The following is a 144,179-nucleotide window of genomic DNA, read 5'->3' as shown; positions in this document are numbered from 1 at the left end:
AAGAACGCACAGGCATTCACAGGGAAACAGTGAACTAACAACTGTCACAGTTGTTACGTCTATGTGCTTGACAACGTGCTGCAAGTGTCGGCAATGGAGAATCAGACGCTCTTAGAAATTTCTTCTTCTTTTAAACTGCGGCGCGTGGAGTGACCGCTGCATCTCTTTCCACACGGGGCGTCTGATGCAAGGTTTGCCCGGTGTTATTTGTTTTTTTTTACTCCACATCACGAGTCGGTTCAGAAAATGACCACTTTGTCGTGCGCGTCTCAAGAAAGGAGGTTACAAAAAATTCTTGAGTGGAAGGTATCGCAACGCCTTACCAGCAGAAGTGAAGACAGCTTTTGCCCACCAGAGCTCGGAAACATGCTCTTTTCTGGTGGCGCCTACTTAGAGATCAAATGGCTTTGATCTGTTAGTGTAATACTACGTTAACTATAACATAAAAGATCGTTGTTGCCGACAAACTCGTCGAGAGGAATATTGGCGATTGATCTCCAATAAAATTTGCCATGACTTTGAGGCTCATTTACGAAAACTAGTAACACAAAGACACACTTGGAGCAGTATCTGACCTGTAAAAGTTGCCATATTAAACTCGTCTGGCGTGCGGGGAAAACGGGCGCTTTCCTTCGCCAAACGCCGATGGTTTATGGTGCCCCTACTAAGAAGGCGGGCGCAGCCGCCATCTTTTGGTGGGCATGGCTTCACAATTGCGCAATAATTGCCACTCCAGCATTTTTTTAACCTCCTTGGTCTCAAGGGCAGTGTTTGAATTGAAAGAAAATTAGGAGCGCTGCATCTGCACGTGTCGACAGTGGAGAATGAGATGCTTTTAGATATTTCTTTTTCTTTTATTCTGATATATCACCATATGATATATCGCGCTAATCATTATATGAGGTTAAAAGAAAAAAACTATTCTTGCTATTGCACAGTTCAGTTCGATTACCATTTCCTGCCATGATAAAACCCAGCGTTATTCTCAGAAAAGTGTGAGATGATACCGGAGCCTTTCAGGTTGTCTTATAACATTTCGTTCATGTACATTTGAAGCATTGTTTGGCTCCATTAGCAGCGGTGCGGGACATGACCTCCTTGCATACTCTTTAATGAGAACAGCTCTGTGTCATGGTGGAACACATAAAGCCATAAATCAGCTCCATTTTCCCTAAACAAATGTAGAAGTGAGGGTGCTGCATACACCCTTCCCGTTATGATGATGATGAAATGAATTTTATTTGGTCCTCGAGAACCCCGATCAGACAACCCCCGAAAGGGGGTCCACCACAGTTGCTGGCCGCGCTCACACCGGTACCGGAAGTCCGTGGCCCTCCGCCCGTTCGCAGGCCTACTGTACTGCCGACAGCTGGACTGAGAGCTCGCGGCTTTTAAGAGCCCTCTCCCAGTCCTGTTCTCTACTGAACGTTGCGTTATGTAACGACGGGCACTGCCAGAGCATGTGAGCGACTGTGCAATTAGTCGCCCCAGAGCTAGGGCATCCTCCATTTATGCCTTCAGCAAAGTGACTAAACGTGCTACGAGACGGGAAGCAAGCTGTCTGCAGCATCCGGAGAGCCGACGACTGTGGCCTATTAAGCTTGGAATGCGAGAGGGTGTATCTCCGCCTTAGCAGTTGATAGTGCGACGTAACTTCATGGAAGGTGCCAAGTGGATCCTTGAAGCTCTCCGTGAACCCACCTCCGGACCCTCCCGGACCGCCGTGGCACGTGTTTTATCGCGCATGGTTATTGGCAAGTTCGTTTACGTAGGGAACTGTTAGATGAACCATGAGCCCATGTAAACCGGCAACAGGGCAATTGTGCGAAAACGTACTACGCCTCTCGAACTAAGAATAGCGGCACCCTCTCTTGAGACCACCCCCAAAGCGAACGCCCGGACGGCAGCACTTGAGTCAGTGAATATCTCAGGAAGCGAAGGGTCCTTCATCGCTAGAGCTATCGCTACTTGCTCTGCTACGGAGGCAGATACCTTCCTAACGGAAGCTGAGTTGAGTACGCGACCGACATGATCAACAACAACGGCCGCAAAGCTATGCGAGCGGCCATACTGCGCCGCTTCGACGAAAGGCACCTTTCCCGGGGATTTAGCTATGAAGTCAAGCAGAGACTTGGCCCGTGCCCTTCGCCGGCCAATGTTGTACCGCGGATGGATGTTAGGCGGGACGGGTTCCACCTCGTATTTACCCTTCATTGTTTGTGATAAACATAACTGCTGTTCCGCACTGCCTGTATGATGGCATCCAGGCGACTGTAGGAGACGCTGCCCAGCCTTGGTGGAGGAGAGCCGCGCGACCTGAATTAGTTTCTAAGCCTGAATGACCTCCGAGAGGGTGTTGTGGATGCCCACGCTCATGATCCTCTCCGTGGCGGCACTCATGGGGAGTCCTAGCACCCTTTTAATATTTTCCGCATTCAAGTGTCGAGTTTCTCCTCCTCGCATTTAGACTATTTTAGAGACGATGCAACGTAATTAACGTGGCTCATAAGGAACGCGTTGTAGAACCGAAGATTACTTTCCCTCAGCCCTCCCCTGACGCGTCATATATGACGCGACACGGACATGCACAACCTGCTTTGTGTGCCCACAATGTTAACGTCTGAGCATTCGTCGTGTTCCGCTATATGGTGCGAGAGCTAGACGATACTGCCGCAACATGACGTTGGAAGGTGCTGGAATAGCGTAGGTCCGTTAAACAAGGTGTGCGGCAAAGTATCTTCACTTGACAACATGTATGGCTTAAAAAAAAGACAATTACAAACTCCGTACCGGTTGATGTCCCCTTACCTAGAACCATATGCATACAATGAGTAAGCGTCGAGAAGTTTATTGGCGCATTTATTACTACACTGGAACGAACATGGAAAACAGATCGAAATCTCTTCGTCCACCTCCCTGCTAGTCCTGCCCGCGTAGTCCAATCGCCACCCTCAAAAGGTGCAACATAGTTAGCAAGGCACACCATTATAATATGATCAAAAAGAACATAGCACAAACCATGCATTATGTATACACATACTGCTGAAAGCTGCAAGGAGAAGCGCTCAAAGATGAATTTCATAGTTTATGTTGAAGAGTGGCAAGACGTTCGGGCACAAGAGAAAAGAAGCAATGAGCTGGAAAGCTATGTTCATTCTGTACAAGTCCGCAAAGACTTCCGAAATTCGGTCCAGTGGGGGAAGGCAGATTTCGAGGGCCCCTGCGACTAGCGCAAACTGTTCAAGAAACTGTATCGCGGCAAGATATCTGATGCGACAGAGCATGGCATGCTTAAAACCGGAATCTCTTGATAATTTGGCTTTTAGCACAGATTCCCACGCGTTGTGGGAATCTCTTTCATGCGAAGCCGTCAACGAGCACATCTATGCTGTATTTTATGGCTTTCAGCCAAGCTTTAGAAGGTGGATCGACGTGTTTTTGTAAGTGTAGTAGGTAGCTGTGTTCCAGGGCTGGGCAGTATCGCGATACAAGAGTATCGCGATAGTATTTCAGAGATACTTTTGAGTATCTGTATTTCTGTATCGAGATACATTTGAAAAATGTATTTGTATCTCAGTAGTGAAATACATTTACGATGTATCGCCTGTATCGCGATACTGTGCTGGACACGGGTATCTCGTTACATTGTTTTTTTTTGTCGGAAATGAGTTGAGGCGTGTTTCCAATGGGGGAATGGCGTTTTTTTCTTTTTGTGCAAAGACAACAAAGACGCGCCACCGGTCGCCGACAGATAGGGCGGCGATGGTTTCCGCTCATGCACAGAATGGTCCATGTGGTAAAGCACGCGACGGCGCAGACGGCAGAATCGCGGGGGCAGTGTTGTCGGCATCTGCCGACGAAAGTCGCTGTCTCTCAAGGTCAGTGCAGCACGCCTAATTTTTTTCGGGTGGCAGACCATTACTTCGCGACCCCCCGCGCGGATACCGCCTTGGAACAGGCTTTGCAATGCTTCGCGTGCGTTCAGTTCTCAAAGCGGCGGCACTTCCAAAAGCAGTTCCAGTAGTCGCGGCGGAAGTGACTAGAAGATGGCTATCTTTGACGCGCTTTCAGCCACCTCTCCAATGTCAGGGTGCGTTCCTAATTGATTACATGCGTGAAACGGTCTTTTGTGCTAGCAGGCTCCCCCACCGCCGGAGCCGACTTCGCCTGTTGCGGCTTTCTGAAATAGGTGCTGGTAGCGTCGGTGGTGGTGGTGAAAGCTTCATTGAAGCCGACAGGGACAGACGGCTGAGGATTCCGAAAATGGGGACAGACTTCGGATTCTCAACGGTCAGAACAACCCAAGTGAGGGCGGAAGTGTTTCGGTATCTAGATGACCCGAGAAGAGATATCGCCACGCTGCAGGGCAATCCGGCTATGAAGGCGATATTTATTCACTGTAACACGAATTTGTGCTCGCCTTCAGAGGTAGACAGACTTTTTTTCTTTCGTGAGTCTTGTGCTGAGGCTGAACCGACGCTGTTAGAAGACAGCCTATTTGAGATGCTCACACAGCAACCTTCTCAGTAAAGCAGATCTTATGTGCGAAGTAAATGCATACTTTTTCTCAATTCACTGGTTTTCATTAGTGATTCGAGTGATTTGCCTAAAGTGTGCTATTTCTAGCAAAGATTAGTTTGTTCGCTAAGTATGTCGATTTCGGTGTCCAATCCCTGTTACTGTTGCTGTGAAATAGTGTATTTTTATTGCAATTGATACTTGTAATTATGTCTTTATTGCTAATTATGTACTTAGTCCACCCCCCTCCCCTGCAATGTCTTAATGGCGCTGAGGGTACTGTAATAAATGAATAAATGAACTGAACGTTTCGATGCGCTGTAACTTTAATTACAACATTATGCTGCACTAATAAGTGTCTTTGCGTAGTATAAGCATCCTTCAAATAAAAAAAAGTATTCCAGTACCTGTATCGCTGTAACTGTATTCCGGAATAGTTTTTTCGTCTTATTGCAAAAGTATCTTTGAAATATCCCGTTACGTTAAAAGCAAATGTATCTCAGTATCTGTATTTTAGGCTTCCAGTTCATGTATTTCGATATCTGTATTCCGGAATACTTTTCTGAGTATCTCTGCCCAGCCCTGCTGTGTTCACATCTTGGGCTCACCAGGCACTTCAATAAAACTGGTGCTAAAGGGTAACGCATGATACAACGTAACGTCTGCCCTCACCTTAATGTACATACGTCAGTATTATCATCATACGTCACTTTATGGTGCAGTCACGTGAATAACATAAGTAGTTTTTGTTAATGTATTTATCCGGGGTCGAGCAATGCTTCAATCTAGCTTTCTGAATCATAGGAATACAAATGTAATGTTTATTACACTGCTATAAAAGCGGAGCCAACATTCGAATAACAGACGGTGATCTGATATGACGCCTGTATCGTAGGAATACATATGTAGAATTTATTGCTATGTAGTAAAATTTGATAGCCAGCACCACAAGCACAATTGACGTTGCACCGACATTACCCCTGCAGAGGCTACCCCTGCAGAGGCTGCTTTTCTAAACCAGTTTATAGACCTGGCGTGGCTCTGTGATAGAGTGCCTGATTGCCACGCAGAATGCTTGGGACCGATTCCTGCTGCGATCCTAATTTTTATTCTTTCCATTCATCGGGTCATCGCTGCCAATGTCGGTTTTTCTTAACGCTCTAGCATTTAAATTTGCAATGTCTGTTCTCGCCGTTCCTGGGTAAATATAAACTGGCAATCACCTGTAGCGCATACTCGTACTTCGGGGCCCGTGGTAAACGGTTATGTGCCACACGTGTCTAGAGGAAAGGGTTTGACGACGTACACGACAGGATTTTCATGTTATTCACCTCATGTCCCGGCAGCCTTATTTGTCAAATCCTCTTATCCACCCATCCCGTTTCTGGTTTACACCAAGTTATGGAGGATATCATCAGAACACCCAGATGTATGTGGCTAGATAGGTAGGACAGATAGATAGATAGGCACGTAGATAGAAACACTCAAAATGCCGAAGGTTTCCTAAGAAATGCTTCGCACTTAACTTAAGGACAAAAGAAAACTTGGAGGACGCTTCAGCTCCATGTTCAAGAGTACAACGCGATAGCGTAACTGGGCCCCGTGCGCATCGCCTTCTCAATTGCTAGCGTAGCTTCGGTTCTCGGTGCATGCCTCAACCGTGCCGTAAGGAAACGAACGCCTATGCGCGTAACATTCGTCATTTCAATGTACCTTAAAATGCTTATGCCAGTACAGTTGTTAGGTGTCCACTGCGTAATAATTATTCCTTTTGCGAATCAGCGCACGGCCCACTACGCGCCCGTATGACAACACGCGAACCTACGCAGCTGCTCACTTTGTTGATGCTTTTCCTGATAATGATGATTAGAAATGTCTGAGCACTTTGTAATGGGCGGGCCTTTAAAACACCCACTCGTTGCGCATTTCACATGTTTGGACGCCTGCCGCGATTCTACGCTTCTGTCACGCAATATTACATGGGTTCAGGAGATTCCGTCCACTACATGACTTTGATATAGTGTTTTTTCCGAAGCTGTTTCAAGAAATAGCGTGGCCCTGCGGTAGAACACCTGCTTGCCACGCAGACTACCTGCGTTCGATTCTCACTCGAAACCGGGAGTTTTTGTTATTTATTTTGTTTCCATCTTTCTTGATCTTTCGGTCACGGACAAGATAATTTTTCGCTCCCAACAAACGACGCCGTCACCGACACTGTAATTTCTGCGAAGCGAGCCCTTGAACGCTATCGCGTTATTAAAATGCCAACGGCCAATTTTACGCGATTGCTCCATCCAGGTCTCGCGCATTCGCCATAGAAAGCGAAAATATCAGCCGTTTCTAAAACAAAAATACAGCAAAATAACATACTACGCCCGCTCCACATGAGTGTCGTCGTAAACGCATCATTCATTACAAGTGGGGCGGTAATATGCACAATTTTAACTAGCTAATTTATCTGATGCTGACCACAGAGCCCCTATAACAAAAAGAATATTGTTACACTGTTGTTGGGCATTACGTATGCTGCCAATGACTTTGAACGCTTGAGTTTTAGCTAACGGGAGCGCAAACGTATGCTCAACGTTGGCGACCTTTCAGGTGACCTCCGTCTGTCGCGTAAAAACAACTACTAGGGGACGGCTTCTTCACCGATCAAAATGTTCTTTCACGCGATGATATCGCATGTTATATGGCTTGGTAAGAAATGACGCATTCGGGCGAGAAGCCGTAGGGATTGTTCAGCCGTGTAGTATGTGGTGTGCGTCGTAAGTGGTGCCGTATTGGAACTGTTTCCCGTGTGCAGACGATCCGCATACAGGAGCAGCGGTTGCCGCAGCGCGGTTGAGAGTGGAGTCCCCGCTCTGACGTCACATGCGAGAGGGCGCCACTCCAAGACCTCGAGGCCAATAGCGTGCTCAAATTGCATCTAGAGGAGAGTAATGGGGTGACACGTGGACTTGCATGGTTTTGCAGGCAAACAGCACTGCACGTGTTTTGAGTCTCTGGAGGCTTCATAAGCTTTCACGTGCATATACACGTTGAGTGACCGCGATAAAACGGCGGCTACGAAAGCTCGAACGGGTGCAGCTCAGCTTGTTGTGTAGTTCGTATAGAAATAAGCAGAAGGTAACCTGACATGACAACATTCCACTTATGGAATGCCCGCAAGATGATTTCTGCAGTTGGTGACGAGAGGGATGGTGTGACAGACAAGGACGAGCGATGAATTTTAAGTGAATTTATTATATCAGCTTACGGAAATGCTTAATGGACATACGGAAGCAGGAACATATGAAAAAAAAAATCACAGCATATCCACGGAGTGAATGATGATGAGTGTGCGAAGCTGCGGAGGTTCATCGGTAAACCGTGAATCTTCCGTGAATTCTGCCCAGTACATCATCACCGACGTGAGATCGGGCGCGTTTATACTAAAGGTTCGATGAGAGTTATGACGACTTGCAGCTCACTTCTTTTTACATGTACGCTGTGAATTTTCATTGTTTAGAAAACCATTGCTTTAGAAAACATCTGGCGTCTTTCGTTAAGCAGCTGGCGTCTTTTCGTTTTGCTTTTAGAAAACATCTGGCGTCTTTCGTTGGTTTATTTCATCAATCAACGGCGTTTTGAACAAAATTTTTATTGTTTAATCACGCACAGGAGAAATCTTACCAGGCACTACCTTGGAGGTAAACAATGACTGCTAATGGGAATGAGAGACAGAAGAAGTCGGCTTTTAGCTAACACTTACACTTCTACTTCTACTAACGTTTGCTACTGGAACATGCCAATGGCTGCTAATGGGAAATGAGAGACAGAAGAATTCGGCTTTTAGTTAACGCGCACGCTGCGAATTTTTTATTGTTCAACAATGCACAGGAGAAATCCCCCACCGGCACCAGCTTGGGGGTCAAGATCTGGTACTAGCGTTGCGACTGGTTACGCACTACGACTACGAGGGACGGAACGGGTGCCGCTTTAAGGAGCTTCGCCCCTAAAAAACATGGTTGATCCCTCCGTCATAGGAATGGGAATAACACGAAAGTAAAGCGTGCCCTTACAGAAGTACCTGAATGTTTGCTGCACATTTATATAAGACAGTATGCATAATGTATATTGATGTCTGCAAGCTATAGCACCGTTTAACGTGGATGCACCCACTTTGATGTGGTGGTACATCTCCATCCCGACGACTAACGTCCCTGCCTAATGATTAAACAAACCCTTGCGGTAGCTGTAGCAGTTAACGGTGAAAGCGTAATCAGAGAACTAGGTGTGATAGCCACAAGAGCGTCGCATATTGGGCGCAGAACTTGGTCGCCATCCCGCGGCATGTTAAAATGTGATTGAACACCACGACTGGACTAGAGGGAAACGCAAAGCGCGTCGCGCCGCCCCGGTAGCCCGGCCGCTATTTTTGTAGGGGCGAGCGCGTGAGCGAGGAGCGCGGTGTTACACTCTAATCACGGTAACGTTTAGGACAGCATAAAAAGACATGTAACCTATAATTTATAAGTTACATGGCTGTTACAGCAATTTTATCTTTGTGTTTTCTTCATTTCCCTCTCTCATAAAGGTTACATCGACAGTAGCGTGCCAAGTTAAAAGCTAAAGCACCGCGATGAGCATTGTAACCTTAGGATTGTAACTTATATAAGCGCAATGACTCATCCGTCAGGGGACCTACACTATGGAGTGGAAGTTTATTGATCAATGTGTCACATCGCCATCTGTCTTGTTCAAGGTTGGCTTTATCAATTGAACAGCGGATGATGTACACACAGAACGGGTCTTGACAGCAGAAAAGCAAATCACAGAAGCAGCGATTTTACATTGCGGCATACTGAGGCAAGCGATGGTGGGGTATGAACTAAAACTGGAGTTCAATAAGGTGAGCCCGCTTCCAAAACCCGTAATTTATGAAGTGACATAATCTGCACAGACATCGGCAGAAGCACAAGAACGAAAAACTATCGTATGTTGGTCAAATGTTTGTGCTAAACAACTTATTAAGTAGCTCTTATATCTATTTTGCTTTTAAGCCGCAGAAGTAATTAATTTGCCTCTGGGAAGCTTCGCATATGGCGACAAGATAAAGTACTGTGAGCACACGACAACCGACCAAATTAAACTGACGATGCGATCGAAGAACCATCCCGTGGCGCGAGAAAAATATTTTTCCGAGACTCGCAATACAATTTATTCCAATTTCGCTGTCGTGTTGTCTAGTTTGTTTCTTTTTTTTTTTTTCGCGTTATAATTAACTGATCGTAAAGTGCAGCAAACGTCACGGGACAACATAGCACCAAACACGCTTAACCGTCATCAATTCGCCAACACGGGAGAAAAAGATGCCGCTGAGTTCACAAAACAGCGTGGGACGGCCGCTCCAGTAGAGATGCCGCGTAGAGAGATGTATGAGCTCGCGGTGAGTAACAAATGTGGCGTCCTCGAGGCGCCGCTTCAGCTTTATCGAACCAGGGACGGCGTCATCTCTCCTAGGCTTTGCACAGCTTGAGGTGTATGCCGGGAAGAGCATTCGAATGCGAGGCGGTTGGTGCGGTTGTTGAAGTCGCGTTTGTGCAGTGCTGCTATTCGTTTCATCGATTTAACCAGGTTTTACGCTCCGCGCTTTGTTAACGTGCCTGGTCTAATCGTGTTGTGTACGTGAGTGGCGTGTAACTAGTGATATAGCAAGGAAGGACAGTCATTAACGTGCGCGATCCGCCGCAAGTCAGCCACGATGCGTTGCAACGGGCACGTTCAGTGGGCTGCGCGGCCGTTGCGACGAGCTGCATTGCTGATTCTTCGCTTGCCTGAGACTCGCAATTGTCGAGCGGGTTGCATCCGTTGTTACGTTGCCCGAAGACCGCAGTAAATGTGATTTGCAGGTAAGCAATATTCTCTCTTCAGTACGTTATTTGCTTGTGTATATGTACTTATGTCGCGTGTTTACCTGAATTCATGCTCATGCTTACGCTACTGTACGAGATGGGTCGTGTCATTTTATGTTTTAAATAAATCGTGTCATACGTTTATGTAATGCATTGTTATTGGCAGTATTTGCTCTGCGTTTGACATTACAAGATGAGTGTTTGGGCGTATATTATCAAACATCCGACTAAGATCATTCGTTATCATACACGTTTATGTGAGAAGAGATGAAGGACAGAAGTTTAACCATTCTTGCTGTCGCCGTCTTGGTACCTTCAACACGCTCGATGAAGGCTGCAATCACGGTGTGAAATACTGTAGGCGGCATAAACAAAGTGCCCCAGATCAGCTTTGCCCAGACGAGCTCTGCGTGCGCAGTAACTCGCTCCTGTCAATGGCAGTCTGGGCTGTTTGTCATGTCCTTGTCACCGGTACATGATATTTCGTGGCGTCTATACGCAACCTTTCGCCATGTTTCAAACTCGGCTGCGGTAGTTTTAGGTGGACGAGTGAGGGTTTAACGCGGTAATGCGGGCTAGTTGGTTGTGATCACTGGTGTTCATTTCGGTAGCACAAAGAAAATCAGACACATTTAAAAAAAAAAGCCCTCGTAGAGTGATGTAGCGCGTCGCGTCTGTGCAACGGGTTTTTGTGTGTTTCCTTGCAGTAAAGTCAGTTGATCTCTAGCGCCCGTCCTGTCCACGTGTCCTCTCTTGTCTTTAAAAATTGTTTTGCGCTACTGAAATGAATAAAGCTTTGTGTACACGAAAGACAATGAAATGGCGTTAAGAGTGCGTTCTAGGTGTAGTTTTAAGTGTCTTAAGACCGCACTGCTGGTCTTAAAGGAAATCACTGCATCCTTCCGTGTGTAGCTGAATGTAGCAAACCCGAGGCACTGCGCCGACCGAAGTAAACATTTAATACACACACACAAAAGGACGTTTAGGACGTGAAAAATTAATTGTTAAATCCAGTGCTTTGGCTGAGCACGTTTCAGGGGACACGCAATCGACTGGGGGAAGGCACGTGCTCGCACTAGAGAAAAATGACTGTCACGACGTCTTTATCTCGAGTCGCTCTTGATACACCACTCCGTGTGTGTGCGTGCGTACGTGTGTGTGTGTGTGTGCTCGTGCGCGCGCGTGTGTGCTCGCACGTGCGTGTGCGCGTGTGTTTGCTCGCGTGCGTGTGTGTGCTCGCGCGAGCGCGTGTGTGCGTGTGCTCGCGTGTGTGTGTTTGCGCTCGCGCGTGTGTGTGTTTGCTCGCGTTTGTGTGCGCGCGCGCGTGTGTGTGTGTGTGCTCGCGCGCGCGTGTGTGTTTGTGTGTGCTCGCGTGTGTGCGTTTGCGCTCGCGCGTGCGTGTGTGCTCGTGCGCGTGTGTTTGCTCGCGTGTGTGCTCGTGCGCGCGTGTGTGTGCTCGTGCGCGTGTGTACTCGCGTGTGTGTGTGTGTGCTCGCGTGTTTGTGTGCTTGTTCGCGTGTGTGCTCGCGCGTGTGTGCGTGTGTGTGTGCGCGCATGTGTTTGCTCGCGTGTGTGCTCGTGCGCGCGCGTGTGTGAGTGTGCTCGCGCGTGCGTGTGTGCTCGTGCGCGTGTGTGCTCGCGTGTGTGCGCGCGCGTGCGTGTGTGTATGTGTGTGTGCGCGTGCGTGCGTGTGTGTATGTGTGTGTGTGTGCTTTTTGCTTTAGTCGGCTCAGTGCCTCGGGTTTTCAACGTCACCACGTATCAATCCAACCAGACGGGCTTCCGTCAGACTTCAAACTTCTGCGTCTTGACCTAACTTGAAACCTTACCACAAATATACGCTGAAGTCATCTTCATTCCATAGTTGCACTCATACAGATCACAATGTACGGCATTCAAAATTCAGATAATTCATGCTCATACGCTGCTGTAAGAGTTGGGTCGAGTCAGAAAAATAGTCATGCTTTTACGCATTGTTGCCGGCAGTATTTGCTCTGCGTCGCTCGATTACGTCTAACTGCTTCGCTATCAAAACGGGGCAGCTGAGAATATGTTACGCGATAAGCGATACGCTGTGGCTTAACGATTTTTCAGATAGCACGAATGCCAGCAATCGTGCGACGTAGGAGTTCAAAGGGGGACATGGTCAGTGTGGTTGGTATGTCTTTCGATGTCCTTAGTTCCTTGGCGATAAAAATTTGTTCTCTGGCACTGAGATAATATTTTTTTGTGTTCTCGTTCTGTTCTAGGGTGCAAGCAACGTGTCATTGTGGTTAAAAAAAATGAATCAGTATACATGTGATTTAACTGTCAAAGCCGGAATGTTTAAAGGTACGTAGACAACACAAATGATTTTTTCCCGCCATATTAAATGTGTTGCGTTGGAAATGTTTACAGCATACATCCCGCCCAAGGCATGCTGGGATGATCTCCTATCAGGCAGCTTGGAAACTTCCAGACGCCGATATGCCTTACGTTCGGTGCAGCCGAGGTTATGAACTGTCAAGTGGAATATGCCCCTTGAGGAAAACAATTAGGTACGAGCATATTCAAGCTCCACGTGAAATGCCAAATATGGTCACAGAAAAATGTAAATTGCAATGTTTCTGTTTCTAATCACCTGCTGTCGTGTTTCTGCTACTAAACTGTTACTTACATTATTGTATTGCTGACTCTTGTGCTAAACAGAAGTAAATTGCATTTGGGACTAACGTGCGTTTTCAAATAAGATTTTTGTTTTCCGATAAACGTATTGCACAGGTAGTAGATTTGAGGAACGCTTATGTATTGGTCAAGTAACGCCCTTTTTTTTTGGGGGGGTTGGAGTATGTGTCTCACATTACGTGCTATCGGCAGTTGTGTGCAAAGTGGCAGTAACCGTTGGAATAGTGCAAAATAACGGTCCTGTCCATTTAGGATCGACTGTCGAGCGAGGAGATTGCGGAATCAGCAACTGACATATTGACTGATGAAACATGATGATGCGTGCAGCAAGAGAGGGTTTGACTGCAGATCCTGACCACCTGCTCCTGTAAATTTGTACCAACCACAGGCGAAAACAAGAAGAAACGCCATGAATACCTGCGGTCTTCTATCAGCTAGACAAGTCCCTGAAGCTATATATGAATAAACTTTGATGTATTCTGCTTTGGAGGTATAAAGCAATGAAATATGAATTCTTTTCGAATGGTGCATGTTTTTTTTTTTCTTCAGAAAATTTCTTGTGAGCCCGCACAACCCGAGCAACAAAAGTAAAGGACTGACAATCACCCTCTTTTTGGCTGCCCTCTGTGTTTCAGCTGTCCTGCAGTACCAGCATTTATGGTATGCCGCACACACTAGTGTACTTAAGGAGAAGCACGACGCTGATCACGTATTATTTGCAGGGGGCTCCACTCAGTATAACAGCTCTACCCGTGGCCCACCCACCCAGATGTCGCCTAACAAAGGGTATGTGCCTCTTTTTTCTTTCGATCTTCTTTCTGCGACACATTTCGGACCACTCGCTGCACGCATGATCGGCCCAGCCAAGTATCGTCTAGCAAGAAAAGCGTGGCTCTTCCTTTAGGGCTTCTTTCTGTGCACGCCTAACCTTTTGTACTTCTTTCTGCGGCTTTATTATGCAGCGTACAAATATGTACACAGAGTAATGAGAACTTTCACGGCGGTGTCATATGGCCTGCCCTGTACTGAATACACACGCTGGAGCTTTGGAATAATTCTGGTACATGTCTGCATAGATCACGACAGTTGCGGTGTCCGTGGCAAGAGATGTACGCTTCCCTAATCGCAAGAAAAAACACAAAACAATTTCCTTTGGAGTTGGCTTAGAGCTTGCATGCATCATAACGTCACACCTTCGCCCACAAGCATCGCGTCGTTCAAATGCGGTCTGCCACTAAAACGATAATTAAGAAGAGCAGGTGATTGACAGATATTCTTAATCATGAGTTGTGCCATGTGTATCAGACAAGTATCCTCTCTTGATCCAATTACGTAGATGCTTAAGCATTACAATTTGCATCTCTCGAGAAAACCGCGTTCCGGCTCTTGATATGCGCTCTTGGTATTATTGTATGTTTTGCGTATGCACACATTTGCATTTACTGCGTGTTTTTCTGATAATATCATTCAGCAATCGTATATAATATGCACAAACGTACCAGCCAGCTACTTATTACGCGATGATTTCAGACATTTCTTTGGGTTTTGCGAGAAGTACGTAAAACTGACTTAACGTGGCGTATGGCGAGTGGTCTGTATATCAATTTTGAATATACTCTACGCCGTGAGGAGCAGTGTTAATTCTCCGCGCATTTCTTTACCACCTTCAGCAGCTTCCCTGCTTTGTCAACTTCCCATTTTGTCAGTATCCACGTTTCCAATGCTGATCCCATATTTGAAGGTGAACAAAATGGCTAATAGCCCTATAACAAATAGACGGCTGGTATTTATTATCGGATAAGACACAGTTTGATAAGCACGAATCACACAGTCAATGAAAGTGCACGAGCGGCATAAAAATAATTGAAGTGTTATAATCACGCCAGCCTATGCTTAAACTGCATAGAAGTTGGACCAAGAGAGGATGACCTGACACGTATACCATGATACTGTTATAAAATCTCTGGTCTTCACTGATATTGACGGGTCGACCACATTTTAATAATAATCGCGGTTCATCATTGCTGTAGTGCATGCTAACTCCAAGTCGCCTCGAATATGCGAATGTTTTGTTAGCTGCCTCTTCTAATGAGCGAAGGCGACGCATTTGGCCTCGGTCACCGCAATTGTCACGTTCTATAAGCAGTCATGCACTTGATTTATTACAATGCGCCATCGCGTGTGTTCCGAGAAGCACCTTCCATGTGACACCTTCCGCAAAGGTTCGCATTTTTTAGCGTACGTATATGGACGGTGTATTAAAACCGCACAAGGAAGCGCGGAAAAAACACGAGGCACGCGCAGCACGAAGTGCGAAAGAGTGGAAGGCTATGCTTCCGTTGCTGTGGCACAACTGGCTGATTCATGTGATGAGCGTAACCTCCTGGAATGCGTCGAAGAAAGAAGGGCGAAGGAAAGAAGAGGCGCAGAGCGGTGGCCGTATAAAATCTCCTGCAAGCCGTTTTGTGTAAACACTATACCGTGTACTGTACAACGTAACCTCTATTTTTACGTGATATGGCCGTATAAAATCTGCTGGAAGCCGTCTTGTGTAAACAGTATACCGTGTATTGTACAACGTAACCTCTATTTTTACGTGAGAATGCTCGATACTGTGAACGGGTACTAAAGGTTACTAGATAACTTCTATTTTATAAGTACACAAATTTGTGAAAATGTGCACCTTTAGTAAACGTTACCGTGCTTAGAGTGTACAGCCAGGTGAGGCAGGCGCGCGTCGCAGAGCTACGAGCGAGGCGGACGCTTTTACGACACTTGGCTAAGGCCGCCACCTCGTGGTGTGTTAAAGCATTGACAAAATTGAACTTTTATTGAAAACGCGCCGAATGGGAGGGAAGTGTAACGCGTTGCAGGTGCTAATCGCGGAGGTCACAGTAATGACGAGTTACTTTACTTTATCGCTCCCAGAGGGCAACACCACCCCGCCCACCGGGAGAGTGGTCGATATAAAAGGCGCGTTTGTGAAGCCTCTAGAGTCAGTGACCGTGGCGCAGTGGATAGCGTGCCCGGCATCTGTTGTTGCGGACCGAGTGGTCGTGGAATCGATGCCCGTTGACGGAACTTTTTCCTTTGCCGTCTGATCGTGTATATTTTTGCGACGTCATTTCGGTGCCGGAGTTACGTCACTGAAATCTTGGTGGACCCCGCCATAAAACACTTTCGTGTTAAAAACGTTTAGTAGGACTGACAGTTGGGCTAGTTCTGTAAGGCGTCATATTTCGTGGCGCCGTTTCGTAAATATGAACATGTGAAAAAAAATCATCGGTCCTTCCATTCCGTGAAGAACGGCGATCAGTAAATCTCTAATTTTAAACAGCGAAGCTGCTCAAGCTAGCCGTACATTGTGTGCCCTACCATAAAACTATCATCATCATGAAAGGGTATGTGCAACAGGAATTGGGGAAATCCCACTACTCGCCACTGGTCCACTAAATTTGAAGAAGGCAACAATTAGCCCAAGAAATAGGTATCACCACGGGTATGGGCCGCAGAAATTGCCACAGACGAGAGAGAGAAAACTAAAACGAAAGAGAAAGAGAAAAATAGAGAGAAATAATGGTAATAAAAACACGGAGAGATGGAAAGACAGAGAAGGCGAAAGAAAGAGGAACACACAAAGAGAGAGAAAGAAGCAGACAGCGAAAGAGATAGACACAAAATCGAAACATCAAGAGAGAAATAAAGAGAGAGGAAAAAGCAGAGAAAGGAAGGGGAGAAAGAGATATGAAAATAAAAAGAACGAGAAAGAGACAGAAATAGAAAGTAAGAAATAGAAAAAAACATAAAAAATAGAGATACAACAAACAAAGCGCAACATAAAGAGAACAGAGAAAGAAAAAAAGCCGCACCTCCCCGAGGGGGATCGTGAGGAAATGCGAATGCATTTGGGTGCACCCGATGAGTGTGCGATTAATTAATGAAGAGAGACGAAAGTGTGCACGTAAGCGTTATTTATTCATAGGTCAGCACCTGTTCGTGTTATCGTTGTACCTGACGGCCACAATTGCCGCCTTGTGGTCGCTGAAGTGCACGGTCAATGGGTCTTTGAGAAGCATACGCGCGGCACAGTTTCGCGTAAAGGCTAGATCAATGCAACTCCCGTGAATGGTAGTGGGACACGTCTTGTCGGAGGCGGCAGAGAGACAATGCATAGAGTGCTTGGTCTGCATGTACTCCACCAGCCACTCGCCACTCTTCTTGCGCACGTCAATGTTGAAGTCGCCGACCAAGACAATGGGATCAGAGGGTTTGGAGCGCACACGCACACTTTCCATAGCCGCGTCCAGCTTCGCGGCAACGGCGTCCCGAGCGAGTTTGGGCGCGAGGTACACGGTCACCACAAAGACTCCTTCTCCGGTGTAGGCAAGGGTGTACAAGTCCTTGTACGGAGACGCTTCTCGAACGGAAGACGTGGCAACGGCGTGCGATATCAGTTCCCGCACTCGCATCGCGGAGCGAGCTCCGCGGTGCGAGCGCCCTCACCGGGTACACTCCTCCTCTCCCTTACCCTCTGCTGCTCCGCGATGCGAGCGCCATCACACGCCCGCGCGCTCCTCCACCCTCTTACCCTCCGCCGCTCGCTACCTGCTCCGGTTGCTAGGCGCGGCGCAGCTGTTGCTGGGGGCGAGGAGGAGCGCGCGCGGAGAGATCTGTGCGCACGCCGACCAGGGACGCACGACAACCCCCGACTAAGAAATGCATTCGCATTTAAATGTAATGAGAAACAAGAAAGCAGCCCAGCTGCGCTCTTCGGGCTCGGCACGACTAGCGCGTAGCTGGCATACTAGGGAACGGGAAAGCAACAGCGGCTGCGAGAAGAGCCCGAAGCGATGGAAGCCCTACGCAAATGTCGACGTGCCCGTATGAGACGTGCGAGCGCTGAATTTTGGAGTTTGGACATCCGTGTAGTGACTAACCAAGCTGAAGTCCAGAAACAACCTAGAAGCAACGAGATTAGACTTCAGAATCGTCAGTTTCACTGTTTGAAGCCTTGCGCGACTTAGTGCAAGCTTCGCCAGTTTTTTTATTAAACGTTTACATAGGTGTCTCATTTAGCGCCCTTTGCCAAGCCCCTTTTAGGGCAGCGGTGTTCATCACTCGCTTTATCACGGCGGCTCAGGAAAGTCTTTTTTAATTAAGTAGACCAGTGGCGAGTAGCCGCGCGTGCCCTATTTCTGTGGCACATACCCGCTTGTAGTTTTGTGCGAACACCGCGTAGGTTCAGGCTAGTTAGAGACAGCGTCGCTGTAAAAAGAAGAGCTGTTGCCAAAGAGCCCAAATCAACGATGAGGACACAAAAATTTCACCGGGTTCGTTATGCATTTTCCTATGAAGACTCGAAGGCAAAAACCTTCTTCCTTTCCTTTTTATTCGAGTCGATGTACTGATCCACCCCCGCCTTCCTCTGAAGCTTACTGCCCCTCACCTGATTTTGCACTGAATCCGTGATCGGCCTTGCTTTCACCAAGTGAAGATGTCATGTGATGACGTCAGCACATGACTTCATTCTGACGTCATTGCGATATCGGAAACTTTGGCAACGTGTCACGTCATGATGAAGTCCTATGGTGACGTCGCACCATCTCCCGCTAAAGGGGACCATGAGGCGATGCAAAGCAACGTTTCGGCATGTCGAGCCCGCGTTTCAGAGGGGGAGAGGGGGAAGAGAAAGAGGGGGAGTGGAAAGTGGTGAGGAGGAGTGGAGAGGGGGTGTGGAGAGGGTTTGCGCATGCGCAGTAAGGGTGGTCACGCCGCACATCCCCACCACCGGTTTGAACTCCGCCATAAGATGCTTCGCATCTAATAAATGTGCTAGAAGTACTGTACATTTACAGCGCAAACGCAAAGACGCACCACAAAGAAACGACACACGCAAGCGTTGACTACCAACTGACTTTATTACGGCGATTGTCATTGCATATAGACCGTTTTCACGGAGAGGAGGAGCGTAGCCTCGAACCGGTGTATTTTCACCGCTTTCTCTCTCTCCACCTCAGCCGACCGCTGCCGCTGGTGTATGCGGATTCCCGAGTTTTGCACTGCGTGGTGCGTGAAGGTCAGCGTGTTTCCATTTTTCGACGCGCTGAAACAATTGGGCTGCCGCAAATCGAAATGTCGGACGAGAACAGGTCGACTATATATCTACCACTGCGCTGTGTTTGGCTGCGGCAACAGCTACGGAAGCCTCAAAGACTGGCAGCCAAGGCATGCGAAGTGCACAATGTTTTTAAATGACTTCGCTTCTTTCAGGTCGTACGCCTTCTTCTCCGACAAATAGTATATTATTATATGTGGTGTCTGCACTTATGGTCATTTCTCCAAGTCACCACACCAGCTTGTGATTGTGCGTGGGTGCTGGTACACTTTATCATCTGCACCAAAGAGAACCAATGTCAAGGCTGACGATTAATACACAAAATGTTTGGCCAAGAGTTGTTTTCATGAACCTCTCTGATTTCTATGCTACAGCACATGAATTACAATGCCTGCGGCTAGAAAATGTTCCATCTTAGTGCGCGCAATTTCGAGATTATCCAACTAGCACTTTTCAATCTACATGACAGAAAGGCCCGCATGAAATGTCTTCTTTGGCGTAGGTACGCGTTTCTAACGTTTCGTCGAGAGCACGTTCTTTCTCGACTTGTCAATTTTGTGATGATAACTGGGGTAGCGTTAGGACAAACGCACTTTTTTTTTTTCGCGCGGCAGCCTGGGTGTCGTGAATAATCGGCCCACGTTCGTTAAAGCCAGGTCGTTACCTGGACACGTGCGCTCGTCGTAATGCTTCTGAAATACTCGCCAGAAAACAAACTGACAATAATGTTACCAAAAACGAGCGCCCTTTCGGCGTATCGCTAGTGGGGCGGCTCGCGCCGAAGCGAACTTGCGCCATGCCACGCTTCCAGATGTGCAACAGGGTGATTTTTATTTTATCATCGGTGTTGTTTCTACGCCGAATTTTGAGCTCACACGTCGTACTTCTGTTCCTTATCCTGTGCAAGGATCAGAGGCCACAGGATACGAGGGCGACATGAATAAACACAGGCATGGGTGTTTGTGCTCCTGTCGTTCCGTGAACATTGTATTGCAACGTGCCAAGCGTAACTAAAATGGTCTGTTAGGGATTAGAGTTACGTTGAACTTGAATAATCACGGCACGGAAACCCGGGAGCCATCTTAAACACTAATGCGCGCACCTAGCGCGCAGCCAGACAATGACCTACGTGTTCGCTCGTCTCCATTTACGTTTCTCCGATTATACTTCGAAGTTGTCCTATATATTAACGCTCTTTTATAGTGATTATTCCAAGAACCTCATCCGGCCAGCTATAACAAAACATACAAAGCAAATACCAATTTACACATGCTGCTTAAGAACTGCATTGGCAATATTCTTATCGTCGGCGCTGCTGCGGGAACGTCTCGTGGGCCGCCGCTGCTTGCTATTGCAGCCATTTTGAAGCTGAAAGCTTAGCGATTATTTGTCAGCGCCTTTACACTCGAAAAGCGTTGCCCTGTTTTGCCCGTGTACCGCGAAGAACAGCAATACTATGTGAACCGAGCGCATACGCTGTATACACCGCCGCGGAACCCCACACACCGGAAGGGCGTCGAAACGTCGCAGACGATAGACGGCGCTGCGGCGGTGGAGTGCTTTAAAAATGGCAGCCTCCTTGTGAAATTGGTGTATATACCTCCAAGGCCATCTTCGCGTCTTAAACGACGGCTGCATATTGTAGTGTAGTTTGAAGATATATAAGGAGAGCTATTATCTCGCCTAATTACTGCAAGCCACCTCTACCGAACACCAGCGGCAGTAGGAATTTCATGGAACGACAGCTGAACAGTGTATTAAGGCGAAAGCCTTAGATGCCTCATCAAAGGCGAAAATTGACCGTCGGCGGCGTCAGCACGAGTGATGCAAAAATAATTACGTAATGACGTCATCATATGACGTAACAGATCATAAAATTTTGTGACATCATCGTGACGTCACATAACGTGACGTCCTCATATTACATTTTCGCTTGGTCAAAATGGGCCGGTCACGGAGGCAGTGTGTGCCTCCGCTTACGTGCGGAAAGCTTGCACAGCCTCCGATCCTTGAGGCTGTAAGAAAACCACGTTAGGCGCAGAAATATCTTGAAGGGATGGAGGGAATGTTCAATACATTGACTGGAAGAAAAAGAAGAAGATGGCTCTCGCCTTTCAGTCGTCTTAGATGAATGCATAAGGGACCCTGTGAGATTTTTTTCTTGATCAATAAAGGAAAACAAAAACAAACAATCGTGATTTCTTTCAGTTCCATTTGCGGAGTTGAACAGTATGGCATACTAAGGCATTGGGGTGGTTGCAATAGCCTGAAATAGACAACAAATACTATCAAACTCGAGTGCAAGTATCGAACCGGCAGCACGGCCTGACAGACTGCCTGCAGAATACGTACAGCGGGGATGGAAAGACACGCGAACATGCGGCGTCGGCATTCTTTGCTGTTTCGCATTCATTTTCAAGTGTTTATTGCCTGGATGACTGAAGAAGAAACGACGTCATCCATTACACAATAAAAGACCATCTAGCATCTTTTTATTGCCACCGCGGTTAGAGCGTGATGAAAACAGCGCACCGCTATGTTCGCGTTTCTTTCCATCCCCCTGTACCTGTGAAAGCCTGCAAGAAGCACAAATGCAATTAAACTCCGATGCAAACACAAATTCGTGAGCTTCGTGATACGCGCGGCCGTTCAGCGCCAGCTTCCCGTAGTCTACAGAGCCATATATACCCCACGGGAGAGTTTGCCGATTCTTTCATCTCGCAGCTCTCCGTGCCCCGCCCCAGCGCCGGCCTCTTCTCGTGACGTAAACCCTCTCTCCTCGACGGCGGCGGCGGGCGGCAGCGTGGCGCGGAGTCTGCCGGAGCTAAGGCGCCTCGATGTGCGCGCGCCTCCGTTCCGGAGGAGCACATCGAGGCGCCCTAGGCGGAGCCGCGACGGCGCGCCGCATTTACACGATTGCTCAGGAGCGCGCGTAGGTTGCGAAGCTCTTGTGAGAAGCCGCGTGCGGTCTCGCGCGCGTATTCATGGCGACTGCTCCTCGCATTCATGCGTGAATTTGTTGCGTGCGACGGGCTGTTGCATGGTCGGCTGTTCAAACAGCAACGCACAGGGTTACCGCCTTTTTAGGCTTCCCAAGGAAAAGAAGCGACGACGCCTTTGGATTAGAAACATCAGACGCAGCAAATGGACTCCGACCAACTGCTCCGTGTTATGCGAGAATCGTACTTGAGTATTTCGAGTAAATATTGCTGCACTCTAAGCCAAAAGAGAGCAACGGGTGTATAGGGGTTCCTCCTTTGAGGGAGCAAGTGCATTGCCACTCCCATTACTCTCCTAAAATGAGCAACGCCAAGGGGACGAACCGTTGCTCTCCTTTCAACTGCTCCTTCGGGGGATTCCTCTACAGTTATTCCTTTATAGTTACTCCCTGAGGACCAACTGTTACTCCTTCCTGATGCTCCTCAAGTAAGCAACGAATGCTCCTTCTCGTTACTCCTTAGTTTCTTCTTAGGCCAAAAAAAAATGTCGTTTTTGATTGACTAATAGAGCATATTGAGGTTTATACAGATACTTGTTTGGATGTAGAAACGGTATGCGGACATGTCATTCAGAAATTAATTTCAGAAAATTCGCAAGAAACACACAGGATTCGAACTCGGGACCACTTAATCGCGATGCGTGTACGCTAACCACTAAGCCACCACATGCTACGGCCCCGTCTGAAAGGAAACGGGGTTATGTACGTACCGACGGGTCGTTGCGCGTTCTGACACGTTAGTGAAATGAGCATAGGCGTGCAGAACCAGTGGTGATGTTCGAAAGAGAATCGAAAGCAACAGTGTAAACATCTGAAAACGTCAGGGTAATGAGTCTCTCGCGAAAACACAGGCTTTGCCAGAGCTCCCTTTTGCGCTAGCTAAAAGGCCAGTAATTCCCTTTTTTCTTTTTTTCCCGGAGGTGTGTTTCTTCTCTATTATTATTAATATCGATATTAATAATATTATATTTTTTTGTTTTTACAGAAGAGTCACCTCCCCTTTGAAAAGACAACAGAGTCCGAGCTGATAACGTCCATTTGCTCTGAGATTAAACGCAAAGTCAAACTACCGGACCCGATTGCGATAGCTGCCCTCCCGCCAAAATCAGCCAGTGACAAGGTAGAGATGAGGGGTGGGGTGACGCAGCGGCGTTAGTTCGCTGTCAGTCTTTCTGCGCATCGCTAAAAAGTGTTCATTGCGTGATCACTGCTGCAACCCTGCAGTCGGGGCTTTTGCTGATTTGTACTGGAGACTTCCGTTCAGCAAAAAACCGCAAATGTAAAGTCTATCAAATGTGTACTTCTCTCAACCGCTTCTTTGTTGTGAAGTATATACGGAGTCTCACAAAGCTTCGCACTTTATTGCCACATTCTCTGGCTATATATTTATGCCAAATGTTATACGCAAACGCGCCATTTAACTTGCGACGACAGCAGCTTCAGGTGCTGGCGTTCTACTGCAACCATACCTTTTGTTAAGAACGTTTAGCTTGTATTAGGGGCTTTTAGCTTTACGTTACCGTGTTACGAGTTGCCGGAAGGAATCTGTGCATGCGCGGACCTTACGGAACGTGAACTACTCGCCGGATTGGCTTTTCATTTACGGCCCTATCTCTCAAATCCACCTTCGTTCGCGGCTACTCGCGATACCCGCTTTGCCGAGGCTCCAGCCACCGAGTAAAAATAAGCCGAAGTGCGAGCGCCAATTGGGATCACCTTGTTTCAGCGGCTAAAGTCACTAGAGTGAGCTAGAAATAGAATACCGAAGCCGTAAAAACGTGAGAAGCCTTGACATAAATACCCCGACAGGCTGAATAGGTGACGCCATCTAGCGGGAACAAGATGAACCAGGCAAGCAAAAAATTGTTATTTCAGAAACATCGTGTGTTCTACTTCTGGTGTAAATAATTACGAATGAGTTATCTTTTCAATTATTTCTTTCGTCAAAAACACTAGGGGAAAACAAACGTGCCCATACTATGGTTGCACGAAGCCTCACAAGATGGCGACACCATAGATAAATGATATAACCGGTATTCTACACCGCTTTGCGTATACCGTGATACTGTACACGCTAAAAACCCCTCGTGATTTTTCCGCAGCGGTGATACAACCTTATCTAAAATAAATATAATTGAAATGCCGTTATCATCACCATTGCATGGTTTATTCAAACGTAAAGGTATCCGTCTACGTACTTACGTAAACGTTTACGTACAGGGAGCTAAAACTTTTCTGAGACATGTGTTCCGGTAACACGCTAACGTTAAAAAGTATACGTACAAGCTAAATGTCGCTATTAGCGTGCGTATCTCTCTGTTCAGTTTACAAAAAATAGTTTCCTTACACCAGCCCGCAAGAAAATGTGGCCCATGCATCGACCGATACAGGGTGCGTCCTGCAGGAGAGCAACGGTTGCGCGCCGAGAGCAAATGTTGCCGTTCGTCCTTCTGTTGCTCCCTTCCAACCTAACACTAAACGGTTACTCCCCCAACTTGAGACATGTCAGCCATCTTGTTCCAGCTGGTCTTTGTGGGGAGTAACAGTTGGTCTTTAGGACTAAAACCCGCAGTTACTCTCATTTTTTCCATTTTTGGCTTAGAGTGTGGTATTGTAAACAGCGCACCATTAACACAACCTATTATTTGTTGTGCAATGGGGCCCTTTCAGGCGCACACACTTTAAAAGTGATTTTGTCACGCTGAAAAAAGGAGTATTATGGTTCGCGTTTCGAACACTTGGGCAGAGTGAAATTTTGCAGCGATCACGCTACAAGTGTCAAGCCTGATGTGTTGCGTTTACGTAATTTATCGCGCGTTCTGAGCACGAGCTTGGGATGCTACCGTGATGTTGTGAGGGGAAGATTTATTTTGATATCGCGGATTAGTGCCGCCGCGCGTCAAATGCGGCGGTTATCTGGCATGTGTTGTACGTTATGCGGTCTGCGTTTCTGTGACTGTGAGCCTGTGGTGTCATTTACCGCTGTGTTGCCGTTTTTGCACATGCTACCAGTTTCACGCCTAATTCGCGCATGTAAATTAATCCGCGCCTCTGTGCTAAGCGAATGTGCCCTGCGCTATTTAGTCATGCACGTATAATGCAGGATGTCTGTGCTCGTGCAGGAAGCTCTTCAACTATAGCAAGGGGCCCTCATGTGCTCGATAGGATTTCGTGATGAGGAAGTATAAAGCGTGAAGAAGTTGAGCGAAAAACGATTTCCTAAAGTAAACCAACAGGATGTCCGCTATCACAGACTAGCAGAACGAAGTATTGTTTTCATTTAACACTCGCCTTCTATAGGGACCCTGCACCTGTTCTGGCGAAAACCTCAGATGCCTCAGCAAACGCGAAAATTGACCGCCGGCATCCGCGGCGTCGGCGTCCCGCGTCGGCGGCGTCAACACGAGGAATGTGAAGAATAATCGCGTAATGACGTCACCATACGACCAAAGCTTGTGACGTCATAATGACGTCGAATAACGTGACTTCACGCGATGACATCATCACGTGACTTCGCCGATTTGCACTGCCTTCGTGATCGGCCTACCGATCACGGAGGCTGTGCAAAGTGCCGATGTCGTGTGATGGCGTTATGAGATGACGTAACGTAAGCTGACGTGAACAAGATGTCATTGTGACGTCAAGAATTCTAGCTATCTATGACGGCGTAGTGAAGTCGTCACATGATTATTACTGCCTCCAAGATCTGAGGCGTTACATGCTTTCTGCTCGTCCCCAGGTCTTCCGTTGCCTCCGTGATTGGCGGCGATCACAGAGGCTGTGCAAAGCGCCTTTGTCATGTGATGACAATATCAGATGACGTAACGTAATCTGACGTCATTGACAAGTGACAATCTTGACCTTCTATGACGTCCTGCTGACATCATCACATGACTTTTACTACCTCCAACATCGGAGGCGTTGCAAGCTTTCTGCACGGCCCCGGGTCATGCATTGCCTCCGTGATTGGTGGGCCGATCACAGAGGCTGTGCAAAGCGCCGATTCCATGTGATGAATATATCAGATGACGTAACGTAATCCGACGTAAGCATCACGTCGTTGACACGTCACCAACTTGAAATATCTACGACGTCCTGGTGACGTCATCACATGATTTCTTGCCTCACTCGTGTTGGCGCCGAAGCCTCGGGACTCCAGTCAATTCGCGCGTTTCATGAGGCATCTAAGGCGTTCGCCCTAAAAGCAATGTTTTAATGACCATGAGACTCAACAGCGCGAATTCTGCTTGCATGAACATCCTCGTACTGTTGAAAGCGCGAGCATCGGAGATCCGATTCCTGACTGTAGTGATCTTGCGCACTCGCCGGTACTCCGCTCCCGAAGCAAATAAAGAAATCCATGTTATATATATAATGCACTCAACAGTTTTACTCTAACTTCCGAGTGAGCATCATCGCAAGGTCGCAAAACTTCTCACGAGATCACTGTGCAGAGAAGCGCCAGCCGAACCGTACTAAACATCTTTACTGTCAGAAACATTACTAAGGGTCTTTATTATTGAACTTCGAAAAGTTAATCAAAAAACAAACCAAAATAGACGCAAACCCACAGGTCTTCATGGCGCGATAAGTCACCGATGATTACGATACTCCCTCATGCGAATTCTGAGCGCAGCTTTGTGTTGAGGCAACGCCAACTGTGTTTGAAGTTCTGGTTATCCGCATTGGAACATTCGTTACACATTGCCACAGACAATGCCTGTGCTCGAGTGCTACGCACACCATTCTGTGCATTGCAGGCGTCACGAACCAAGCGAAACGCTGACATCGACATCCCCGTCACGACAAGCGAGACAGTCGTAGCGCACCCGCCAGCCCTGCATGCGCACAAGCTCCGACCGAAGGGCGAGGGCGCGTGACGGAGGAAGAAACCGATGCTAGAGGCCAGTGACTCGTGATATCGACAGACTTCACATTCCCTGTCTTTCGTCCTCGTTCGCTCTTTCGGTTACGTCGACGACGCCAACTGCGACGCCGATCAACGCAGGAACGTGCGCGTAAGAGCTGCGCTCTAATAGGCAGTTTGAGAATAGCGTACGCTAAGTTAGCGTTATTGTTTGCGGCCCGCTATTTCCGTCATTTAACGGGAGCCCGCAAGCGGTTAGCAAACCACGCATGCGCAGTTGTGCGAAAAGGCAGCGCAAAGCTTTGCGTACGCTATTCTAAAACTTGCTTATAGCACAGCGCGTTGCGTAGAATGTCGTTGACTCGAATTGGCGTACACAACTCTAGAAGTCAGTTTCTCGATGATTTGGACATATATAGCCTTCTCCATATTCTTTATTAAACTTGTATAGCAATATGCTCGCACAATTTTGCTTTTGCAATTTGTTCAGCAGCGCTAGATCTCACGAATGAACAGCGCATACATAACCTCAGCCGTGCGCCCATCGCGCGGAAAGACTGTATATGGCGGACGGCGCCGGAGTAGAGGCGTGGCGGTGACGTTAACGGTGTCATCGCCGCGCCGCGACGTCACTGCCCGGCCCATTCGCCAGACTGTCCCCATATACGGCTCTGGTCATGGAGGAAGGGATACTAAAGGGGTATTCACACGAGGGATAAATCAGCGGGGGACACGGGGGGATTGCGGATCACGTGACCACGTCGTCACGGATTAGTGAGTGGGCGCGACCCCTCCGCGACTCCTCGGAGGAGACGGGGATCTTTTCCCCGAAAGGACAAACGATCCCCCGGCGGTGGGGGATATGGCGGAATTTCGGGCTGTTGTTTGGCCACATTGTTGCACTTGCTCTTGCATTCTGCAGCGAGTGGCAGTGGATGTCCAGTCTGCAGCTCGTCAAACGGGTCGTACAAGCCACCAAAGTAGTCCAGTAACACTGGTCTCCCCCTCCGATCGCCTCGTCCGTGTGAGTGGGGGACATTTGTGGAGACTTCTCCTCGCGAGCTGACGTCACTAGGCTCCACCTTTATCCCCCGAGACTTTGTCCCCCGTCTGAATACCTCTAAGGAGAGGCCCTATCGTATTTCAATGCATTGCGAAAAGTGTGGCGGAAGTGACGTCAGATGTATGGGGCAAACAAACCGGTATAGGGCAAACAAAACAGCAGACGCCCCGCGACGTTCGCAGGCGCCCCGCGGTGGTTCGCTTCTGCGCAGATTTGTAGTTCGGTCGTAAACTTAGCGCGTATTGTGCGGTTCGCACGCAGTAAAATATTGCAAGCAGACGTTTACCAGGCTGTTCGTGCATGGCAGGCCCGAGCGCTGCGTGCTCAAATTCTTCGCGGAGCGTTTTGTGCAACAGTACAGAATACCGGTATACGTGCCGTGATAAAAAACGGTCAGCCCCTGCATCATCGTATTCGAACTCATCTAGCAGTGACTTGCGCGTTCTGCTGGGCGTTAGGCCTTCCCTTTCTCGTAGCCCGATTTTCCGATATATTGCCGGATTAGCGGTTCTTTGTTCGTGTATATGGAGTGAGCGTAGTAGCTATTCGGCGCAACGCCAACCTATAGTTGACGTAACTTCACGTCGAAAAGAGGACACCGCTGTATTTTATACGCAATCGTGCACGTAAAGTTTGTAATTCCAGCACGCACGCAACAACAAGCACGCAGCGAATGCACACCGCACAATGCATACATCACGTAGTCCGATAACAACAACATAAGTTTATTGCCCTTTCGTTGAACGACACAGCCTCTAAAAACGTACGATGCCTTCGGCGCATGTAATGCACGGCGCGTCAGACGCCAAAAAAAAAAGTTCGCGTGTGTTCTGAGTTGACGCAATGAGTAAGAAGCAACAGAGCGCACATCCGAGAGCTTCGCATGCAAATACCATGCATTAGCGAACAGCAATGAAGCGAACGTGTACGTACACATGAAAAGTGACGCCCGGTACTTTCCGCAGTGCACGCGATTTGCACCGGGTATACGCGACAGCTGGGCATTGCGTAGCTTTCCTAAAGAACACACACAAGGGGCAGCATGCGTGAATCGACTGCGCCAGCGGCGCCGCTTGCACGGCGAAAAAAAAAAAAAGGCTCGAATCGCGCATGCGCTTGCAAACGACGCGACGGAAATCGCGAAATGTTTCCCGCTGCTCTTTCGCTAGGAGGCGATGCGGGTGTTTGCGATGTAGAGGCTTCACGAATGTGACGTCAGGGCCTCTCCTTAGTTTTCCTTCCTCCATGGCTCCGGTAGCCTTTGAGTCACTGGAAAAATTTCCACTGGAAATTTTCCAGTGACTCTAGGTAGCCTACTTGCACAGCGCTACCACCACGCGGTAGCGGCGAGCGGACGCGGAGCGCGCGCTCGACGGCCCGAGGAGAGCGTTCGCCCAGGCACTGAAAAATAGAGGAGGCGCTGGTACAGCTATCTGTTTTGATGAATGTTAGACATTTAAGCTGGATGTAGATTATGCTTCTTTCAGATGTAGCGTCGTGAGGCAGTGCATGAAATTGCATAGATTTCACTCTTTTGATAAGCGGATTTTACCAAGACGCGGTCAACTTGGCTAGAAAATAACGACGAAGAGAAGTAGGCGCGCCATCACTTTCCGGCTTTACAGCGGTGCAAGAGATGCGCTCGACGTACCGCAGCTTCCACAATAGTTGTGCGCATGCGCACTACCGTTGCCACTACTCTTCTCTCTGGAAATTCCTACCACACACACGTCTGACGTAAGCGCAGCGGAAGCGCTCAGCTAAACCTCTCTTTTGTTGTCTCAGTTAACATCCACCCGGATAATCTCGCACACGAATTCGTAGGCAAGCAATTCTTATCGAAAACAAAGAAAGTGAAAATATACCCACCCTGAATTTCACGTACCCGAAATCCGTATAAATATTCTCCTCGTTCTTCATACATACAATAATAATATTTCCAAAGAAGCCTAGATTAGTCAACTCTGTAGCTAACAAAGGTCGCGCGGATAGAGCGCTAGTGAAACACGATATGCGTCAGGAGATGTGCTCAACTCTGCACAAGAGAGCTCTTTTGATACGGACGTTCTCTTCGGACACCGCGATCACACCAGACGGGAACTTGCCCAAGCATTCCTTATTAAATATGAGGGCATAGATGTGTTAGCCACCCGCGTCCTTCGCCGTTTCCTGCAACGAAGCTTTACTCCTTTAAGGAAAGGGGTTAGGAGAAAAAAAAATAATTCAGCGTGTTATTGCCTTGTGAGGCTGTGTTAGCACCTAAGAACGGTGCGTAGTTGATGCCAGACACGTAGCCAGGATTTTAAATGCGAAGCATTTCTTAGCAAACCTCTCGCACTTTGAGCGTTTCTATCTACGTATCTATCTATCTATCTAGCCGCCTACGTCTAGGTGCTCTCATGATCGCCTCCTTAACTTGGTGTAGACCAAAATTTGCATGGGAGGGTAAGAAGTTTTGACGAATATGATTGCCGGGTCATGACATGAAAAACGTTAAAATCCTGTCGCGTACGTCGTCAAACCCTTTCCACTAGACACGTGTGGCACATACCCATTTACCATGGGCCACGGTGTACGGGTATGCGCCACAGGTGATTGACAGTTCATATCTACCCGGGAACGGCGAGAACATACATTGGTAACAAATGCTAGAGCGTTAAGGAAAACCAACATACGCAGCGTTGACTCAACGAATTGAAAGAATGAAAATTAGGATCCCAGCAGGAATCGAACCCAAGTATTCTGCGTGGCAATCAGGTATTCTACCACTGAGCCACGCCAGGTCTATAAACTGGTTTGGAAAAACAGCCTACGCAGGCGTAATGTCAGTGCAACCTCAACTGTGGTTGTGGTGCTGGCTATCTAATTTTACAAGAAAGCAAACAACACTACATGATACTCCTACGATGTGTACTCCTACGATACAGGCGTCATATCAGATTAACGCCTGTAGTTCCAGTGTTGGCTCTGCTTTTATAGCAGTCTAATAAACATTACGTTTTTTTCCTACGATTCAGCAAGGTATATTGAAGCATTGCTCGACCCCGGAGGAATACATTAACGAAAGTTACAAATGATATCCACATCACCGCACCGTAAAGTGGACTTCGTCCATCAGAACGACGCAGTGTCCTCTTCATTTCTTACGAGGCTGGGCGATGGCCTCATGCTGACCGAGGATGATAACAGATTGATTGACAGCCGCTTTGTAGACTAGGCTACGTAGGTCACATACGCCGAGGTAGTCTAGGAATAGGACAAACACCATTCGCTGATGTTGGTCTACGTAGCACTATCCAGGCCTACCAGCCTCGACGGCCTATACCTCACCAACGCGAAGAGTGGCTTCAGGTTCCGACATGTCGCCGGCTCTGTCGACAGACAATTTTTTGACGAAATGACCGAGGCATCCACGAATTCCAACAGCTCAACTATACCACATACTTCACTAGACATGGACCCCTCGTCACCACGATCACGACCGGATCCTTCAACAAGTCATTTCCAGCTGCTGGTGCTCACTGATCACAGTGATGATGCCCTTGTTCAAGAACTGTCGAGAACTTCTTGCAAACATGCACACGGGATCGTGAAACGTGCGTGCATTCTCGGGACACGTATAAGCACTACATATCAGCTTTCCGCTTCTGGTGTTGGTAATACCGACCTTGCCATTGGCAGCGTTACCCAACCGTGAACAACTGGTTATATAACACATATGCGGCTCTTCAACATATATATGTGTGCGCATAAAATTTATACAAATTTTTAGCGTCATTTTGTAACGTGTCGCTCAGTAAAAAGCGTTACGCCAGTCACCTATTCGCCGGATGCTTCGCAAACATCGACTCCCACGGTACGTGGGATCTTCCGAATTTTTTTTTCGGGGGGGGGGGGGGGGGGGGGGGGGGGCAAGGCTTAATTGTTCGAGAGAAAGTCTTTCCATGCCAAGAAGAAAAAAAAAGTGGGCCAGGAATATAGAAGGCTGGACAAAATTTGGGAGGGGGGGGAGGGGGACCTGCTTTCTTGCCTACGTGCCTGGTTGCATCGAGTACACGTGCCCTGCTTGGGTACATAGTAATATTTGCTATCACTTTATTCATTAGGCCTACGCCAACTATTTGCAGACATTTGTGATGTACATCTGTATTGCGGTAGTAAATGAATGGACACTCTCGGCGGGAATATTCTGTTGCGGTCAGCGTCAGAAAAGTTTTCCGAAGCGCGCGCGACCAGTGAGTCGAACTTGCGACCTTTGCACCATACTAAAGGCGAGCAATTTATATGCACCATTTACCGTTGGTGTTACGAAGATCTCTGAGGTGCATCACGATGGCATAGGCATGCTCGCTGTCAAGCGCGAGATGACGCAAATGGCCAAAGGGCATGCTTTAAAGGGCGTCGCCTCGCCCGTCCTTGCGGCCCGTACATCCATGCGGCGGTCGCACCGCTTGGATATATGAGCGGGAATGGTGCTGATCGCCACTGGCTCCGTGGTCGCGTGTTATCGCATGCTTATCTCTAGAGGGTGGTTCAAAAGATGGCTCACAGTTTTGCACGTGTTGTGCTCTCTTCGCAAGGAAGGAAAACAGGAGAGAGAGGAAAGGCAGGGATGTTAACCAGGTTAGCATAGACGGCATAGACCACACGAAGGTTACTTCGCCCGCTGCAGAGTCCATGTTTGCTAATGAGGAAAGCCTACCTTCGTACGACATTCCAATTTGTTGTTATCGCATTCATTCCTACGCACTAGCGGCGGAACTATGAATTTTTTTAGCAATAAGAAATATATCTAACCAGCCGCGCGTTGCTGCACATTTTCCCACATTACGTTTCCTGCAGCTTACGGTTATTACTGAATTAATGTCAGCACTGTCACAACGCCGCCTTTTACGGCTACGTTGTATTAGTTGTCTGTTTCGTTACTGCATACGGGTAAACGAATCATCGGCCTTATAATCATTGTTGTAAATTCAAAACCCACGCTTACACTAAATTTCATCCAAATCGAGAATGGTGAGCCTGACCACCTTTTGGAATGCAACGCAGTCTGATAAAGAGAGAGCACCGCTGAAGTACAGGTAGCCTATTTTAAGGCAGGGACGCGCATGCGCAGTACCATGTCTCGATATCCTGCGCTATGGCTTCGGCATGCGTATGCTGGACTGCTCAAGGACACGCCCTCCTATACACAGCACAGCTTCGTCCATGCCAGTACTATTGTATTGTTGAAAGTAGACGGCTGCACAGTTCGCATACTTGGACGTATACGACTATGGCTGAGGAAAGAGCACGTCGACGGTACTTGATGCTGCCGGGCGGGAGCTTCCAAGTGGTCGAAGACGACGACAGGTGAGCTTCTATTGAACATTTTCACTGAAATATGTCCATATCACCGATACTTCATACTTTGCGTCAGCGTTTTGTAGGAAATGGCTAACACAAATTTTTGCGCGCTGAAGCACGGTAAAATGTTGGGCGAGTTTACCGAAACGTGTGCGTGTGTGTTTGAAGAAGAGCACGAAACATGGCCAAGCGAAGACAGTGGCTTTGGCAAAGTTAGGTGGCAGGACGATCTTGCGCGACTTTAAAGAACGCTGCCCTAGTTACGCTGCAAAGTCACAAAAATTGAGCGCGAGGATGAGTTTATTTTGCTTCCTCCTCCGCCTTTCGAAAATATCGCTGCTGCACCAGGGCGTCAGTGAATCAAGCGTAAAGCGGTCGAAGAAATATTTTTCATTATTAGGCACTTCCACGTGCCATTATTTTTCGGATTGACATTCCCGATGACACGACATCCGTTTGAAACCATGAATCATTTCAATACCAAACGCTCAAACTCTTTGGGTGTTGGTACCAGATGTCTAAAAACTGTACTTTTGCGAGTATTAATTCTTTTACGGATGGTGACGTTTCTTTCTGCATCTTTGACGCTGATTCTCTTATAACCCCAGAGTATCAAATACATTATGTTCTTTGTCTTGGTTCCCTACACAGCCATTCACCATTTATTGCCCTGCACTTTTTTGGTATCCGCATTTTTTAAACATTGGCATCGCGTCTGTCTCAGACGGTTACATCACATGCTAGCATCTAGATTACCCCTGGGTTACGCAGACGGTTGCATCTAACGTCAGCTCAGCTGCGCTAATAAATCCGTCTTGCGGAACAGTCACAAAAGATGCTTGAGGTTTAACTCTTCCTAACCTAATTATCTAGAGCTAAAGTTGCGCTTAGCAGGGTTTCGCGAAGGGTATGGACAGTTTTTCATTAAGCCTGTTCACGTGGGACCGCAACGGCCAGGCTGAGAGTGAACGCAGCTGCGATGCCTCGGCTTAGTGGATCACGCGGCGTGGTGTCACGCTTGCAATACTTAGGCTCAAGCGGCTCGGGGTCATTGCGACGCGATGAATGCCCTTGGGAGACGTATCGTAATAGATATTCTGCTCTAAATATTGGTGCTAAGTATTTCACATATGCGTTACACTTTATTGTACTGTCCAGAGTGGACATGCAACTACAGCCGCCGACAGAGACGCCAGAAGTAGCAAGGCCAGTGCTTACGACTACATGTGGTAGCGGTGACACGTCCGTGCCGGGCACGAGCAGTGCCCCAATTCATCAGCAGAATCCATGGTGAGTTCATGTTCAATTTTTCAACAGAAATAAATCATACAGTGAGATGCTTGCACATGCAGGAGACTTCTCAATTGCGCCATTTTGTTCATACCAAAACGGAGGAGCTGTACTCTGCTTATAGGATCATTTTATCAGCGTACGCACACGCAGACGCTCGTAGGAGCGGCTTGAGCAAAGGTTCACTACGGCACAGTTATGCGCTAATCCGCTTGCTGGTGATGCGTGACGCAAGCGTTGTGACCGCGATGTTTTGTGCTCATCGGGTGAAGCGCCATGCGTGTCTTTAGACCCATTACACAAGCCACCGCATGGGTGTTTGTCTTTTGCAGGGATTTGTTTTGCAGAGAGTATGACTACCTACCACACACAGCCGTGCATGGCTGAGCCATAACACATTTTTAAAGACGATAGTCTTTCTTGGGGAACTTAAACGCAGAAATTTTGGTCTGTCTTTCTGTCTGTCCTTCTGTCTGTCTTTCTGTTTGTCGGCACGTCCCTCGATTCAGCCACTCGGCCAAAGTTGAAACACTTGCCCAAGGGCCAGCCATCGTGAACGGCTGAATAGGTTCATACTTGTGTACATTGTTGATCAAAAAGCAAACATTACGCATATCTGAGGCGCAACATCACTAGGTAAGTATTAGGCGGTGTGTTCCTTTAACAGAAAATACATAGATACGCAATTTTAAAGACCTTGATGGTATGCGTTTAACGTTGAGACAGTAACGCGTTTATTAAAAGATTGCCACAGCTGAAGCGATCAGCGGTCCAAGCCGAGCAAGCGCGAGCGCCAACAACAACCGTCTTCGTCGTCTTCTTTCGCAGGCGTTCTTATCTGCGCCCTACCATGTTACAAATGACTCCCCCGCGGAAAAGGAGCCATCCTGGCCTCCTGGCGACCTAAGGAACAGGTACAACTGGTGGGTCATAATGCGGCTTCAGTCGATCGACGTGAACAGTCTCGCGGCCGTGACGACGGCGGTCCGTAGATGATTGAACAGGCTCAATCATATAGTTAACTGGGGATGCTTGACGTAGGACGCGGTAGGGGCCTTCGTACTTAGGCAGTAGCTTTGTGGAAAGGCCAGGAGCGGAGGAGGGAACGCGAAGCCACACCAACGTTACAGGCGAATACGACTGAGGAGGCAGGTTTTCGTCGTGACGGTCCTTCTGGCCCTACTCGCCCTACAATGGTACAACCCTAGTTTCTTAAGGTGCGCTGAAAATGCGACTGCGCTGAAACTTGTCTTCCTCCGTGCCCTCTGCACAAGCTCATGTTGTGTTTCGGTTTCGGTTCAGTATTGCATTGTACGAATGACAGGGGGCGCCGCTCTGGCATTCCTGTTTTACCCAGGCGACGTGTAAGTAAGAGAGTTTGTGGAGAGTACTCGTTGAGTGCGGACGTTTCTTCTCCTTCGGCGCATCGCGCCAAACAGCGTGTTCGGGCTGGCCGGCGTCCCCACCGGTCGCGTTGGTCACCGCCGGTCTTCGCCTGCCGCTGCGCCGGGACTACCAGCCCGCAACACAGCACTCGTGTTTCCCGACGTATTGCCAGATGGCGTCCATATCTCACGCAGCGCCTCTTCTATCGTCTTTAGACGACATTTGCAGCGAAGCACGCAGATACGCGGCCAATTTTTTTTTCATTTTATTTCATCTTTATTTGGGCATTTTCACAAAATACCCAAACTTTTTGTGGCTTCGGCTTCACACAGACTGCCTACAGATTGACCTGCTTGGGGGAAATCGGCAGTCGCCTTTTCCTGCATTCCCCCATGATATTCGTCCTTCTTTCTCACTTTGCATCTTTCCTTTCTTCTCCACTCTTTCATTCCTTTCCAATTTCGTATTCAAGAGTGTACAGCCGTCATTTTTATGAAAGGGAACATGTGATCGCGTGGCAGATAGCCTCGCGCCGCCTATGTGGCGCGGTGCAGTGGCGAAAAATGAAAATAAAAAGAGAGAGTGGTGTTGTACCCGACTACTGCCTACACTCCCGTCACGAACGTGTCTTTATTTTACGCTTTTTTCTTGATATCTATGTTCTGTTGGCTATTTCAGCGAACAATGATTGCTTTCGATAAGGACTGTGGCTATCACAGCTTCGTAAGCATTCGGAAGAAACTAAAAGCACAACAAATTTTTGCACAGATCAGACTTCCACAACAAATTAAAGCGATAAAAAAGAAGGAAAACTGCAAGAAGCGGTGCAGGCAATACACGGCACGGCACCGCCCTCTCTTTTCAGTTTTCACATTTCGCCCGAGCGCCGCGCCACATGTGCGGTACGAGGCTATTCGCCTCGCGCTCGCGTGTTCCCTTTCATAAAAATGGTGGCTGTACGTCTTGATTACAATGGTGCGCACGCGTTACAGCCCTGTAAACAATTCATACTACACTGGAAATCTTAGCGTTGAGTCTCCGACACTTTCAGCCTGTTTCAAATTGAATTATTGAACAAATTGCTATGAGGTGACCACATCCCGATAATCCCGAGTACAAAAATTAGTGAACTTACTCCGCAGGCACCTAGAAGGAAGATTGACAAAGCCAATTCGGGACGGTACCGTAGCCTTACTCATCCATAGTGTGGGTGACAAGTCCGTTCTAAGCATAGATGCGGCTGTTAACTGTTTTACGGCCTGTTTGATTGATTCCGCGTCTGAATGTATTCCTGAAGCGAGCGGAGGGGGGGGGGGAGTTCGCAGACGACGCGTTCTGTGGTGAAATGTGGCTACCTTTCAGCCATGGTGCAACCCTAGTGAACTTTAGGCATTTCAAATCCCAGTAGTACACGCCGACAGGCTAGACAAGAGAGTTAGAATTTTACATGGTGTCGACGGAAGAGAACGAGAGCATCGTTTAGACGGAAATAAGAACTGAGTGTTGTTAAACGGGAATATATTCGAATTCTATGACGCATAAGGTGAAATAAGGCATGCTGAGGAAGGAACCATCGCTCATGCTTATCGCAAAGTTCTCTACAACGGCACATGCGTATATTAGTATGATTTCTGCAGTGACCGTCTTCTATGTTCTGTGGTCGTGAGACAAAGCAAATATTACCAGTAGCCCTGCAGAAAATCCATGTACTAGCTTCGCATTTAGGCATAACATGCAACTTACCTAACCGCAAAACCGCTTTTGACATTCTCATTGCTGGCAACGCCCCGCATGATACAAATGGGTGTATTTTTTATTCTTCAGGATCCCTGCCGGCACAGTGAATGTCCAACCAAACATCGCATACGGTAGGGAGTTTTCCTATTCGCAGTTCATGTGCCACAAGCGGGAATCGGGAAATCGCCCTCTCCTGCAAGCGACTGAAAGAGCCATTACACATGCTGTTGCACGAGACTCGCTCAGTACATCGCGTCAAAGCCACTGGTTGAGTGTCAGAGCAAGGAATTGTAAATTAAGGAAAATAGATACTACTAACGATAACCAATTCAAACGACCACACGTTCCGTATACTCCTTTTTTAATTTGGAGATTGCACTATCTTAGTGACGGCCTCCTTGCATTCACCTATTCAAATTATTCCATTGATTACTCCAAATTGCCCCGGCTTGCACTCTTTTGCCATACCTGGTCATGGGCCATTAAACGCCAAACAGCAATATCTTTAGTACAGGTGCGGTGCACTAATAAATTGGGCACTATTTTGTTTTCAGGGCGCGCGGGTATGTCTCAATCCAGAATCGCCGGTTCCCCGCTTCCCGGCAGTAGCAGCAGTAAGTCTTTCACTCCTATCCAAGGTAAAAGACGTCCGCAAACGGAGGGAGCATCGATGAAGAGAGCGAGGTGAGCGCACCTTTTCACGAAGACAATAGCGATGAACGCTTCTTTATTACAGCTTGAGTCATGTAATGGTTAGTGTGGAGCTGTTAGTTAAGCTCCACATTGGCTCGCGCCACTTCGGCATCTATCAATGTTGTTCTGAAATAACAGCACACACGTTTACTTTGATTCAAGCAGGCAAACAAGGAGCCCCATGTGAGCAGATTACATTCTCCACCGCCATAGTACGCCGGTGACATTATGTGCCTGCAAAACGAGCATTCTTTTTGCCCCCGAAACCTACTTGCGCTCATTGGCAAGCATACAAGTGGAAAGTTGCACGACAGCGCCTCAGTTTGCAGCTGTCTGTGTTACAAGTATGCAAATGACTTCTGGCAAGCAGTAACGGCAACATCTGGTGAAGTGTCCGTGCAATAATAACCCGTTTTGCGACAACAATTGTATGGACGCTTCCAAGTACATTTTTGCCGCCGGCGTCGCCGTCATGGTCCGTCTAAAAAGTGACTCCGTAACATCGCCGCGCACGTCGTATGCTCTTTGTGCGAGGGAACGCCTGCGAGGGCTCCTGGCGGTCGCGGCTCTAGCAGAGATGAAACGCGCCTGCCGTCTCCATCACCCGAAAGGTGTACGCAGGGTGCAGGACGGGGAGCAGGCTGCGGGACTGCGGCACAAAAATGCGTACTTTGACTGTGGGTGGTCGTGGTCGGGCGCTGTCGCGCGCGCTGCATCTTAAGAGGGGTTAGCAAACGGCTGATACCTCTGTAGGTGTTGTGCTGTCGTCGGAAAGTTTGCGTTGAAGCCATATATGCAGCACGAAGATCGCTTTGCATGCTGCAACGGCCGCGTTTCTTACCCCGCGGTTCTGTTGAGTTTCGGCATGTGGCATGCTAGAGTATTGAGGGGCTAGCCTTCCTTCATTTAGCGCGCCAATTCTTCACCGCATTCACTGATTCGCCCCTCCGGCAAAACTGTGACTCTTTTGTCACTGCTGGAAGCACGTAGCCTGACCCTTTCGCTCTTTTTTTGCCTGAAGGACTGCGTCTGCCCCGCTGACTGTGCAACGCCACCCTTCTGAAGGCGCAGCTCCCCCTTACGGTATGTAGGCAGAGGCTTTTGTCATACTAAGACCCTTGTTGGCGGCGGAAAGAATCGTAGAATTAGGGTATCTTGCCTTGCCACGACACGAAGCCGTAATACGGACGCTGTGTTGCGTCAGAAAAGAAAGCAAGGCGATCTCTTTAGTCCAGATTGCCTGAAGCCGACATTTAGCAGAGCGTTTGCGGACAGGTGTAAATACATCCAGCATGAATGAATGTGACAGAACCATATTTGAATGTCCACCGGTGTTGGATCAGGTTGTCTGCCGGGGGTCCGAAAGTTCTAGCCTTGCACTTTCAACAGCTTAGATCATTCGCAACCATATGGGCGAAATTACTGCAGTCGACGAATATAAGGCTAGCCTTCAAATAATACATAGTGTTGTTGACAAGGCCGCACAGGCTTTCTTGCGAGGAACACCCAATCGACACTACCCAACATAATGACTTTGAAGATAGGTAACCCTCGTTACCTGATGGAAACCACCTAGCACTGTGGAAGAACCGCGTCCTAAGAGGAAATACACTTTCAATGTAAAAAACGCGTCAGTGCTTTCATGGAACCTTCAACTCTAACCACATGGAGAGCTTGAAGGACATTGTTTGGGACGCAAACACGTTTCCTGCTGCTCATTGCAGTCCGACTCAACGCTTTTCTTTCAGTGGCTGCACACCCGACCATAATCGAAAGTAGCCCTCTCACAGTGCCGTCGTCCTTCTCCAGTACATCACGCGCGGCCACGGTGGAAACCATGCGGGCATACGACCTGAGGTGAGCCCAACTATCGAATACTATTCTTCCAATTGAGATATGAAGAATCATTGAACAGGGGGTGTGGCTTAAGCCAACGTTTCGACATGTAGACTTGTCTTCGTCAAGGCGGAAACAATAAAGACCACTTTCCTTTTCGAAACGTTGGATCAGTCGACACCCCCTGTTCAAGGAGTTTTCATTTCTTCAAGGTTCCATGCTTCCATGAACCTTTGCCTTGTCTGGACTTCTTCAATGGAGCAACTCAGAGGCTGCGCTGAACGGTCTCGACAGTTTTCACGTAGACACTCCCAGAAATTGAAGTTATTATTATTCGTATGACAGTATATTAGCCGCGGGGGCTCTCGGCGTAAACTGCTTCATAGAAGTGCAAACTTGAGGTCCTGAATTGCTGTATAAATAGTCAGAGATGGAGAAATAATTTTACTGGACAAGTTTATGCCACGTGGATGAGGAAGAAAGGAAGGAAAGGCAAGAAGGTCAAACAGACGGGCGTCTGGTTTGCTACCCTACACTGGGGGCCAAGGAACGACGGTAACGAAAGAATAGGGAAGGAGGTACTATCAGGGTACACGTGCGCTTGTCCACTACACGCCTGGAAATCTGCCACGCTGGTTTAGTGATTTTGGTGTTTGACTGCTGACCCGCAGGTCGCGGGATCGAATACTGGCCGCGGCGGCAGCATTTTCGGTGGAGGCGAAAATGTTCGAATCCTGTGTACTTAGATTTAGGTGCACGTTAAAAAACCCCAGGTAGTCGAAACTTCCGGAGCCCTCCACTACGGCGTCTCTCATAATCATATCGTGGTTTTGGGACGTTAAACCCCAACAATTATTATTGCACGCCTACAAGCTACCGCTTATCCCGGTAAATTTTGAGAACGCGTCCATGAGCTTTGGCACATTTAAAGGGCCTCTAAACCACTCAGTTCAAAGGCCAGAGAGTGGTTTCTTTCTCACTTTCCCTCTCTTCCTACAGGCGCCATCTCCGCCACGTATGTGTTCACAAAACACGTGGGCAATGTCAACACTTAGCATGGAGCCTATCAGGATTTCGAGCTCTTAGACTACATGCTGATATCTCCGATTGCGCAGTCGAAGGCGCACAAAAGGAAGTGAAATCAGTTGATCGTGCACGATAGTCATGTGAGACCAGGCAGAACGGGCGTACGACTGTACTGCAAAACAGAACTCAAGACTGATATCTCTCGAATATGTACCAATCGACAACACATTTTCTCATGAGATCGCCTGCACAGACTGCTGGCGTTCGCAAATAAGCCGAAAAGGCGGGAAACTCCTAGAGAGAATAACGCGCTCGTCATTTGTATTTTCAGAGGTTGCTTGGCGACCCTGTAACGAAAAAGTAGTTTTCAGTTTACCACCTTTATATAGAAGAAAAAGAATCAGATTACGAATCGCAGTAATTACCAAGTTCAAGTGCACCACCAGGTAAAGTACAGCCCGGTATTGCAACATTTCCGGCATACAAACCTTCATTTTTTTTGTTCGTTGTTGACAGTCGACACGACAGTCAAACTCCGTCTAACCCATTGTAAAAAAATACATCGCTGTTAGGGCGCGCGATGTCTCGCACCTGCGCGAAGAGTCGAGCGTACGTGAGAGTTCAACGCTATCCCGTGGATTAGTGCGACGTCATTTGTACGCCTTTGTGAATAGGCGGAATGGTTTCGACGTTCTCCGGTGCTGAAGAAAAGCACGTTATTGCAGCATTGGAGTAACGCGAAAGCTTGAGTAAGTTAGTAGGAGGAGTTCATGCAAACAATCGAGCAAAAATAAGACAGGCAGCAGAAGCACAAAGACAACTCGCCACGGTTGTGTAGTGGTTATGGTGCTCGAGTGCTGACCTGAAGGTCGCGGGATCGAATCCCAGCCATGGCGGCGCATTTCGGCGAAGCGAAATGCTCGAAGCCCGTGTACCTAGATTTAGGTGCATGTTAAAAAACGCCGGATGGTGAAAATTTCCGAAACCCTCCAATACAGCACCCCTCATAATCATATCGTGGCTCTTGGACGTAAAACCCCGGCAATTATTCGAAGCTCGAAGATAGGCTGCCGAAGCAGCGTTCTGTCTCCTTAGATTTGTTAGGTATTATTTCAAACGTAGGAGGCGCAAAACAGGCGAAACGTCGAACCGTCATGGTGTCGTATTAGCACATATCCAATCATGCACCGAAGCCCCACAGCAAAGAGATGGAACTGGGAACACCGCATCAGTGTTCGAAGCTTCAAAAGGGAACACTCATGCCTCTGTTGCACTCTCACTGTATGTAAACGTTGCGGTGCTATATATATATGGGTTACTGTTTAAGAGTTGCACCGTGTACCTTGTATATACAACCCATAAAATAGGCCCATAGTATGTAATGTCTTAGTAATCAGACCTTGGAACTCTCACTACACGAAAAAATTAAATATTAAAATCGCCGTTGAAATCTTGATTTCTCGGGTTACAGTGGCATATATGTAACAAACATGAGTTACCGAGATTAGTGTATGAGGTGTTTTTCCGAAACAACTTAAGTCCTGGCGTGGTACTCTGGCTCTAAAGCCATTCTCATAAAATCTGACTGCAATGGAACAACTGGTTTTGCATTCCCCTCTAACACGCTAGTTTTATCACCAACCATAGTTACAACCGGATTCTAGTTTACTGCCCTTTAAAGAAGTGCTTACTTTGCAACTTGCACTTTATAATGCCTTTTGCGCGCTTCGAGAGCGCGGCTTTTTGTTTCGTTTGCTATGTTCACACTAAGAAAAAAATGGAGTATTTGGCGAGTGTTTTGTCCACAAAACTTTAATCATCTGGCCTCGACGAGTTTCCTTTCTTGGAAACCCGGCTTTTGCCACTTCCTATCTAGAATGCCGTGTCACGCTAATAGCGCGCGTGCCCTTTGTGACCGCAAAGTGCTGGGACCGCGGGGATAACGCAAGGAAAGTACGCGTGGAAGATGACGATTATAGTTGTGCGGCAGAAGTACTCCCCAAATATTCGAATTTTCAACGGTGAATCTGTTAAAAAGTTCCCGTAGTTATTTTCCCTGTACGCTTATATATAGCCTTAGTGAGAGCTCTCGCATTTCCAGACGGTCGGTGGTCAGGCTTCGCGTTCACTTGCCGCTCGTACGGCATAATCTGCTCAACACCGCGTTCTGGTTTTGCAATTCACGGTTAGGGTGCTTCGCCCCATTAATATGCACACTGTGGAGGAGCACGCTTCTAAGGGGGAGTCGGCAAGTGTCGGATCTTGAGAGGGAGACAGAGGAAAGGCAGGGTGGCTAACCAGAATCACGTGTCCGGTTTACTACCCTACGCATGGGTTGAGTAAAAGAGGGCTGAAAATCAGGGAAGGCACCGCCACGGTGGTCTAGTGGTTATGGCACTCGACTGCTGACCCGAAGGTCGCGGGATCAAATCCCGGCCGCGGCGGCTGCATTTTCGATGGAGGCGAAAATGTTTGAGGTTTGAGGCGTGTACTTATATTTAGGTGGACGTTAAAGAACCCCAGATGGTCGAAATTTCCGGCGCCCTCCACTACGGCGTCTCTCATAATCATATCGTGGTTTCGGGCCGTTCAACTCCAGATATTATTATTAGAAATCATGGAGGGGAGAGAGAAAGGAAAGAAGGAAGGAGGAAAACAGGAGAGAAGGCAGGAAGAGCTTGGGGGGGGGAGGGGCTAGTGGTAACATACTGTAGGAAATTAGGTAGCGCTGGAAAGTTGAGGACAAGAAAAAGACATGGACTACACGACGAGGCGCTTCTAACAACTGAATTTATTGAAACAAGACCAAAAAGGAGGGGAGAGGAGGCAGAGACGTAACATACGAAGTGAGGGCACTGTAGGCAAACCACGCATGAGCCAAGCTGCGGTGCTATCTATGTAGCACAACACGTGCATTCATCTAATTCAAACTTTACGTTTTTTTTCTGCTTCGTAGCTGTATCAAAGAAGGCACTTTTGCTCCGATTACATTTATGCTTGTGTCGCTAAACATGCCACTTGTCTTTCTGTGAGTGCTATAGATGGGGAGCTAACGCATGCGCCAAACTTCCTCGACATCATCCTGTAGGCTTCCATGATAGTTCTTTTGTTTTTGTCCTTGCTGTGCGCCAAAATGGAAGTGCCTCTGAAATTCGGGTTACATTTACAATTAGAGCAGTGCTGAGCGAGATTCCCCTCCATTGCAAACCTACTACACAAATTCCTGTGTTCTTGAAGCCTGTTGTTCATGCACCTGCCCGTCCGCCCAATGTAAGATGCCCCGCAGGTCTAAGGAATCCTGTATACTTGCACTCAACAAACTTTTTTACGCGTCTGACACCACATGCTGCATCTCGGGCGTCGCCTTCACAACTCTGGGAGTTGACTTACACAAGCCTACCAGTTTTTTGGGTCAGGTCGGAGCACACGTGTTGGATGTACAAGACAAGCAATGGTAAAGCTATCTTGCCATTTCAGTCTAATCACACGAAACTTAAAAAAAAGGCATTGCAAAATCGTGCATCTTGCAGGCGACTGAAAAAATCACGTCAGCACAGAAAGAGTGAAAGCATGAGCTTGCAAATAGAGCGCTTGAAAAAGAGTGCCTATGCAAAGGGGGTCCTGTCGGCAGTGGCGGAATGCTGCCTAAAAGAAATCAGTAGCCCCGGGAAGATGAAGGAAAGAAATAAGAATCCGGTGGTAGTGTTGCCGCACATGCACACCGTAGTGCACAGATTAAAAATGTTGCTTCCCGGTATGGTGTGCAATTTGTATTTTCGGCGCAGGAATTCGTAGCTAAAAGGTATCATTCCTCCTCGCAACTCGTCCAGCGTTAGCATCGCCGGTCAGGTCTCGCCACGTCCTGGCGCTTTACAGTGGCAACGCGCAGGCACGGACAACAAATCCGCGGCGCGGTGCGCATTGACGTTCTCATCGCTTTTCTTTGCTGCTGCCAGCGTTATCAGTATCGCGCTCGCCCGATCGCCCGCGACACTGCCAAACTCGGCGGCCGATTGCTCAATGTTCAAGTTTGGCGATGCGCCCGAATCGCGCTGCGTCACGCAAGTCGGCGAAGACCGCAAAGCCTCGCGTTCCTCTTGCAATACTGAGTTGCCATTGCCGGCTCGCCACGCGTTGACGAATACCCGTGTGTGCGACATCGTGAGACATTTATCTAGCCAAAAAAAAAGATTACATTTCACGTCGGTATTCCTTGCGGAGTGGTGAGTTGGAAGACGCATTAAACCAGTTCTAAATTACATTTACGACAGTTGTATGCGCCGACAGAACAATTTCACATACATTTGCAGGTAAACTCTTGCAACGTTTTCTTTAAAAAAAGTATTAAGGCTGACCACAGACACAAAGAAGTAAAATCGTTAAGCATATTGCCTTGTGGACGTTGACCTTTATTTTCTTGGAAGCCGCCGCGGTAATATTATGGTTAGGGTGCGCGGATTCTCACCCCAAAGTCGCAGGTTCGGACCCTGCCGCGGCAGCCGCATTTTCCATGGAGGCGAAAATGTTAAAGGCCCGAGTATTTAGATTTAAGATTTAGGTGCACGTTTAACAGCCCGAGGTGTACGAAATGTTCGAAGAACTCCAAGACTGTGCACTTCGTAATCCTATGGTGGTTTTGCCACTTTAATACTTAGCAATTATTACTATTATTGGCTACTGATCTTGGCTGTCACTGATGCTTACAGACGACTTGCGAGTGCATTCGCGATCAATTCTCTGTTGGAGGTTGGATTGAACGCAACGGGTAGTAGGTTTTCAGAATTTAGTTCGCATGCTTATTGACAATTTTATGATTTTAATAGAATTTTATTTAAAGTCTACCTTTATTTCTTTTAACGACGACCTGTACGTTCAGCGCCTGGGAATGTGTATTGGCTCTAGTGTTGCTCCGGTGTTGGGCGACAATTTCTTGTAGTCTGTTGACCGTAACCTGTCGTGTTCGTTTGACGATAGGTTTCTCCTTAAGGCTTTTAGATATGTTGGCGATGTCTTAATCCTTTTGAAGACTAACCATGCGTTTACATTTGACGACGGCGTTAGCGAAGTTTTTGCCGCCTTTCGGCTGCATGGGAAGGGCATGCTCTTTACACATGAATCCCCTTACTTCAGCACTCTACAGTTTTTAGATCTGTCATTAACATTTGACAAAAACCATGTTTGTTGGCAGTACAGCCCATGTACACAGAAAGATCTGCTCTCGTACGATTCTGCCCACTCTAAGCTAGTAAAGAGAGCTATCGCTACCCATTGCCTTGAGTCCGCCCTTATGAAGTCGTGTCCTCACGCCATGCAGGTTAGTTTTAAAAACCAATCGGCAGGGCAATGTTCAGTCGGCTTTCCGAGCTCGGTCGTAGTAGCTGTCCTGAAAGCCCTTCTTCAGAAGGTGAAGGGCATACAATGGAAAACGTCTAGCGCTGTTCAAAAAGGAGGCAAGCCCGCAGTGATCCCGTACGTCCACTAACTTTCCCACAACCTCAAGAAGGTTGCCAATAGACCTTATGCAAAATCTGCTGCCATCTAGCGGCCGTCCTGCGCATTTCCTTCATGTTGAAGGCTAAGCGTGCTCCGCATATGTACACACGGAGCGTACGTATGAACGAGTGACGGCTGATACGAACGGCAATGCCGACATATTTTCCTGGGTCGTGTTGCTCAGATTGCAGAAAATGGGATGCTGAAAGAAGGTTTATAAGAAACTAACCTGCATGTTGTTAGATTATCTCGCGGCCGACAAGAATCACTCGATCGTTCCGTTACTGCGGCTACTGCTTACGACTAACGCCGTGTTTACGTTCGCCGTTATTAATAGATGCGCTATGGGACAGCATCGGCACTCATCAGAGAATACTCTTTCGTGTCATGTCGGAACGAGACAGTTTTCGCGCCGTGTGCTTCCAGGCACAGACAAACCGGCTTCGTGTACGTGCTTCAAAGCTCCATTGCGGCTACTCGCGCATGCCTGCACAGCTGTTGACAACATTACTTTCTTTATTACATTGCGATAACAATTAAATGGAATACAGGTAGCTCGTGCGCATCTTCGGTTCTCAGTGAACGGACCGATTGTGCTAGAGTGTCTTGTTTATAGTTTGTTTTCCATTGTGGAGTTTAACGTGGCGGTTGTTGGGTTGCTTTGCGCGCGTACTGCTTCACTATATATGCGTATTTTTCAAGAATATCATGTGCTACCATCGCCAAATTCAGAGGCGCGGCCCGTTTGCCTTCACAGGCCTTCCCGCCCCCCCCCCCCCGCTTACTTTTTCTTTATTCCCCAAGAAGACCACATATCAAGTTCTCCCAAAAGCTCATCCCCCTTTGGAAAAATCTTGTATCAACCCCCGTGTGCTATTAAATGTCAACAAATGAGGGGAGTAGCCAGAAATCTTTTTTTCGGGGCGGCGGGAAGGGGGGCGAGGGTTTCAACCATACTTTATGTACGTTCGTGCACGCGTTTGTATGTGTGCAAAATAGAAAATGTTCGGGGGGAGCTTGAATCCCCCTCCGCCCCCTCAGCCCCTTGGATACGCCCCTGCAACAGATTCTTCAAGTGTATGGGACTTCTGTAGTGAACCTGACAAAATGCTGCTCGGGGAAATATGGTACACTCGACCGTGAGTGCACTACCTTTGGTTACGCGCTGAGGTGGTTTCACAAGTGTTCAGTCGGCGACGCAACTGTCTTGTTGCAATGAGTTGAAATTGAAAGGCGCCTGTAGGCCCCAAAGGAAACGATGTGAACGCTGATACTCTTGGCGTATCGTGTTATTTACGAGCACATGCCGGAAGGATGTTCAATAAAATACCAGCTTATCGGCACCTACTTCTTGGAGTAACAAACACTTTTGATGTTCACTCTTCACGTGCGTGAGATACGGAAATGTTAATCCTGCGATAATTCTATACATAACTTACGTCGGTGCCTACAGCAGCGAAATATTTTTTATTGCAAAAATAAAAAGAGGTCAACGTTTTATTTAAAATTAGGTGCACAATACATCAGGTCGACGTAGGCTGCCTCTTATGAAATGCGTTTTGAAATGGGTCAACAGCACTTACCATCATCGCTGTGCCTAGCCGTGTCGCGCGCTCAAGCCTCTTCCCAAGATAATTGTGATTAGAAATTTGCACCCTATGTATTTTACGTTTATGGACCCAATGTCCTTTATGTTATGGGCCCTATGTACTCCAAGAGCTGAGTAGCCGGTGCCTTATTTGTGCGTCAACATCTCCTCACATCATGTCAATAAAAAAAGCCTCTTCCCAACCATCCTACACTACAGCGTAATACTCAGAGAGTTAACAGCGCTTTATTCGCTACACTGAACACGGACAGAAAAAATTGTAACCTAGCGCAAAGCTCTATTCTCAACGATGGAACGCCTATACATGGGACTCGGTGACAAACTTGTACCTTCTTCTCGTTGTGAGGCAGTTCTTTGCACGTAATGACTGTGAACATGATAACTAGGGAATGCCGGTAACGTGTACAGGCCCTTACACACTCGCCTGACGTTTTTATGCACCGATTTCCTAATATCAAAGCAGATGCAAGCAAGAAGTTATAGCAGCGACAGCAATACGACTCGTACACAAGCGTCCAACATGGCGCCGAATTGGTAGCTTCGTCAAAGCTCCTACAGATAGCAGCAATTTTGCATGAGGTCTGTAGATACGGTGTGCCTGTAGTCTTCTCGGCCCCACGCAAGTTGGCTGAACTGTGTACGCGTATTAGCTGCGTTGACAAAAAGTTCGGTTGCCATAAGAAGCACGCCAGACCTTGTGTGAAATGCGCGACGGGTGTTGTATACGAAATACCGTTGTCGTGTGGGAAGACGTACGTGGGCCAAACTGGGCGATGTGTCAATGACCGAGCACGGAGCATGAATTGTCTCTAAAGAATAAAGGAAATACGCACTTACCTGCGCATAATTGTGTAGCCTGCAGTTGTGAGCCTCTGCTTCGTGAGGCTAAGATAATAGGCAGGAGCAGTGACACATTAGCGCGATAGTTATTGGAGGCGTTTCACATTAAGAAAAGAGGCACGAGTTGTATCAGTGAGACGTGTATTTCTCTTTTCCAAAATGAGATGCAGCTCTTTGAGATGACAGTGTGATATTTTCCCTTACTGACGCACGCATGTGCAAATGATAATAGGTTGTTGGCTTCACCTTTCGAATAAACAGTTGAAGTTTAGCGCCGTACCTTTCTAATTTCTCCACCTTCTTACTCGTGCCTTTATTTCATAGTTTGCGCCAAAGGGTACCCCTTCGTACAACAATGACCCGTGATTCAGAATACGCGATGGGTTAAAGTAGACAAAAAACACGAACGCTTGCTTTTCTACTGAAATCAGTGACTAAGGGTTGTTTTTTCTGCGGCCAATACGATACTCAACGAGGCCATTGCTTGTTTCTTCCCTGACATGCATTGTATAGAAATGACTTCAGCCACGAAGGTAATCGCATTTGCATGGATCATTTCTTTGTTTTCTAACTTTATGCCGGTCGATTCTCCCGTGAAGCAGCGCCGAATGCACACGTATAGTCGGCGCATCGTATATGAAGGAAATCGCGAAAGAGTAGGCCAGCACAAGTCAACCGGTAGCGAGCAGCAACAGAACGCCAAGCGAGCGAAAGTGTGAAGGCAATTTACAGAAAAAATCCAGAGCCGATCCACTACTGTGAAGACGGAGGGCAGCGGCTGTAGCTTGACGTCGTTTTCGTGCCTATTCACACTTCTGTGTGCGTCGGCACTCCTTCAATTGCCTCTGTTCTTCCTCTGAGGGAACGACACGCTTCAGTGCCATAGGAAATCGAAAGGGTAACTGTTGATAATAGCGCTAGTGCGATCTCTACGTCACGAGACGAAGGGTGGAAGGTGCCGCCGCGGAGTGTCGCGACATTTCTGAAAGAGTCCGTACCCCTTTTCGTCGACGTAATTTCATCAAGTTTGAAGTGCCACGCAATTATAGACTGAATTCGAACGGCGTCCATCCGTGGTCACGCCGTTCCAAGGGAAACAGCCGCCGAGCTTCGCCCTAGGCTGGGGGAGGGCGCCACCATCGCATCGTAAGGAAGTTTCTAACGGTTTCGCCGCTAGGGGCGCTCCCACGCAGCAGCCAATACCGAGGGTAAGCGAGTACAAGTACCTCGGAGTATGGGTAAATGAGGGGGATAGATATATGGAGGTACAAGAGAAAGCATCGGTAGCAAAGGGAAAGAGGAATGCTGCAATTATGAAGCACAGAGCTTTATGGGGATACAATAGGTACGAGGTGCTTCGAGGGCTATGGAAGGGTGTGATGGTTCCGGGGCTTACATTTGGGAACTCAGTGGTGTGCATGAAGTCAGAGGTGCAATCAGGAATGGATGTAAATCAAAGGACGGTGGGCCGCCTCGCGTTGGGCGCTCACGGGAAGACGACAAATGAGGCGGTAAAGGGTGATATGGGATGGACAGGCTTTGAAGTGAGGGAAGCGCAGAGCAAAATGAGATTCGAAGAGAGGCTGAGGAAAATGAAGGAGAGTAGATGGGCAGAGAAGGTTTTCAGGTATTTGTATAGAAAAAGCGTTGACACGCAGTGGAGAAAAAACTAGGAGGCTCACCAGTAAATATACGGCTGGCAGTGCGGGCGATATGGCAACAAGGAGCATTAAGCGGAAGGTCAGAGAGGCGGAGAGGACTTATTGGATGACAGCGATGGAAAAGAAGCCGGCTCTGAGTAACTACCGAAAAGGAAAAAACGAAATAAGGAGGGAAAGGTTTTATGATAATTCAAGGGGAAGCGCTTTACTGTTTGAAGCAAGGTCGGGCTGCCTTAGAACGCGTAGTTATAAAGCGAGATTCAGTAACGAAGAAGAACAATGTACATGCTGCGGGGGAACTAAGGAAACGATGGAACATGTACTGATTGAATGTGGCGATATTCACCCAGGTATACGTGTGGGCACGAGTCTACATGAAGCCTTGGGTTTTAGGGACAACAATGGAAAGCTGAACACGTCCGCGATAGAAATAAGTAAGAGACGGTTAGAGTATTGGTGGCAGAAAAGTAGAGATAAAGTACAAAAATAAATAATGGGGGAAAATAAGGTCATTCTGCCTTAAGAGGCAGAGAGATGGACCGTGAATTTATATTTTTTGGTATAATAACATAGATTTAATCAATGTAGATAAGGCATTAGGACAACATGAAACAAGGAAGCTTTTTTTCTTCTTTCTCTTTTTTTTTCGCCTTCGAGCCTGGTGGCAGACATGTCACCGCCCCGTTATAAAGGGGACGCTCATAGCATCCATCCATCCATCCATCCCACGCAGGCTCTGAGTAACTACCGAAAGGGAAAAAGCGAAATAAGGAGGAAAAGGTTTTATGATAACTCAAGGGGAAGCGCTTTGCTGTTTGAAGCAAGGTCGGGCTGCCTTATAACGCGTAGTTATAAAGCGAGATTCAGTAACGAAGAACAATGTACATGCTGCGGGGGAACTAAGGAAACGATGGAACATGTACTGATTGAATGTGGCGATATTCACCCAGGTATACGTGTGGGCACGAGTCTACATGAAGCCTTGGGTTTTAGGGACAACAATGAAAAGCTGAACACGTCCGCGATAGAAATAAGTAAGAGACGGTTAGAGTATTGGTGGCAGAAAAGTAGAGATGAAGTACAAAAATATATAATGGGGAAAAATAAGGTCATTCTGCCTTAAGAGGCAGAGAGATGGACCGTGAATTTATATTTTTTTTGGTATAATAACATGGATTTAATCAGTGTAGATAAGGTATTAAGACAACTTGAAATAAGGATTCTTTTTTTTTCTTCGAGCCTGGTGGCATACATGTCACCGCCCCGTTATTAAGGGGACGCTCATAGTATCCATCCATTCATCCATTTAGCAAAACAGAAAGGGGAAATTGCAGCGAATGGCAAGAGAAATGCATTCATAATGAAACGTAGAGCACTGTGGAGACCAACAGGTTTGAAGTGTACCGGATTATGTGGAAGGGAGTAATGGTGCCAGGGCTAACTTTTGCTAACTCAATGCAGTTCATCAGGTCTGAAGTACAGTCAACACTTGAGATAAATCAAAGGAAATTTGGGAGGCTGGCACTGGGTACTCATGGAAAGACCACGAGGGGAGCGGTACAGGGAAATGTGGGTTGGGCATCCTTCGAAGCTCGCGAAGTTAAAAGGAAAACCTGCTACGAAAAACAGCTCAGACATGGATGAATAGACATGGGCAGCTAGAATAGTTACTTATACATGAAAATGTGGGCCACAGTCTAGGAAAAGGACAAGGAAACTAACGAGTAAATAATACAAAGCCGGTGACAATAGTAATAAAAAGGGCATTTAACATGACGTCAGAAAAACAGAAGAGGAGCGTTGGATAGAGGCAATGGCGAAAAAACTATCAATGGAAGTATATCGGCAGGAAAGAGTGAAATAAGAACCTAAATGTTTGATGGCAATTGAAGGGAAAGTTCCCTGCTCTTTCATGCTAAATCAGGATGCCTGAAAACGCGAAGGTGCAGAACGGTACTTCCCGCAGAAAGAAATCGTGTGTAATAAGTGCGAAGGGACCAGAAGCCATGGAGCATGTACTAGTTGATTGAATAAAAAGACGAAGACACCGACCACAAGAGAATAAAACAATATAATACGTTTCGGCACCCTGAACGTGAGCCTTGTTCACAAATCTGGTTTGTGAACAAGCTCCCGTTCCGGGTGCCGAAACGTGTTAATTTTTTATTCTCTTGTGGTCGGAGCCTTCGTCTTTTTATTCAACGATACTTCCCGACCACACGGGCATCCACCGTAGCCTTCATTTCATATACTAGGTGAATGTCAAGGTGTTAAACCAATAGCCAAGGAAGAAGTAAGCCTGCCCAAGATGCTGTGGATTCAAGGACAGTTTTGAGGATCCCTCTTCCTTTCGTCTTTGTACTGTTTATATGCGCGGTGCTTCTGAGAAAGACAAGTTGCCGTTCTCCGTACTAAATTTCACTTCTTTCCGCAATGGTGAGGTGCGTGTACTGCGCAATCCCGAGGAGCAATTTGGCGATGAAGAGGGGTAATGACCGCCGATCATGAATAAACTATTGTATGTGTTTGGTGGCCTTCGCGATGCCGCTCAAGAGAATGAATTGTTTGTAGCGTTCATAAATGTTCTGTGCGACATCTGCGCTGTATGCTACGCAGCTTCGCTGGTTATCGAGGAGGCTCAGGAAAAAGAAAAAGCTAGAATGGAAGCTCTAGCAACTGACCAGCAGCAAGCGTGAATCCGGAATTAGCCTATGGTATACCTTAGAAACATAGCCTTTTGGAGCGATTCAGGATTAGAGATAAGGTGTTTCTGTCCTCCTAACGTAAATATTAGCTTAATTATGAAATTATAGATCGCGGTGCGGGCGAAAAATGTTTTGTCAAGATATGTATTGTTCACGTGATCTGAAATGCAATTTGCCAAAACTTCGAGGTTTCTTATGCAAACTAGTAACGCAGAGACGCATTGAACAGTCTCTTTCGGAGACAACTGCCTGTCTTAAACTCACAGGGCGTGTGACGCTAATCGCTACCCTTTCATGTCTGGGAACTAAAGTTTTATCGTGCTTGTGATAAGATGGCACGGATTTTGCTTCACTTTAAGAACGGAATTTACATTCCAGCATTTGCTTTTTTAACCTCTCTGCTTGTCATCCGCCTTCATAGAGTAGAACGGCTCATTCATTACCTTATTCGTGTGCTTTTTTTGCCACGACAATAAGCAGCCTTGCTGACGTTTCCTGAAAACATGCCACTGCCTGGTTTCGAATTTGTGAATTCTAAGTAGCACTGAAAACATGTATGCCGTATCTGGACTCATCTAGGAAGCAAGAAAAAAAGATTGTTTTTGCTCCTTGTTTTCTGCAGTCTACGCTTTGACATAAGACCGATCATTTCACTGACAGTGCTACATCAGGTTGTGAGCGCGAGTGCTTGTCATCGAGCGATGCCGTGCTCGTCTTTGTGTAAGTGATGCATGGTGCGTCTACGTTATGAGCGAAATGATGTAGTAGGATGTGCTTTCAATACTACGGTCACGCCAGTTACTTCGTTTAGTGTTTTACAATCCTGCACATGGAGCTATGCGGCACAGCAGTGCTGATACAATTACATTTTGGCGTAACGCCTTTCTGTACTTGTCATCACTGGATGTACACATCACTTGATCTATGTGTCTTGTACCTGTAGGACTTCTGGGGTGACGTCGAATTTCCAACGGAATATGGAATATCACCAAGCCGACCGCCGGTTTTCCTCGCACGGTACGTGTTCTTCGATTTCGAATATTTACACAAGAACTCTTAACAAAAAGCAGTGTAGCCAACGGGAACTACCCCAACATGACGTTACTAAAAACAGTGGGCTTCTTCTCTCAAAACTTTCCTTCCCTTTCTCCTTCCCCAGTGCAATGCAGTATCCGTGTTCAGTCTTGGTTTTCCTGTCTGGATGTTATGACTGTCACTGACGACACGTCGTCTCTGAGAGTGGGATGGCGGTGCATTCCCACACAGCTAGAAACAACACGATCATTCCCCGATCCAGGATTTACCCGGTGGGAACAACCCCACAAAGCGAAGAGAATGGTATGAGCTCCGATGAGCAGCAGGGCGGCGTCAAAGCTGGCGGTGCCTTCATAATGGGCCGCTGTGGCTTGTTTGGAATGCTATGGCGCCGAGCGGGCTCGTCTTCTGACCACAGTAATTATAGGACGCCGCAAACCCTTTCGTGCCCTACTGGGGAGAGTTGGAGGAACACGCCCGGCATCCACAAACTCACCCCACGCGAGTTTCATTGGACGCAGGAACATCGCTGTATCAACTATTGCAACAACCCTTCTGCGGCGGTGTGTTATTAGCTGGCGTCTTGGTGGGTGACGTCTTGCGTGTGACTGGCTACAATCAAGGAGGAACCAGCCTGAGGTGTTATAATGATCGTGTAGAGTGAGACAAGACGCTCCGGGCTCAGGGTTAATGGCTCATTCAGTTCGCTCATCGGTGAACTCTGTTTTACTATGTAAATAGGTTTCTGAAAAGTGCCATACACTGGTTTGTTTTCGCTTTCCCAAATTCGGAGCATCATTTCCTCAACCCGAAGGCTCAGTCACGCTACCGAACGGAGTCCCGGTGCAATGTACCCTGAAGTCACAATGATGACTGGTAACAGCTGTGGGATGGAGCTGAACCCCCGGCCACTTGATCATCAGCGCAGGATCTGAAGCTACAAGCAACATCAACGGTCGCACTACGAGAGAGCAGCTGTCTCGAGACATCGATCATGTGTGGGTAAGTGCTTGGCTTTTCCTTCGATATGAACCATGTTCTAAAAGAGGGCTAGAGTTTAGGTCTGGTAGATGCGTTTGCCGAAAGACTCGAGGTTCCATATTTTCGGGAAGTTGTTTTGGAAGTAGCGAACGCTCAGAACGATCATGGACTTGCGGAAGCTGCAGAAGCCGGGCTTGTTGGTGTTGTGTGAGGAATCGGGGATTGATACAAAGGGCTTGGCACGAAAACCCATAATCGTATAGGTAATCAATGATATGGAGGCCGATGATGAGGAGCTCCTTAAAGCATGGGACTTCTTCATTTGTAAGAAAGAAGGTCAGCTTAGACAGCAGGAAGAGAAGCAAAACAGGCGTGAGCATGAAGAGGAACGATGCCTGAAAATCTAGAGAGAAACAAAGACTGGAGCGCGACATTGAGCTCTATAAATTGGAACTTTAGGAGTTGGGTAAGAGGTCGGGAAGTTGTTTCCAGCAAGCCGTACCTTTTTCCAACAAGGAGGCAGAGTTGAAGATGGCTAGGTAATTGCAGCCGTATGCGGTGTCAGGCGATATCGGCCTGTATCTTACAAACGTTGAACGAATACGCGAGGAACTGTGATTTGAGCGAGACACGTGGTCTCAAAGGCTATCGACAGTTTTGCCCTGCTAGGAAGTTGATGTTGTTGCGTGCCTCAATGAGCAGCAGGCGGACAACTACGATGTAGTTTAGGCAGCTGTATTCAGGAGTTTCGGAAGAGTGCCATGCTGACGGATCCTTCGCCTGAGAAAAGAGTTTCACCGCAAGCGCGAAACAATGAATACGCGTTAGCAACAAATTCTAATAGTATGAGAAATAAGGCTGGCCGCTAATTCGTTTGGATCCCATATCGCGTGACGCTACAAAACGTAGTAAAGTGATGATTTGGGCTAGTTCGTTTTGCATTACTGGTTGTTGGTTCTACAAAACGCTGCTATAAGAGAATACGGCCATTCCAGGAAGAGATGCACTTTCCGCACAGTCTCTTCGCGTTGAGAGCGCAGCACGTAGAAGGGTAAACAAACGAACCGCTGATGACTGCCGAGATAGCGCGCCCACCAGTGATCCCCATTGCACCCGTAGAATCAGTTCACAGCTACTGCTCAAGCGACAACGTCCGTGTCCCTTCATACTTGTTCCAGACTGGCGAGGCGTGTCCTGCCTACTTCAGCATTCGACGGGGCGTCTAACGGGGGGATGTTGCCCCATCCCTCCACTGAGCGAGGGAGATGGGCCAGCTCGTTGGGTCTTTGCTCCAGCCGCGTTCGCCAGCCCCACTCGCGCGCGTTTACCCACTGGTAGAACATACAATGCGCGGGAGGATGTTATCAATTTGTGCTTTATACAGAACATGACGGCGGCGCCGACGGCCAAAAACCCGTCTACTGTGTCCATATATTTGCTATCGTAATAAAACGAGTGACAGGTCGCTGTTTGTGAGATCGCACCAGAGAAAGGCACGCGTTTTATGAAGGTAGAGCATGTCGAGAACCAGTCCTTGGCCAGTCTGAAGTAAGGCACAATTGCGAACAAGATTTCTTTCGGAACGAGGCTTGTTCCAGCGCGAGCCACGAGGTGACAAGGCTTGTTCCACCTGCCCTAATGGGGTCAGTGATGAGCTGGAAATCTTCCTCGTGCCTCGAAAGGACATTTCGGAATCGTCGAACGTAGACACAGTTAGCGTGGTGGCTGACCATAGAAAGAACGCAACCGTTCAGAGGTTTGGCGATACCAACAGGGAGGTCCACCTTTAGGTCTTATCAGTGATAACACAGATAAGTTGGCCCGAATGCCCGAAGAAGTGCAGAAATCAAATAGATTGTGTGAGAGAGAAGGTGGAGCTCAAGTACCAACGAGCTGCACAACTTTGCATGTCGTGACCCAAACTGATGATCGAAGCGTCGAGGGAAACGATGTTCGCCGCCTTAGCAAAAAAAGAATCACAATGAAGAAAAACGCGGACGCGTTCGGCGCAGCGGAGGCATAGGGCAGGTCCCACCTCGCCGCGAGTAAAACAAGAGTAGGCCATCGCACAGTTTGAGGAAACGTCATTTGTGACGTTCATCAAGGCGCAAGCGCCGAGAGAGTTGCAGCAGGGGAAAACCAGGTGAGTCCCGCGACGGAAGGCACGATTGAGATTGACAACTTCAAGGAAACAACCGTGTCCGAGTGGTCAGTCGAAACACCACCGTGGCTATGTACCGCGCGGGAGCGAGCACAGAGAGGATGTCGCCGTTTCCCCTGCGTTTCTGGCGTCCTAGCCACGTCCATGAGAGGAAAGCCTTTCGAAGGGCCGAATGAGGTGTGACTGTAGAACGCAGCTCATAGATCGTGCATTTTGTAGCCTCTGGTGAGCTAGAAGGCCGACTGGACTGAGGCCCCATTCGGTACGATGTAAGACAATTTAATTGAGAAAAAGGGGAATGGTCATTTCGAATATTTTCCACGTGCTTGAAATTCTGGTGAGTCTTTGTTAGAAACATAGAATTCGGCAATTTTAATTTTGCAGCTTACGAGATGCGGTGTAAAGTTCTAAGAAAGACTACGCCGTCCTGGAGGCTGAAGAGAGCATCTATGTCTAATATCCATTAGGATTAACTTCTGAAGGTGTCTCTAGCCTGAAAACTTTTTTCTAGTATTTGAAAGGTTTAGTGTGATATCGGATGGGATCACTTTCATGCTTATGTGGAGTGCATAAGCACTTGAGGAAAGGCATTGGCACGGGACCAAATGAGTTTGACGTCAAGTTTGACGCCATCAAGTTTGACGCTGAGTGGTGCAGTTTTCGCTACGCGCTATTAGGATGGACAAGCATATTGTGCAATGTCTTATTGTACAACTAATTCAGATGTTGTGAGGTGCTCTTGAGGGTGTTGCACATAGTTATTGTTTATTATACACTGTTCCTTGTAACGTAACTGTAACGTTCCTTGTAAAGTAACGTAACGTCACAATTTAGGCCGCGGTTTCAGAAAACCTAGTGAGGTAGAGATCTCAGCGGTAGCGTGGCCGATGGTAGCGTGGCCGATCAGTGTCTCCTTGCCTGGCTGCAAACCGCGACATCTAGGAACAACTGCCTTGCGAGGTGGAGATTGATTCTATAGCAGTATGACTTTGACATAAATTAGGTGAAGGGCTAATCAACTGACGCGCGGACGCTCATAGCTGCTCCTTCTAAAAAAATCCGGCGTACTCTTCACCACGTTTCAAAATTGCTATTTGAGAATTCGTGCGTTTGCCTGGTGAATGCGTCACGGAGCACGTTTAGATTCTTAGCACAAGTGAGTCCTAATAGTTCTGAGCGGGACCTTTTGGTACAAAGCTAGTAATGAAAGATTGTTTGCCATCCCTCTTTTGGCCTGGTTTATTCGGAGGTGGCCGAGTGCTTGCTTGTGCATATGGTTGTGTTTCAGAGACGCCGAAGAATCTAGTCGGCAACTAACCAGACAGTGCGACAAGTGAAGGCGAATAACAGGCATTATTCAGCGGAAAGCCCGCAGCCGGAGGGGGGCTGTGATTCCCACCCTCCGTGACTCTTCGGCGGGGGAGCAGGCTGTTATTACTGTTACTGGCGGCACGTCGTCTCTGATTGTGAGCTGGCGGCGCATTCTCACACAACTCGAGACAGCATGATCATTCCCAGATCCGGGCTTTCCGAGGTGGGGAGCAACCCCACGGAGAGCTCTGATGAACAGCGGGGCGATGCCAAAGCTGCTGGCGCCGCCTTCACAATGGGCCGAAGTTGCTTCTTTGGAATGTTGAGGCGCCGAATAGGCTCTTGCTTTTGCCCGAGCAATTAAAGGCCATTGCAAACCCATTCCTGCCCTTCTTGGGAGAGGCGGAGGAACGCGCCCGACATATCGTTCTCCCGGCCTGACCCCACGGGAGTGCCATTGACCGCAGGATCTTTGCTGCATCAACGAGTGCAACGACCCCGCTGCGACATTATGTTATTGGGTGGCGTCTTGATGGGTGGGGTCTTGTATGTTATTGGCTAATATCAAGGAGGAGCCAGCCTGAGGTGTTGTTATAACGACGGTGCTGAGTGAGACAAGACGCTCTGGGCTCTGGGTTTATGGCTCATCCCGTTCGCTCGTCACTGAGCTCTTAGCTTTTCACTATGTAAATAATTGTGTAAAAGTGCCATATAACTTGTTTGTTTTCGTTTTCCCAACTGTCGAGTATCAGACCAGAGACGGTGGTTTAGTGTCATGGTGCTCGACTGCTGACCCGTAGGTCGCGGTGTGATTCACGGCCGCGGCGGCCGTATTTTCCACGGAGGCGAAAATGCCTGAGGCCCGTGTACTTAGATTTAGGTGCACAGTAAAGAACCCCAGGTGGTCGAAACTTCCGGAGCCCTCCACTATGGCGTCTCTCATAATCATATCAGGGTTTTGGGACGTTAAACCCCAGAAATATTATTAGCATGAGTTTCTCAACCCGGACACTTATTCTAAAAAGACAGGGCGTGCAAACACGGACACAAGAAAGAAGTCAGGACACCACAAACGCCGTGTGTCCGTGTTCCGTGTGTCCCTGTGTCCAAACGCCGTGTGTCCGTGTTTGCACGCCCTGTCTTTTTAGAATGAATACTTACCAACTAGCTCAGCTCTCTGTTATTCTAAACCAAACGCTTTGTTACGCTACCAAACGGAGTCCGGACCCAACGCACCCCGACCCCACAACAACTGGTAACAGTGGTGGGATGGAGATAAACGTCGGGCCACAACAATCTCCTATGCTCTTTCATGTGTCATACCCACTGTCACATGTTCACTGCTTATACATGGCCCTATTGCAAAAACCAGCGCCGTTCCAGTACCCCCAGCGTGATACCAGTACATTTTTTGGCACTGGATCGCACTGGGAACACTGGTATACGGTCGAATTCACTGGGACTCCGGTGAAAGCACTGGGAAAGAGCTGGGTCGCACTGGTAAAGGCACTGGCTTTGCCGCTGTGACGCTGATGCTCACTGGGAAGCGTTGGAGACGCTGGAATTTTTACTGGCGTGCGCTGGCACATGCTGGAGCCTGCACTGTTTCTGCCAGCGCCGCGCTGTGCATGCATGCTTTCAGTATCGTGCGCGGCGGAATGCTTTGTTATCGTTGAATATCGAATGTGATTCGATGGCACCGATAGATGCTATCCTAACGGGTCCGAAACATGTGTCACAAATTCTAGCTTGGCAGAGAAAGACGATGAGATGCGCGCTAATTTTATGACATACGTTATATGTGAAATCACGGTCACTTTCAAGGTTTTCCTGTCAAATGTGGAGAAAAATATTTAATAACCAAAAGTAGACAACACTGATCTTTTTGCTTTCTAGCACGCTTGTTTTTTTTTATTCATGCAGTGCCAATAACGACGTTAACTTTTGCGGAGTACGTAGCAGTAATGAATACACATTTTGTGCATATGCCGCGCATATATATCGCTTTTGCACTCGTGATGTGTTGTGGTAATGACTTCATATTGTAATGTTTATAAGTCTGGAGGCGTCGGTCTGAACATACAGAGCAAATTGTTACATCGCCGTGCAGTTGGCAAGAAGTAAATGAGATCTGGCTTCGCAATCCCTCCCAACGGAGGCCAGAAAAACAGCCGTCGTTTGATATCGCCACACCAGAAATGCACCTCGGCCAATTCTTGCACTTTCACTTACTTCAGCTATACGTTAGCTAACAGTTAAAAAGGTTCCGAGGCCAAAATGCAGAAACTTCAACCATCGCAACTCATCTGCGCCGAGATCGGTCCTACCCAGTGCGGCTACCAGTGAGCGTTAGGCCTAGCGTTCCGGCCGAGTCCGTCTACATGCCAGCGGCGCTTCTTGGTTTAAGCACACGCAATTCCAACGTGTAAGAATTACTGTAAAGTATAGTCTGGACATCCGTTAACCAAAATTAACCATTTTTTCTTGTGTACGGTGTCCGCACAAGGAGCGATGACGATCGATGCGACGCGCTTTCAGCAACAAACGCCGGCTCATCGAAAGCAGCCGGCCACACTCGCCGGTACTTCTCTGACTCATACGTGAGAACAAATACGTGTCAACTGGTACGCGTTAGTAAACTAACACACCGGCATATTTTTTCAACGAATTGTATTTGTTTTTGCTGAGCGGTTTTACAGTTGTAGGTATCGATAGAACTGCAAATCAGAATACAGCCACGCCCGCCCCCAGTAATATCGTCGCTCGCGCGAGAAAACTACTCTGAATGAATTCATGCAGGCGCGTGTTTATCGAACAAGCATTCATAAAGCTTCTGTACGTGTTGATCATTAGCAAGGGCTAGAAACGGCTATTAAAAATCGGCAGTAACAGCCGTCAAACTGTACCCTGCTCCTCGATCCATTTGATAGTTTTCGGAGTTAAGAAAGGAATTCTTAAAGAAACTTAGCGCTCTTCCCACTTTGGGCATTTCATTCGTTGCCGGCTACCCTTGGTTTGTGTCTAATAAAGAAGCAAGCTTGATTTAAAAAGGAAGATCGTGTCTTCCTTGAATACGCGACAGCAAAATATGAAACGAAACGCTGTCTTACTGTATTGACTAGCCCTCTTACAGCTATGTCGACATGTTTCAGCGTGGCGCAGTGGTGGAGTACTCGCTTGGGGATTGAGAGGTGGCGAGTTCGGATTCTGGGGGTGGAGCTTTTTTTTTTTTTCATACGGCTTTTTGTTTTCTTTTTTATTGCACTAATGCTTTCTATATGACTTTCTTTACTAATATATTTATGTAGGGGACGTAGGCACCACCGTTTTAACGCTCTAGAGCCGTTTTGCGCTTGAGTACCCAGCGCCTCCCAGTAAAACGCTGCTCCAGCGGCTCAGTATCCAGCGCGACGCTGGGCCCATAATCAGGCATGGCACTGGACGCTGGTACCCAGTGGCGCTGGGTTTTGCAATAGGGGGGCTGAGGTAATGCTTCATTAGTGGTATCAGAGCACACAGGTCTTTAAAAGTGACGAACGAACTACAGTTCATCGAGTTCTCACTGAGATGACGCAGTTAGAGAACCCTGCCCATGACTATGTTGATACTTGCTCCGCAATTGCCGGTCGTGTTTTCTTGGGTCGTGAAGCCCAAGAAAACAGAAAATGCAACAGCTCTTGAACACGTATCTAGAAATCAACCACAAAGTATGGAACACGGCAGCAGCTTCTGAAACTATAGATCATCTTCATACGACACAGTTTGTGCGTTCTAGCATTGAGTGTGTTATCTTATAAAAAAATTTACCGGCAGCGCTGCTTGCACGTTCCCCTACAGCAATGATTCAGATCTTGTTTGAACCATTTTTTGGGATGCAATGTTTAAGACTGTTTCAATGTATTGACGCTCAATGGCAATCAACGCCGTGTTTGTTACTACACAGACGTGAACGACAATGGAAGCATTGGTGTCCAGCGTCCGACCTCCATTAGAAGTCGCCGGGACGCCGTGCCCAGTACAAGCGAGGCAAGCATGGTGAAGCCGTCAGCTACATTGGAAAACAACTTGAGGCGAGTTGTGAAGTGGAATGGAACAACTAAGAGGCGAGGCGGAATGCATGCCTGCCGTTCAGTTATGCGAGGTATTTTTTCTGCGCTACGGGCAACCAAGAGTCACGCTACCGTGATTACCGCTGTCTCTGTGCTCGTGCACAGCAGCTTGTAGTTGCAGCGATGTGCGATTCGGCAAACGTCGCAGTGGAATCGCAATGGTAGAGCTGTCTGGGAATGTTCGCTTTCGAATAGGCACGAACACTCTACTTACTTTTCCTGTTCTACACCGTGGCCGAATCGCAACGGCGACAGTAGAGAGCTTTAGCTAGATACGGAAATACGGTACGCAAATACGCTACCGTATGACGCTACCGCTCCTCCTCTCCAGGTCGTCGACCTTTTGCCGGTGAAGGCACCCCAACACCACAAAATCTTTTTAAAAAATTACTGTGGGGTTGTCACGCCTCATTGTTGCCCGTCAGCATTACCATTATTAACTAGACACCTGTCGTTTGGGGCCCGCATTGTCACTGGAACGGGAAGCGGCAAAAGCACAACCAGCGGGAAAGGAGGAACGCTACCGTACTGCCTTACCGAATTTCCGTGCCGTATTTCCGTAACTTGCTAAAACTCTCTATTAAGGCACGTTTAGGCCTAGAAGGGGGCGAAAGCGGCAGAACTCGCAGGAAATCTGCTCGTTACACCGCTAAGCAGCCAGAAAATCACGCCGCGAAAAAAAAATCGGTACGAGATGGCTTTTTTCGCCACGTGACAGCGGAACGCCTTTCCGCTTCACGGGAGGCCGTACATTGGCTGCGCTAGCGTATAAACCGCGTGATGCAAACAACCGGCTGCAATTTCAACATGGCGGCGAAGGAGTCGGCGGTGGGTCGCAAACTACTCGCGCAGCACGACAAAGCTCACAGCCCTGACAAGGACGCGTTCCTCGACAGCTTGGTTTGGGTTACGATCGCTGAGCAGACGGCAGAAGTAGACGAAGGTGCAGCAGCAGCAGTGAATCGGCATGCCCCAGCGTATCTCGCTTTTGCACAGCCGGGCGAATCCGCTGTCACCGCTGCCGTTGCGTCGCTTATGTAGTAATGTCTGCTGGTGTACCTCTCGAGTCAACGATTTGGAGATGTGAAAACTATTTCTTTTAGGTGTTTTGTGTGCATAGCTTGAATTCGGTACAAAATTAAATACTGAGAAAGCGGACAAAATTTAATGAATTCTTGAAGTTGCGAAGGTGGCGGCGGCAGCGGCACTCAAAAGGGGCAGAACAAATATGAACGTTTTCAACGCGCGCGGACACGATTTTCCGGCCGCTCTGGTGTTATCGCTTTCCCTTCGCTTCTCACGTGGGAATGCGCCATTAGTGCTGATTCATTCATGTCATATTGCGCGTCTTCGCGCACATGACGCAACTCCTGCTTTATTACTAAGGGAATGCTTCCTGCAACTAATACTTAGCAGTGTCGTTTCTTCAGGCATTTAGTACATGATGGCAAAGTTGAGCGTTTGCGCAACGCCTTTGTTTTGTGCGGTTCTCCTCTTTTGCTCGCGTCATAACGTGCTGGAACCATTCATTTTCTCATTGGCGTGTACTGTTACCTGCCTAAGTCATTAGTTATGTATCGTGCAATCTTTGTTATGAGTGACACGTCAGGCATCAATTAGTTAATAGTTTGCATGATGACGACTGAAAAGAACGAGCGCACCGCTGACACGGAACTAAGTGAATATTGTTCAAGGGAAACATGATCCATTTTTATGGAGCATTAGGCAAACGACAGCATGCTCGCGCAGGAACTGCTACTCATGCATGTTTCCACGAGCACTACAACAGCATGTGCGTCTGTCTGTACAGTTGCTGCTGCAGTGTTGTTGCTCTTTTTGGTTCGTCATAGTACAAGGCTAAAGTCACTGAACATGAGACAAAAGAGACGCAGTATCGTACAGAGCATTACTTAGACTTAAGTTGCTGTTGTCGGCAACCACAAAGCCATTTGATCATCATGCGCATGGTCTTCGCTCGCAGCGCACAGCCTGACACTAATGTACTTCTTTGTTAACCTGCAGGGTCCCTGCTGGCACACCGAAACTCCAAAGCAATGCAACCTTCGGTACATATTTTTCCTACTGTGAAGATTCCTACTGTATGTGTGGAAAGCTCCTAGGCCACAAGTACAACTAGACAGTACACGCCCTCTTGCTTGCGAATGAGGAAGCTATCATCAATGTATTTAGCGGGACACAGTCAGCCAACGTCGTCTCTGAATTAATGGTTTAAAGCTTCGTCAGGAAACTCTATAAAGGTCATAAGTCGGCAGACTCACTCATACGTCGACACATTCAGACTCACCAATACTCAGGTTTAGCTGTTAGTCTGGGTGTGAGTGAGTCCGGCTGAATAATAATTGGGGATCTGGGGTCCGAGTGACTGCGGTTGGGGAATATTTTGATGAGTGAGCGAGACCGCTTGAGTAAAATTTTAGTCAGTCTGAGTCCAACTGAGTCTGGTTTAGGAAAATTTGGGCGAGTCTGAATCCTAGTGAGCACTGAGCGCAAAATACACTTGAGTCTGTCTGTGTGAGCTCCACCTTTTTTTGTTTGCGAACATGCGATAAAGGTTCAATTTTCTGTATTGAAGATAACCTTATCGACAGCAGACTTCAACGTCACGCACGTTCTATATAGTTCCTTATTCCGTAATTTGAATTATATCAGTGGAATCCTGGATATAGATCGATCTAACTTATCGGTATATTGATTACTCCTAAGTCACGTGCCTTTCACTATTTGGCGCTCTACTTAGGTAACTGTCCAATAAACGTTACATAGCATCGCCATAAGTATTGGTGGCGAGCTGCGTCACAGACATTACCAGATTATTTTTATATTCAGGGAGCGAACTCACGTCCCAATGGTCAGTCGCCAGCTTCCTGCCTCCGGTCTCCAGCGGCTACGACCCAATCGCTGCTCTCGAAGCTTTGGTGCGACGTCTGGAAATCGACGAAGAATCGGACAGCTTGAGAAACAGCGCGAGGTGAGTCCAGATTTCGATGGTAGAGTTGAACGTTTCTTAACAACAGGTTACGGCATCTAACACTTGAAGTGGAGCCCATCGTTGGGCGCCACACATACTCGGGCCACTTACGGCTGCGTCTCGATGTTGATCTAAACTTGAAAAACCCACGGGCAAAATGATTGAAGCGCGTAATTAAGGACTTTCAGGCGAGCAAACATATTGCATTGGCCATCACGCAGACCAAGAGATAATGTTATTTGCGGAGTCGAAATGCTAGAAGCCCGGACACGGAGGTTCCATCCATCGCTGATGGTCAGTCGTTGCTGGGCCTTTGAGGCACAAAGATGTGCTGCTCGGTGTCTCGGTCTCATCTCTGCGCGGTTCTGGGCTCCGGCTGGCCCATGCTCCTACATCTGGCGCCCAAATGGATGGACCCCACCCTTGCAATCATAGATCACGCGCTTCTGCGGCTGCTCCACGACGCGTTCGTCGACTTCTGTGCCGCCAACCACCTCCCGCTCATGGCCGACACGGGCCTCGACCACGCTGTCGCCAAGGACTCTCTACCTGGAGTAACGGAGCAGCGTACCGGAGCTGACGTCGCAGAGAATGCGGTCGCCGCAGACGACGCGCGGGCTCATGCGCCGAGGCGGCACCACATGCCGACGAGCTGTGCGGGTACGAGCGGGCCCTGGAGAACGTGAGTGCCGAGCCGCATGCTGATGTGGCCGGGGCGATCGTCGGAGCGGAGATCGAGGAGTTCCAGGGCGGCGAGGACGAGGCCGATGGGTGTCGGAAGGGCGAGTGGGATGTCGCCGAGGTCGCTGACGGCGATGGAGCGATGACGGACGCCGTGCATGAGGATGACGCGAAATGAGACGGCGCTGTAGACCGGGAGGGGTCAGCCAACGGCGAGGACGGAGATGTTGAGAAAGAAGAAAATTGTGAAGAGGGAGAAGAAGAGAAAGAAGAATGAAGAAAAAACAGTATGACCACGAGCTTGAGAAGCTGCTGAACGGGATTGTATTGGAAATTGAGGGGATTCGTGTGGGGCAACCGAAGAGTGCCGTGGACGCATTGCCCCACGTTCGCGAAAGTATGTCGGAAAGCAATTCGGACGCTGAAATGGAGAATCTCACTGAGCAAGACACCAAGAAGGCGAAAGCTGAACCGGCCAAGACACGTCCCCATTGCGTGAACAAGTCTGCAAGTGGGTGGCGTGTCAGCAGCTTGCAGGTGGCGCATGGTGCCAAGAAGGCAACTGCCTCAAAGCACAGTACGAAGGACGAGAGCGAAGATGAGAAGAAAGAGCAGTCTGCTTAGGAGGCCTCGGCGGCAGCTGCCCACGACGATGGTTCAGCTGGCCGCAAGGACAAGAAAGACGAGAAGGACGAGGTAAGCAGTGACAGGGATGCAGGCAAGGCTCGGCAAGCAGATTACGAGGATGCCAACGCTGATCACAAGGAGGAACCAGAGTTCGACAACAAGGAAGAGAAGGAAACCACAGACAGCAGCAGCAAGGCGGCTGCCACGACATCAGCCGACACGAACATGGATGCTGAGCCCCCATTTTCAAAAGAAAACGACAGGACCTTGGTGAAATGGTGGAAGAACTGTGACGGCGTGTGGTCGCATACGCCACGTGTGGTCCGCCGTGGCTAAGGGTGATGGCTACCACGTCCTCCTCCCCAATTTTACCGGAAGGGAGGGGCAGTATGGGAGCGGCAGCTGCGAGCGCGCCGATGGTAGAAGAGAACGATGGACACGGCCACACTAACGGCCACGGTCAGTCGCTGCCGGGCCTTTGAGGCATATGGACGTGATGCTAGGTGTCTAGGCCTCGTCTCTGAGGGGTTTTGGGTGCCGGCTGTCCAAGGCCCCTGCAATATTTCCACACACGCTCCTTTCTTTATATATTTTATGTTACCAGCCCATCGCACGTGTAGCTGCTGCCTTGAACAAACCGCGCCACAATGTCTGGAAACATTCGAGATTATTTTAAAGCCCTCTGTCAGGCTTGAGCGCGCAAACGCGAACAACTGAGTTTATTCTCGAAGTAACGCGGCTACCAGCGATACGGCTTTAATGTTCGATGCCGCATGTACAAATGCCGACGCGCCTTGCCGTGGTTCAGATTGTCGATGGCCGACGCTCTGTTGGCCGATATCAGTGTAAAGCGTGCATTGCTTGCTGCAGTTTGAGTTTACATTTCCAGGCCACAAGTTCGGCCAAATAAAAAGTTTCATCCTGGACACGCCAACTGCTGCCTTCGTCAAAGTCACGATGGGACATCTAGAGTAGTTGCTGCTTTGTCCATGTTCCAGACGCCAACGCAAAGCAGCGACACAAGTCGGCTTCGTGACCAAGAAGGCCCGAAAAACATCCCGGATCGTCGCGCTAGCCGGAGGCAGCTAGGACTACAACCGGAGTTCGGACCCCTAACCGAGAATACAAGGACCAACACTACAAATCAAGCCACCACGATGACAGCACCTGTGCAACCGACGTCAATCCTGCTTCAACAGCCCAGGGAGTCGCCGAAATTCCGCGGATCATCGTGCAAGGACCCGGAAAGCTGGCCGGAAGCATACGACCGAGTCGTCGTCTTCATTCATTGGAGCACCGAAGACCAGCTGCGGTAGTTTTATTTCGCCTTAGAAGACGCCGCTAGGACGTGTCTTGATCACCGAGAGTCCACCCTAACATCATGGGATATTTTTCGAACCAAGCTCTTGACTATCTTCACTAGCGTCATCTTCAAAGAGAGGGCCAAAACCCTGCACGTAACCCGTGTCCAACGCCCCAACGAAAACGTCATGCTATTGACCGAAGAAATGACCCTATTGTTCTGGTACGCTGACCCTGCCATCATTTTCACCGCAGCCTCTGCAAGTCCATTACTTTGAGGATGGTGGGGGCTACATGTAATGCGCTTGAAACCCTAGTATCGGGCGAATAGTAATAACCTAAAACTTTTTGTTGGGCTAGTTGGTCACGTACGTCCTTGTCTCTTCTTGTCTTCGTTTCGTTGACGCCTTTTATTCACTGCTCGAATAGAGAAAACTCAGTCGACAAAAACTGCTGGCTATTTTCAGAAGCGACTTCCTCGGGAATTCCGTGGCGTGTAAAAATTGACTTGCAGTGGTTGACTATAGCTGCGGAAGAGAGCTTCTCAAGCCGAACTAGTTCGGGGCATCTTGAATAATAATCTGTAGCTATGAACCACCACTGGTTCTTGAAGTAAAACGAGTCCATCGCATCGCGTTGCCAAGGTGTTTCGAAGAATTCGCAGCTTACTAGGGACAATTTCCTGTTTACTCTTGTTTCGATGCATTTCTGACGTCGCATCACCAGGGTCGAGACGTCAGAGCCTATGGCGGGCCACCAGACGCAGTCTGTGGTTTGAGCAAGTGCCTTGGTTATGCCAAAGTGTCCTTCATGCAAAAGTCGTAGGTCTTCCTTTCGGCAAATGTCTGCGGCTAGAGGTTTTTGCCTGGAACGTGTACAACCTCATATCGATATCGCATAATTCTCATCTTTAGTCTCTGTAATCTGGGCGTCAAGAAGTGAAGGCTGTTCGAAGGGAAGATGGGAACCAGTGGGTTGTGATCCGTCTCCAGCTTGAACAGCTGGCCATCAATGTAATCACTGAATTTATCGCATACGCAGACAAAAGCAAGAGCCACTTTTCAATCTGAGCGCAGCTGTTCTCGGTTTCTGAGAGTAACCTCGAGGCATAAGCGACGACAGAAAACTTGCCATTCCTTTGCTTCTGGCGATCGATGCTCCCAGTCCGAAGGCTGATGCCTCGGCGGTGACAACTGTTTATTTTGATGGGTCGTAAACTCCAAAAACAGGACGAGATTAGAGCACCGACTTCAACCTTTGTAATTCCTGCTATTGTGGATCACGCCAAGCAAATTATTGTTATTTTAGCAACAGGAATGTGAGTGGCTGCATCATATCAGATGGACTGGTAGCGAATCTGGAGAGAATCTGCCGTTATTTCTGAGACTGTATTTTCAGTATGGCTTCAATTCCTTCTTTTCGACGGGTCTTATCCCGTCTTCATCGAGCCAGTGTCCAAGGAATGTAAGGAGTTCAACATTAAACACGCACTTGCTGTCGTTCAGTATCACTCGAGCCTTTGGGAATGCCTGCAGCACATTTCGCAGTTCGTGTTCATGGCTGTTGGAACCCCACATGAGGACGTCGTTTATGTGACACAGAACTCGATTGATGTCATTTAAAATGTACACCATCTGCTTCTGGAAGTGTTCAAGAGCTCACGCAAAGCAAATGATAGTCGGTTGAAGTAGAAGCACCCAGTTGGTGAGATGAAGGTGGTGAGTTTCCTTGATTCTTCACAAACATGCTAAAGCACAAAGCTTTTAAGCGCACATAAAACGAGGACCGAAGATTTGAGAACTTTACAGGACATGTCCTGTCAAGTTCCTAAATCTTCTGTCCTCGTTTTATGCGCGCTTAAAAGCTTTGTGCTTTAACAATAATGTTCACCAACTAGCCCATCTCACCGTCTTGTTCTTCACAAAGAGGAATTTGCCGAAATCCGGAGTTGGCATCAAGTTTGGAGAACACCTTAGCTCCATGAAGAAGTCCGAGCGCGTGCTCCACAAAAGCAATAGGATGCTATTCTCTGAGAATGTGGTGGTTCAGCTCTGTAAAGTCCACGCATATGATCACCTCTCCGGAGGGCTTTGGGACGACTACCATTGGTGCACACCACTCGGTCGGCTCATCAACAGACGATATGTACACAGTTTATGCATCCTTTGAAGTTCCAGCTTTTTCTTCTTGTACAATGGAATGTAGATGCGCCTCGTGGAGCTGAGTATAATAGGTATTGCTCCTAGTTGAAGCTGAATCCTGTGTTCTTTGTGCAGCTTGCCGAGTCCCTGAAAAACCGCTGGAAATTCTTCTTTCGGGTTCACTTTGTTGGCAACGGCATTTGCGAATGCCACGATCCGTAGCTCATTGACGACTGGCTTGCCTAGCAAAGAAGTGCAGACCTGATTTATGACGCGACTAGCTTTAGTAGTCGCGTGGTTGCGGTAGATAAGCTCGAGCTGTCTCACTCCTGCGGCTGGAAGAACCTGTTCATCTGGTTCATACAGCTGAAGTGCAGGAGCTGAAAAAAGTGGTCTGTCCTTCAACGTCTCGAATACCTCCGTCAGGAGGATGATTTAGCCGGCACCAGTGTCAATTTTGAAGTGCACTGGCTGGCGTTCAACCGAGACTTGCTTCCCAGTTTCCAACATCCGTTGTCTTAATAGCTCCAAGAAATCCTGCTTCTACAGTTCCATGCTCGGGTTCGACACAATCAAGGCACCGCGAGATTCATACGAAGGCATAGTGACCATTATTCCGGCAATTCCTGCATACCTCCGAGCGTGCTGGGCGGAGCGTGCGAGAGTGACGCCCTTGACCACGCCAACGGCACAGTTTCTGCTCGCTGTTTTACCGGAGGGTGAAGTTGGTTTATTTGCCCCGTGTGAATAACTGCCGCTTTTCCCTTGCGCTGAAGCGCGCCGACTCGTTTGCGCAGCTTTTGAACATTATGTGATGCCTTATGTGGTTATCGGACACCACTCGAGTTTAGGAACTAGACGAATGGCTGCTGCAGTATTACTTCCTAAATTCAATTCAATAAATTCCTTCATCATTCACATGAACATAAGCACATCAGTCATGTGATAAAGGCAGATATGTTATAAAGGTAACCTCTCGTCCCTTGCTTATTTGAGCACGTCGCGATCAATCTACAAAGCCTCGCCTCTGTGCCAATACAGCGGCATTTGGACATAATAGTGTTTGCGTAGCCTTCCCATCGCTGCTGGTACATCTCCTGACACCAGTAAGTTTTGTTCCAGTGGGACTGCTGATGTCCTCACGGATGAAGAGTCGATCGACTCGCCCCGCCTCGTCATAGTTACCTCCCCCGGTACGTGTAACATAATCGGCTGCTATAGTCAAACACTTGTAATACAGCTCGCATTGCAAGCTTTTGATTACGCTCATGTTGTTGGTCGTAGCTGACACGTTCAACCACCGTTGTTGCTCTTTCACAAATAATAGGCCTCGAGATTGATTCGAAACCGCGATATCACTCGTTCTGCGAACACGCAAAAAAAAGCCCGCGTTAGTATTGCAATGAATGTGAGGGAAATTCCCTAACGCTGCGTCAAGAGATGGTGCAATGCTGGGGCTTAAGCAGCTGTAGGCTATAAGAGTGGTCAACAGCGCCGCCAGTGGTGGTGCAGGCCATCGACATCGATGGCTTACACTATTCTTCAGCGTTAGAAGTGCCTGAACGAATTCGTTAGCTCAGAGGACATTCCTGTAAGGTGTTCTGCTCCTACTCAATACAGTCTCCTGTTGAAAAATGGTTAATCAAACACTCCAGCTTGTTAAGCAAACACTACACTAATGCAAGTTCTCTTATCCTCAAGTACTGCAGATTGGGCAAGTTGGTGCATTATGATATCGTACTGGTATAGCGCAGCTCAGTTTGAGCATGAAGAAAAGAGGCAACAGCGGAGAAGGAAATACGGGCAACAAGATGAGCGCTAAACTTCCAACTTTTGTTTATTCCATGACCCTACAGCGTATTATATGGCTCACCTCACAGACCACGTGACGCCGCAACCTGACCAAAAAGACAACTAAACATGTGGCGCAGCACACGTGACCAGAAACCGCCGTTTACGCAAAAAACACATTAACAATTCTACGTCTGCACTACACTGCACACGCTCGAAAAATCGATCTCTTTCAGATAAGGCTATAGATGGCGTACTCACACACAGAGCACATTTCGCAATAGCATTCGCCTCAATGATCTCACGTGTCAATTGATCACGATTGCGGCCCAAAACGACACAATGGTGAAACAATGGAGTGCATGCCCACGTCTTAGAATGCAGGCTGTCCAGTGTTGCTGCAAATTCAAAGAGGGGTTGCCAGGCTATGCTTTAGGAATGCCTTGATGAAGTCATGCCATCACACTATGGCCGCTAGTTTCGCAGGACAAAGCAAGAGATTATCCCGGACAGGCTATCCAGTGTTGCTGCAGGTATCAGTGGCTGAGTGCTTGTTGCATGGTTCACGGAAGCGGGGACATACGCGGAACAATGGTGTGTCCGATGTTGGAAAAACCAGTGTCATACCGTATGAGCATAACGTATCACACCGTTTGAAGAAGGTAGCCCTGAGAGAAAACGTCCGCGTAGTTTTCTCTGCGCCAGAAAAACTAGGTCGACTATGCAAGCTCACGAATCCTAAGGAGTTTCAACCCGCCTGTGGAAAGAGGCATGTGACTAAGTTTCTTGAATATGCCCGAGCTGTCGTGTATATCTTCCCTCTGTCGTGCGGTGCGGTTTACATAGGACAGACGGGTAGGTGTATCAATGACCGCCTGCGCGAGCACTGTTGCGATGTGTAAAACAAGGTTTCCTCAGGCAGTTTCCTGACAGTGCATTGTAAGACGTGTGCATGCACTCCATTGTTTGACCGTTGTGTCGTTTTGGGCCGCAATCGTAATCAGTTGAACGAGATATCATTGAGGCGAATGCTATTGCAAAATGTATGAAGCTGTGTGTGTATGGCTTCTATAGCCTTATCTGAAAGAGATCGATTTTCTTCAGCGTGTGCAGTGAAGTGCGGACGTAGAATTGTTAATGTGATTTTTGCGTAAACGGCGGTTTCTGGTCACTTGTGCTGCGCCACGTGTTTAGTTGTTTTTTTTTTGTCAGGTTGCGGCGTCACGGGGGCTGTGAGGTGAGCCATATAATGTGCTATAGGGTCATGCAATAAACAAACGTTAGAAGTTTAGCGCTCATACTGTTGCCCGTATTTCCTTCTCCGCTGTTGCCTCTTTTCTTCATGCTCAAACTGAGCTGCGCTATACCAGTACGATATCTCTTATCCTATATGTTATATTCATATCTTGGTTTTGGCGCAGCCCCGCCACGGTGGTTTATGGGTATGGCGTTCGACTGCTGACGCGAAGGTCGCCGGATCGAATCCTGACCGCTGCGGCTGGATTTTCGATGGAGGCAGAAATGCTTGAGATCCGTTTACTTAGATTTAGGTGCACGTTAAAGAACCCCAGGTGGCCGAAATTTCCGGAGCCCTTCAATACGGCGTCCCTCGTAATCAAATCGTGGTTTCGGGACGTTAAACCCCAGATATTATTTGTTTTGGCGCTCAGTCCTAGAATTACAAGTCTGTATATATTTTAAACAGATTGTATTTAGTCAAGGATCAATGTTAAAAGAAGACGCTTTTGCATTAGCACTAGCTTTGTTTCAACAATGTCATTCTGTTTACCAAGGTTCCATTATCCGTTGGCTGGCAAACTAGTGTGCAGAGACACAATTTTTTTCTCTTAAAAATTGGTTGTCCGGCTCATGTGTGTTTCCCGGAAACGACGTTAGCCTTGCAATCTCTATCACTCATTGCTCCACTGGTTCTTCATTTCTTCGCTGTACATGAATATCCTACCAAAACCTGCGTCTTTGTCGAATTTCGTGCAAAGGATTTGAATAGTAATGTACCGTAAGTTTTTTTTTGAAAACCCACTTAGGAGAGAATAACAGTGTCTCAGTAACTTTCGCCTATGTACAGCGACAAAGGTATCACATTTACAAGGAGTTTTGCAGGCAAGAAAGGACGCAAGCTGGAGATTGGTGCCCACATTTAAGGCCTTCGGTTGTGGCGATTTACCCCTACAGATGAACAGGTTCGAATACCTGCCGCCAAATGTAAGACTACAAACTGCACTATAAGATTTTCCTCTCTGCTTCACCAGATTTTGTATTAACGGTGGTCTATACGTCAGCTGTCTGAACGCGCATGTTCTTGCGCCTTATAATATGGCATGCAGGAGGCAGCATCGAATGATGATGATGATGATGAAAATAATAATATTAATAAAAAAGATAATTATAATAATTAGAGTTTCATGTGCGCAAACGACCCTATGGATATGAGGCATGCCGTAGATGAGGGCTCCGGAAATTTCGACCTTCTGGTATTCGCTCACGTCCACTTACATCGCATAGTACGCAGGCCTCTAGCACTTCGCCTCGATCGAACCCGCAATTTACACCGAATAGCCAATTGCAGAGCAAGGCCACCATAAAAGGGCGTGAGATAAGAAAAGCTAGTATTATACATAGAGAAACGCTTCGTTTATGCTGCTATGTAGAGAAAAATAAACAATAATGCAACGTCACGAACTACAACAGGTGTTCATTTTTCGTTGGCAACAAACTGTACTCGAGTCTCTAGAACTACTGTTACTGACTATAACATCCATTTTCACGCATACATAGAAAATTCAGAGAGTGGGAGCATCGACTTCCAGGCTCCGGTGTCCAGCACTGTCGACAAAGCCATTACAAGTACAAGCAACAGTACAGTATACTAGAATAGGGGCAGTGTGTTCAGGGAGCGCCTGCTGCTGAGGCGCTTCATGCAGACAGCAAGAGGTGGCGCTGTAAGAGCATGGGCTGTACGGAACCGACGGCGTAGCCGCCTCGCGCTCCTCATGAAAACTTCATCACAGGAATTTTTGCGAAACGAGCTCTTCGATGCTATCGCGTTAAAAATGCTGCAATCATTCTCTATCGCAGCCAAATAGATGTGAGAATGTTCGGCGGATGTGAAGATGCATGATTGGAACGCACGTTTATTAAGAGATGAATTATATGCGCACTTCTAACGCATCCCAACGCCAGTCTGGCGGATTTGTTGATACACCTGACATTTAAGGTTGTCGGAAAAATGAAACCGATTAATGGGCTTAATATCAACGAGAAATACTCGAGCAAGATGTAGCACCGTAGAAAAGTGTTTGAAACGATATCAAGCAACTCAGATTTCAGGTACACACGCTTTCATTTGCAGTTCGCATTCACACAAATGCGACAGCGGCATACGCGACCCAACGTCAAGCGCGTCGTGCCTCAACCGCTATTACAGAAGAGAATACAAAACTACATAGCCTTAAGCTACAGATATTCTCTGCTTAGCACTTACCTTCGCGAAAAACATTTGTCCCTCATTCATTCATTTAATTTTGCCAATCCCGTGCAATGACTGCATTCACACAGTATTCATGAATTCTTTTTTATTTGCACCATAAAGTACTAGCAAACGTCAGGCTCATATACGAGTGTGAGACACAAACATCATACATTTCTATGAAAACAATAAAACAGGTAGGAAAGATGCGAAAGGCATCCCTGAACGAATCACACCGAGCATGCCAAAACACAGAAAAACGGAGTGAATACATTCAGCGCAGACCATGGAGACCAACAGCAGTATTGACACACTTAAACAAATTCCTTCGTTTATAATTCAACATTTATATTTTCCAAACTAGCAATAAGAAAATGTGCCAATGGATAAAAAGCGCAAGGGACTGTCAGCATACATGTTGCACCAGTGTGCTAGGAACAGCGGCTAACTTTCAAGTGCAATTTCCTTTTTCGTCGTGCTTCCCTTGACTTATTAAGGCTTTTAACCTAAAAGTGCAGCATTGCTAGCACATAAATGCGCACGACTGCTGCAGTAAAATCATCAGCATGCGATTTGCACCCTATAGCGTAGCCAAACTTGGCTCTTACCAGAAGCATTACATCGACTATGCTGTCGCTACACAGCTCCTCTCGGCTGAAGTAGGTTGTGAATATTCCCTCAAGTTTTTTCACAGCCTCAGAAAGCAAATTAGAGGGATACAACAAGCCTCCCCTGTCACAAATTTCAGTGAACTTTGAGACCCCACTACTAACTCTAACGTCCTGCAAAAGAAGAGAGCGGCAGTCCTCACATTTGTTACGAGTAAAAAATTTCCGCGCAACATATCCGGCCATATAATGAATAAGGCGGTCATCGCTTTTTCCTCCACGTATGCCCGGTGCTCAGCTGGCATACTGTCGACCTTTGCTCTACCAGTGTCAGATTTCCAGCTTCACCTAACTCATCAAGGGATGCAACGTTCCCTTTCATGTCAGTAGTATCAGGTGATTGAAGTAGTGAGACCAAGTCTTCACTGTTATCAGTGTTTCCTGTTTGCATTGCCTTCGCCAAGTCATAAAAATACAGGCAATTGACAACAATAAAAAACTGAGACGGCGTTGGGTGATCGTTGGATCCGCACGACTGTCTCACAATACCAAAGAAGTTCTCCAACTTATCTTGGCTTAGTCGAGATGTCAATAAATATTTAAAACCTTCTCCTTCTAAATACTCTAACAAAGCCAAAGTACTGCACAACGTCACACGGAGCCCATCTGCCGTCGACTGGCTCAGAAAGCCGCCGACTCCTTTTGCATGCAACTCCCAGCGAGACAAAAACTCAAGGAATTCCTTAAGAGCTTTCACATTGTCGGATCCTGGACGAAGTGCTCTGGCTGGAAACCGAGAAGTCATGATCTTAATCAGTTGGTTGATAGCGCTGAAACAATGTGAAATTCTTTTAAAAATGCATTACTTGCCCCCCCCCCCACCACAAAAAAAATTGCACACGTACTCGCTGCTCAGTATTCCTTCAATGTAAACAACAATTTTTGCTTACGTGAAAAATGATAATGTTGCATCAATCTCCCCCCACGACGACTCCAACGTGTCTTTGTAGAAATTCAGGCCATGCAAAACACGGTCCCCGAACAGATGAAATGCAAGAGTCACTCGCATCTTCTCAAAGCCATTAGGCTGAAGATGTACCAGCGTGAGACCGGGCATCGCCTTCAGAGTGACGTTCCCACTGTCAATTTTGAACGCTTCTCTCAAAGGTTGGATGGAAACCTGGAAATAGTTGTAGGTGGTTGTAAGTAAGAGTTTAATTTATACTCACTTGCTCAGTACAACTCAACAAAGTTAACCTGCAGGTGATAAGTTGGGCAGAACCCAAGTTTAAAGGGAAACATTTTATGGAGACAAAATACTTACCATTCCCTTCGGAGTATTGAGTGGGTGGCTGAGCAACGTGTTCCTTACGCACTTGATCAAGTGGGGAAAGTCCGACAGGAAATGCAGATGACGAGCAGGATCTACAGGATGCTCAGCCTTGCAGGTGACGTTTCCAGACTCCACACCAATCCCCAAGATCTTCCACATGCGACGGTTCCATGAGGCACCATCACACGTAATTAAGTCAACAAGAAGTCCACTGGCCTCAGCAAGTACTGTCGCTTCTATCAATATTTTAGCAAGGAGCTCCGCTTTCGCATTCCCTCGAGTGGCAAAGCAACCTATGATTTGCGTCCACTTTCCTGTGAAGGGTACAAACATGACCACCATCCCGTGGTCCCAGGGAGTTTTCTCTCCTCCTTCGGTGAAAGAGCCCATGTCGACAAATCCCTCAATATGACCGGATGACGTCACATTCAAGTGCTCAGATAACTTGAGCTCATCGACCAAGAGTCCTCCGCGCCTGCTAAAAGTGCTCATGTGCCTTGTTTTTTGCTTCAGTTGTCTCAGTATTTTAGTGCTGAAACCAAAACCGCTCTTGTACAACTTCAAGTAACGCTTCAGTGTGCTCTTGCTCGGCAGTGAAAGAATATTGTGCTTACGCAAATGTTCATAGAGTTTAGCACTTTTCATCTTCATAAGAATACATTCCAAGATGCAGTCTTTTGCGTACACATTACCCTTCGCACTTGTCTTCTTGGCAGCTGAGAAGCACTGTCGGACACAAGCTTGGTGTTTCAAAGGCAGCGATGCAATCTGTTCCTGTAAAACTTCCTCTGGTTTAAGGGAGTTCTCTTCCTGCATTTGCTTTAGTTGGTCTTTCAACTGAGCACAGCGAGAAAAGTCTCCTACTTCGTTGTGCTGCTGCTCGGAGTCTAGCCGTAGTGGTTTGGGTGCGCCTTCTTACAAATCCCTTGAGCCTTGATTTACGTGACTGAAGCGCTTTTCTGGTGTACTGGCAGGAGACGCATGCTTGCCCTGCAAAGAGCAAGTAAAAGAAAACTGTATTCTGGAAATGAAAATTACTTTATCTTGACAAAAGCTCTAGCATACTACAGTAATGAACTTATAAATTATCACGTACTTGCATGCATTTATTAAAAGGCACAGAACACGCAATATCATACCTTCAGATTGTTCCTTTCTTGAGCATTTCTTGTTGTAGTACGTCCCATTGCGGATGGTGACCTGCTGCTCTAGGCCTTGTGTTAAGTTGTGCTTGGGCATGAGGCTCGTTGGTAAGGCACCAGTGCAGACGCGATACGAATCAGTTCTAAAAAGAACGTTCACTGCTTGTTCACGGCTCAGAATGTTCCCTTTTCGACGATGGAGCCGTAGAGATGCGCTGTGTACGTGACTTCCGTCCCTTCGTGCCCTGTAAAGATAACTGCCCGTTCACACACAACTTCTTCGGGCTTGCATATCGTGAGCTTGCAATATACAACTCCATTATGGTCCGGTACGTCGTGAAAACTCCAGTACACGGAAGGCACGTCGAGAGAGCGAAGGCCTAAAACAGAGTTTGCTTCAGACGGTGCGTCGCCTGGAAGATGTGACGTACCAAGTGGAGCGACTTCGCTTTCTGCGTCACTGTGGCTGCTTTGATCAGTAGCAACTCTCTTGGGGTCATCACAACACACCGAAGAGTTCTTACGCTTTCTTGGCGCCCGAGGCTTCGGCGTCTTCTTTGATAAATAGCCGGGTGCATTCGGTAGAAGCGTAGGCACGGCATCTGGCAGCAACTCTGGCTTTCCTCGCGGGATACGTACCTCCTTCCCGTCTATAATATGGACGTAGTCTCGCAAGATGTACGAAGGCTCGAAATGCCGCTCGCAGACCGAGCAACTTTCATCAAGCACCTTGTCCTTGCGATGCAGGTTTCTTTCCCAAACCTTTCTTTTTCCTTCATCTTTCGGCACGGCGAAGAGGGAAGGTTGCTCGCCTTGGGCCCACTTGTAGCCGGTGTCGCACCCCGGCGCAAAGCAATGATGTTGCCGCCGACAACTAGGCATTGGCTCTCACTCGTGAACTCTGCAGCAGAACATCCCCCGCGACCGAAATGCCTCGTTATTCACAAGCAAGGTATGGCTCAGCGAGCACGCCACAACCAGCCACAACACGCGTCTGTACAGCCCGTGCGACTGCAGCGCCGCCGCATACATCCGGGACCCGTCTACGCTCCTGGCTTCAAGGCGGCGCGTGGCGCACGCCGCCGTCTGAACACACTGCCCCTATTCTAGTACACTGTAGCAACGGGAACACGGAAGTCTCGTTGGTGACGGATGTGAAGTAAGGGTCATTTTGGAGACGGCTCAATGCCATTAAGGTGCGCGCAAATACTTAACAGAAGGCATGTTGCCTGTACGTTTGAGTTGCCTATTTCCCTCAAATGGCGTGGTATCGCCTGGTTTTCCCAGCGCGCGAAAGTGCCGTTATGTGTAACCTGTTATGAAACATGCAGGAGAGAAAATTGAACCCCTTCTGCGATAATCTTTTTGTCAAAACTGCCGTATTGTCGCACTATTCCTGCATCAGTAGCTGTTGCTTAAATATTGCCACGTGCGTTTCTTATTATCACTTTCGCTGTATTCGGTTTTTGCCCACAAGGACTGTCAGCGACGCTCAGCGCCACCTGCGTTTCATTGTTCGAGAAGCTTCTCGATGATTGTAGATCATTTTGTTAAGATTGCGCGCAAGACGCGAACGTTCGAGCTTATTCTAGAGATTGCGCGACAACCAGCGATAACGCTGGAATATTCTGCGGCACATGCATAAATGCCGACGCGCTTCACCGCTTGTCAGTTGATCGACGGACGACACCCTGTTCGCCGCTATCATTGTACAGCGTGTATTGCTCTAGTTCTCATTTTCCCGGCCACAAGTTCGGCCAAATAAACAGTTTCATTCTGCAAACGCCGACTGCTGTCTTCGTCGACGTCACGACCACGTGACATCTGGTGGAGGTGCTGCTTCATGATCCGGACGCCACCGCGGAGCGCTGACCCAAGCCCAAGCCGCGAAGAAGACGACTCTAAGGACAAACCGGATCCTCGAACCAGCCGCCGGCAGAAGGGACTGCAACCAGAATACGGGCTCCTTCCCGGAAACGCCAGGCAGCCGAAGATCGTCACATCGACCGCCGAGACGATGACTGACGCAGTGCCCCCTACGGCGATCGTGATGCAGCCACCCAGGGAGCCGCCGACGTTCCGTGGTTCGCCATGTGAAGACCCCGAGACTTGGCTCGAGACCTTCGAAAGGGTCTCAACATTTAATAACTGGAACTGCGAGGACAAGCTGCGCCACGTATACTTCTACCTAGAAGACGCCACGAGGACGTGGTTCGAGAACCGAGAATCCGCCCTACAAACATGGTATCTCTTTCGGACGACGTTCCTAAGCACGTTCACGAGCGTAGTCCGCAAGGAACGGGCCGCGGCTATGCTGGAGACCCGTGTGCAGCTGCCTAACAAAAATATTGCCATCTACACGGAAGAGATGAATCGCCTGTTTCGACACGCCGACCCAAGTATGCCCGAAGAGAAGAAAGTGAGGTTCCTCATGCGGGGTGTCATACAGGAACTCTTCGCTGGATTGATAAGGAACCCGCCGAAGACGGTCGCTGAATTTGCATCGGAGGCTTCCACGATCGAGAAAACGCTTGAGATGCGAACGCGGCAATACAACCGCAGCTTCTCGGCTACAAGCTACGCCGACGTTCAAGCCCTAGGAACCGCCGACTTGCGTGAGACGATTCGAGCAATCGTGCAAGAGGAGTTGCGAAAAATTCTGCCTTCATCGCAACCTCAAGGAGAGTCCATCGCCGACGTCGTGCGCCAGGAGATCCAGCATTCACTCGGCGCGCCTCAGCTAGCAGAGCCGCAGCCGCAAGCTATTAGCTATGCTGCTGCAGCCCGCCGTCATGCTCCTCCTCCACGCCCCCGCCAAGACGCAACACCGCCGCAGTACCGTCGCCAGACGCCGCCGCCGCCACCGACGCCCTACCGACCACCTGTCGGCCAGCGCAACACCCCGAGAAAGACCGATGTCTGGCGTGCCCCCGACAACCGCCCGCTCTGCTACCACTGCGGGGAGGCCGGCCACACGTACCGCCGCTGCCAGTATCGACAGATGGGGCTACGCGGATTCGCTATCAACGCGCCGCGCCCGCAGCCAGGCGAATGGCCGCGCGACATCAACGACTACCTCACCGGAACACAGTGGCAAGAACGACGACCTTCCCGCTAGCCGTCGCCCGGCCGCTACATGTCACCGCACCGCCGGCCGTACACTGGTCCAAACCGAGGCCGGTCGCCTAGCCCGTATCCGGAAAACTAAGGGCAGCAACCGATGGAGGTGCGGTTGCTGTACGACGAACTACCGAAGATCCTCCGCCGCCTACGACGACGCCGCGACGAAACCTTCAGAACACGGCGCGAACCAGACAGACCCCTGACGACGAAATCTCGCGGACTGAAGACCCGATGACGCAAAATGGAAGCAGCGGAACACACCGACACAGCCATGACCCCACGCCACGACCTAACTGCAACGCGAGACGACGAACTAGCGACCTCGACGTTCTTATCGACGGCCACAGCGTCACAGCTCTCGTCGACACCGGAGCCGACTGTTCTGTCTTCAGTGGAGCGTTCGCCACTAAGCTGAAGAAAGTAAACTCCGCTTGGAGTGGACCCGAAATCCGGTCAGCTGGAGGCCACCTGATAACGCCGATTGGTCTCTGCACGGCGAGAGTCGCCATCAATAACCGGACTTATCCTGCGAGCTTTGTAATCCTACAAATTGCCCTAGGGATGTGATACTTGGAATGGACTTCCTAAGTGACCACGGCGCCGTCATCGACCAGAGGTCTGAGTCGATAACGCTAACGTCAGACAAAGCGCTTCCGCCCTACCCGACGCCAGGGAACCATGCATTGAACGTGATAGAAGAGCAGGTGACCGTCCCGCCGCGCTCCAGCGTCATTATTTCCGTTGGCACCGAAAAACCTGCGAACATTGAAGGCGTCATCGAGGGCGATCAGCAACTACTCTTGAATCGTCAAATTTGCGTCGCAAGAGGTATAGCGGAACTGCGTGACGGTAGAGCAAAGGTAGTGCTGACAAATTTCAACGAATATAGGCGCCTCAACATTGGTACGACGGTCGCCTACATCGACGAATGTGTGGCCGCCAGCAATGCTTTCGCCCTCTTCGATGCTGCCGAACCTGCTTCAACGAATCGAGGTCCCGATCCAGATTTCATAGTCAACCGGAGCCTCCCGAAGGTCAAGCAAGACCAGCTGAAAACCCTGCTCCTGCAATACAAGGACTGCTTCTCGTCGTCATCACGAATTCGACAAAGTACGGTGGCGAAACACCGAATTATAACGGAGGAAAGTGCGAGGCCCCTCCGTCAGAGCCCCTACAGAGTTTCGACTCGAGAGTGCGACGCGATAAAGAAACAAGTCGACGAGATGCTACGCGACAACATCATCCAGCCGTCCAAGAGTCCGTGGGCGTCACCCGTGGTGTTAGTGAAGAAGAAGGACGGGACACTGCGCTTCTGTGTTGATTATTGGCGCTTGAACAAAATCACGAAGAAGGACGTGTACCCCCTCCCACGAATAGAGGACACCCTGGATCGACTTCACAACGCGACGTACTTTTCGTCGATGTACCTCAAGACCGGCTACTGGCTAATCGAAGTCGACGAGAGAGACCGAGAAAAGACTGCCTTTATAACACCCGACGACCTCTTTGAGTTCAAGATCATGCCTTTCGGTCTTTGCTCGGCACCTGCGTTGTTCCAGCGTGTCATGGACACCGTACTGGCCGGATTGAAGTGGCAGACGTGCCTTGTGTATTTGGACGACGTCGTCGTGTTTTCCTCGACCTTCGACGAGCATCTCCGGCGGCTTGAGGCAGTACTTCAAGCAATCAAGGCCTCTGGACTGACCCTGAAGCCAGAAAAGTGCCGATTCGCGTACGACGAGCTCTTGTTTCTGGGTCATGTGATCAGCAAGTCTGGAGTGCGCCCAGACCCGCGGAAAACAGCTGCCATCGCCGACGTCGCGCCACCCACCGACAAGAAGGCCGTGCGCCAATTTCTCGGCTTATGCGCCTATTACAGACGCTTCGTCAAAAACTTTTCACGTATCGCCGAACCACTGACGCTTCTCACGAAAAATAACGTGGAATTCAGGTGGGAAACGGCGCAAGTGCAAGCCTTTCAAGAAAAACGACGCCTGCAGACGCCACCCATACTTGCGCATTTCGACGATTGCGCCGATACGGAAATACACACCGACGCAAGCAGCGTAGGACTCGGTGCCGTCCTTGACGGGCTTGAAAGGGTTATCAGTTATGCTAGCCGGTCACTATCCAAGGCAGAAGCAAACTATTCCACAACAGAAAAGGAATGCCTTGCCATCCTCTGGGCTACATCAAAGTTTCGCCCCTACCTCTATGGCAGGCCCTTCAAAGTTGTCAGTGACCATCCCGCCTTATGTTGGCTAGCTATCTTGAAGGACCCTTCAGGTCGTCTCGCACGATGGAGTCTGAGGCTTCACGAATTCGACATTACCGTCGTTTACAAGTCCGGACGAAAACACTCTGACGCCCACTGCCTGTCTCGTGCCCCCGTCGACGCGCCGCCGCAAGACGACGACGATGACTGCTTCCTCGGAACTATGAGTGCCGACGACTTCGCCGAAAGACAACGGGCCGACGCGGAACTGGGCGGCCTTATTGAGTACCTCGAGTGCAAGACCGCCGTTGTTCCGAGGATATTCAAGCGAGGACTGCCGTCGTTTTTCTTACTGAACGGCGTCCTCCTGAAAAAGAACTTCTCGCCACTGCGAACGGACTACCTTCTTGACGTGCCCTCATCATTGCGACCAGGAGTCCTCCAGGCCCTACACGATGACCCGACGGCTGGACACCTCGGTGTTTCCCGCACGCTCGCCAGAATACAGGAAAAATACTACTGGCCACGCCTTGCTGCCGACGTCGCCCACTACGTCAAGACTTGCCGAGATTGCCAGCGAAGGAAGACACCGCCGACTAAGCCAGCGGGACTTCTGCAGCCAATCGAACCACCGCCCCGGCCGTTCCAGCAAATCGGGATGGACCTACTGGGGCCGTTCCCGACGTCGCCTTCCGGCAACAAGTGGATTGTCGTAGCAACTGACTACCTCACCCGCTACGCCGAGACAAAGGCCTTGCCCAAAGGCAGTGCCTCCGAGATAGCCAAGTTCTTCGTGGAGAACATCGTCTTGCGTCATGGCGCCCCAGAGGTCCTTATTACAGACAGAGGTACCGCCTTTACTGCGGACCTAACTCAGGCGATCTTGAAGTACAGCGAGACGAGCCACCGCCGCATCACCGCCTACCACCCGCAGACCAATGGCCTCACCGAGAGTCTAAATAAAACCATCGCCGACATGCTCGCCATGTACGTCGACGTTGAGCACAAGACGTGGGACGCCGTCCTTCCGTACGTGACCTTCGCTTACAACACGGCCGTCCAAGAAACGACGCAGATGACGCCGTACAAGTTGGTCTACGGAAGGAGCCCGGCGACGACGCTCGACGCCATGTTACCCAACGTCACCGACGAAGAAAATGTCGACGCCGCCGCTTACTTACAACGTGCCGAAGAAGCTCGACAGCTATCCCGCCTGCGCATCAAGACCCAGGAGCACACCGACAGCCGTCGCTATAATCTTCGACGACGCTTCGTGGAGTACCAGCCCGGCGACCGTGTATGGGTCTGGACGCCAATACGACGACGCGGACTGAGCGAGAAGCTTCTTCGACGATACTTCGGACCGTCCAGGGTACTTCGACGTCTCGGCGCACTCGACTACGAGGTTGTGCCCGACGGCATCACGAACTCTCAAAGGCGCCGAACTCGACCCGAGGTCATGCATGTGGTGCGCCTTAAGCCGTACTATGCTCGTTAACGCACCTAAGCACTCTAATGTTTGCTTGCTTTATTAGTTTTCTTTGTTATTGCTTGTACTCATGTTCTGTTGTAAGCATCGGGACGATGCTTTTTCAGAGGGGGGCATTGCCACGTGCGTTTCTTATCACTTTCGCTGTATTCGGTTTTTGCCCACAAAGACTGTCAGCGACGCTCAGCGCAACCCGCGTTTCATTGTTCGAGAAGCTTCTCGATTATTGTAGATCATTTTGTTAAGATTGCGCGCAAGACGCGAACGCTCGAGCTTATTCTAGAGATTGCGCGACAACCAGCGATAACGCTGGAATATTCTGCGGCACATGCATAAATGCCGACGCGCTTCACCGCTTGTCAGTTGATCGACGGACGACGCCCTGTTCGCCGCTATCACTGTACAGCGTGTATTGCTGTAGTTCTCATTTTCCCGGCCACAAGTTCGGCCAAATAAACAGTTTCATTCTGCAAACCCCGACTGCTGCCTTCGTCGATGTCACGACCACGTGACAATATGAATTAACAGCGAAAGGACGAGACCGGGTAATGGCGAACTACAGTATAGCGCCGTCCTTGTATCAAAGGTACCTGAGGGTGTTGTTGTGCCACTTGCTATATGTTCTTTTAGTTCTTGTTGCGTTATTTTATCCTTATTTCACACCTCATATTCATTGCAATGGGCTACCAAAAATTCTGTTATTTTTAATTCATATACATTTCAAGAAATTTACTGCTATCAGCAATCGGACCTCTGTAAAGCCATGCCTCATCGAGCATCAGTCCATTGCATTTTTATGTGTACGGCTACGGTGGTCTTTGGCCACCTCTGGCCATTGCGCCATTAAACATCATATATCATCATACACTATAGTGCCATGGGATAGTGTATTCCATTATTGTGTGTAACACTAAAAAGATGGGAGCGAAATCTCGGCCATCATAATCTTTGTGAAGTCACGTGAAGTGTCGCGATTGGAAGCGCATGCATCCGACGGCGATCCTTGAAGTTCAATGGATGCCCTCCCGCTATCTTACTAGTGTAGTTGGTGTGATCTGCACAGGGCAGACACGATACATTGAAATGTAAAAGAGAGCCGCATCACGGAGAGAAAAAGAAACAACTTTATTAATTCCATCTTAAAAAGAAAGGGGCTGCGAGAAGCCGAGGCAGGTTATCCTACTCGCGGTAGGCCTCGTCTACTACCTCGCCCCAACTAAGGATAGCCTCGTCAAGTTCGGCGTTGTTGCTGCGCATGGAAGACGCCCACAGCTCCCGACTACAGTGAAACCCCGGTGATACGAATCTCACAGAACCACCAAAAATATTCGTATCATCCGAAATTCGTATCACGAGAAAGCATGGAAAATTAGCATGCGACACAAGTCTGTCCTTTTAGACAAAAGGAAGCTGGCGTACATTTTCATTTATTGTTTTTCAGGGCCGCAGCAACGTCAGGAAGAACCCTGAATGATTGTCAGTTAAGTTTTTAGATGTCGGAAATCATACCAGCGCTCGTAAATATACGGCCCGTACAACACCCGTATTTAATTAGTGAACCAGGTGCATTGTGACCCGCGACAATAGTAGCCCCTTCCAAATTTTAGTACGCTTTTTTGCATAACAACAGAGCACGGCAGCGAAAGTAACGAAAGAAGCGCTTTGACGCGATGGATCAAGGCCACAAATTTACAGAACCACGGTCCTGTGCAATGATTTTGTTTTTGCGGAGGTGTTGCGGATGTTTTTTGCGAGAATTACGACCGTGGCAGCCCAAGTGCGACCTCAACGGTCGCGCACGTTGACGTTATGAGGCCTGACTCCTTCGCCAAGACCATCCTCGCCTTCTTTCGGTCCTCGTCCACCTTTCATATCATGTCTTCATGTCTGATACACGAAGCAGGCACGTGTAAACACAGTACAACGACAGCAGCCCGCGTCGACGCGTTAGAAAAAAAAAAGCATGGCCCTAATGTCCTCTGTAATCTAAACGCGAAGGCACACGGAGGCGCATAAGAGCCTCAAAGATTTGCGCACGCAATGTCGGAAGCCGTGACGTGTCTCTGAAGGTTTATTCTGACCGTAAGAAAAGTGTTCTTCTTACACCGTGATTCTGACAATTGGGCGGTACCAAATTGCCAATTCTGGCAATTTGACAGCACCTCTTCGTACCTGGGCGGTAGCGTACGTTCGTATCAAACGTCGCTGGGTGAAAATCTGTTCGCAACAACCGTACTCCATTACACTGCAGGCGAATGGGCCTTGGCCGGGACCAACGAAAAATTCGTATCACCCCGTAATTCGTATGAGCTGTGATCGTATCACCAAGGTTTCACTGTACTTAAATCACTACGAAGGTTACGAGGTAGGGGAGCGATTGATGTGGCTTAACGCTCTGCTAGCAGGACAGGTTCTTGCAGGCCAATCGTAAGTGAGGTCTCATGCGCGTTTTCGGTCATGATACATATCGTTTTCAATGTGCAATTTTTAGCGTTTATAAGGAAGCTTAATATGTTTGCACCGTAAATAATTTCTTCGATGCTTCACAGGAAAGCCCACCAGGCAATGCGGTGATATTTTTGCACAAGCTCTGTTGACACTGCAATTTAGACTAGTTGTAATCACGCTCGACTGTAAATTTTTCCGTGGCGTTAGCGCTTTGCCTTCTTTACTACCAGAGTTTCGTGACCCTGTTATCTTTGACGCGGCACCACTCAAGACGAAAATATTTTCTCTCTGTAGGATTCCTGACGTAAACATCAATGCACAACGGAACGCTACTAACTATCAGGACGACGGCGAAGCCTCCCACTGTGGTATGTGCAGAAACGTTTCCGCTAACATTATAACACATGCGTCACCCTGCACGTCATCGAAGAAGCCACTTTGACAGCGTTATAAGTTTATTGGCAGGAACAAACATCTATATATGGGATGCGCATCCATATGTTTGCATTTTTTACTATTGTTGGACAAAATGATTGCACAATAGTGACTTGCTGCCGGAATTTTGCTGAACCACTCCGTATGTAATACCAATAATTTCATCTGTTCTGAGTATAGTGTTTAAAAATATACAGAGCCCATATATTCTTCGCATATATGTCGTAGACTTTTACAGTAAACTCACAGGTGCTTATGGAGTGGTTGGAAAGGCGTACGGTACGTTTATGTACATATTTTGTGAATGAAGGCGTAATAGAAATATAAAAAGCCTGCACTGCAACTTCAAAGCAATCAAGGGAATATACCAAAGATACTAAGAAAGTGATTTCATTTCATTTCATTTTATTACCTTAAAAGCCCAACATGGGCATTACATAAGGGGTGTGTTTACATACGTTCATAGTACAATAGTTGGAAATAACATGTGTATAAGCATTATTAAACACGGCATGAGTAATATGGGTACATGGTTCTGCAATGTATACAAGCAGCCGGAGCCCCGCCACGGTGGTCTAGTGGTTATGGTGCTCGACTGCTGACCCGTAGGTCGCGGGATCGACTCCCGGCCGCGGCGGCTGCATTTTCGATGGAGGCGGAAATGCCTGAGGCCCGTGTACTTAGATTTAGGTGCACGTTAAAGAACCTCAGGTGGTCGAAATTTCCGGAGCCCTCCATTACGGCGTCTCTCATAATCATATCGTGGTTTTGGGACGTTAAATCCCAGATATTATTATTACAAGCAGCCGGAATGATGAAAATGACATCCATTAGTCTTTATTCTGCAAAATGATCGCATATTTTTTGTATAAATGCGGGTGCGCTGGTTAGGGCGGCGATTTCGTGGGGCAGGCTGTTCCAATCTGTGGATGTGCGGAAAAAGAAAGAACCTGAAAAAGTAGCAGTATCAGTACGGGGGGCGGCCCACTTGGCTAATGTGCCGAGTTCGATGTGACGTTCGGCCAGCGGGAATAATGTACGGGGGTTGATTAAGCGAACAATGATAGAACTTATGAAAAAGAGATAGGGATGATACACGGTGACGAGTAGCAAGGGTCGGCAGTCTTAATTCATTTCGCAAAGACGACGATATTGTGCGAGCTCCCATACCTCGCGCTCGACATTTTCGTTGACAACAATTACTGGTTTCTGGCCCCATCTATAGCATGTTTTAAAAACACGTGCACTTTGGGCTGGCGGCATCGCCATTGGGTTCCCTTATCTCTACGACTCAGTCCTCTGGATAATTCCCACTTTGCGATTTTATCCCTGTTAGTGTTCTGACTTCGGGGATCATTGTCGCACAGTGACCAACCGCTACCGTTGCTTTCAGAGCGTACGCAGATGGCCGGAAGCAAGACCTCTCCGCATCATCCAATGTCCAGCAGCTACTCCTGCGATGAAGCAGTCCCCAGCACAAGCCATGCGGTCTTGGAGGCAGCTGCATCCGCGGGGAACAACGCCAGGTATACGGGCTACATACGAAGCGTTATTTCCAATGAAGCTACTCAAATAGCAGGGAGCTCATGTCATATTTGGTACAATTATGCTTCCACCGACGAACTTGCTGCGTGTCTACAGCATTTCCTGCCGCAGACACGCAGCTCGCTTCTTTAATCTTTGTCCATGCGTTCGTGCTATGAAAGTCGGCCGGAGGGTTTCTTCCTTGCTTAAGCAGCGATCGTTCGGAGCCCTCACACTCCTTCATTCGAGCATAGAACACACTAAGTTATCGATTTTGACATTATTCGGAACATTACGGCGACTGTAAACATCCGCCGAGAGGATGGAAACTAAACGGAAGGCCGGAAGGTTGGCCGAAAAGCTTCCGTTCGCTGCCCTGCTCTGGGAGATTAGGGAAGGGGAATAGAAATATGAGAGAGAGTGAGGATGTAAGAGAAGTCTTCCTATAAATGCTGTCGCAATAAACATTTTTTTACATATTTCTTATTTGTTCTTTCGCAGCCAGCCTCGAGAAAGCGCTGAAACATCGAACCAACCCCAAAGAAACCCGCTCGAGAACATAACCTGGGTATGCCCTTTCTGCGCGGAGAAATTTAACTATTCCACCGACCTCATCAAGCATTGGGACCACACCATGGTCAATGGAAAACATCTGTGCCGTTCATGCGGAGAGTTGTTCATGCGGCCTTCCGATTTCAAAAGCCATTACGTAAATCACACCTGCAAAAAGCCTTAGGCGTGTGATGTGTGCGGTCTCAAATTTTCCCTCCAGGACCACCTGAACAGACAAGAAATAACGCATACGGGCGCAAGGCCGTGTTGCTGCCAGCAATGCGGGGCTGAATACGAGCATAGTCAAAGCCTCGAAAATCACGTCAAGCAAGAACACTCATGACCTGACGCAACTGCCGCGGAAGACTCTCCCGGCGACGTAATCTCTCAATTTATTAGTGCTTGCGAGCTTGGCTGAGTGCTTTGAACTGACTACTAACATCCTGACAAACACGCGTGGGCTAATTTTTATTCCTTAAGACCGCGTCTCAAATACGGTGGGAAAAAATTGGGGAGGGTCGAAGCATGCAGTGAAGCGTGTTTCAGCTCCACTAACCTGAAACTTGTGGAGGGACGAAGCCTGCAGTAGGCGCTTGTGTTTCCAACAGCCAAATCACTGCTAATGGGCAATGAGAGACGGAAGAAAGATTAGACGCAGAGACACCTACTACGCTTTTAGTTAACGTTCACACTGCCAAGCGTTCAAGTTCAATTAAAATCTTCCACCGGCACTACATTTCAGGTCAAGATCCAGTGCCACGGGGTGGCCGGTGAGCCTACGGTGAACGGCTGTGCAGGTGGAGCAGTCGGTTTTTTTCAATAAAGAAACTCGCTAGCAGTTGCTGCCTTCGTCGCCGTTGTCTCTAGCGGGCGAGGGCGCGTTCTCGTTACTTGCGAGCTGGTAGTTCAGCGTTCATCGCAGAAAGAGCGTTTACATAGTCAACGCGCGCCGGTTGCTCTCTCTCGCCACACGGCGAGCGCCGAGGCCATGGTGCCCTCTCTTGCGCTCAAGCAAAAACACAGGACACGACGATGCACGCCGCGACAGCAAACGACGATGCCCGTCAACACGCCGAGATCCAAAGGTGCTTCAACCCTACAATATTTACACTAGTTATCCCAATAAATAAACTAAGGCTCTGTAGTTGGTCTCCTTGCGATACAAACTTCGTCTTCCATATTTAGCGATTCTTAAACTGAGTGTTATATGAAATTTACAGGAACCATGTATTACTCATGATACTTTTTATTTAAACTTGAATATTTAAACTTTTATTTATACTGTGAATTCCAACACATCTCTTCACATATGATCGCTGCACTGATATGCAACCACCACTTGTAGTTTCGTAGTTACGGTATTTAACTGCGGAGATCGACGTCGCGGGTTCGATTCCAGTTGTACTGTCTGTATCCAATGGGGACAACAGTCCCATGCGCAAGTGTACGTATATTTGCGTCCTTAATAAACGGTCAGCATTGGGGTGAAGTCCTCCTATACTTCGTGCATAATAAAACGATTTCTTTCTGCGCTTGACATTTGACAACTTGATAAAAGTCCTAAAACCTGCTCGTCGTCACATGTTTTCTTTGTCTGCGGTTTCACGACTAACCCGTTCGAAAAGTGATGGAAACTAAGCTAACAGAATATTGCGACGAAAATAAGTCGTCTTACGACATGCGTGGTAATAGCGTAACCTCACAGCAGTATTGCTGTCAAATTGAAAAAGCTAGCAACTTCCCTGGGCATTAAGGCTCGCACGTGTTACGCTCACTTTGAACCTCCATGGGAGCGCATTCTGTGAGTCTTTGAAATCGCCGTAGAGTAAGCGAATAAATGAGCGGACCCACAAGTATTTTTTTCCTGAATAAGAGGGTTGCGTTTGAAAGTATGCTTGATAAAAATCGAAATGCAATTTTTGAAATCTTGCGTCCAAATGCAAGATTTCTGTATTTATTTAGCAGTGGCATCACCAAAATTATCGGATGAAAATTGCAGCCGAGCACGCGGGCATATTATCGCGTAGTGCCACTGATTTCATTCACATTGTGTGACGTTGAACTTTAGAAGTAATTATCGTCGATTGCGTGTACTTTACTGACCGTCTTAATATTGCCACACTGAGAACAGTTCCTCCTGGTACACACACACACACGCATATATATATATATATATATATATATATATATATATATATATATATGTGTGTGTGTGTGTGTGTGTGTGTCTGTCTGTCGGGACTTTGTGCTCTCCTGGCCCTTTCGTTAATGGGACGAATACGAAAATTGGTATGGCACAACATGACTGCACGACGAACAAAAACGATAGGTCATAACATAAAAACCATGACATGCATGTCATGAACGACATGATTTCCATGCCAGGGTCTTCGTGCTCTTGCGGCGGCTTTGTTAAGTTTTATTATTACTATATATTAATTACTATATTATTAATATAATTACTATACAAATATATTATTACGGCGTGACAAGACTGCATGACAAACATAAGTGGCAGGTTCTATCTTTCAAATCATGACACGCATGTCATCTGCACCATGACTTACATGACATGATCTCGGGGCGCTCGCGGCCGTTTAATTATATGGATATATACCAAAATTGGCACGGAGAAGCATTTCTGTATGGTAAACATAAATCACAGGTGGTAACATGAAAATCATGGCATGCATGCCATGTACGCCATGCGATACATGCCCCACTCATGGTGCGCTTGCGGCCATTTCGCTAACTTGACATGTACCAAATGTGGTATTGCGTGACGTGGCTGTATGAAAAAGATACGAACTTGCGCCTTAAAAAACAAGGAATGCTCACCGTAGAAACGAATAACGCGCACAATGCAACGATATCCGCGAGCATGGTCGTCAGTCGTCGATAATCTGATCGTCAGGGATACATCGGCATTTATACACGCGTCATCGAAGATTACAGCCTTATAGCTAGTGATTTCAATACTTCCGAAAAAGCCATTTCGCTCGCTTCGCGTGTGGAATCTCCTCAGAACTTTCTAAAAGAGGCATTAACGTTGCATTCATTCTGGCGTGGCCACAGACCAATGTTGTCTTTGACAGTAAAGCCGCTGAGATGGAAGTAAGGAAGCGCCCGCGTGGCGGTACTCCATCATTCATGTAATGGTTTTCGCAGTTGCCGTGCAAATATAAAAGCGGCAGTTAATCCCCGATGTGAAGGTGATCGCATGCAGTACCACGGCCGCTACATAAAAAAAAAACAGGTGCGGCCTGCTGCGTGGCGCCGAAACGGCGTCCGGGTCCTAGTTCTCCTTGCGCCCGCTCTGGCGCCACCACAACGGTCCAGCTGTTCACGAAGAAGCGCTTCGACAGCCGCGTTTGTACGCACGACACTTACTCCAATCAGGCCGTAGATAAAGCGTTTTATAGTTGCACATTACAGGTCGAATAGTGAAGTCGTTATTAGAACTGCCGATTACACCACATATATGAACAGTTTGCCCTGGAGTACCAATGTTTTGTAGAGTGGGCCTCAATACTCTCCATGAATGCTGCCCGTTTGACTCAACTGAAATGAAGAGTGTCACTCAGTCACTGATCCCGTTAATGGACAGGCAGTCGCCGGGAAAGTTCCAAGGGCGGACTTATCGGCCCACCGAAACGCACCACGAAAAAACACACAATTTAAATGTAGGTCCTTTTAGTGCGCCAACTAATGCCGGTTGTGGTCCAAGCAAGAGTTAGAGCCAAGAGTTGACAACACAAACAAAATATATTCTGAGTTAAGGCAGTACAAGCACCACGCAAACATCCACACTCGGCAGGTATCAATTACAACTTACAACATCACTTAGATGGTGTTTAAAACAACGGGAACAAACTTACCGTGCTACAAATGCACTCTCATCCATCAGAAACTATCGAAGAACACTTAAAGGCCTTGAATATTCACCAAACGTGTGCAGCCCACAATTCTTTGAACGTTCCTCGTATATTTCTCTTCCATGAAACAGTCAAACAATATCCAGCTCCGGTCACCGTCATTCGGCGACACTCTTCTAAACAGTGCTCCCACGGTGTCATCGCTCGATTATCCAAGATCAACTGACCGCACTACACGACTCACACGACCAACATAATTTCTCCGCCGACTTCATCCTACCGTCGCTACCGTCCTACCTTCCGTCGTCTTTCGTTTGGATCCTTCCCGGTTTCGCGAACACTCCAAGTGATTGTTCGCCTCGTAGCACGTAGCGCAGCGAAAGCTAGGGGAAAGGGATTCGTCTCGCCGGTTCGTCTGCGGAATCGGTCGGTTCCACTTTGATTTCTTGAATTCTCCCGATCTGCGTGGCTGTTAGGCTGTCGCGACCGCGACGGCGTTCTCGGTGGAGAGGGTAGGGGTTCGCCCCGGGCGCCTTTTGATGCTTGTCTTTTTTGTTTCGTTGCGCGCACCCGTTGGGGGTAGCAGTCAGCGCAGTGGCATGATGCTGTAGTCAGGATGCGGCGGCGCGCGGCTGTTTTAGCGCTCGTTTGAGGCAGAAAGAAGTGCTCTTTTACGAATATTACGCTTCCCGACACTGTAGATCGCACGGGAATACGTGGTACTTCACAGTAGCGTCTTTTTACACGTTCGAGTTGCACTGCGGCACACAACAGGTTCGCGTCATTCATCCGCTAAAAAAACGTCTGCCACACACGCGCACACCAAAAAACCGTACTCATGCGCAGGAAACATGAGGCAAGCTGCTCGCACGCGCGGTCACACACAAGAAAGACACGAGAAAGCACACGGACACGCATAAATACTGAGGCGACCACATAGTAACACGGACCAGCGTCTGCCTTGCGGACCGCGCTTGTGGCGCCCTCACCCAAAACAGCTGCCGCTCAGCCGACCCGCGCTCGCCCATTGACGGCGACGCGACGCAGCAGGCCGCACCTGTTTTTTTTTATGTAGCGGCCGTGGCAGTACAGTGACGGCGCGGCAGCGACGGCAACCTGACCGCACGCAGCTCGTGGTTTCATAAAGCTGATATCATGATTAAGATTAACGTAATGAGTTAGTGAGAGTTTATTATTTTTCGTATGAATTTTTCACCGAGCCAGACAGATCTCTGTCGAATATGTTCACAATTGAACTTGATTATATAACTTGCGAATTGATGACCTGCGTCTAGGCCGCACCGGGTGCAGTACAGAGGCTCTATCTCTCGGTAGCTTCGCGAGCTCGTTGGATCGTCTAACGTTGGGCCTGGAGATCTGAGCTAGTCAGTGCGGCTCTCCACTGCACACCTAATTTGTCCTACGCGACTGCCATTATATGCTGAAGTATTTCGCGATCCCATAGAATATGCTCTAGAGTGGCTTTTCTATCATGGCATAATTTACGTTTCACCTCACGATATAATTCTGGGAACATGCGGTTGTTCCAGATTCGTGCAAGTCCCGGTTTGAACGCGCCCGCAGTCAGCCGCTTGAGACCTGTCAAATTTTGGGCTAATAGATAAATATGTACACCTTGACTTCTTGTAGGAATGTGTAATATAACTGAATGAGAAAGGCCTAGTGCCATCCTTCCGATCCATCTCCTTCTCTGTCAGAGCCCCCCGCAGTCGGACGTGGTTAAGGAATCCTCGCGGAACACGACGGGCAGGCTCACCAAAGTTTGCTAAAAGAATTGCGTTCGTACGATGCCAAATGGCTGTTGTAGACCACGCAACAGAAAATATTATTTACAAAATCACTGCTGTGAAATAGTGTTGTTTTATGCGAATAGCATAAACTTGACTCAACGATGCTCGATCAGCGCTGTGAAAACAAAGCGGCTTAGCGCACGAAGAAAAATCTCGAGGAATCCATCACCGTCGGGGAAACGCGCAGAGCGTCTGAATATATTTGCGTGCAAGCGAGATATCACTTACAGGTGAGCCGTTTCACTTGATGACACATGCGCATTTAGCGTTGTTGTTAGAGCGTCGAGCTTGAATACCACCGTCACCGCTTTAAATCCTGACGTATCATTAGTGTTGATATTTTCATTGTTTATTGTTTATGTGATGTATACTATATGCGCTGCACGGTCGTCTACTGAGTGAGCTCGCGTACTGAGATTTAAGTGTAGGTGGGTGGGGCCGAGTCCCAGCGAATTGGATTATCCAGCTATCCGGAATACGTGGTGCTATATATCTAAATTTTTTTATTCCGATAACAATTATATGGCAACTTTTGGCGGGTTGTCGCCGTCCGCTGTCGTGTTCCGTATGAAATGCAAATCGATAACATCGCCCTGCGCATCGTATGTTCTTCACGCCAGTATTTTTTTTTTCACATTTACTAGCCAGCACAGGGTCCTCCAGTTTTAATAGCGGAGCTACTTGTGCCGGCCGTAAAAACTCTGGTGTCCTCTGAAAGCCACAGGCTTGTATGCGCCGCAGGGATTGGGCAAGCCCCATTACCGAGTACAGCAGGCGCGAGCGTTAAACGGAAACTATGCTTTTGCGAAGTGGAGCATGTGAAACACGAGACAGAGATAAAGAGAGAGGAATAAAGAGATAGAAAGAGAAAGAAAAAAATAGAGGGGGAGAGAATGAGAGAGAATGTGAGAGAAAAAGAGAGAGAAAGAAAGCCATAGAAAGAAGTAGAAAATAGAGAGATATAAAGGCAATAAAAACGTAAAAAAATAGAAAGAGAGAAAAACAGGAAGTAACAGACACGAAAAAGAGATAGCAAAAAAAAAAGGAAGCACGACCGAAAGAAATAGAAATAAAGATGGAAAGAGCGATAAACAGAAAGAAATAGGTACAGAAAGAAAGAAAGAAAGAAAGAAAGAAAGAAAGAAAGAAAGAAGGAAAGAAAGGAAGAAAGAGAGAAAGAAAGAAAGAAAGAAAGAAAGAAAGAGAAAGAAAGAAAGAAGGAAGGAAAGAAAGAAAGAAAGAAAGAAAGAACACATACAAAATTGATTCAAGAAACAGAGATAAAGGAATAGAAAAAAGAAAGAAAAAAGATAAGAAAAACGAGGAAGGCCACCCAGCTCCGCTCTTCCTTCAGGCTTGGCGCCACGAGTGCGAAGTTGCTATAATTTTTCGGTATGCGTGATATGAGAATAAACGACTGTGTAACGGCAATTTTCTTGGGCTTTTCCATGATAATAATGGGCCGCATAATTACCGACCAGGATATCATTATCGACTCTATGTGAGAAACCAGCTGCTGTATGTTATTCACTGCTGATGATCTGTAGGGATAGGTGCGGCTGATCCTTTTAAGTCTGCCGGCGAAACGACTAAGCAGGCTTAGGTTGTTAACGGCGTGCCCCAAGATGTCGCTAGAGTTTCTTTGTCACCGAACTTGGCTGCATGACAGATATTCAGCGTGAAATGTCATGCGATCTTTTCCGCTTTTTAAGGTGTGTCGTTAGGAGACATAAGCCATTGGTCTCATTCCACAAGTTTACCCGATCGCCATTTTTGGCCACGCTAAAGCACCCAGAAATATTGGGGGAAGGTTTGAGATGATGCCAAAGCGTATGAGGTGGTCTTTTAGCAGGGCGTTTGTGTACTTTTCGAGAAATCATTGTCTGCATTGGCAGTTTTATGGCCACAACGTTGGCGTTAGCATCGCGGATTCAACTGTCAGGGACAGCCCACTTTTCCATAGCAGAGCACATGTATACTGCTCTAAATCGTCTTTATTTTCTCCGAACAATGCAACAATTGATAGTTGGAATTTTTTTCAGTCAGGAATGTTGTGTTTAAAAAGGGACAACTGCATATAGGTGTCCCAAAGTCTATGAGAAAGTACAATATATTGCTTCCATTCTGGAGCGCAGTTAATAAGCGCCCGATCTGCCTCTTTCGCGGCGTTGTTGACGGTGGCCTGACCGAGCGAACATTCTTTTGTCAAAGGACGACAGGGCGCCAACGCACCAGCCACTTCACAGCGTTCATTTCACAAATGACCAACGTAGTGAGGGAACTGCTGCTCCAATTGCTCCAAACTACTCGAAAAGAAAAATTCTGCTACATGCCACTCCAAACGACGATTTTTCTTAACAACTGCTCCGGACCTGCTCCGAAACGGCACTGTGAAAATAAAGACGAAGAACTTTAAGCATCTGGCCAGGTGAAAAGCCCTAAGGAAAGTAAAAAACAATCTGTATACCATCACTAGTCTGTAGCTTTATTATGCAACAGGAACTGGCGTATGAAGCACGTAGCTCATCTGGCTGGTTTTTTTTGTTTTTTTTTTTTGTTCCTTCTCGTCAACTTGACATGCAGGCCATTCTGGTGAAATATGGAAATGACCGACATGGCTGTCATCTCATACCAATTATATATGTCATCAATTACCAATTACAGTTATTGCTGACTGGGTTTAATTCTATAATGTGGTACTCAGCTTTATGGACTTGATCTCATTTCTGCCGCAAATACTAGTATTTTAAATATATAGCTTATTTCACGACACGTTCGATAACCAAGCATCTCATTAGTGTTTTTTTAATTTACGTTGATTGTGAAATTTCTTTTATAATTATTTATGAGACACTTTGGAAGTGCTTCGAACTTCAGGAGTTGTATGCAATAATTTGCCATCTCTTCTTAAAGCACCAATAGCTGCTTCAAATTAGCATTTTTTTCCTGCTCCAAAACGCTCATGGCTGCTCCAAAACTGTATTTTTGTGCTCTGAAATCTGCTCCACAAAGTGAAAAATCACTTCTATCACTGCCAACGTAACCAGTGGACGTGCTTCGTCTGCCGTAGTTGCCTAGCGAATTGGCCGAGCAGACGCTGAGTGGCACCGACGTGAAGTTACAAAGTTCGCGGCGCTGCCAAGCGGATCCTGTCGTTCGCGCCGCCGAAGCAGAAATTCATCGCCGCCTTCGGAACACACATGAATCTCTCTCTCATATTCCATGGCTTTTATATCGCAAAATACAAAAAATTACACACATAACCCCGTATAGGGAACCCTGAGTAGCATGCGAAGCAGCTCATGGGTCGACTTAAAGTTCCGTAAAGAGTTGCCGTTAAAGACATCCGTGCCGGGTTGCAGCAGTTGCTTCAAGCGTTTCACTGCCTTCGCCGCCTACTCGCCTACTCGCTTCGGGATCCGCTGCTCGGTGTTTACGTTTCGCTTCGGCTTCGCCTTGCCGCGCCGCTTCGACATTTGCCTGCCTGCGTTGACGTTGCGCTTCGGGTGCGCGAGCCCTCGTTGGTTCCGTGGATTCTTGCAGGCGGCGTTTATGGTGCGCTTCCGCTTCTCTCGCTCGAAGTTAGGGGTCGGCTTGCCGCCGCTGCCGTTTCGCGACAGCGGCTCGAGCCCTCTTCTCTGCAGCAGTAGCAGCAGCATTGCTGCCGGTGGCGCTCATCGTGGCGTCGACGGGAGGAGAATGAGCGGAGCGCGCGCGGGTCGCTTTCATCTAGCGGAGCTGCCGTGGCGCCTCTAGCGGTCTCCTCCGGAAGCTTGGGCCAGCTGTTGCGCATGCGCAGTGGGGGTGTGGAGGACGGCGCAGGGAGGGAACAGGCTCGACCATAAGCTGCTTCGCGTCTAAAAAAGAAGCTTGGCGTAGCTCGCATAGTGGCACAAGGCTTAAGACACAGCGTAGCTGATCGTACGGCGTGGCTGAGCGGGCGCGAGATTGTGCTGGCGATGGGAAGGAAACTATCGCATGTGCACCGTGCGCAAGCCCAGAAGTGCGCGGTTGATGGCAGAATCACGGCGTAGCTGGCGCGAGCTGGGTAGGGGTGGCGAGCGAGATCGGGCGCAGATGTGCCATGATGACGTCACGGCGCATGCGCAGTAGCGCACAGCTAGGGTCGAGCCGTGTCCGGGTAGGGCGGAACGAGTGCGTAAGCTGCGCGACCCTACGCCGCCGGTTGCTAGGCAACGCCAGGTTTGGTCCGCGATGGCCAGGTGGCGGCCGGCTTAAACAGCTCCGCTGTTAAAACACCTGCAGGTGCGGTCAAGCCAAATGCACTTTGTGGTAGATTTTTAAGGTGGAAGCATTATATGTCTCATGAGTCAAGAAGCTTCCGTGATATGGCGAGACCTGACGACACTTCACGAGAGCTGTGAGAACTTGCGATACATGATGGCACATCGCGAGACCTCGTCGCCGGCATCGGTGTCAACACAATGATAAAAAAAAAACAAGTAATGAAAGTCGGCCAAGAGTGGCGTGATTCTATTGTGAATGTGTGTGCGCCGTCGGCGTACCGAAAGTCGCACCACCTGAATGTAACATTACGCCATAATGACTTCATAAATTATCATATTTTGTGACGTCCTCACACACGTCACACGATGACATCATCACACGACATCGCTTCCTCATTGCAGTGCGAGTTCCGGAGGCAGTGCAAAACCTTGTGTGGTGCAGAAAGCTTGCAGTGTCTTGCATCTCGGAGGCATCGCAAATCCACATTAGGCGCAGGAAGCTTTCGAGGGAGCAGGAGGAGAGGAACAGTACAATCGACCCAGATGAAAAAAAAGAAAAAAAATGAGAATCTGGCTTTTGCCTTCGAGTCGTCTTACGCGAAATCATAAGGAATCGTGTGAATTTTTGTTCTCGACATTTCAGCTGCCATGGTTAACTCAATTAAGCATCATATGTGCTATTCAGGGATGGCCAAGTGTCACAATCTTGTGTTTCCTTCATTCTCGCCATAATTTTAGGATAGCTAGCATTCGCCTCTTTGACACGTTGTATTAAGTAAGCTGTTTTCCTGTCCCGCCGCGAACTTTACCGGCATGACTGCCCTAACCAACCAGTGGGAATTTCCAAGCGTGCTAGAACGCGCTCCTCCTCTAAACATTAGATTAAGCTTTACACAGCTCACGCGAAACGAGTACCGGTGCCTGGCTGGTATTAATAATAATAATAAATGTTATTATTATTATTATTATTATTTAAACACCTTAATCCCCATGACCTCTCCCCTGCACCTCATTTAAACTTATAAGTGCACTAAGGAATAAATATCGCGCAAGGGAAGTCTCGGATTTGCGCCATATTGCTCGAAGTATCTCGTACTCAATGTCAGCCGTTTTGCGATTTCGAGGCAGCTTGAGATACTTAGTGCGTCTGTGCTTTGTTTGACATATATCATCCTGAAATTCCTCGTAGGCCATATCAGGTGAGCCCCAATCCTCGAGAGCTGCGCTGTACACTTCCTACTCAGTACAAAAGGCAACAACCCTGCCTTTTGTATGTCGCCGAGGGCAGACCAAAAAGATGTACGTTGGTACGTGGTCGCTGTCATGACTTCCAATACCTGGCAACCAGGTTGCCGCATTTGTGAGGCTAGAGGAAATAATGGTGACGTCGAGCGCACTGGATTGATCTTCCTGGTGGAATACCGTCGCTGAGAACTACCAGGTCATTTCCATGGGCTACCTCGAGAAGACGCCTACCACGTGCTGGCGATCTGTTGCCACCCCAGCCTGGGTGATGTGCGTTGAAATCCCCTGTTAGAATATGCGTTACAGGTGTTGAATCTAGTACTGCCTGTAGTGTGTCCATATCAAATGTTTCTTGAGGTGGTAGATATGCCACAATCACCGAAAATGTCAAACTGTCCCATTTCACGGTTGCTGCCGCATATTCCTTTGACGTGTCAGCTGGCAGGCAATGCGTATTATCAGTCAGATCTCTGCGAACCGCCAGCATAATACTGTTTGTGTCCATTCCAGTCGACGAAAATTGAATGTAGCCAGAAAGGCGAATGCACACACCAGGGATTCTGAAATCGCGGTCACCGGAAAGCGGTGCTCGTGAACCAATTGCATGAAGTCAGGGAGACGACAGCAGAGGCTGCAGGCGTTCCATTGCAATATAGTGAGGTTGTTTCGGATGTTCGTCAACCTAACTTGTTGCGTTGCTACCGTCTTTTTTCTAGAAGAGGCATAACAAGGTTAAGCAGTTTCAAGGTGGGTTGAGAAACTGCAGAAGACATGGATGCAAGAAAGCTGCGAGCAGCGTCGGCAAGAGCAGACATCAATGAGCATGTTGTTTCGTTGTCTTGTACAGTGCTGTGTTCTCGAAGTTCACTCCATGGATATGAGGCCCGTATTCTTCTCGACGAACAAGCTGTGCTCTGCTAAACTTCATCGAAGCTGCGGCTGACTGCCCAGTTGTAGTCAAAGTCGAAGAGTGTGCTGTTTGGCGAGGCGGCAGAGATGGGAGTTCATCCGTGTGATGAATTAGTAGTGTCGTTTGGAATGCCTTTTTCAATGCACAGGTGCCTTATCATCACTTCCTCGCTGGAAGCATTCCGTTGCTTGCACACGGCCGCCTTTGCGGGAGCAAATCCAACGTTGCTATTGTTCCTTTAGTTGTGCATTTCCTTCTCTTTCCGCGATACACGACAAGGCGATGTAGACTCATGCTTTTTCTTGCCGTTTGGGTACTGTGGTTCTTCTGTTCCGCAGGAAGATCGGCCATATTTACCTCCACAGCACGAACGCCGCGCTTGCAGCCGACAGGTACCAGCCACATGTCCAAAACGTTGGCGCTTGGAGCATTGTGTCGGAGACTCAATGCACTTGAACAACCGCTAATGATGACACCGAAAATAACGTGCTCAGTAGCAGTCATTTTCTGATGCACCTAGTCGCAGACATTTTCTGATGCACCTAGTCGCAGTACAGACTTGACAGGATCCCTTTGAAGTAGTGCCGAGAAAATATCCTGTTCATCAAGATCCACTGGGACTCTCTTGATAACGCTGGCTCCACAGTTGTTGGGCCGCGGCTCGTAAGCTTGAAGCACGCTTTCCCCAATGTTCTTGATTTTCAGAAGGCGTTCACGGACTTCTGCACTGCGTGTGTCCATAGCCAGAAGCACTACAAAAATGTTTAAGCATGAATTTATACCAACTCGCCCAGCTGTCAGTTTTACTGCATATCCAGAAGGTTTAAACGCTCATAAGTCACAAATGTAGCGCTGCATCTGGCACCACCTCTTAAAACCTCTTAAAAGGCTGCTTTTAATGTGAGTGCGTTGAGGCGTGTTATAATTTGCTCAGTATTTCGTGGCTTGAATATAAGAGTTAGGCCTCATTTCGGCATATTTTCAGCAAGCACTGAGGTTAGTGGCATGTGCGATGTTTTCGATTTGCGACATCGCTTAGGAGGCAGTACTACGCTGCCTTTATATGAGTCATCAGATGAGCTCATGACAGCGTCCACGTAGGTAATAGTGGCAGAGGGATCGGACATGTCCGAAATATTGTTCTGACCTTAAGGTAGGTCGACGTCAAGGCAGGAAACATTCTTGCTCGCAGCACCTTGGGCCGATGGAAGTGAAAAAACCTCGGCAGAGGATTTTGAGCTGTGCCTTGAAGTTGCTCCAGGCTGCATTCCAGAGGCAGAGAGTGTTCCGATGCATCTTCACAAGTTCATCTGAATGAATCTCAGGAACTTTGACAGGGTGCGGCCCCGAAGGCACCACACCCGCTGATGGAAGCACGCATAATGCCCAGAAGTTCAATGTACAGATGGTGAAGCGACCGTGAGGCAGATATATAAAAAAAAGTCACAGCATATCCACGTAGTGAATGATGATGAGTGGGGCGAAGCTCCGCAGGAAATCATCGCTAAACAGTGAATCTTCCGTGTAACGCCCCATCAATCATCATATAAAGAGTGAGAAACACTGTGTGTATATTACAAACATCAAGCTTTTATTTCTCCTAATTGATTATGCTTGGCTTGCGTTGTCCCTTCATTATCACGGCTTTGTGGTTCGTGAAATGAAGGGATAGCGGTTCCTGTACGGGTTGCAACTGGAAATTTTAAAATACCAGATCTATACACGTTCCTCGGATGGTCGTTGGTTTCATAAGATCAAAGGACGTGCACGTGAGAGCATAATTGGCTGCCATGTGTCGTATTAATCAATCATTGTTCTTTTCGGTAAATCGACATTCAGGTCACCAACTAACACAGATGGTCTATTCTTGTACTTGTCATAATTACACAATGCCGTGTCAATGAATCTTTTGATATTCCCACTCAACAAATTGAGTGCGAGGTACATGGTCATGATGATGCATCCATCAAAATCGATGGCAGCATATTCACCGTTGCGGCTCTGTGTCGCTGGTAGTAGTTTAAGAGCTTGTGCCTTTTCTGTTTGACGTATACGGCCACACCACCTGCAGGACGCTCTGCATCATCAATGCACACTACTGGAACGTATCCTTTGATATACGGTCTTTTGGCGTTCCACGTCTTGGTAAGACAGAGAACGTCCACCGCAGTAAGTATGGGGTCCCGTTCCACATCGTCTACGTGGGCATGCAAAGATCGAAAGTTGAGGAGGGCAATGGTAAACTCGTTCGTAGAGTCAACGTCTTCTTGCTTCACGGTCCTTCACATTTTGAAGATCCGATTCGCGCCGCAGCCGTGCAGCTTCGGCCTCGCGGGCTCGAACGGCGGGGTATTCGCGCCGCAGCCGTGCAGCTTTTCGAGCAGCTTCGGCCTCGCGGGCTCAAACGGCGGGGTCTTCTCGCCGCAGCCGTGCAGCTTGTCGAACAGCTTCGGCTTCGCGGGCTCGAACGACGGAATCTGCTTCGCGGCGTCGACGTGCAGCTTCGGCCTCGCGGGCTCTCGCCTCAGGAATGCTGTCTGCGAGCGCGCGCTGCCGCCGCCTTCCGTGCCCACCGTTCCGCAGCCTTGTCTTCCATCCGGCGACTCCGAGCGAAAGAGAAAGCGCGCCAAGGGCGAGCCTCAAGGCGCGTTACTTCTGAAATGTTGTCTTCGGGCTTCGTTGAAAACGCGAGACGTAGTAAAGAAGCAAGAACGCCTCACAGGCGAACACGCACGAGAGTCTCACTCGTCAACGTCGTTTTCTTTTTCTACTGCATACCAGAACGCGCGCAGTAAAGAAGAAAGAACGCCACACCGGCGAACGCGCACGAAAGTCTCACTCGTCAACGTCGTCTTCTTCTTCTACTGCATACCAGAACGCGTGCTTCTCACGAACTAGAGGTGGCTACTATAAACAAACGAATGAACAAACGGAGGATGGACGGACCCACGGCATAAGGGGCTTCGCCCCTAAAAATTAAAGAGACAAGTAAAGCAGAACAGCCGCTACGCGACTTCCTTGAGACTAATCTGTGTAGCTTACCCGAACCAAGTGTTCTAATAAACGCAATAGGTGAGAAAATAGCGCATGTACCATTTAGCAAATCAGATATCTTTTTACTTGTGAAGCAGAAAATAACTGCTAAAGCTTTAAGCACGCTCGCTTAAACACGCCGTCGGTCTTTTGCGCCAAGGCTCTTTCTGAGGCGGGCAGCTGTACACTGCAGGTTGAAAGCTTATTGATTAGTTATTAAGAAAACAAAAAAATACAATATGAGACGAAAATAGTCATGTCCGGGCCAGGCCGGTATAACGAAAGGTCCGCGGGACACATGAGGCCCGCGATCCGCATGTTTGAGACCCCTGGTCTAGTTGGTGCATGATGACAATATTACTGAGCGCAACAAGGGACGCGGCACAAAACTCATAAATACGAGAGACGCAAGAAAGCCCGTTCTTGAGTATACTAAAAGTTCCCTTTTAAAGCGTGATGATGGCCTCGTCCAGGCAGCATCCCAGCACACACTCCTAATCTAACCATTGAAAAAGTTATCACTCACTTTTTCTAATATGGTTTGTTTGTATTACAAGCATTCAACAAGGGTGCAGTTGTCGCTCTCTCTGAAGAGCAGATTAAAGAAGCAATGACGCACAATTTTCAATCACAATCTGTTTTGTGTGTGTTAATCCTTCTGCGCTCAAAAATTAGCTGGATAAATCTTAGCGCGTTTGGTCGTGTGCTTTATTTATTTATTTATTTATTTATTTATTTATTTATTTATTTATTTATTTATTTATTTATTTATTTATTTATTTATTTTAAAGTACCTAACAGGCCCCTAGAGGCCTTGCGTAAGGGCGGTAATGCAAGAAAAATGTTACAATGTGAGCAGTATACAAAAGGAACGGGTATAAATACATAAAGGAATGCGAACAACAAAAAAAATGTTACTGTAACATATGCGGGAAAGTAGTGCACATTACTTTAGATTATATACATTAAAGAGAGGCAAGAAAAAAAACATGCCTGATCCCTCCGTCATAGGAATCGGTATAACACGAAAGTGAAACGTGTCTACACAGAAGTAGTGCTTACTGTGTAACGATATATCAGAGCTTGTACAACGTTTATTCGTGTTTGGCAGCTATAGCACCGTTTGACGTGGATACACCCATGTTGACAGCATCTCTCTATCGCGACGACTAACGCCCATGATCATGATTAAACTGTTGTTGTAGCTGACGGTGTGAACATATATTTGGACACAGCGAATCGTGAATCCCGCGTAAGGATGATAACAATAAGCTCATAATCAACACTGGTACCCGGTATGCACTTCTTCAAAGCGTCGTCAATTAAGGAGAGAAACGGCACGGTGTGCGCTTTCTAGTAATGGGTAGCCGACGCCTGTGCTCATGCATACATAACACGCACTGCGCTTCAGCAACACGGGAGGTAGAGGTTCCTAGCCTGAGCCGCAAACGCGTGCGTCCCGCTGGCCTCTGTCTCGCAGGCCCTGCTCGACATTCGCCCGTCGAAATCGCGTCCTTGCCGCAGTTTTGTTAGTCGGTGCTCTCGCAATTGAAGCAGTCGGTGGCGGAGAAATCCCGTTGGTGCACGTGGAAGATGCACTTATAGTGTACTAGTACACTATAGATGCACTACTCCGATGAGCCGACGCACGCTAACACGAAGCCAAAGGCAAAGAACGTAACTGCGTCAAGGGTGCCTCGGCGACGCCAGCGCGGTCACTCTACCTCTCTGGTATCGAGACGTTTTAACCATGACCTCAGATATCACGTGCAATCTCGGAGTAAGCGCTAGTAAGTGTCGATCGTGAAGTATTACTTAGTTTCACCTCTCACAGACGGCGGCAGCGCCCCGCTCCGCCCGCCGCGAAAGAAAATGTATGAAAGATATAAGGCGCGTTCGCGCCGTGCCTAGCATCTCCCGAGATGGCTTAGTGGGTAGCGCGTCGGGCGCTTGCCGTCGTGGCCGCAGCGTCGTGGGTTCGATTCCCAGCTGGGTATCTTTTTCTTGGTTTTTTTCTTTATCACCCGTTGGTGTCCATTTTATCAACGTCATATCCGTGACGGATGTACTTGGTGGACCCCGGCATAAAACACTTTCGTGTTAAAAACTACACTTTCAATCACGACAGCTCATTTCCAGAATAAAATTTGGCACACAGGTTATAATTGAATATTTCTCTGAGCACGCGGGTGGCCTGGGAGTCGGGCAACACTGGCCCGCTCGCATTATTTGCGACCATTTGCAGTCGTGCTAACAATTTTGATTCATTTGCTAGTGCGCGTGCAGTCGAGCTATTTCAGATTTGTCCAGCTTGCCATTTATTTTCAGCGGCTCAAACAATGCAAGCGCGGCACAGCAACAACACATTTACCACGTATGGCAAGGTGGCTGAATTGGTAGCTAACGACGGCTGCGCTCTATGCAGCACATGATGTCACACATATCATGACAAAAGGACGGTCGTCGGCGGTGGGCAGCGTTTAGAGCTTACAACAATAGACTATTGAGAGAGTTGGTAATTCATGATGAATGAAAATAGCGCGAAAAAACGTAGCACGAGACGAAGAAAGCTACAGGACAAGCGCATACTAACAGCTGAACTTTCATTAGAAAAAACGAAAAGATATAGGAAGCGCAAAACCACCTGTTCACCACGAACAGAACCAAATAGCTCAGATGTGCGTATCCAGGCACCTTAACTATGCCTTATTTAATGCAAAAGAAGGCTTAGCCCCACAGTTATCTCCAGCTTTCAAAATTAAGAAAGCTTCAACGAACTCACGTGGCGCCTGCATGGTTCCTATGACGTGCGAGCACTTTGGTATCAGACTTGAGAGGAGTATAGCTACACTCGCGGTAGAGCAGGGACAAATTTGACGAAGGCTCACCTTTTTTAGTACGCGCTTGTCCTTTAGCTTTCTTCGTCTCGTCCTACGTTTTTTTCGCGCTAATATCATTGATCAGCGTTTATAGCCGGTGAATTTTAGGGCTTAGTTTGAACCGAAATAGCTTTCGCAGTGCATTTTTCATATAGGAACAGGCATAATAGATAAAGTATTATACTTGGTGTATAAAATATGAACCCCTAATTGATAAATACTACATATTATATGCAGATCTAGCTATGTTGCTATATATAAACATTTTTACTGTAGACAAAGATAGTATAAAAATCTTCGGGCGCGCGCTTATGTGTTTTTTCGGAGGGAGATGGCTGACGTTACAACAAAGTTAGACGATCCGGCTGTCCCAAATCTTTCGCAATATAGGCAAAAAGTTTTATTAACATTACAAAAACTGGCACAAGTTCGTCCTGTTCATGGGCAAGCACCTCTTCAGAATTCCAGCCGGTATAACGTCAAAATTTTTCGGCTTATTCATGAGAATAGTGCTCTTCATAATAAATGTTTGATAAGGATATCAATAAATTACAAGGTATACTTTTCAACTCTTTGTCAAACATCAGCTGCTATCAGATCTTGAGCGCTAATTAGCTGTAATTCTAGTTGTGACTGACCCTTTGAACATGCCGGCGAAACTGCTCAACCGGTGCCATTTGCCAATGGCGTGCCCTGAATTGTCGCTTTCCATTAGGATCATTTCTCGCCTCTCTTGGGCGTATGCCAGATATTCATCATCATATATCATATTATAATTTGGGCTATTTTTCAGATGCGTTTAAAAGTCATAAGCTACTCATGCTTTTTCACAATTTCGCATGATCGTCATTTTCGAGAATGGTTAAGCACAGTGAAATGTTGATGAAGGCTTAAGGTGACCCCGGAGCGTCCTAGGTGGTTCTAAAACATGGCATTCGCGTGACTTTCAAGCAATCAACGGCTTCATGAGCGCTCTTACTCCTCCATGATGATGAAATGAACTTTATTTGGTTTTGGAGAACCCCGATCAGACAACCTCCGAAGGGGGGTCCGCCGCAGTTGCTGGCCGCGCCCACGCCGGTACTGGAAGACCGTGGCCCTCAGCCCGTTCGCAGGCCTCCTGGACTGCCGACAGCTGGACTGAGAGCTCGCGGCTTATAAGAGCCATCTCCCAGTCCTCTTCTGTGCTGAACTTTGCGCTAGGTAACGCCGGGCACTGCCAGAGCATATGAGCGAGTGTGCAAATATCCGCCCCACAGCTAGGGCATCCTGGATTTATGCCTTCAGCAAAGTGGCTAAACGTGCTACGAGACGGGAAGGAACCTGCCTGCAGCATCCGGAGAACCGACGACTGCGGCCTAGTAAGCTTGGAATGCGGGAGGGGGTATCGCTGCCTTGACAGTTGATAGTGCAAAGTAACTTCGTTGAAGGTGCCAAGTGGATCCCTGAAGCTCTCCGTGAAGCCGCCTCCGGACCCGCCCGCACTGCCGCGGCACGTGATTTCTCGCGCACGGTTATGGGCAAGTTCGTTGACGTTGGGAACTGTCGGATGAACCCTTGAGCCCATGTGGGCCGGGAACCAGGTAATTGTGTGAAAGCCTCCTACACCCCTCCAACTGAGAATAGCGGCAGCCTCTCTTGAGACCACACTCGAAGCGAAGGCCCGGAGGGCAGCCCTAGAGTCGGTGAATATCTCAGGACGCGAAGGGTCCTTCATAGCTAGAGCTATCGCTACCTGCTCTGCTACGGAGGCAGACACCTTCCTAACGGAAGCTGAGTTGAGTACGCGACCGCGATGATCAACAACCACGGCCGCAAAGCTGTCCGAGCGGCCATACTGCGCCGCATCGACGAAAGCGACCTTTCCCGGGGATTTAGCTACGAAGTCAAGCAGAGACTTGGCCCGTGCCGTTCGCCGGCCAACATTGTACCGCGGATGTACATTACGCGGGAAGGGTTCCACCTCATATGTGCCTTTCATTTTTTGTGATAAAGACATCTTCTGTTCAGCACTGCCCGTATGATGACATCCAAGCGACTGTAGGAGACGCTGCCCAGCCTTGGTGGAGGAGAGTCGCGCAACCTGAGCGAGTTGCTGTGCCTCAATCACCTCCGAGAGGGTGTTGTGCATGCCCAGGTTCATGAGCCTGTCCGTCCCGTTACTCATGGGGAGTCCTAGTACCCTTTTAATACTTTTCCGCATTAACATAATTCCTGCTAAAACTCCCATAGTAGAGGGCAAGGTACTCTGAATCTTCGAACATTTGTTAGGTGGCGGTTACATTGTCGCCATCTTACCAATAGTTCTAGATACCAGACGACGCCACTCATCCATGTTTAGAAAAATTACACCATCTCCTGCTAAAGGGGACCATGAGGCGATGCCAAGCCGGAGTACTTGCACGATCGCGTTCCGTTGGCGTTCGTTGGCATGCTACCGACCTCGTGTCGTGGAACGCGAAGAGGGACGCTACGCGCGTCGTATCTTCCATCTAGCCTAGCCGTTAATTCTCACAGGGCGAGCGGGGAACGCGGTCGACAGGCGGGCGAGAGGGGGGCAGCGTAGGAGAGGAGAGAGAAGGGGAGGGGACGCGCATGCGCTCGAGCTCATCGCAGCGTTGTGCAGGAGAGAATTTCGGCATGTCTAGCCCGCGTTTCAGAGGAAGAGTGGAAAGGGGGATGGGAGAGGGGAAGTGGAGAGGGGGAGGGGGAAAGTGGAGAGGGAAAGCGGAGAGGGGATGGGGAGAGGGTGAGTGGAGAGGGGAAGGGGAATGGTGAGGGGGAATGGAGAGGGGGTATGTGGAGAGGGTATGCGCATGCGCAGTGAGGGTGGTCACGCCGCACACCACCACCACCGGATTGAGCTCGACCTTAAGATACTTCGCATCTAAAAGAGAGGAAGTTGTGCGACGCAGCACAGCTCCATTTCTTCGCGTACATGCAAGTCTGGTCAGCATCGCCGCGCACATCTGCGTGACTAAAGACTCGACCGACGAAAGGCTGGGAAAGACGCGGACGGCGTCTTCCACGTGCAATCGGCCGACTGTCGGCGTCGTTTCAACGACATGGCGAAAGGCACTCCTGGCGACCGTCGGCATACTGAAATCGGCGTCGTTTCGCTCAAATGTAAACGCTCCTTTATTCACTGAGGCGTGCTGCCGCAAGGGTTGCAAGAAGTAGTGCTTTTGTTTCTGATGCAGCGATTCCTTTCTCTCTGTCTAAAAAAAAAGCAAAACGTTCGTTTGTGCAGTGACTTCCCCGAGAAGTTTTGTCACTGGCCCCGAAGACCGGTTGTGTTGGGTCGCGTGGAACAGCCTGCACCACGTTCGCGTTCGTAGAAATTAGGATCGTTGCCACCGCTGACAACAGCTTTTGTTCGACTTTGAATGTAGTACGGGTGTTGCGCATGAGCCGCTTCAGCTCACACCCATTTCACTCCATTCCGAAGCTCTCCAGAAAGCTGTTTTCCATTACTTCCGTGCTAGCATTACATGAGGCCCTTTTCTGCGCCTTTGAGTGCAACAAACAGGTGTTTGTAAAGGCTTTGCCTCTTTTCTAGCTAAAGCACTATAAGCCTCATCTATCCCAAAACAGATGTATGGGGCGCTGATTTTTTGTTGTTGTTGTTGTTGTTACATGGTTAATTGAAAACTGCATGAATATGAATAGCTATTAGGGTGATATCGGCCATGCTGTAGTGCAAGCGCGCCAGCGCCTGCAAGCTAAGCAGCGTTGATGTGAGCTTACACGTGAGAGTGACACTGCTACCAGGGATGCCGACTGATGATAGCTCCGCGCCTGCCGTCGAATAGTTGGAGATGTATTGACGGTTTCGCCGTTTACTAACACAGGCCCTGGACCGCTTTCGGTTTCGTGCGCTGGCGTTGGCTAGCAGAATTGGCGGGGAACAAAAGCCTTGGCGAGTAGCCCGTAGAGTTTCAACGCTTTTTTCCCTGTGTCTAGCAAAATATTTGAATTAAATATTCTTCTAAGCTACACACAACACTAAAAGAGTCAGTCCTTAACTATAAGCGCCTTTCTTTTATGTGAAAGTGGAAAAAGAGTATTCCCTTACTCGGACAAAACTTAAAACAACGCTTTACGCTTCGGTGTTGCAGAATAACAAATGAGGTGACCGGAAGTTTCTTGGGGTACACCACACGCTCCTGCTATCGCAATCTTGAAACCATGTATACGTTTTGTGCGACACAGTTGTGGTAGCGGCGGCCACTCAGCCGTTACTGTAAGTCGGTGTGTGGTGGGATAATTAGCGTCTTGTTGATGTAAGTTAGCGTGAGAGGATGGTAGTCCCCTTCTCCCACACCAATAAAAGCTTCTTATAAATAAAATTGCACAAAAACTCCAGAAAGTGGAGCAGACCCCACCCGTATAGTGCCCGTATACTCTCTGTCGATGGCTTCTCGATGCGAACAAAGCCGTTGCAGCGTTTGTGTTCAGTATGTGCAGTGCTTGGGCCCCAGAATGTAGATGCGATAAATCGCAGAGATTTTCTGCCTCTTCGACCCATGGACGAATCACAGCACAGGCGGCAACAATATAGATCATGAAGTTTAATCGTTAGTTTAATTTTGTCGGTTGTCGTGTGTTCACAGTACCTTATGGTGTCGCCATTTACTTATTTATTTATTTTTATTTATTTAAAAGTACCTTACAGGCCCCATGGCGAGCATTGAGTAAGGGGAGCATCACAGAAGAAAAGAATACAAAAAGAAACCGGCAGATGAGTGCGAATAAAGTCTGCAAAAATAATGTGCTGGCAAGACGGTGAAGCAAATGGAATTAAATGACAAAGATTTACTACGAATACCCAGAAAAAGAATAAAAAAATAACACGCATGTTTGCGAAAGGAGCGGTGCATTGGTCGCGTAAACAAAAAAAAGGAGCAGTAAAAAATGCCCATTGCTTGAGCACACATACAAACAACAAAGCATAAACTAAAAAAGTCTGTTCGCGAAGCAGTGCTAAAATTAGGAGAAACACAACAGAGATAGTGAGAAACATCCAGTAAAAAAAAAGAAAAAAAAAGAAAGGCATTTTCATAGTAGCACACAACATGGCACGTTGCTCACAAGAGGGAAAGAAAGGGGGAAAAAACGCTTGCATTACACGTTACAACGGTATGTATAACTTCATTAATGAGAATATTTGTTACTATGAGAACTGTAGGACTAGAAGTTCCCTAAATTTATCTTTATGTGTTTGCGCGACAGTACTGTTAGGCAGCGAATTCCATAAACGAATAGCTCGTAGCAAGGCCGAGAAGTTAAATGCGTCGGTGTTCCCACAGATGTGCTTATAACTTGAGTCGTTGTGAAGACGTCTTGATGCGCAGGACGCGTGTATCAATGCCAGGTTTGACGGCTTCATTTCATAAACATATCTATGGAACAAGGACAAGAGTGCTATCTGACGTCGACTACTTAGCGCTTGAAGGGAGAAGTTGAGTTTTATTTGCGTTATGCTTTACAGGTAGTTATAATGGCGCGAAATAAATCGACTAGCTCGATTTTGGACAGCTTCTAACATGCGGATTAAGTATTCTTGATAGGGAGACCATACGGGAGACGCGAATTCAAGCTGCGGACGTACAAAGGTTAAAAACGCTAGTTTACGGATGAGAGATGGGCAGTTACGTAAGTTGCGGCTAATATACCCAAGATATTTGGAAGCATTAGCGCATATGATTGCGATATGAGAGGTCCAGGAAAGCCTTGGTGCAAGATTGACGTCTAGGTATTTGTATACTCATGACTGAGACACTATAGGCTTTTATTTATGCAATACGAAAAGGTATGATTTGAAGTTTTACGCGAGAATGTCATTATTTTATATTTAGATGAGCTGAGTCTCATTTGCCAGGCTTCACACCAAATGGGGACGAGCTCATGGTCATGTTGTAGAATGAAGTGATCATCAGGGCTCTAAATTGATAGATATATTATACAGTCATGGGGAAATACACGCATGCAGGATGAAATGCAATGAGGCAGATCATTGATATAAATAAGAAAAAGCAAGGGTCCTAGCACACTATCCTGTGGTACACCGGAGGTGGCTTATGTAAGGGACGACGCACGATCAATTATTAACGATTGTGAATTGCTGACGGTTTGTTAGAAAGTTTCGGATCCAAGAGAGTGTCAAACTGTCTAATTTTAGAACTGATAATTTTGATATTAAGCGGCAGTAAGCTACGCGGTTGAAGGGATTGGAGAAGCCAAGAAAAATACAATCTGTTTGAAGGCTACGAGCCACGTTAAAATGTACGTCTGCAGTAAATTCTAGTAACTGGGTCTCACATAACAAGCCTTTCCTAAACTCATGCTGGTTAGCAAAGAAAAAACTACCATCTGATGTATCCTCTTCTCCGCAATTAGCGAAGATTCCCGGGGGGCAAATCAATTAGTCCCGCGGCTTAAAAGCAAAATTGATATAAGAGCAACTTAAGAAGCTGTTTCGCACAAACATTTACCCATATAATAAGGTATTTCGTTCTTGTGCCCATGTCTGTGCGCACTTTATGCGCCTTCTTAAATTAAGTGTTTTGGAAGCGGGCTCACGTTATTGAACTCCAGTTATAATTGATACCCCACCATCTCCTGCCACAGTATCTCGCAATGTAACTTGGCTGCTTCTATGATCTTTTCTGCTGTCGGGACCCGTTCTGTGTATAGATTATCCGCTGCTCAATTGCTAAATCCAGCCTTGAACAAGACATTTTCCTGTGGGTTGTACCCATAGAAAATCTTTATGATTGGAAACTAGCTATCAAATATAAAAAGTCTGTTTATAAAAATCAACATGACCTTCTAAATCTCGCTAATCTAAAAGGAAGTACTCCTTTCTATTCTCTCCGCAAACAAGACTTCTGGAACAGCCCCTTTTGCCGAACTGAATACGGACGACAAATGTTACAGTATTGTTTGCCTCACTTGCTAAACACCCTCCTCAGTAGCGAAATAGAATTAGAGAGACGCAGTATAAGTGATATGAAAAAAAAAAAAAACATTGCTAGCTAAAGCCTAGCAACAACCTAAAAGCTACCAGATTAGAATTCAGAATAGTCCAGCTTCGCTGTTTTAAGCCTTGCGTGGCTTGTGTGCAAGATTTTACATCTTTTTTTTGTTTCTTTCTTCTCTTTCTTTCCCTATCTCTGTTTCTTGTTTCTGTCCTTGTAGCTGTTGCTTTCGATTTCTTTCTTCTAGCTTCATCTTCTCTCTATCATTTTCTGTGTCTTTCTCGCTCTTTCTATCTTTAATTCTCTTTCTTCAGTTCCTCTCTCTTTCTCTCACTGTGCTTCTTTATGTCTTTGTTTTCTTTTATCTATTTCTTTCTGTCTTCTTCCCTGCCTTTTCTAGTCTCTTTTCGTGTATCTTTATTTCTTAAATGTAAACATTTCGACAGAAATCTGTCTGGCTGGGTGGAATATTTAGGAGGTTGATATGGCCCCAGCCAAGTTTCAGAGAGCCCGACGTTTCGGGACTGATTCGGTCCCTTCTTCAGGGGTTGACTGGTTTGGTCATCTGGGGGTTTGACTGGTTTGGTCAATCTTTATTTCTATCTCTTTCTCTCTCTCTGCTTCCTTCCCTCTTTCCTTTTTTCTCTTTATTTCTCTCCTATCTCTTTCGGTCTTGCTCTCTGTTTTTTCTATCTTTTTTTCGTGTCTTTTTCTTTCTATTTCTCTCTCTTTCTATATTTTACTCCGTCTTTCGGTATTTTTATGTTTTTATTCCCTTTATTTCTCTACATTCTTCTCGTCTTCTTTCCTTCTATCTCTCTTTCTCTCTATTTCACGTGTTTCACGTGTTCGACTTCGCCGAGCCGAGTTTTCGTTTAACGCTTGCCTTTGTGGTATTCGGTAGTGGGGCTTGCCCTATTCCTGTGGCGCATTCCCACCTGTGGTTTTCTCTGGCCACCAGAGTTTCTACGACCGGTTTAAGCAGCTCAGCTGTTTAAAAAAGAATGTGCTCCAGTATCAACAAAATAAGGTGTTTGGCCAGCGAAGCTATACACTCTAAGAAAATGACTCTTGAATCTCTTTCGCGAGTCCTGACTTTCTACATTTATGACTCTTTGACAAGACGCGCGAGCCCACATCGGAGAGTCGTGGGGCCAGAAATAGAGTTAAAGTGTATCTTTAAAGAGAGTAATATAAGTGGCCAGTCAGGTATCACCGGAAGGCGTAAGATATTCTTAGGGTGTGGGGTCACCTGAATCTACAGGCCAGTGTGACTTCGCCTTTAGCGATTGAGCAATACGCTACATGAAATGATTGACTGTAGCCCTTTTACCGTGATAGCGTTAAAGAGCTCGTTTAGCAGAAATTGCTGTGTCGGCGCCGTCGTTGGTTGTGAGCGAAAAATCCGCGTTGTCTGCGAGCGAAAATTCGGGAGTTATGCAAATAAATAAATAACAGAAAAGGTTCTGTCCGCGTGAGAACCGAACTAGGGCCTTCTGCGTGGCAGGCAGGTGTCCTACCATAGAGCCACGCCAGTGCTTGAAGCTGCTTCGTTAAAAAATGCTGTAAGAATGACATCTAGTGGGAGGAGTTTCCTTAACGCATGTAATTTTGCGTCGCGTCAGGACATGTGAATTGCGCAAAGAGTGGGTGGTTTAAAGCTACCCACCCATAAAAAAGTGTGCAGCTGCGCAGGTGCTCGTGGTACCTTACAGATGCGTAGTGGGTGCTTCGCCAAATTGCAAAAGGTATAATTATGGCGTAGTCGGCACTTTCAAACTATCCTTGCAGTAGGCATTCTAGGATAGCTTCAAACGGCCAATGTTACGCGCGCAAACGTTCCTTTTCATGCGGCATGGTGAGAAGGAGATGCACAAGGGGCCCGATTACGCTATCGCGTTCCACTCTTGAAGGCGAACCTCAAGCGTCCTCCAATTTTTGTGTGCGCTGCACCGGGATGTTCACGCCAGTTTTCGAAAGTCCTAATCAAGGAGGTTTAAAAAGGATTGTTTTAAGCTTCCCAGGTCCTAACTGCGCGTGACTTTTCCGTATATTAATCACCATCAATGCAAATGGAGTGATTTGCTAGGCCGGTGTTGCTCCTCATGATAAATGCATGCGTGGAAAGCTACGTGTCTCGCATTCTTGGAACGCTGTTTGTCGTCTATCGTGATGTTTTCCGCATTGTCATATATCATGATGACATCATGATGTATTCCTGATTTAGGCTGAAACGTTGAATGTCAAGGTTAATTGCTGCGGATTAGTTAGCTGCAACAATACTAAGCAGTTATGCGCAGTACCGAAGATCACGACGTCTTCACAACGACTTAAGTTATAAACGCATCTATGGGAACACTAACGCATTTAACTTCTCGGCTATGGTTACTTCTCATTCGGTTATGGAATTCGCTGTCTAACAGTACTGTCGCGCAAACGCATAAAGATAAATTTAGAGAACTCCTTATCCTGCAGTTCTCAGCGTAACAAATATTGACATTCATCAAGTTATACATTCCGCTGTAACGCGTAATGCAAACTTTCTTTTTTTCCCCTTTCTTTCCCTCCTTTGAGGAATGTGGCAAGTTGTGTGCTACTATGAAAATGCCTTTCTTTTTTTTTTACTGGATGTTTCTCAGTATCTTCGTTGTATTTCTCCTAATTTTAGCACTGCTTCGCGAACAGTCATTTGTAGTTTATGATTTCTTGTTTGTATGTATGCTCAAGCAATGTTCATTTTACTACTGTTTCTTTGTTCACTCGACTTATGCGCCGCTCCATTTGCAACCATGAGTGTTATTTTTCGCTCTTTTTCTGGGTATAGGGAACCCAAGCTCAAGTTTGCGGCGCGACGACAGCGGCGCGCCAGCCGCGCTGCGGCTCTGTCGGAAAACTCTGAACCTTCGCGCGGCCAACTCAGCCCCTTTCACGGTAGCGGTAGCGCACGTGCGCTCGCGTCCTTCTCTCGGTGCGGGTAACTGTGGGGCCGTCAGCTGGGTACGTTGAATCGAGAGGCTTGCTGTGCGAAGCTGCGCATTTCCGCGATGGCAGAAGCCACCCCGCGGAAGCGCAAGCGTGGTCCGAAGTATTGCGGTTTAGCGGCCAGCCACAACAGTGCAGACAACACCAAGGCACGCGATTTACGTGTGAAACTGTATTGTTTCGTGTCGCACGAGAAATACAGGCGGCAAGCGTGGATAGCTGACAGCACTGTCTCGCCTTCTATTTTGGTTGTCTGAGTTCATCGCTTTCGTTCGTTTCGACTACCTGAATCGGTAAGTAACGCGGCGCATGCACGCAGCGACTACATGAATGATTACACGCTGTCTTCTCGCATTGTGATAGTCCAGTTACGGTTGTAGGTGAAACAACTTTGTGTTTTGATTCCCCGTGTTCGTGAGACCTACCCGTCGTTGTTGAACGTTCACACTCGCGTTATACCGTTAGCGTTGCGCGGTTGGTTGAATTCAACTGAACTCGGCACATTGTCAGAAGTTCGGCGCCTGCAATTCACGCGTCGGGAAGGCTGCTTTATCACGCCGGAACGGACGTCCGTGCATTTTAAGCAAGCTTTGACATCGTTCTGCAGGTTTGCTTTTTTTGTCACTTTATTAGTGTGATATATATTTAAGCCGCTAAATACAACTGGCACTTAATACACGCTTTGCAATTGCAACCTTGAAGTAACCTCCTGTCACCTTCTGACTTCATGCGATTTTGTAGCCGCGTTCGCGCAGCAGGTTTTATACGCCTGTCAAGTCGATATCATAAAAAGAGACTGCAAGCATGACACGAGAGCCGAAAAAAACGAGGCGAGCAGTTCATCTTGCATCACAGTGGTTAAAACTCAGCTAGCTGCCTCGCGTCTTAATCGGCGGGTGATTCTCCAGCGGCACGGAGGACTTGACTCTAACCTTCTCAGGAAACAGGGCCATGGCCGTGTAATTTATTTTTTTCGCATGCCGCAAACGTTTGTTCACGAAAGTACACGGCTGCTACTGTAAAGCATGTCATATCAAAACAACAATCATATGATTCGTACTCCACACTGCAAACATCCATAGCGTGTACGGCTTCATTTCGGAGTGCATGTGGACCATTATTCATCTTTAACATGACAGAATGAGACTTACCTCGAGGTATACGTCCTACACGGTGTAATCGCGACTTGGGAAATGCATTTCGCTTTGAGTCGGGCGCCGTTGTCGTCGATCGTCTGCTCTTCATTGTTAAGGTGATTGACGAGCCTTTCTCCTTTTATCAAGTTCGCTTTTCGGAAGTGCCAGTCAAGCTTGAAGATCCTTTTGAAGCCGCACTGCACGCGGTACATTGTGAGACGCCGCAAGTGAACCGCGAGAGCTCTGCACGTGCACAGAAGCAAGAGGCAACGGGGTGGAGAGAAGGGAAAACGCTTGCTACTGACACCCCAGTTTCTCTTTTTCTGCCAGAGATGGCGCTGCCTGTCAAGAGCAGCAGCGCCGCTAAGCGTTGCTTGGGAAGCCTATTCTTAGTATTGCTTTGCCATTTTATTCCATTTGTTTCACCGTCATGCCGGCACATTATTATTGCAGACCCTTTTCGCACTCATCTGTCGGTTTCTTTTGTTTTGTTTTGTTTTGTGATGCTCCCCTTACTTAAAGGGACACTAAAGAGCAAAACGATTTTTCTCGCATTGGTAAAGTAGTCTTCCACGATACCAAGAACACCACGCTTACTGCGAGAAGACTCTTAATAAGTGAGAAAACGCGCAAAAAGAAAATACAGGTGGCGACGCCACCTTGGAATTTCCGCGCCATTTGCCGTGACGTCACATATTTTTGACGGCGCCTGCTTGAGCATACGTAGTTCCTAATCGGTTAAATCCAAGTACATTGTCCTCTGAGGGGGCCAGAGACTTGACATAACGAGTTTGTGGAAATTTTGTCGAGCCAGTGGCGCCAAAATACGTTAACTTCTCTTTGAAATCTTTTACGTCACGAATTACAAAGTTCGGCGCGAAATTTAAAAATGAAACTTTGAACTTGGTTTTCTCCTCTAATAATAAACCTATGGTGGTGAAATAAACTACACAAGAGCTCTCCGAGCACACTTGATCAATCTAAACCAATTCATTGTTTCTCTTTAGTGTCCCTTTAATGCTCCCATGGGGCCTGTAAGGTACTTTTAAATAAATAAATAAATAAATAAATAAATAAATAAATAAATGTATGTTCGATACTATCTTACATACTCTTTGGGTATCTTGTATCTGTATCGCGATACGTCTCGCAAGACATGTATCAGCATCTGTATTTCCGATACATTGAAGAATATATCGTGTATCTTAAGATACAAGATACTGCGATCGCAACACCATGGTGCGAAACAATAAACGTTGGTTGAACTCCGCTTCTCAAGCCGATATAACTCCCACTGAGCCACGAGATTAAAACTAAAGACAGCGACATTATTTTATCTTTTCGCCAGAGTTTTCCAGCGAAAGCAGGCAATGAGCTCTGAGCGTCACTATTGAGGGTGCAGAGTCACTTGGTGGCGCTCGCGTTGTCTCGACAGGCAAGCGCGCGAACATCTACGCCAGAGGACATTTCGTTCTCATGGTTTCATTTTTTTTTTCTTTTTAGCTGTGTCAGTGCCATGGCACTTGGCTCTTAGCCACTGTCCTGTGCCACGCACTCCGATGCGCGCGGTGTCTTTCTGCACAAATTCTGGAGGCCACTGTAGTGTCCTTATCGAAGTTTCTCTTGCGTTGTTCTTCGTTACGAAGTCTGAAGAATGCAAGAAAAGGGGTTTATTTGCGCCTCGTGGCTTTCACACATCGGCGATATGAAGGACCTCGTCGATGCAAGTTTGACTTCCATGCAATGAGAAAAATTACTCATATGCAAACAAGATTTGAACAGCTATAGCACAACCAGTGCCGATGCTGGATTTAACAGAACAAGCATTCACTTAACAGAAGCTATCTTGTCGTACGTCTCTTTGCGTTTTATTCAATCAGTTTTCAAAGTCATAATTGGATTGTGAGCAAAAGTTCTATTTAAGATGTCCCTTTCCATCCCATACATTACCAATGTCTCTGTATTGCTTTTTTCGGGCCTGCTTACGGCAATATGTCTTTAACGTGCTGGCAAGGTAAGCTATCTGCTTTATTCTTACTTTTAGCTATCTGCATCATTTCTGCTACTGTTTACAGACTTATATTCTACTTTAGGTTGCTGTTATGTCTAGGCGACGTTTAGAACAAATATTTAATAATCTGCAAGTGCTTGGAATATACAGTAACACAAATTCTGCTTACTGCTTCGTAAATTTGCGAAATTGAGTTTTCACTACAATAACGTAAATTATTAAAAGCCTTCTCAAAGATGTTAGCAAAGTGATTGGAGAATCATTGTTATACAAAATGCTCCGTTTCACTAATGAGCGTCTCAACGAGTCGGTGTATGCCATTTTACATAGGCACTGTGTTCTCTGTGGTGTTCCCTTAAATGCCTAATTCTGATAGCTATTAGGGGTTACCCGCCGCGGTGCTATAGTGGTTATAGTGCTTGACTGCTAACCCGTAAGTCGCGGCTGCCGCAATTCGATGCCCGTGTGCTTATATTTAGGTTTTACAACACCAGGTGGTCGAAATTTCTGGAGCCCTCCACTAAGGCCTCTATCAATAGCATTGCGTGGTTCTGTGGGACGTTAAACGCAGCAATTATCATTAGCTCTTGGGGGTGCCGGCTGTATCGTGTTCTTATACTTATTCGCTGTGTTTGATACAGGACCGGATTTCTATTTTACTTAGTTATATTTGTTTTTCTTTTTTATTCATCTTTAAATATTTTTACTGTTACTAATCACCAGCTAATCGCAGCTAAAGTGTCAATATAGTGTAAATAGCGGCGGTGTCCTGCGGCACTTTGTGCAACTATAGAACACGTCTGACACCTTTTCTGGGCTGCATATGTTCTCTCATAAAACAAAACATGTTAAAAGATCGCATATTACTGGCTTGGCGGTCCCTATGTGGGACTAGCCGGGTGGCGCGGGGTGTCCGCTGCGTCTTCTCTGGACCCAAATAAAGTTTGCATCATCATCCTCATCATCATCATCATTACTGAGTACGCCGCTGACTAACGCTTTACGCCAGCAGATAAGTATAATGTAAGAGTAATTGCAGTTTTATGTTCTCTACGGAAACACGATGCGTCGCAAAGAATGTCGCTACCAGCTTCTCGCTGATGTATAGACCTGTCCGGTGATTGGGTATTGCGAAAACCGTGATACGTTTACGGGCAGCGGTATTTGCACCATTGTGCGGAGGCTTCTTATTGAGGTTCTTGTGGTTAGATGGCAGCCCGCTAGCTGGTGGCACGCAGAGCAGCGACTCCGCCCAATCACAAAAGCGGCAAGCAACCAGCGAAGTATATAAAGAGCTGTCCTGATAAGCACCTAAAGCAACCGCATTAATTGCTTCGGAACAAAAGCAATATACCTTCGGCAAGAAATACAAAACTTTTGAGATACTAACATAAATTTTATTCAAATGAAACAAAATTGGTCGCAGTTAACAGACTTTCATGCAAACATTTTTGTACATCAGCGTATAGTGCTACATTACCTTATATACAGATATATAATAATAAAATTCCGAATGTATCGAAGTATCTTAAGATACAGTTGGAATGTATGGTATCGAATACAATCGACGTTATGGTATCTTGTGTCTGTATCTCAAATACTTCATGCCTGAGTATCCTGTATCGTATCGCGATACAATTTCAAAGTACCTTTGCCCAGCCCGGATACTAAGGGGAAATTAACACGTTCTTCGGGAATCTGCAGATTCCATTCAGTAATTAACCACGCTTTTAAATGAACTGAGCTAGTGAGGCCACCCGTTCCCGTGATGCAAGACAGGTTGAGCATGAATGAACATCCTCGTTGTAAAAAAACATGGCTGATCCCTCTGTAATAGGAATCGGTATAACACGAAAGTAAAACGTGCCTTCACAGACGCAATTGAGCGGTTTTGTGTCACCCGGCTAAAAAACCTTTGCCGTTTTTGTGAATAGTGTTTTGCTAAAGAAAAGATATTTTAATGCCTCTGTGCATTTAGAGGTTAAATGCTTGTGCACTACACACGAGCTTATATTTACAGCAAATTTGAATTCCAGAAACCGACTAAATTTGATGTTTATCGAAATGCCTATTAGATTGAAGAACAGCCCAGCTGACATACGCGTACAATCGTGAGCAATATGAGAGGGCACACCGAAATTAAACTTTAACGCTAAAGCGCCAGAACGCAGTTGACAAGCGCAAAAGTGTTCACAACACAAAATTCTTTAGCTGGAAGGCATGTATTGCAATTTAATACATCACACTCATATCGGGACATGACAAGTTATCACTGATTAGGCACGAATTTCGTGTTCCCTCTCCTATTCCTTACTTCTGTACATCAAGGTTGCAGGGAATACCTTAGTACACGTTGTGTTGTGTCTTTATTTATTTCTTTATTGCTAGACACATCAGTCGCATTTTTAGTGTGGATGGAGACAACCGATGCGCCAAACTATACCAAATAAAAACTTATCGCAGTTCCAACCAGGGTGGAATCTGCACAAAGAGCGGAGCTGCGGTTCTGAAACGTTTCCCTTGCATTTTCTGTAGAGTTCAGCTGCCTTTTGCTAAGCACGAACAGTCGAGTTAGCTCGCCGACGATGCTGCCGTTCTCGTGCGAACACGCGGTGGCGTTCTACTTAAAGGGCAATCATTACTGAAAAGGACATGTGACAGCGCCAGCCACACCCACCCGTGCTAAAACGACTTTGGGCCCTGGTCACGCTCCAGCCGCTCTTCCCAGTTTCACGTCACCGCTAGCTCTTCATCCTCGACCGAGGAGTTACGCCATCTGTGGGGGTATTGCTTTATCTGGGCGTGACATGCGACGCGAGCACTCATATGTCGTCGAGCCTAGCCCTATAACTGCTCCGCGGTAAGCATTTACTTCCTTGAGTGAGCAGCTGTGTGCAACTTTGAAAGTTTACTAGGACTTAATTTCCGCTACAGCAAGTTTCTAGAACCATTGTATCAAAAACAAGTTTCACTTTTGAGCGTCTACTTCGCGTTTCGCTTCGCTGACTGGAGCGATTAATTTTACCAAATTAAATTAAGAGTGTAAATGAGTCTTTCAAGGAGGCGGACACAGCTATAGGGACACACTTTTTACTAAACAGCACATTTTCGCACAGCTGTTTCGATCGATGAACGGATCTGACAATCTCATACGCCTCTACACGTATCCTAAACTTAAAGGGACACTAAAGAGAAACAATGAATTGGTTTAGATTGATAATGTATGCTCGGAGAACTCTTGTGTAGTTTATTTCACCACCATAGGTTTATCATTAGAGGAGAAAACAAAGTTGAAAGTTTCATTTTTAAATTTCGCGCCGAACTTTGTAATTCGTGACGTAAAAGGTTTCAAAGAGCATTTAACATATTATGGCGCCACTGGCTCGACGAAATTACCACAAACTCGTTATGTCAAGTCTCTGGCCCCCTCAGAGGACGATGTACTTCGATTTAACCGATTAGAAACTACGTAGGCACAAGCAGGCGTCGTCAAAAATATGTGACGTCACGGCAAATGGTGCGGGAATTCCAAAGTGGCGTCGCCACCTGTATTTTCTTTTTGCGCGTTTTCTCGCTTATTAAGCGTCTTCTCGCAGCAAGCGTGGTGTTTATGGTATCGTGGAAGACTACGTTACTAATGCGCGAAAAATCGTTTTGCTCGTTAGTGTCCCTTTAATAAGCGAGTACATTAGGTGCACGTTAAAAATACAAGATGGTCAAAATTTCCGGAACCCTCCACTACGGTGCCCCTCATAATCATATTGCGGTTTTGGGACGAAAGAACCCAACAATCAATAAGCGAGTATGAATCCCCGTGAAAGGCGGATTTCCTTTTCTTTCGAATTAAACACCGAACGAGCCAGCGAAAGAACACAACTGTACAATGGTGGCGCACAGCTTTTCCTGCTCTTCTCATCACACGTCCGTGAACTTAACCCTATGAGCTGCGAAGACGACCCCCCCCCCTCCCCTCCCGCCCATTTTCTTGAGGAGCACACCGCAGGTATTCCATCGGTGCATAGCTGTCGCTCTATTGAAATTCGCCTTCCTGTATCCGTTGGAGGTTTCGTTCTTGACCATAGGAAGGCTTAACCTTGGCCGAGCCGTAGGCCAGGAACAAAGGCGGCGAGCCGTGGGCACTTTGGCGAGCGGCTTCGCTAGTTAGCATAGTGCACGACGTTTTGACCACTGTAAAGCTGTCGCGTGCCGTCGAGAAGAAAACAAACACGGTGTCCATTTGTGCCCTATGTAGCGTCCTCTTGGATGCGATTCTTCCGAGTGAAGAGTGTGTATGTCGATAGCGACATGCACACTTTTGCTGTGTTCGGCTGAAGCGGCACTCTGCGCACTATATGCGTGTTGCTTCAAACACTGCACGCCAGACCCGGTCACTTGCCTCGAAATTAAACTGCTCTTACAGTACTCAACCATGAATACTCTCAGCTGCGAGACCACACCTCCACATGTCAGTGCGTGTTAGCTCCGCGTCTATGGTGTGCTAATTCTCCTGTCCGCACCTTCCGCGTGCCGTATCGCTAGACGCCTTCAGAACGAACGCTGTACCAAAAAATATACACAATCTACACGCGGCTTCTATAATTTGATAAGAGTAGTGCAAGACAACACCGGTCGCACTAGGTGCATTCGAACATTTTAGGGGCGTAGCTCCTTAAGGCGGTACCCGTTCGTCCCTCGTAGTCGTAGTAGTAGTCGTAGTGCGTAACCATTCTTACGCTTTGACCTCCAAGGTGGTACCGGTGGGAGATTTTTCCTGTGCGTTGTTGAACAATAAAAAAATTCGCAGCGTGCGCGTTAACTAAAAGCCGAATTCTTCTGTCTCTCATTCCCCATTAGCAGCCATTGGCATGTTCCAGTAGGAAACGTTAGTAGAAGTAGAAGTGTAAGTGTTAGCTAAAAGCCGACTTCTTCTGTCTCTCATTCCCATTAGCAGCCATTGTTTACCTCCAAGGTAGTGCCTGGTGAGATTTCTCCTGTGCGTCATTAAACAATAAAAATTTTGTTCAAAACGCCGTTGATTGATGAAATAAACCAACGAAAGACGCCAGATGTTTTGTAAAAGCAAAACGAAAGAACGCCAGATGTTTCTAAAGCAAAATGAAAAGACGCCAGCTGCTTAACGAAAGACGCCAGATGTTTTCTAAAGCAATGGTTTTGTAAACAATGAAAATTCACAGCGTACATGTAAAATTAAAGTGAGCTGCAAGTCGTCATAACTCATCGAACCTTTAGTATAAACGCGCCCGATCTCACGTCGGTGATGATGTACTGGGCAGAATTCACGGAAGATTCACGGTTTTTACGCATGTGAAAACGCAAAGTGACAACGTATAAATTAAAAGAAATACAAATATCTCGCTTGTGTGCACTGCGTTCCCCCTCAAAAAGCTACATGTAGAAAATGAAGGAGTATTTTATATATCCCACGCAGAAAATACGGACGCAATTGTGGGACTACATTCATTAGCGTTAGGATACGTGCATTGTGGCTCTGTAGCCTTTGCTTCATTGCCAAGAAAAGTTGTCCGCGAGTATAGCATGCCCAACGAACGCCAACGGAACGCGATCGTGGAGGTGCTCCGGCTTCGCATCGCCTCATGGTCCTCCTACGGCCCCCCCCCCCCGCCCCTATCTTGCCTCGCGGCGCTGCGGCGCCGACGCAGGCAGCGTCGCGGCAGCGTCTTGATTGAAAAAACCGACCGCTCGCGCTGCACAACCGTTCACTGACCACCCCGCATAAATAGGCACTGGATTTTGACCTCCAAGGTAGTGCGTGTGTGCGATTGCTCCTGTGCGTGATTAAACAATGAAAATTCACTACATGTAAAATTAAAGTGAGCTGCAAATCGTCATAATTCTCATCGAACCTTTAGTATAAACGCGCCCGATCTCACGTCGGTGATGTTGTACTGGGCAGAATTCACGGAAGATTCACGGTTTACCGATGAACCTCCGCAGCTTCGCCCACTCATCATAATTCACTCCGTGGATATGCTGTGATTTTTTGAACATCCCTCTACAGGTGTACTCGTAGCTCGACCGATATAATACGAGCGCTCACGCCAAGACTGTTGCGTGTATAGTAAACGTTGCGTTAACGCACTGTAAAGTTACGCGCAGCTGCGTCTCGATCACGGTGTAAGATATATACTCTTTAGGTGAGGACACTCGCGAGACGCGATCGACCAGATAAAGTAACAACGCCGAGAGCCCGTCGGACCGCTGACGGCAGCGGATACCTACCGGCGGGATGATGCAACTTCAACACAAAAACGCGTTCCCGCAGCAACTGGCGCTTCGCGGGAAATCTGAATTTCCTAGTCAGCGAACGCGGCTACGGCACGCCAGCAACTCAAGTTAGAAACGCATACCGCGTTTTTCACGAGCAAAAAACAAGACATGCAGCGGACGCCGGCGTTGCCGCCGACTGCGTCGGTTGCTATAGCAACGGTGCAGAAAGCATTTTCTCTCTTTAGGTTGCGTCTTCCCGCCGCTATCCGCCTCATGCATCGGTATGGTGGCGCCACCGCTCGGCTCCCCTGGTGACTAGCGAGGAGAAAGGAAGATGTGCCCTCTCCCAACCCCCCAGAGGATCCCATGCATTTTGAATCAAGTTTGCGATTTCGTTGCGCAAAAACAAACTAGCGCCATCTCTCGACAATACGCCACACCGACGACGCAACACGTCCTCTTGCTTCCACCGACTGGCCATGCTCCAAGCTAACTCCTCTCTCCACTTTCTTTTATTTCTTTCGGTGGCCGTGAGAGCGCGCGCTGTGCACTGTGCTGTACGTACCCGACAAGACCGGCTGGGCTCGTCGCGTCTTCCTTGAACGTTGCAACGTTAATATTGTGTTAAGGCGGTGGCCACACGTCGGACGACGAGCCCTGATTTCGTTCAGCTGTCATCTCATCAACGGCAATGTTTCAGACGCCGCAGTTGTGTACTTTTGTCCGTTGGTTGCGGGACAAGATGGCCTCCTGCAAGACCGCGTTTTTCCAAGTCAGCTGTGTGCGTAGTTCTCGGCGTCGTAGACGTTTGATGACGCGAGGACGTCAACTGGTGCTACATCGTGGGAACCGCTGAAGTGACTGCAAGCTTGACGACATTGTGCCAGAATATTCTAGCGTACTGTACGCGCACGATTGTGCTACACTTAAAATACCGCGCTTGGCCTCGAGCGTCAACCTGGTACGCTTGTGTGCAACAAGTGTGTTGTTATCGTTGTTGCGTCGGTTAATATTGAATTGCAATTGGAATACCGTTTTTGCAAAGGTGAGTGAAGCTGTAAGTAGTTGCCTGCTATACGCTCGCTACTCCACGAACATTACTTCTAGAATCGCATTTTATTTTGAGCTGCACGTACCAAAGGAGAATCTAGCATACGAGATACATTGCACGCGTGCGCATTTCCTATATAAATCTGAGTAATGCCACGCGTGCGCATTTCCTATATAAGTCTGAGTAATGCCATGCTCAATTTAAAGCGCATGTGTTAGAGGATTGTGGCTTCAATGGTGAAAGTGATTATATTCTGAAATATGTGATTGCAATGCAGTTAGAACTTTCTCATATGTCAATACGGTCTGTGAACAAAAAAAAAAAACGCTGTGCGAATGTTTGTTGGTCATTTGCTACAATACTTTCACGCATTATTATGCAGCTGTGTGACGGCTGTTAAAACGTTCAGTAAGTTAGATTTTGGTTTTCTTGGCCTAGTTGAGTGCTACGAGTGTTGGGCGAAGATAAAATCGCGTGTCTTTTGTGCGTTTCTTAAGCAGGCATACAGCCGTAATAGTCAGTGTTGTACTGTTTGGGGTGTTCAATAAAACAAGAATGCTGTTTTGTACTGCAACAATTTTTATTTCATCTGTGTTAACAGATCACGCAAACAACTTGGACACATGCATGTAAGAAACGTACGCAGTGCATCGCGCGCACGCATTAAAAAACGGGCCTGTCATTTTAAAACAAATAATATAGAACAATGGACGTAACAGACGGCATGGTTGTCTAGTGGAGCAGCGTCGGCAGTACAAATATCAAACCAGAATGAAACATGAATAGAAAAACGGAGAGTAACAGGCGCTTTACCCGCGGCTTCTCTGAGCCGCGCAGATCCACCTATCGCCACCGTCCGCCGTTGGTGGCGCCACCAGTACCACTGAAAGCAGCAGCGCACGAGGCGGATACTCGCGGACAACTTTTCTTGGCAATGAAGGGAAAGCTACGGGGGCGGAGCGTCTGCACATGTACTGCTACGCGAAGTAGTCCGGTTTGGCGCGCGTCTCGTAACGCCGTGGAAAGTGATGGCTAGCGTTGCATTTTGACGCAAACGCTGCTTAGCGTCTAAGGTACGGGTAAAAGGCACGACTTTTTCACGCACTCAAAAACGCAAAGCGACAACGTATAAAGTAAAATAAATACATATATCTCGCTTGTGAGTGCTGCGTTCCGTCTCAAAAAGCTACATGTAGAAAATGAAGGAGTATTTTTTATATCTCACGCAGAAAATATGGACGCAATTGTGGGACTACATTCATTAGCGGTAGGATACGTGCATTGTGGCTCTGTAGCCTTCGCTTCATTGCCAAGAAAAGTTGTCCGCGAGTATAGATACCCGCTGCGGTCACCGGACCAACAGACGCGCGCCGTTGTTACTTTGTCGAACGCGCTCTGCATGCAAGCCGAGAAGTGTCCACACCTAAACAGTATATATCTTACACCGTGGTCTCGTACACCTTGTCGCTACGTGTTGCCACGGCGAGGCTCGCATTGGCAAGGGGTTCCGAAATCGCACGCTGTGACTGCCTTCTGTGTGTAACTTCCCTGTTGGTTAAAACATGATGCAACTCCTCCGCCCTTGTCGAGTCGAAAAAATACGCTACCCTTATAAACCGGTGATGATAAGCCAGAAGTTGCTACCGACAAATACTAAGGAAGAAAGAAAAGTGCTCCAATCATCACGATGCCGATTTGTTTGGCCAGCCCAGTTGTTCACTCTAAGAAAAAAGAGTCTTTTGACTCTTTTTCGCGAGTCCTCGCTTGCCACATTGATGATCGTCTTTCAAGAAACACGCGAACTCACGTCAGAGAGTCGTGGGGCTAGAAAGAGAGTTAAAGTGTGTCTTTTTTAAAGCGAGTAATATACGTGACGAGTCAGGAGTCACCGGAAGGAGTAGGGCATTCATAGTATTTGGTGTCACCTGATCCGGCAGATCAGGGTGACGTAGCATTTAGTGAATGGGCAATGCGCATGAAATGACTGTAAGGCTTTTAACGCGAGAGCGTTAAAAAGCTCGTTTCGCAGAGATTCCGATGTGAGCGTCGGGGTCGGCGTCTGCAGAAGCGGCGTCGTTGATTGTATGCGGAAAATGAGCGTTGTTCGTGAGAGAAAATTCTAGACAGATGCAAATGAATAAATAATATAACTCTTCGGTGCTAGTTAGAATGAAACTGAGGCCTTCTGCGTGGCAAGCAGGTGTTCTACCATGAAGCCACGTCAGTGCCTAAAACTGCTTCGTAAAAAAAACGCTATAAGAATACGATGTAGTGGGGGGACTCTCCTTAACCCGTGTAATATTGCATGGTGTCAGAACATGTTAATTGCGCAACGAGTGGGTAATAAGAGTTGAAAGTTGGGCAAGTTGGTCTTCACACGCCTTCACATGTTCCCGTACCATGGCTGAAAGAAATGACGTTTTCGTCAATTCTTGGTGTCTCGTCCTGCAGCGCGGTTTTTAGGGGCGAAGCTCCTTAAGGCGGCACCCGTTCGTCCCTCGTCGTGGTCGTAGTAGTGAGTAACAAGTCTTACGCTTTGACCTCCAAGGTGGTGCCGGTGGGAGATTTCCTCCTGTGCGTTGTTGAACAATAAAAAATTGGCAGCGTGCGCGTTAACTAAAAGCCGAATTATTCTGTCTCTCATTCCCCATTAGCACCATTGGCATGTTCCAGTAGGAAACGTTAGTAGAAGTAGAAGTGTAAGTGTTAGCTAAAAGCCGACTTCTTCTGTCTCTCATTGCCATTAGCAGCCATTGTTTACCTCCAAGGTAGTGCCTGGTGAGATTTCTCCTGTGCGTGATTAAACAATAAAAATTTTGTTCAAAACGCCGTTGATTGATGAAATAAACCAACGAAAGACGCCAGATGTTTTGTAAAAGCAGAACGAAAGAACGCCAGATGTTTTTCTTAAAGTGTAGTAGTTCTATGTAGCCACCTCGCCCGATCGTCAACGGGCGAGGTGGACCGGCAACGGCGCGAGGACCCTGCCGTACGAGAGTTAAATCACACTAAAAGACATACTTTGCGGGCGATACACTCTAGTGAGCTTTCAACTTTTCGTCTTAGTGTACATGATAAAGAAATTATTTCTACGAAAAACGCAAGGCACACCTTGAGCAATATGTTTGGTTTTGGGACGCTAAATGGAACCATGAGGCGATGCGAAGCCGGAGCACTTGCACGATCGCGTTCCGTTGGCTTTCGTTGGGCATGCTACCGACCTCGAGTCGTGGAACGCGCGTCCTGTCTTCCCTCTAGCCTTGCCTTTAATTCGCACAGGGCGAGCGGGGAATGCGGTCGCTCTTGGCGCTCTTTCGCTCGGGAGCGGACTTCTTTCTTGCATTTCACCGATCACAAGTGATAATGAAGGGACCACGTAAACCAACTGTACAATAAAAGTTTGATGTTTAATATATACACGATGTTTCACACTCTTTATATTATGTACTGGGCGCATTTCACGGAAGAGTTTCACGGTTTACAGATGATTCCCTCCGTAGCTTCGCCCCACTCATCATCATTCACCCCGTGGATATGCTGTGATTTTTTCTGAAGAGCGGGTAATGCTGCCCACTCATTGCAAGGCGTTCAGCTGCGCAGTAACTCGTGGTACTTTACGGATATGTAGTGGCTACTTCGCTAATTTGCATAAGGTATAATTATGGCGTAGTCGGCACTTTGCAACTGCCCTTGCAGTAGATATTCTAGGATAGCTTCAAACGGCCAATGTTACGCGCAGCAACGTTCCTATTCATGCGGCATGGTTAAAGGAGATGCACAAGGGGCCCGATTACGCTATCGTGTTCTACTCTTAAAGGCGAAGCTCAAGCGTACTTCAAGTTTTTATGATCTTGTACCTTGATGTTCACGCCACACTCTGGAAGTCTTAAGCAAGGAGGTTTAAAAGTGATTGTTTTAAACCTCCTTGGTACTCACTGGGCGTGCCCTTTCAATGGATATGTCACAATCAGTGCAAGTGGTGTGGTTTGATTTGCGGGTGTTTCTCATCATGATAAATGCATGCGTCGAAAGCTACGTGCATCGTATTGTTTGAAAGCGCCTGGTCATCTATCATGATGCTTTGACACTCATCTTTCTATTCCTGGTTTTAGGCTGAAACATTGAATGTCAAGGCTAACTTCTGCGAAGAATGCTTCAACATTTGGTTAATCTAAGGAGTGTATATTATAGAGTGGGCATTAAGGTGTGTCATCAATAAAAATTAGAGTCACATAATCACTTGGAGTTAGTATAAACGCTTTGTCAAAGTGGCACGAAAGTGATGTTTGTGGTTCAAGTGATGAGGTATCTTGTAAGGCAAAATCCTCAGATGACTGATGAAACGAGAAAAATGACCCTAGGCGGCGGTGTCAATACTGTTACGGGGAAAAAAGGATACTTAAAACAAATATATAGCACTCGGAGGCAGGCATACAATATGGAGCCAAGTCTGCACGAAAAATCACCAAGCGTCGTCTTCTACCGTGCTGTGCACATCTCTGGCGCCCCGTGGCAATACGAACGACAAAGTCAGGTGATCAGTGATTAAGACTTGATGACGTCATGATGTGACACCGTGATGATGCTAGAATGCACCAAAAATTGTGATGTCACTGTGACGTCATCGTGTCATGACTGTGACGTCACGCAAATAAATAATCGGATGGTCAAATGTGCACCGGTCACGGAGGCATCGCTATATCAGGTCACGCGCAAACAGCTTGCAATGCTTCCGACCCTCGGGGAAGTGCAAGGCCACGTTTGGTGCAGAAAAATTTAGGGGGTGAGGTGGGGGAGCCAGGATAGTTACTTCGACTGACAAGAACAGGGAAGTTCACAGATTACTAACACAGGCATTGCGAGTGCCATTCTCTGACCACCGAGTCTTGCATTGCGGTCGCTTTTTGTTCGCGCTTATGTGGCACTGTTATGATGTCATTTTAATGGTAGAGAATAATTTGAAACGTTGATTGAAAGCATTGCTCAATTTGGGTCGATCCTGCAACAGATATAAAACTTTGCCTACACTATAAGAAAAAAAGAGTTTAGCTGACTCTTTTCGGAGAGTTCTGGCTTTCCACATATACGACGCTCTTTAAAGAGTCACAGTGACTCTCTTGGTGGGTCAGAGTCGGCGCGCTCTAGGAGAGTACCTTGACCCTCTAGGAAGAGTGGAAAGACTCTTATCCGAAATATCACAATACCACTTATGAGGGAGTCAGACGACTCCTCCCGGTAACACTCTTACGGGGGTCAAATGACACGCACCGAAGCGTCAAGCGACTCCACAACAATTTTAAGTTACTCAGTTGACCCATTCTCTACTTTTGCGCGACTACTGTTGGAAATAGTGAAGTATTCATTTTAAGCAATTCTAATCATACTTGCGGTTGTGCCTACCTATTGCAAAAAAAAAGAATTGTTCAATTTTAGCATTCTTTTAATGAAACTCTTCAAAACAACACACCTTTTCCAGCAGAGTAATTCAGATCAGAAAGCAGGAAAAGATGGTCTGTGATTTCTAATTAAGCCGTTGAGGTATTCCTTATTTACGTGCTTGTATGAGTATAGCCAACTATGATGTGTGACAGTGACATGCATAGTGTCATATGGTGCAAAATCAAACTGAAGAGATCGGCATCATGTTTCCATATTCATTCCTTATGATTAAGAATAAATCAAAAAGTGGTGATGGCTGGAGGCATCAGACTTGTGGCTTGCTAGGTTGTCGCTCCTGTTCAGCGTGAGCACCATGAAAAACGGTATCTGACAAGCAGAACGTAATATTATGATGAGAAAACGAAGTTGCAGTAAGAGTTTGCAAAGCCTGCACAATAAGTGATTTGCACAGGTATAATGAAGGGTCGCAACAAAACAACAAATGCGAACAGGCATGGTAAGGAACCGAGTTTTTTGCCGTTATCGTGTAAAACACAACATGCAAATAGTAGCTTTTGTAACACGTCACTTCGCGACAAACTTGTGGCACAAGATGATGTCAGCCTCTCCTAAACAACAAACGAAACTAGTTTAGGCTCCTTTGCCTGGGTGCCACTCACCTCTTTTCGTACGTCGTGTTGTCCAACCAAAGGAAATCTAGCACCGACTGCCTCGTTGAGAGGGCAAACGCCGCTGTTGAATTTCCCATCACAAGTGGTGAGATTTTCCCATCACAAGTGGCCCCATTACCATGACGACACCTTCGTTTCCTCGAGTGTGGCTGTCGGGTGGAGTGAACATGAATCCGGGATTCTGGGAATAACCAACGCACACACACACGCACAGACGCACACACACACACACACACACACACACACACACACACACACACACACACACACACACACACACACACACGCACGCACACACACACACACACACACACACACACACACACACACACACAGAGAGATTTGTATTTAAAACCGCCCTTTGTTCAACACATCGTTACCGTACACACATCTGACACGTTTGTTTTGTTTTAAATAATTTCGAAATGAAAACAAATTTTCACGTAAAAGAAGGCGGGAACTTTGTTTCCCAAGTGGCTATGCACGAATGAAAGCACTTGTTTTCTAAGAAATCGCTTCACAAATGGCTTTTAGAATAAGCCCGGCTTTGTGCCGGCATATTCCAACACCCAGGCGCATCTTCCAGCAGTCGGGGGCACGCTGTGAGCGGTTACTGACCGCATGTTTTACAAACGTAACTGATCCTTAAGTACAAAGATGAACACATGCCAGTGCGAGCGCCCGAACGACTCCCAGCACGCGCGGACGCCGTATACATCGAGATCACACATGTCATATGCTGGAATTACCGAACATAACTCCCACAGTCACGTACACTCACTCGATTCTGTTATAACGTCAAACGTAATCGCAGGTGTAGACAAACCACAAAAACAGCAAACAGAAACGAGGAAAAAGACTGCACGGCGGCGTCCGCAACCACGCGCGCCGTCAAAAGTCTCGAACTTTTCACCTTACCGGCAAGGCGTGTCCAGCTTAAGTGACTACGCGTACGCGCTGGAAACATCGTACTATATCTGCATCTTAAACTGCCATCCTTCAGCCAACAAAACCATTACATATAGCGCGTCTAAGTGTTTTGTACACAGACTTTTTTTTCACGTTCCCATGCGCGGAAGCATGCTGCACACTCAACGTGGATAGAAATGTCATTGTGAAGTAGACTATAGGGCATCTCAAAAGGACATCTTGCCCCTTCAGCAGTGTAGACACAATGCACAATCAGCAAACAATGACTATCTGCACCGCTCATTTTATGGGAGCTTGCACAGCAACACGCAATAACGGTGTCAACTCGTTAAGTGAGAGTTTTAGTTAGGCATCCGCAACAGCCCCGCGGACGCAGGCTGCTGTTGGAAATGGCTGGCAGCCTACTTCCGCAGAGCTGCCGCAGACGCCCAGGTAAGGTTGTATCATCAGTAACCTACGAAAGCAGTACCCCAGGCAGCACACAAACGTCGGGCCGATATTGGTTTTACGGCGGCTGTGCGCGGCCCCACCTCGGGCCAGCATTGCCAGCCTGGCGCCGATATCGGCGGAGCCGTTGACCTTTGCCGGCAAAATAGGGCCGATCTTGCCGCCTATCAGCCGATGTTGGTCTTTCACCGGCAACATTGGCCGAGTTATCCTGCCTTCTGCAGCCTTCCGGCCGATATCGGCTTAGGCCGATTTCTTTCACCGGCAAGATTGGGCCGAGTTTGCCGGGCGTTTTTGCTGTTCTTCCGCCGATATCGGCTTATCCGATGGCGTTCAACCGGCAACATTGGGCCGAGGTTAGCCACCGTTTTGCCGTACTTTCGCCGACATCGGCCGTGCCGATGGTTTTCACCGGCAACATTGGGCCGAGCATGCCGTCATTCTGCCGTGCTTCAGCTGACATCGGCGTAGCCGATGGCTTATCGACGATGTTGGAACTTTCTTGTCTCCCTTCAGACAGTTATACATGCCCTGTTGAGAACGTCCTCCTGCGTCGCGGCGCTCGAAAAGTCCTCGTCACCGACAGAGGTACGGCTTTTACGGCAGAGCTAACGCAAACCATCTTGAAATAGAGCCACACAAGTCACCGACGGACATCACACCACAGGCGAATGGCCTCACCGAGCGGCTAAATGAAACCCTCGCCGACATGCTGGCAATGTACTGTACGTCGAACACATGACACGGGACGCCATAATATCTTCCGCACATAACCTGAGGTTAACACGGCAGTGTAAGAACGGCGCACTATGACGCCGTTCAAACTAGTTCACGGAAGACCCTCAACGACGCTGGAGCGCGTGTTGCCGGCCGTCAGTGACGAGAATAACCTGGACGTTGCGCTCTACCTTTAGCCGCCGAAGAAGCCGGCAGCTCGCCTGTCGCGTTACTGCCACCGTGTCGGGGCAGACGACGCAGAAGAAAAAGACAAGAGACGAGCGTTCAAGCCCCAACCAAGAAAAGCCCCCCGTTTATTGTATGTTCCTGCTTTTATAGCCTCAGTGGCGGCAGCAGTCCACCGGTGTGTTCAGACGCCGCGCCGTCCAGGAACGCGGGCCGTCGCATGGTCGTATGGCGTAGCACGTCGATGCGTTCTCAACGCGTTCCTCGAGCGCTGGTCGCGTTCGATGCAACGCCACATCTTCCTTTTTTTTTTTTTTGAGTCACTGTACTGTATCACTGCACAAGTGGAAAAAGTCTCTCACTGAAAACACCAATACATTCAGGCACTGGATACGCTAGAACCACTCACGAATAACGAACGCCAAGAATTTTCACTACTAGTAACCGTAACGTTTCGGTGCAATCACTTTTCTCCCGAGCGTGTCACGTAATCGCTTGGTTCTTCCGCTGGCAACGAAACAGTTTGTCTGTCATCAGCGACATTTGACTCAGCAGTCTCCTCACTTGGCGGATGGAGCAATTTTTGGCTGTGCTTGGCGAGCTTACACCCTGTGGGAAGTCATAACTTCCGGTCTCGTCATCAGCCTTCGGCTCGAGCCGCACGAGAGCCCTCCGATTTCTCCGATTTGTGCGCCAGAGTCCATCCTGACAACGTAAGACCTTGGTCTCCCGGCGTGCCGTATGACTACGCCTGCAGCTTTACAGTCGTTGACCCACACGCTGGTTCCCGCAGCAGGGGTGGAATATACGAGCAGCATGCCGGCGATTGAAATTCCTCCTCTGCTTCTCCCTCACAGCACGATCTTTGTCACGAACTCTTTTCATGTTGCTGGCCTTGGGCGAAAGCTTTTTGGGGTGCAGGGGATCGTAGTACGCAGCCGCCTGCCCTCAAGAGCTCAGCTGGAGTTTTCCCCAAGTCCAGGGGTATCCCTGTAACCCTAGTAAGGCGAGATATGGTCACGGGATTTCTGAATGAGACCTTTTATCGTCTTAACCATCCTCTCTACCTCTCCGTTGGCCTGTGGATATCTCGGGCTCGATGTGAAAATGCCTGACCCGTTTCTTGAGAGAAGGAGTGGAAAGCTGATGAGGTAAATTGTGTTCCATTGTCTGAGACACACCATTTCAGGAATACCGTGCCGTGCAAAGATGCTTTTAAGATGGTTTACGACGTGATCGCTAGTAGTTGATGCCAGACGGGCCACTTCTGGATATCGAGACAGGTAATCGACAACGACCAGATAATCTGCACCCTTGATTTGGCAAAGATCAATGCCAACTTTCTGCCAAGGCAGCATCGGGGTATCGGACGGAATCATTGGTTGCGCAGCCTGTTCGCGCGACATACTGCACTCTCGGCAGTTCGTTACTAGCTTTGCTAGTTCTGAGCTTAGTCCCGGCCACCACACCGACTCGCGCGCACGCGCCCGACATTTAGTGATGCCCTGGTGACCATCATGTAGGTGACTCAAGACTTCGGCCCTTTGACGCTGCGGTATGACGAGGCGCATGCCTTTCATCAAAACTCCATTACAAACTGAGATTGCCGCCCTGGATTGCCAGTACGGTTGCATGCAGACTTGAGGGAACGATATCGTGGCCACCCGTTTCGACAGAAACGAACCAAGGTTTGGCACACGGTATCTTCTGCCTGGCCCCGCTTAACTTTCTCAAAGCCGCTAACTTCAGCCACGGTATCCATGCAACCTTGGGCAAAGCGCTCAATCTCGGACACAGACAGAGCTTGAGGATCTTTCTGACTTGATTGGAGCGGAGCCCTTGACAAAGTATCTGCCAAGACCAGATTTTTCCCGGGCACGTACTCCACCTTGAACGTGAAGCGCATTAGCCTCATTCTGAAGCGCTGAATTCGCGGAGGGAGCAAATCAAGCGGCGCTTTGCCCAGCAACGTTACGAGTGGTTTGTGGTCAGTCTCGAACTTTACTTCGAGTCCTCTGATGTACCTTCAAACCTCTCCGCAGCCCATGTTAAGGCTAAAGCTTCCTTCTCGATCTGTGCGTACCGAGACTCCGTTGGCGACAATGACCTGGAGGCAAACGCCACTGGACGGCGTTCTCCATCCCCTTGCTCTTGGAATAATACTGCGCCGAGCCCGAATGAAGAGGCATCAGCGGAAACTATTGACGGATGCTTTGGGTCATACTTTGCCATGCAACGATCAGAACATATCTGTTCTTTGATGCTATCAGCATTTTCCTGAGGTTTACCCCATGTCCACTCGCGACCCTTTTGCAAAAGTTCACGCAGTGGTGGCTTATCTGTGACAAATTTGGAATAAACCTGGCGAGGTGATTAGCCATTCCAAGAAGTCTACGCACACCGCTTACGTCACGAGGTGGATCTAAATTTCTAAGAGCATCCACTTTCTTCGGGTCCGCTTTTATGCCTTCTTTATTGATAAGGCATCCTAGAAACGCCACTTCTTTGACGCCGAAGCAACACTTCGCTTTGTTAAGCGTTATGCCTTCTATTTCCAGCTTTTTCAATGTTTTCTCGAGACGCTGATCATGCTCTGCCTTCGTGCTCCCAAAAATTAATATATATCATCAAATTGACAACGCCAGGCATGCCAGTCAAGATTTCTGACATCCTCTTCTGAAAGTACTCTGGCGCCGATGTGATACCAAGGGCAGCCTTTGAAAGCAGTACCTTCCGTACGGCGTTTTAAAAGTGGTCAACAGCTGACTCTCTCTTGACAGCTTAATCTGGTAAAAACCGAATTCGCGTCTAACTTTGAAAACACTGTTGCTCCACCCAATAACCCTAGCGTCTCATCCACGGTGGGCAGAACATACCGTTCTCTAAGTATTTTTTGTTTAGGTGCGTTAAGTCGACGCAAATTCGTATTGCTCCTGATGGTTTCCACACCGGAACCATTCCAGCGCACCACTCTGAAGGCCCTTCTACTTTCCTTATTACGCCCTGTCTTTCCATGTCGTCCAACTCGTGCTTTACAGCATCTCTCATGGGAAGAGGAACGCGGCGCGCCACGTGAACTGCATAGGGCACAGAGTTCGGCTTCAAGCGGATCGTATACTCTCCTGATAGCGTACCTAATCCCTGAAACAGCTGAGGGTACCGGTGCTCCCACGATCCTGAAGACGTTACGCCGTCAACAAATTTAACAACCCCTAGCCTTCTGAGGCCTCTATACCGAGGAGAACGGATCGCAACGAAGCAACGACAAATACTGTTTGTTTGATAGCTGCCTGCTTCCAACTAATACCGCGGTGAATTTTCCCAAAACCTTTAGTCGATTACCGCTCGGTCCCGTTAGAACTATACCAGTTCTCTCTAACTTTGATGGGATGCCAGGGAATGTTGGAGGAACTACTGATACCTCAGCGCCCGTGTCTACCTTCGCGGAAGCTGGCGTTCCGTTAATACGCACTTCAATAAACTTGGCACTCGCGGCGCAATTATCAACAGTACCGAGAAAGTACAATGCATTGTCTCTCTGAAGGGAAGACAGTCCTACCTTGCTCGTTGCGAAGCCCTTCTTGCGACAGACCGCACTGAAGTGTCCCTTCACGCTGCAATGGTAACACTTCGCTGCCTTCGCCGGGCACATCGGCCTGGGATGCGACGCTTGTCCGCAGTAAGGGCACCGCTGATCTTCAGGTGCCGCTCCCCCGACGCGATGCGTTTGATGCTCCTTTCGAGGAGGGTGCGAAGACGCGCTCTTCTTTTCGACCGCGTCTACGTCGGTTTCCATTGTAGTAACGGACGAACTGGCGTTGTTTCGCAACTGATGCTGTTGCTCGTGTACTGTTTCCTTGAGACGGGCCTTGGCAACGGCACTTGCTAGCGTGAGGTCGGCGTCCATTTGCAGCGTTTCGGAGAGCTTCGCGTCCCTGAGGCCAACGACAAAGCGGTCGCGAATCATTCTCTCTTTGAATGTGCCGAAGTCGCACCTGTCTGCAAGCGTGTGCAGAACTGTAACGAAGTTGTCGACGGACTCTCCGGGATTCTGGCTTCTGCGGTGAAAGCAAGCGCTTTCGTAGACGATGTTGCGAGCAGCAACGAAGTGCTTGTCAAACTTGCCCTTGACGACCTCGTATTTCTTAGCGTCGTCTTCCGACAAGTTGAAGGTTTGGAATATTGTCCTCGCTTGCCTTCCCATTGTGTAGAGCAGATCCTGACTTGAGCTTCCTCGCTACGCATAATTCTCATCGAACCTTTAGTATAACGCGCCCGATCTCACGTCGGTGATGTTTACTGGGCAGAATTCACGGAAGATTCACGGTTTACGATGAACCTCCGCAGCTTCGCCCACTCATCATAATTCACTCCGTGGATATGCTGTGATTTTTGAACATCCCTCTACAGGTACTCGTAGCTCGACCGATATAATACGAGCGCTCACGCCAAGACTGTTGCGTGTATAGTAAACGTTGCGTTAACGCATGTAAAGTTACGCGCAGCTGCGTCTCGATCACGGTGTAAGATATATACTCTTTAGGTGAGGACACTCGCGAGACGCGATCGACCAGATAAAGTAACAACGCCGAGAGCCCGTCGGACCGCTGACGGCAGCGGATACCTACCGGCGGGATGATGCAACTTCAACACAAAAACGCGTTCCCGCAGCAACTGGCGCTTCGCGGGAAATCTGAATTTCCTAGTCAGCGAACGCGGCTACGGCACGCCAGCAACTCAAGTTAGAAACGCATACCGCGTTTTTCACGAGCAAAAAACAAGACATGCAGCGGACGCCGGCGTTGCCGCCGACTGCGTCGGTTGCTATAGCAACGGTGCAGAAAGCATTTTCTCTCTTTAGGTTGCGTCTTCCCGCCGCTATCCGCCTCATGCATCGGTATGGTGGCGCCACCGCTCGGCTCCCCTGGTGACTAGCGAGGGAAAGGAAGATGTGCCCTCTCCCACCCCCCAGGATCCATGCATTTTGAATCAAGTTTGCGATTTCGTTGCGCAAAACAAACTAGCGCCATCTCTCGACAATACGCCACACCGACGACGCAACACGTCCTCTTGCTTCCACCGACTGGCCATGCTCCAAGCTAACTCCTCTCTCCACTTTCTTTTATTTCTTTCGGTGGCCGTGAGAGCGCGCGCTGTGCACTGTGCTGTACGTACCCGACAAGACCGGCTGGGCTCGTCGCGTCTTCCTTGAACGTTGCAACGTTAATATTGTGTTAAGGCGGTGGCCACACGTCGGACGACGAGCCCTGATTTCGTTCAGCTGTCATCTCATCAACGGCAATGTTTCAGACGCCGCAGTTGTGTACTTTTGTCCGTTGGTTGCGGGACAAGATGGCCTCCTGCAAGACCGCGTTTTTCCAAGTCAGCTGTGTGCGTAGTTCTCGGCGTCGTAGACGTTTGATGACGCGAGGACGTCAACTGGTGCTACATCGTGGGAACCGCTGAAGTGACTGCAAGCTTGACGACATTGTGCCAGAATATTCTAGCGTACTGTACGCGCACGATTGTGCTACACTTAAAATACCGCGCTTGGCCTCGAGCGTCAACCTGGTACGCTTGTGTGCAACAAGTGTGTTGTTATCGTTGTTGCGTCGGTTAATTTGAATTGCAATTGGAATACCGTTTTTGCAAAGGTGAGTGAAGCTGTAAGTAGTTGCCTGCTATACGCTCGCTACTCCACGAACATTACTTCTAGAATCGCATTTTATTTTGAGCTGCACGTACCAAAGGAGAATCTAGCATACGAGATACATTGCACGCGTGCGCATTTCCTATATAATCTGAGTAATGCCACGCGTGCGCATTTCCTATATAAGTCTGAGTAATGCCATGCTCAATTTAAAGCGCATGTGTTAGAGGATTGTGGCTTCAATGGTGAAAGTGATTAGATTTCTGAAATATGTGATTGCAATGCAGTTAGAACTTTCTCATATGTCAATACGGTCTGTGAACAAAAAAAAAAACGCTGTGCGAATGTTTGTTGGTCATTTGCTACAATACTTTCACGCATTATTATGCAGCTGTGTGACGGCTGTTAAAACGTTCAGTAAGTTAGATTTTGGTTTTCTTGGCCTAGTTGAGTGCTACGAGTGTTGGGCGAAGATAAAATCGCGTGTCTTTTGTGCGTTTCTTAAGCAGGCATACAGCCGTAATAGTCAGTGTTGTACTGT

The 144,179-nt window shown here is 47.8% G+C and overlaps 1 protein-coding gene across 1 annotated transcript; it reads left to right on the top strand.

Moving 5' to 3' along the window:
• The first annotated feature begins 33,214 nt into the window (after positions 1-33,214).
• Positions 33,215-91,412, top strand: LOC119405981 (uncharacterized). The gene is made up of 9 exons (XM_049419483.1): positions 33,215-33,474; positions 34,627-34,758; positions 37,969-38,012; positions 38,436-38,565; positions 39,596-39,657; positions 40,323-40,431; positions 89,012-89,085; positions 90,546-90,678; positions 91,178-91,412. The coding sequence occupies exons 1-9, from the start codon at positions 33,263-33,265 to the stop codon at positions 91,410-91,412; spliced, it is 1,131 nt and encodes a 376-aa protein (XP_049275440.1). The 5' UTR covers positions 33,215-33,262.
• The last annotated feature ends 52,767 nt before the right edge of the window (positions 91,413-144,179 follow it).

Source organism: Rhipicephalus sanguineus, chromosome 9 (genome assembly GCF_013339695.2).
Source record: "Rhipicephalus sanguineus isolate Rsan-2018 chromosome 9, BIME_Rsan_1.4, whole genome shotgun sequence".
Taxonomy (NCBI): Eukaryota; Metazoa; Arthropoda; class Arachnida; order Ixodida; family Ixodidae; genus Rhipicephalus; species Rhipicephalus sanguineus.
The sequence above is the reverse complement of the archived record's forward strand: the minus strand, read 5'-3'. Positions and strand labels throughout refer to the sequence as shown.

Excerpts from the sequence above, each read along its gene's own strand:
- LOC119405981 (XM_049419483.1), top strand. The coding sequence starts at position 33,263 with ATGGCTTCGGCATGCGTATGCTGGACTGCTCAAGGACACGCCCTCCTA. Across the intron at positions 34,759-37,968 it reads ATTCATCAGCAGAATCCATG|GATCCCTGCCGGCACAGTGA; the intron begins GTGAGTTCATGT and ends TTTATTCTTCAG. Across the intron at positions 90,679-91,177 it reads TCCGCGGGGAACAACGCCAG|CCAGCCTCGAGAAAGCGCTG; the intron begins GTATACGGGCTA and ends GTTCTTTCGCAG.